The sequence below is a fragment of the Dama dama genome, chromosome 15 (genome assembly GCF_033118175.1).
Source record: "Dama dama isolate Ldn47 chromosome 15, ASM3311817v1, whole genome shotgun sequence".
NCBI classification, from domain to species: Eukaryota; Metazoa; Chordata; class Mammalia; order Artiodactyla; family Cervidae; genus Dama; species Dama dama.
The window spans coordinates 37,948,798-38,087,308 of NC_083695.1; the positions used below are offsets into that span (position 1 = coordinate 37,948,798).

The 138,511-nt window shown below is 49.9% G+C and overlaps 2 protein-coding genes and 1 pseudogene across 2 annotated transcripts; 2 read left to right on the forward strand and 1 right to left on the reverse strand.

Moving 5' to 3' along the window:
• The first annotated feature begins 441 nt into the window (after nucleotides 1-441).
• On the forward strand, nucleotides 442-7,419 carry PPIF (peptidylprolyl isomerase F). The gene is made up of 6 exons (XM_061161923.1): nucleotides 442-731; nucleotides 1,984-2,014; nucleotides 2,447-2,535; nucleotides 4,270-4,366; nucleotides 4,900-4,975; nucleotides 6,519-7,419. The coding sequence occupies exons 1-6, from the start codon at nucleotides 537-539 to the stop codon at nucleotides 6,652-6,654; spliced, it is 624 nt and encodes a 207-aa protein (XP_061017906.1). The 5' UTR covers nucleotides 442-536; the 3' UTR covers nucleotides 6,655-7,419.
• A 12,487-nt stretch (nucleotides 7,420-19,906) lies between these two features.
• ZCCHC24 (zinc finger CCHC-type containing 24) lies at nucleotides 19,907-83,937 on the reverse strand. The gene is made up of 4 exons (XM_061161924.1): nucleotides 83,659-83,937; nucleotides 71,189-71,389; nucleotides 31,974-32,138; nucleotides 19,907-24,054 (listed from the first exon to the last, which is right to left on the reverse strand). Exons 1-4 carry the CDS (start codon nucleotides 83,902-83,904, stop codon nucleotides 23,941-23,943), a joined length of 726 nt encoding a protein of 241 aa, XP_061017907.1. The 5' UTR covers nucleotides 83,905-83,937; the 3' UTR covers nucleotides 19,907-23,940.
• Nucleotides 83,938-110,849: 26,912 nt separating this feature from the next.
• Nucleotides 110,850-111,317, forward strand: LOC133070639 (RNA-binding protein 3-like; annotated as a pseudogene).
• Nucleotides 111,318-138,511: the final 27,194 nt, after the last annotated feature.

The window sequence follows — 138,511 nt, forward strand, 5'->3', positions numbered from 1 at the left end:
TCTAATCCCGCCTCTCGTCTCCAGCTTTCTTTGACTAACTCTCAGTTGCCACAGTCTCTCTTGGTCTGTCTGTCCATTTGCAGGGCCTGTGGGGCAAGGGACAGTGTATGCAAAAGCCTCCAAGGCAGACTTCTGCTATATTCAAAGAAAAACACATGGAGGCTCCTATTTTGAAGTTAACCACGTTTTAGCATTTACCCCTTCTTTTCATCTATTGGGACCCTCACAAAATAGAACCGGCCTCCCTTGGCGAAGTTGCATCTGTCCCTCAGATCTCCAGCCATGGTTGGGGTGTGTTCAGAAGACTTCACGCCCCACCGCCCCACCAGCCTGGGTGCGCTGCCAGCTGGGACCAGCAGGGGGAGCCCGCGAACAGGTTGGAGGAGGCGGGATGGAGGCGGGGCCGCGAGGCCTACTGGGCCAATAAAGGCGGCGGTGCGCGGCGGCTGCTGACTCTGCCCACTGGGCACTAGCGACCCTCCCTTCCGTCCTCTCCGGTCGCCGGTAGATCTCTAGCTCGGACCCGCGCGCCCAAGATGCTGGCGCTCCGCTGCGGCCCCCGCCTGCTCGGCCTGCTCTCGGGCCCGCGCTCAGCGCACCTGCGCCTCCCCGCGGTCCGCGCTTGCAGCAGCAGCAGCGGCTCCCGCGGCCCGTCCTCTTCCTCCGGGAACCCGCTCGTGTACCTGGACGTGGGCGCTGACGGGCAGCCGCTCGGCCGCGTGGTGCTGGAGGTGAGACCACCGGACCGGACCGCGCTGGACTGGGCCTGGGGAACGGTCCCGGAAGAGCCTTGGACCCCAGGCCGGCGCTGTGCCTGGCTCGCTGGGTGACCTTGCTTCCTGCCCCCCGGGCTCTGGGCCTCAGTTTCCCCATCTCTTAAGAAGGGGCATCGGACTGGTCTCTCCAGCCCTCCCCTTCGGATCTTTGGACTAGTGGGAGCGGGAGGGAAGGCGCGTGTGGAGGAGAAAGCTCAAGGTCAGATCGTAGGCTAGGAGGGTCCGACCCGCTGGCCGGCCGCGGAGGGGCTCCGAGACTTCACCGGGTGGGCGCCTAGGCCCGAGCTTCGAGGTGGGTGTCAGGGGGCTCGGGGGTCGGGGCGGCGGGCCGGCGGGGAGCTCACGTGGTGGCCCTTGCAGAAGGCGGAGCCGGCCCCAGCCCCGCCCCCCGCTATCGGGCAGTCAGGACAGCTAGGTGGTTTGGGGCCGCCTCCTCTCCCAGCAGTTCGGGCCAGCCTGGTCGCAGGTTCCAGCCACCAGACTTGGCATAGACCTTTTGGGGTCAGGGCACTGTGCTCAGAGCTCTTCGTCCCAACTCTAACCCCAGCCAGTCTCCCAAGGAGACACTCGGTGCCTGCCCCAGCTCTTTGGGCCTTTTTGAAAAACAAAGCAAGAAACCTACATAGTCCAGAAAGTAACAGAGGGGAAGCTTGGGTGTAGCCTTCAAGTCCATTTTGAACAAAGGGGTCTCAGTTAAACCTCGTTTCCTCTTTTGGAAAACGGAGAGCACCGGTTTATTTTATAAGTTCCGCACCAGGGTGGCTCTTGCAACTGGGAGGCAAGAGGCAGGCTTGGATGGGGCTCCAGCCTTCTCTTTCGTCCGGTCCGGTCCCTCCTGCCTCTCTCGGAGCCTCAGTTTCCCACCTGCCCACTGGGGAGCTTGGACTGGCTCCCCCCGGAGGCCACCCTCTCCAGGTCCTGGGTCTCTGTTGCTTTGGGCCCAGCTGAAGCAGCTCTGCCAGTTCTGCCCCCAGAAGAAGGCCAGGGTGGTGTTTTCATCTCTTCTGACAGATTGAGAAATTGAGGCTGCCCCTCCCAACCTGCAGTTCAGGAAGCAGCTGGCAGAAATGATTGCTTAGGTGGCCTCCCACGGAGGATTGCGAATGACGGGAATGGTGCTTTCCCTGGCTCCTGGGCCGTGTAGGGGGTTGGGTCCTTCCTTCACCTGCCTCTGGACTGAACCTGTCTTCCCTCTCCTTTCCCGCAGCTGAAGGCCGATGTTGTCCCAAAGACAGCAGGTGAGACGGGGACCGGGGCCTTCTGAGTCTGGGCCACATGGAAGAGAGAGGCGCCTGGTGAGGTGGGAGGGGTGTTGAGAGGAGTCAGGGCAGGAGACCTATGGCCAGATGGGAGCACACCACTACATGTGGCTCAGCTGTTGGGGACCTTGGAGCAGCCTCTGACCCTCTCTGAGCCTTCTGGTGGAGGGTGGACTTACTTGGACTCCCTGCCCCACTGACCCAGTGCTACTCCTGCCACAGTGCTCAGATGCTGAGGTCAGGGCATAGGATGACTTGTCCCAGGTCACACAGTCAGCAGAGACCCCGGGGCAGGGGTCTTTCCATGTCCTGGGGGGGTGGGTGGGTAGAGAGGGCGCTGGCTGGAACCAGCTGTGGCCCCTGCACTGAGGCCTGGCCCTGCTGACCTGCTTTTTTCCTTCACCCCACCAGAGAACTTCAGAGCCCTGTGCACCGGGGAGAAGGGCTTTGGATACAAAGGGTCTACCTTCCACAGAGTGATTCCGTCCTTCATGTGCCAGGTATGGTGGGCCTCTTGCTGCCTCGACTTCTTCTTCTTCTGTAAGTGGCATAGTGATGGGGCCACCTTGGAGAATGTCACGGAGATTAGCCAGTGTGGTCATGCCTGGAAAGTACTGGATAGAGGGCAACCATAGTCATTTGCTCAGCCTGTCCTCTCCTTCTGAGAGTCTGGAGCTTGTCCTGGCGGCCATAGTGCCTTCCCTGCCCCAGGAGCTAAGCAACAGGACAAGCGGCAGGACGGCCCTGCCTGGCAGGGCCAGGAGAGTGGAGCAGTGGAGGGAGAATGGCATCAGGGTGTGGATGTGCTGGAGGCTTTGGAGTGACAGCGTATTCAGTCTCTGCCCACAGCCCCCAGTGTGTCCCACCGAGCACTCGGCATAAGAGATGAGGAGGAAGGGGAGGAGGAGGGAGGCCAGGCACAGACAAGAACACACAGGTCCGGACTTGGAGCCTCTCTCCAGCATAGGGCATCTTTCTCGGTTAAATGCGTTTGTTCTTTAGTCATGTGTTCAGCCTCTTTTCAGAAGCATTAGCTTTGCTATGTTAGAAGTTTTGTGGGTAGGTGTGGCAGGCAAGAATTTCTGCCGGTGCCAGGGCCTGAGCCATGCTAAGGGTTGTCCTGTGTTAGGTCAGACCCTGCTAAGACAGGGGCTCATGTCTGAGGCCAGCAGGCCTAGAGGCAGGAGCATGGCTGTCATGACCTCTTTGAAGTCCTCTCCAGCCTGGATTTCTGCCCCCAAGCTCCCCCTATCCTGACCTGGTGGCTGTCATCACATTATGGTGAGTGGCATGGGGTGGGGCTGGGCCTGCTGACGTGTTGAACGTGAGGAATGCAGCGATTGGCGGGGGTTGTGGCTGTGGGACAGGCCTGGCCACAGCCAGTGGCTCTCAGCTGCAGGGGCCCCCAGCTCTGCCCGAGGCTGTAGACTGAGCAGGAGCCGAAGCGGATGTCTGAGCCGGGCTAGGGTCTTCCTCTCACCACAGCAGGCAAGGGCAGGGACTGCAAAGCTGACAGGCTCTTGGAAGCATGGGATGGTGGCACCGGGAGGCCCAGTCCTCTCTGGGGACACCTTATTGGCATTTGTGGATGCTTCAGCAGGGCTGGTCAGGTCACCCCTCTCACCTGAGGAGGTCATCTCAGGAAAACAGCAATATGATGGTGGCTGGGGGCTGGGGCTGGCAGACCCTGGGCTCCTCTGTCTGCGGCTCCTTGTGGAAGCCTTGGGCAAACCATGAGGAAGACCGCCAGCCCTGGGTGGACTTTGTCCTGGGCTGGGTAAAGGGGAGATGCTGGGACAGGAAGGGGGCTCAGCGGAGGGACCTGGCTCTGCCAGCTACTGCCGCTCCCCACAGACCACACTGGGGAGCAGGGACTCCTGGCTTCTTCCTTGTTTACCCTCCAAGAGTTGTGGGTAGAAAATTCTAGGTCACTTAAGAAGCAGCTCGAAATGGCCAAGAATTTTTAAGGATCATTTAAAATCTCGCTCAGACAAAAATGAATCATTCGGGAACCAGGGTAGTTACTGGGGCAGAAAGTATTAAACCTTTATTTTGTTATTGTTTATGCTCCTTAGCATTATATTAGCCCTGCTATCATTGGGTGTTTTCTGACCCCTTTGCCTGAGGGCTCCCAGGGTGAGCCCTGGGTGGGCTGGGGGCTATGTCCCAGCGTGGGAGCAGCACCCCTCTGCCAGCTCTGGTGGCGACACTCAGCCAGCGCTCCGTGTTCACAGGCCGGTGACTTCACCAACCACAATGGCACGGGGGGAAAGTCTATCTATGGAAGCCGCTTTCCTGATGAGAACTTCAAACTGAAGCATGAGGGGCCGGGTGAGTAAGGTTGCCAGTCCCTACCTGGGCAGTGTACCCTGAGCTGTGAGCCTGCCGTTGCCACCCCAGCAGGCCTGGAGACTGCAGCCTAATGGCTCCATATCTAGGGACGCACCTTCCTTCCTTAAGTGTGATGGGTGAGCTTGTTGGATTGTCCCAGAGGCTTTTTCATCCTGAGCTCTCAGTTTCAAAAACAAACCTTTCTTTGAGAACCTGCGGGAGAGAGCCGTTAAGCAAAGCCCTAGCATTGTGTTACCTTTAGGACCCAAGGTGCGATGTGGGAAAAGCTAGAGTTCAGAGCTGGAGGTCCTGCCCCTGCTCTACCACTGAGAGCTTCCAGGAGGCCCTTCCCTCCTGTGTTGTCAAGGCAGACAGGCCCTGGGTGACTGTGCTCTGGGCTTGGCTCTCCTCTTCTAAACCCCAAGTATCTTCAGCCTCAAGCATCCTTCCTGTGGCTTAAGTCATCCATTCTTGAACAACTCCCAGGTGAGATGCCTCCTGGGGCAGCCTGGTCATCCTGCTTGTTTTTGCAGGTGTCCTGTCCATGGCCAACGCGGGCCCCAACACCAATGGCTCCCAGTTCTTCATTTGTACCACAAAGACAGACTGGTGAGTGGCTGGCTGCTGGTCCAGGCCCTCTGGGAAGCAGGGCTGACCTTGAGCTGGAAAGGGAGGGTAGTTTGAGGCCAAATTCTCTGCTCTGGGGCAGTTGCCCTCACCCGGCTGAGTGTGTAAGAGGAGAAAGTCCCCGAAAGGATTGAGGAAGAATTTGGGTTATTTTGCAACTCTGTCTTTTATCAGGCTTCCCATTGTTGCTGGAATTTCTCAGTGTTCTGAGCATGCACATGTACACACACACACGTACACACAGGAAAGAATTCTTTTACCAAATACATTGGGGAAATGCTGCAGAACTTACCAGGCCTCAGGATGGCCTGTGGCAGAAGCCTGCTCACTTGGTTTAACCTGCCATTTCCCAGCTTATTTGATCTTGGGCTGCACCTTGGAAAATGCTGCAGTAGAAAGCATTTGGATATCACACCGGATTTCTCATCAGGCATTAGTACCAGCCTGTGGCAGCCACCAGCCCCGCTGGAACCCTCTTTTCCATTGCCCTTGTATTTTAGGGATGTCTTCCCGGGTCAGTTTTCCCACTATCTAATCAGTTTTCTCTGCCCAGAGTCCCCTGTGTCCTCACCCTGAGGCATCTCAGCAGGGTGAGGGGACAACAGCTGGCCTGGAGCTAAGACTTAATAAAGCCCATTTCCAAGGACTTTAGGGAGACCCAGGTGGTGGTGGATACTAGTGGTCTGTAGCCTCTGAGTCAGAAGGGACACAGATGTCGGAATGGGTAGGTTGTTGCTGGCCCTGCCTGCCCTCCGTCTGTGAAACCCCTGGTGGATCCCGAAGTGTAACCAGTCTTGGTTGGTGGCCCTGAGCTGAGCTGCCTTTTAGATTCTTGGGACTCTCTCAGACTGAGAGAGCTGCCTGGGACTTGTGTAGGTTCACCATACGTATCATCTTGGCTCTCACCTCAGAGTTCCTGACTGTTAAGACGCTTCCATAAGGGCCTTCCCTGGTGCTCCAGTGGTTGAGTCCACCTTCTGATGCAGGGGGTACGGGTTTGATCCCTGGTCAGGGAGCGCATATCCGACATGCTTCGTATCAAAAAAAAAAAAAAAAACCCAAAAACCCAAAACATAAATAAACCCCAGAAACAATATTGTAACAAATTCAATAAAGACTTAAAAAATGGCCCACATCAAAAAAAAAAAACACTTAAAAAAAAATGATTCCATTTACACAGACTTATTTCTTCAGAGTAGTTCAATATCCCATCATCTCCCTGTGCAGGATGAGAATAATTCACTCTTTGTAGGTGAGGTTCCCAGGATTCAGGTTGAGTGGCCCCGGCCAAGGTCACACAGCAGGTGGGGCAGAACACAGCCTGGGAGGGAGCCATCCTCTGGTGTGTGCTGGGGGACTCAGCAAGGCTCCACACGGGACCTGTGAGAGGTTGGGCCTGCTTTTCGGTCTGAGTTCCTTTCAGAACTGCTGTTTTCGGTAAACGGTTCCATGACCGCTGGACCGTAACCCCGGGTGACATTGCAGCACTCTCGTTTCTGCTTACCTGGCTCACCTCTCCTCCCAGGCTGGATGGCAGACATGTTGTGTTTGGCCATGTGAAAGAGGGCATGGACGTCGTGAAGAAAATAGAATCTTTCGGCTCCAAGAGTGGGAAGACATCCAAGAAGATCGTCATCACAGACTGCGGCCAGTTGAGCTGACCCTGTATGCTTCCAGGAGGCCTCTCAGGAATGTCAGACCCCACAGGACCCACCGGGCAGCTTCCCCAGCGCCCTCCCTTCCCCAGCGCCCCGTTTCTGGACTCCCATTGTAGACACAGGGTCACCGCTCCTCGTAGGCATCATCTGTGACTGCCTGGCTCAAGTTCACCCGTGCCTCGGGCACACATGATGGGTTAGCTTTGAAGGCGGTTTCTGCCTCTTCTTTGGCCACAGGGGAAAACCAGTTGCCATAAAGGGCTGTCATATCTGTTTAATATTGTCTTTCTGATCGGAATAGTTTCACAAGACTCCCTGGAGCTAAAGCTGTGACACTAACTACTCCAGGCTGTGGTGTGACCTGAGTTGGTGGCACAAGCCACAGACCTACAGAGCTCGGCCTTTGGAGCACATCCAGGCCTTTGTGACGGTCCCACAGCCGAGGCCTTTAATCCCAGCCACTGTGAATCCCGTTGGTTTGCTGCTCTTGTATTGGAGAGACCCCGTGGGGGTGGAAGCAGCTGAACCGGGGGACAGACCCACTGCAAGCTGTGCCTTGTCAATGTGAATTCCCAAGTTGAAAATAGAAATAACCTCTAAGTGCTATGTGCTCTGGAAGGAAGTCAAAGTGTATTTTCCTGGTGGGCTTTGATTTGTTTTTCCTGTGTGTTTAATAAACTAATCTATTGACTATGTACACAATATACTTTTGGAAAATTTCTTTATGTTCACCTTAAATATGAAAATAAATCATATTTTCTATAAAAACCTGGTGTCCTTGCCTTGAGCGAGCACTGTCTATAACACAAGTGTTTGGAGCCAGCGTTTATTGTTAACTGCTGTTACTCTGTGTTCTGAGGAGGGCCTTTACATGGACTTGCAGTCCACCAGCTACCTCTGAGGGTATTCTTGTCATGCTGTTCAAGAGAAGAGGAAACAGGCTCAGACAAACTCTCTCAGCATCCACAGCCCACCCGAGAGCGCTGGCGTGCCTCTGGGTGACTGAGCCTCAGTTTTGCTCAGCAGAGTAACAGGATAACAGTGCCCAGCTCACAGGGTGGTGAAGGTTGGACGTGATCTGTGTCAAGTACACAACACGGGCCTTGGCATGTGGTCTGGAGGGACAAGGGCAGCATTTCTGGTGTGTCTGGGTCTTAGAAAAGAAGGAGCTGTGATTATGTTGGACTAGATGTGGACTTTACTTCCCTCTGTGCCATTTAAATTTGGAGTTAAATTATAGGTATTCCTAAATTCACAGGGAGGGCAGATTGAGGGGTGGGAGGAGAGTAAGAACTTCCTTAAACAGCCAGGGGAGGACAGTCTGAATAATAGAAGAATCACAAAATGATTAGCATTGCCTCACCTTGGAGTTCCCCAAGTGTGATGGTGTGTGGTCCCAGATCCTTGTAGTCATTCTCAGCTCACCATGGCTGGACTTTCTATAGTGGCTCAGCGGCTAATCTGCCTGGCAATGCAGGAGACTTGGGTTCAATTCCTGGGCCGGGAAAATCCTCTGGAGAAGAAAACGGGCAACCCATTCCAGTATTCTTGCCAGGATAATCGCATGGACAGAGGAGCCTGGTGGGCTACAGTGCATGGGGTCACAAAAGAGCCGGACATGACTTAGCAACTAAAAGCAAAAAATAAGTAGAGGATTTGGGTCATTAGAGTCATGGAGAGTTTCTGTGAAGTCAGTTCAGCTATATGTGTTGGGAACTCAGCTCATCTAGTAGTTGTCAAACAGCTCTCAAAGAGCCTTGAAGCGTCCTCCAACATGAGCGTGGGCCCCTGAACTCCTTTCAATTGTTCAGTTGCTAATTCGTGTCCGACTCTGCAACCCCATGGACTGCAGCACATCAAACTTCCCTGTCCTTCACTATCTCCTTGGGTTTACTCAAACTCATGTCCATTGAGTTGATGATACCATCCAACCGTTTCATCCTCTGTCACCCCCTTCTCCTGCCCTCAATCTTTCCCAGCATCAGGGTCTTTTCCAATGGGTGGGCTCTTCACATCAGGTGGGTCTTTCCATCATAGATACCCTCTTATGTTTTCTAAAAGGGATTTCATTTGAAGAGTGGGATCTTGAGCCAAGTATCAATAACAGTTATTGCTCAGTCCATCCAGCGTTTTACAGATGGGTAAACTGAGGTCATGGTTGCCAAGGTGACTTCCTGAGTCAGTTGGCAGAGGAGGGGCTAGAATCCTGGACCCGACAGACCAGATGGCTTTCTGTGGGGGGCATTTCCACAGACCCCCTTTGTCTTCAGATCACACACATTCAGAGCTCTTCGAATTTCTTAGGTCAAAGCCATGATTTCAGTCCCTGTGGTTTCCTCTTGACCTCTGGGGATTCTGGGAGGCAGTGGTGCTGTTGACAAGTGTGAGGGCCAGCCCCTTGAGGTGTGACCGCTGGACCCCTCGTGACTTCTGAGGGGTCGCAGGGCCACAGAGCCTGTGGGGCAAGTGTTCAGTTCACAGAGCATTTCCTTTTTGACGAGGAGGAAGCATATGTGTATGTGCGTGTGTGTGTGTGCGTGTCCCTCCCATGCAGAGGAGTATGTGTGTGTGTGTCCCTCCCATGCGGAGGAGTCTAGTGTCGGGTAGGGGACGAAAGTATTCAGAAGTTTCCTAAAAACAGAATTTCCCAAAGATGGGAAGAGTTTCCTAGAACTCTTGCACAAGATCCCGAATGGTCTTACTATACAAAGCAGAGCCTACGCAACAGACAAATTAAGATACTGACTTGTTGCTGGCACACAGCGCCTAGTGCCTGAAGGAAACAGTGAGCCATACACACGCTCTCACAGATGGAATCGTATGTGGACGTCATGTAAACACGTGTTTAAATATCTGAAATAGCAGTTTTCTGAGACAACACAGGAGAGCTTTTCAAACTGACTTCACTGAACCTTTAAACCCTGACATTTTTGCACCTTGTTTTACATCCCTGGATATGTTCCAGTACCTCCTGGCTTATAGTCTATGGGAACTTGAATAGAATTAGTATTCTGCTGTTGTGTGAAAATTGTATAAATCTTAATTATGTTGAGTTGGTTCATAGTGCTTTTCAGGTCTACTATATCCTTATATTTTTCTATTTATTGTATTAATTTTTGAGAGTTTGATATTGAAACTCCAACTAAAAAAATCTTAATTTATCGACTTAAAAATATTGTAATATATAGTGGAACCATATGTAACTTTGTATTCTCCAAGCATCCTGTAAATATGTTATAATGCTTTCATAATTTAAAAACTAAAAAAATTATAAAAGCTAAAAAATGATTTCATTGAGATATAGTTTACCTGCAATAAAATTCACACATTTTAAATGTACAGATCAATAACTTGACAAATTCATACACTGAGTAACTGCCACCAAATTAAATTAAAGAACCTATCTTCATAAGGAGATGGAGAGCTTCCATCTCTCCAGAAAGCTACCTCTGTGCCTGATCCCAGGAACCCAGTGATTCTGTCTCTGTGGATACATTTTACCTGTTCTAGAACTTGGCAGAAATGGAATCCTACAAGATTTACTTTTTGTGTCTGACTTCTTTTGTGTGGCATGTATGAGGATGTGGGAGAATTTAACACATGGCTGGGCTTTATAGAATGTTGCTCCATGAAAAGGAATGTCAGCCAGTGCTTCTAAGGTCTGGTAAGGTCTAAAGCAATGCTTCTCCTAGGAATCATGCAGCGCTGAGAAAGCATGCAGATTCCCAGGCCATGGCTGAGACCTGTGGAATACCACTTTCTGAGGGTGGAATCTAAGAATCTGGATTTTCAGATAATAATTCAACTAAAGATTGAGAATTCGTAGGCAAGAGGGGGACAAGACTGAAAAGGGAGACCACCAGACCACTAGAGTCATGGTTGACTTGCAAAACATTATTCACTGTGTGCTCCGGGAATCTGGAGTAAGACCCTCCAACTGTAAAAGATGCTTCACTTGAGTTTGCAGGTGGAAACTCTTGGGTGATGTGTAGGGCAGCCTATTCAGCCAGGCTTTGTGGGGAGTGGTGGCTTGGGTGGGCCCAGACAGGAGAAAATTTCTCAGTGAACAGCTCCTGGAGGCCACGAGTCAGATCTGTGTCTGAGGTCCACTGGAATAGGGTGAATAGAGAAAATCTTGGTTCCATGCTGAGTGTTCTGATGGCTCCATTTATCTGCGAATATACTGGAAAAACACTGAATTATATACTTCAGGTGGATGAATTGTATGACACGTGAACAATATCACAATAAATCTGCTTAAAAATATGTGATATAAAGTCTCAGAATTCTTTGGGTGTACAAGCTGTTGCTCTGAAGTCCTGTCGCTCTGGAAAATGCTGAGATTTGAGCTGGTGATGGAAGTGGTTTGGTAGGTCTTGGGTATTACCTTTCAAAGCACCCGTCCACGGTGAAGTCCGTTCTTCCCAGACACAGAAGGGCAGGCTACTTGCACAGGTGAGGGGGGAATGGAGTGACTGAAGGGTTCAAGTTGTTAGTTTCATTTGGACCCAAACAGATGTACCCCGTCACGAACTTCAGGATCCAGTTCTTTTCCACTGATGCCCTTCACGTCAAAGCCTTAGCGAGACTGTGAATTCAAACGATTCTGTAATTCAGCTGCTTACACAATTACATTTTTGTTTGATTTTAAGTGATGTCAGTCCATTTCTATAAGAAATGAAAGATGTTTTCGAGTTGTCACAGAAGCTTTCTGGTTCTCAGACCTGCACATAAGCCGAGAATTAAAGGGCGTGTTTGTCATTTTCTTTTGGTGAACAATCAAGCCTGCTCAAAATAGTTCACCGTGCAGTGTAGTCCTTACGGTCATGCTCCTGCCGTGACCCTCACGTGTGCAGCCACCTGGCTTCCCGAGGCACGTGCTTCTCATCACTTAACCGCAGGTCACAGCACTGCGGAGTCACGGCATGCCATGCATCACCATCATCCCACTTCCTATTGTTCAGCCATGCCTTCAGGCCCAAGGGCACGGCTAAACAAATCTCTGAACACCGTTTGTGGGGTTATCTCCTGGGATCACCGCCAGTGTCAATTCTTCATCAGTCAGGGTCCAGACAGGATATAGAAACAACACAGTAAAGTTTAATATAAAAAATTGTTAACCACACGTGGGTTTACCTAACAAAGTATCTCGCTAGCGCCCCCTACTGATTGTGTGTGTTGCTCAGGATTTTCTCTTTCCTACCCCATGGACTGTAGCCTGCCAGGCTTCTCAGTCCCATGGGATTCTCCAGGCAAGAATACTGGAATGGGTTGCCATTTCCTCCTCCAGCGTGTCTTCCTGACCCAGGATAGAACCCGGGTCTCCTGCATTGCAGGCAGATCTTTAATGTCTGAGCCACCAGGGGAACCCCTCTACTGATAAAGGTTAATAAAATTTCAGGTGGCGAGAAACAATGGTTACAGTATCACAAACAGGGTAATGAAAGGAAGATGTAGAGCTAAAAGACAAGGAACTTGTAAGTGGTGGCATTGCTCTCTTATCCAATCTGACAAACTCTGCCGTTCAATTAAAAGTTTAGGCCACTTATATTCAACTTAATTATCAATATAGTTAGGTTTAAATTGATCTCCTTTCTATTTATTTTATCTTTGTCCCATCTGGTTTTTGTTCCCTTCTTACCTTCTTTTGGATTGAGTTTTTCCTCCCAAATGATTTCATTCTACCTCCACTATTGATGGATTAGACTTAATTCTTCATTTTGTATTTTCAGTGGTTTCTCTAGGATTTACAATATGGAGCTTAATTTATCACAGATTACCTATAAATAATATTGTACTACTTTACATATAGGTAAGAATTGCTAGCCTTAATGGCAACTTCATTTTAACATTTTGAGGAACATCAGACTGTTTTCCAGAGTGGCTAGAAAATTTTACATTCTCACAAGCAATGCATAAGCATTTTGATTTCTTCATGGCCTCACTAGCACTTTTCATTATTCATCTTTCTGAGTCTTGACGTCAAAGCAGTATTTCATTTAGGTTTTGATTTGCGTACCCCCAGTGACTCACCACCCTTATGGCAGAAAGTGTAGAGGAACTAAAAAGCCTCTTGATGAAAGTGAAAGAGGAGAGTGAAAAAGTTGACTTAAAGCTTAACATTCAGAAAACTAAGATCATGGCATCTGGTCCCATCACTTCATGGGAAATAGATGGGGAAACAGTGGAAGCAGTGTCAGACTTTATTTTTGGGGGCTCCAAAATCACTGCAGATGGTGATTGCAGCCGTGAAATTAAAAGACGCTTACTCCTAGGAAGGAAAGTGAAGACCAACCTAGATAGCATATTAAAAAGCAGAGACATTACTTTGCCAACAAAGGTCCATCTAGTCAGGGCTATGGTTTTTCCAGTGGTCATGTATGGATGTGAGAGTTGGACTGTGAAGAAAGTTGAGCGCCGAAGAATTGATGCTTTTGAACTGTGGTGTTGGAGCAGACTCTTGAGAGTCCCTTGGACTGCAAGGAGATCCAACCAGTCCATCCTAAAGGAGATCAGTCCTGGGTGTTCATTGGATGCTGAGACTGAAATTCTAATACTTTGGCCACCTCATGCGAAGAGTTGACTCATTGGAAAAGACCCTGATGCTGGGAGGGATTGGGGGCAGGAGGAGAAGGGGACGACAGAGGATGAGATGGCTGGATGGCATCACCGACTCGATGGACATGAGTTTGAGTAAACTCCGGGAGTTGGTGATGGACAGGGAGGCCTGGTGTGCTGCGATTCATGGGGTCGCAAAGAGTCGGACACGACTGAGCGACTGAACTGAACTGGAATGAATGACTAATGATGTTGAGCATCTTCTCATGTGTTTATGGACCCTTTGGACATCTTCTTTGCAGAAATGTCTATTCAGATATTTGTTGATTTTAAGTTGGATTATTTGTCTTTTTATCATTGAGTTGTAAGAGCTGTTTGTTTATTTTAGATAAAAGTCCTAACCCCAGATCTTCCTACTGTACCAAACAGAAAGATAATTAAGAAAAAAAAAATTTACTTTTAAAAACAAGAATGCCCATGCTGTTCAATAGGGAATTGATAAATACATTACCTAACAAAAGAGTGCAATCAGCTGTTAGTCAAACGAAACAGATTTCTGTGCTAGCAGGAAGAGGTGATGGTGAAAACAAGGCAGGTTATGGAACAGCATGTCAAGTATAACCCGGTGTGTGTGTACATTACAGTTACAAATATTTTTACAAGCAAAAATTCTAGGGAAGGTTAGGGCCAAACTCGACAGTGGTATCTCTGGAGGAAATTGGGCTGCTAAGAATTTTCACATCTTCATATTTTTGTGTTCTTTCCATTTCACATTGTGTATGCATTATTTTTATAATCAAGAAGGAGAACTCAGATATTACCACTTGACAGTTTTACTCAAGCAAAGTTGCATGAGGCTTGGATAGTACTGTGCTGGAGTGGTCAGGACTCATCTCGGGTTTGAGAGCAAAAAGATAAATCCCCTTTTGTCCCCTGTGCAGGCTTGCAGCCTGCAGAAACTCGCAGTTCTCAGACTTAACCACCAGGGGGCATCAGGGGACCAGCCGATTCCTGCAAGAGGAAAGGGGGCAAGTTTTGAGCTGCCAGGGATATTGGGGGAGAGAGATCTAGGCCAAACTGTTTGAAGCAGTCTCCACTGTGGGGTCGGGATGGGTCAGGTTTCCAGAGAGAGGAAGACCAGTTATATGCTAGGCAAAGGTCACTTGCTGCAGCGCAAGAGGGAAACTCAGGTAGAAGTGCAGTCAGAGCTGAACTAACAGGGTGTGGGTGTCTGGGGAGGGTGTGGGGAGGGTGTATAGTTCAAGGACCAGACAGACTCACGTCCTGTCCTGGGGCAAAGCCTCATCTGCCGCCTGGTTGGGATAAAATTTTCAGAAGGCCTGGCTCAAGGTGATGAGAGGTATAATAAAGAGGCAAAAGGCAGAGAGGGAATCACAAGGGGCGGGGGGAGGATGACATTTCAAGGGCAGCACAGGCCCAGGGGACTGTCACCCCCTCCATGACTGGTGCAGTAGCTAAAAATGCTTAAGCACGTCCCAGGTGTTTAATCATGACAATGACCCTCAGCTGGGGACAGGCAGCATCATTTCCATTTTGCAAGAGAGGAACCTGGGGTTTGGGGTGGGGGAGGCAACTCGCTCAGCTCAGGAGGATAGCTGATGAATAGTGAAGCTGCAGTTCTGCATCTAGTCCGTCTGACTCCAGAGTCCTTGCCAGGATGAAATGAGGGGTGCTGAAATGGAGGACACAGCAGGTGCCACAATCCTGGACATACAAGGCAAGATTTGGATCCCAAATTGCCCCACAGGCTGCAGTAGCTGGGTGCAGAGGGGCGGTGGGGGCTGGGCCCTGACCTCTGGGGGTGACCAGAGGAGGAGCAGGGGTGTTGAGCAGGTGGGAGAGGAGGATGCTACTCAGCTCCCAGCATGGAGGGCTTGGCATGGACTTTCACTTCCAGGACCGAGAGGGAGGATGTGGGAGGGGAATGGGCATGAATACAGGGCTCCAGCGGGGGGAGGGCTGAGGAAGGGGGGCAGGGGAGTGCCAGAATGGGTGAGTGTCCGAGGAGAGAAGGCACAGGTGCTGGCCTGGCTCTCCTGGAGGTAGTGGAGGTAGCAGCAGGGCTCCCCTTGCAACTGGGAAAGAGGCCCTCAGGGAGGTTTTCAAGAGGGTGGGAAGGGAGTAGAGACCTCCTGGGGGTTTGTGTTCTGTGTTGAGTGGCTTGGCTTGAGCTCTGGCTTCTCCCCGGGCCTGCAGTAACCACCACAGCAGCTGCACTAGCTGGTTATTGGCTCCAGGCTACCACAGGAAGGCTGTCGGACTCAGCGGGGCAGGTGTGAGGGGCCCAGAGACCTGGGGGCTGAGGCAGGCCGGCCCCATGCCTGGCTGTCTTGGGCAGTGGCACGGCTGCCGGAGGCAGGGACTAAGCCCTGGACCTGACATACCCCTGGGGCTGAGAGTTGGGAAGAGGGTCTGGGAAGGGACGCAGGCCGAGGCTCTGCTGTCATCAGCCGTATGATCTTGGACAAGTCCGTCAACCTCTCTGGACCTTGGCTTCCTCTTCTGTGAACTGGGGCTCATCCTAGCACCCAGCTCACAGAGTCGTGAAAAAGACCAAGACTGACGATGCATATGTAGATCATGCAGCCCAGCAGCTGGCACGTGGATGTTGAGCAGACCTCACTCATTCACTCTGCACTTAACCCTGTCGTGAGACAGGCCACACCAGCGCTGAAGGTGCACAGACTCTGGGGGAGGGGGGTGGTGCTGAATGAGGGCAGGGACAGGTCTGGAGGCCCTGCCCCCACTATGCCCGCCCACCTCCTTGGTCCAGCTGCCTTGAGCTCATCTCCGGCCCAGGAATGGAACTCAAAGTAGAGTGTAGGACAGTAGATCCCCAGGGTCCCGGATCCCCACTTCAGACATGGTCACCATTTTGTCAGTCTCACTTCAGCAACTCCCCCCACCCCTCCGTCTATATTCTGGATTATTTGAGAACAAAGCCAAAGCCTGGGCACTGTCTCGCTTCACCTTCAACCCACGTGTCTAACAGATGAGGTCACTTTTCACACAGCCCTCATCACAGGCCACTTTTCACATGACCCACTTTTCACAGGGCCCTCATCACACCTGACAAGATGTGAATTCGCTCCACTGTTTGCAATACGAGGACAGGCTATGATCACTGTGTTGGATGTGTGTTTGGGGCTTGACTTCTCTCACCCACTGGATGGTTCCAGGGACCCCTGGCTCATGGCAGGGAGGTACAGCCTGTGGGGAAGGTGGCAGAGTTACATGAAGTCCATGGCCCTCTGGCCGGGAATTTTCCCCTCTCTAAAAGTGACCCTTGGCTAACAGGAGTCGGAGAGGGGCTCCCTACCCCCTCAGTACTCCCAATGGGCTGCAGCCGTGCATGTTTGTGGTGTGTGTGTGTAAATGTGTCTGAGAGTGTGTGAGTGCGCATGTGTCAGTGTGTGGATATGTGTTAGTGCAAGCAAGTGCAAAGAGGTATGTGAATGTGTGTGTGAGAGAGATGGAGAACCACGAGCCCGAGCCTCTAACCATTCTGCAGAAATGTGGAGAGGTGTGAGGAGGGGCCTTTGTGCCCGAGCACAGGCTGTTCCTGGCTTCAGCCAGAGATCCAGGAACAACCAAACGCCTGCCTCTGGCTGCGGGAGCCCTTCCCCAGGCGTCACCGCCTCTATCTCAGCTCCTCTTGCCCCGTCTCCCCTCCCAACACCATGGGGGAGGCCGGCCAGGGAGCAGCTGGGGTGGCCTTTGGATGCCCAACCTTAGATTGTGGGGAGCTGGGGTCTGGCAGGCAGGGCCTGACTCCCCACCCAGATCATCACGGGGCCCAGCCCTGGCTTAGGGCACTGGACCTGGCCCTAAGGAGACAGCCCTAGTTGTTTACTGAAGGCCTGAGAGGGCTGGTGGAAATGCACTTGGAGCCTCTGGCTGGAATCAGAAAAAGCACACACCATGGAGATGGAAGGACCTGTCTGCCAGTCTGAGGCATCAGGGCCTTCCCTCGGCCTCAGTTTCCCCACCTGCTATATTGTTCTTTGCCCTGGCTCCTGCCTTGACTGTTAAGAGCACATATGCGCCCAGAGGGACAGGAGAGACGTGTGCCTGTGGCCAGGACCCAGGGCAGAAGCCCCATGGCAGCGGGAGCCAGTGAGAAGAGATGCATTCGGCACAGAGCGCCCTCTGCAGCCTGCAGTGGGTCCCGCATGCCCCAGCTCATAGATAAGGACACAGGGGCTCCACGCATGTGTTTCTGGGCCCCACGAGGGTCCCCAGAGCCCCCAAGGCCTTTGGTGCTGAGGTGGTGGGGGGTGGTGGTTGAGCACATATTCTCCCCCACCAACTCCACCCTGGAGAACTGGCTGGTTTCCCTTCCCTGTGTCTGGTGCAAAAGCTTCTTACACCAAGGCCTTCACGGGCTGGAGCTGCCTGTTCCCCAAACCACCTCTGCCCTGGAGCCTTCCTCGCCCCACCCCTGCAGCTGTGGGCACAGCACGCTGCTTGGGGCTGAGCTCCGGCTCTGCCTCTGAAACACTGCACCAGGAGGTGAGATCTCAGGGTTCAAATCCTGCTCTATCTCCCAAGTGATCTCAAGTGAGCCCTTCTCTCTGGAGGCCTCAACTAGGGGTGTGAGGGTGGCAGAGGACGCCAAGGGAAGAGAGACAGGGGTGGGTCAGAGCTGGGCCCTCCCATCTGGGTCCACTGATGCCCCTTTCTGCTGTGGACTCCACTCTCTCCACTCTTGGCCGCCAGCTGCTTCTGGACGTGGACATTAAGTCTAACCGGAAATCCTTCCTGTCCAGGGGAATTACTGGTTTCCACGGCTCCAGGAGATGTCGAAACGCAGGCTGTGCTTGCCTTGGACTTGTTTCCTTTCCACAGAAAACAAAGCAAAACAAACACACAGGCACGTGCACACGACACATAAGAGCAGAAAATCGAACGTTAACCTTGACTCCTCAGGGGTTGCTCAGCGAGTGAACAAGAGAACCAGGTTCCTGGGTTGGAGGCCTGGTGTCCCCGTGGATGCCCTGTGTGACCTTTGGCCTGAGCCACAGACAGTGGGAGCAAGCGATCCACAGTGCTGGCCCACCCCCCCTCCCCCCCCCCCCCCACCCAGCTGCCAAGCTGTGTGCAGGGCCTTGCATTCACTGGGCTGACTTATCCACACAACATCCCCATGGAAGCCACGGCTCAGAGAGGCCAGGGGAACTGCTCAGGGTCACCCAGCTGTGGGAGACAGGACTGATCTGGAAGCCAGCACGACCAGGCACAGGGCCACTGAGATGGACGGGTCTGAGTCCTCAGACCTGTACCGGGAACGCAGCCCTCCCTGGGCTAGAAGGAGATGCCCTCTTTTGGGGGATTATTCTCTTCCCCACCCACTCTGCTGGGCTGGGTCCCCTCTCCACTCACTGCTTGGCTGCAATGACACCCACTTGCCCTGCCCGTCATTTCACAAAGCCTGAAGCCAGGCACCAGAGGTGAATTCTTTCTTTGCGCCAATAAAGGGAAAGGGCTTGATAGATTTCAGGATTCACTGTGCACCCCAAAGAAGGCAAGGGGTCCGGCTTCTGGAGTCAGGGACCTCTGTTCCTGCCTGTTCCCCACACTTCCCCATCCGTGTTCCCTGATCCCAAGGACTTACATCTTGTTTTCTCTGCTCCATCTCAGAGGCTGCAGTCTGGAGGCATGGACTGGCCCACAGACATGTCGTTTGGCTATTTAATAAACTAGTTGCCAAAATTTAAAAATTAGAAAATTGCACCTAAAAACCTGGACTTCTAGTCTCCCCCACCACCCACTTCCCACCACACCTCAGGCGGTGTCTTCTTAGCAGCAAGTGGATTTGGAGCTGAGGATGCAATGGCCAGCAGGGAGGTGGAGCCCCTTGCCCGTGGTCTCCTCATTTCCATCCCCATCAGCCCCACGGGACCATAAGGCCCATTTCCAAGCCTGGTGCTGCTCAAGAGTGCATGTGGGACTGATCAAGGACTCTAAGAACCTCAGGGAACCCAAATCAGTGTCTCAGCATCTCTGGGGTGGGACCAAGCCTCCCGTAGGTGATTCTGGTGAGCAGTCGGGTTGAGAACCAAAAACGCACTGACCCTGAGTGGAGGGGCTCTGTATGCAGATGGTTCCTTAACGTTCACTCGGCTGTGGCTCCAGGCTCTGTGAGCTGTGGCCCTCGGCAAGAGCCCCACATCGAGACAGCCCAGCCTGGTCCTTGCTCAGAAGAAGGGCCCTCTGTCTCCTCTCCCGGGGACTTTCCAGGAGGTCCCGGACACTTGAGTCTGCTCACTGTGGGATACTCAGCATCTGAGGCCCAAATCCCGGGCTTGGAGAGAAGGCCAAGTGGGAGCTGCAGCGGAGGCCTGGGGCTGCCGTCTCTGAGGAAGATTCACTCCTATATATGGTCACCGGGAGCCCCATTGCAGAGCGAGCCGTGACCTAATGTGCTGACAATCTCGCCCAGTCTGGGGCCCTGCAGGGGAAGGGCCCTCGCCCCGGAGAATGTCTGCTTGGGGACAGAGGGGCTGGGAGGAGGCAAATGCATGGGGTAGAGACAAGGTGAGACAAGACATCCCAGACACCCAGAGACTAGAGGGGCGGCCCCAAGGCCCCCCACCCCTCGTGGCCTCCTGCGTCTGTGAAAACGTCCAGCTCCCCACTGATGCTCTGTGTAGACAAGGAAACCCAGGAGCCTCTCTTGCTTTTAAAAGTTCTTTTAATACAGCATGAAAAGGCTATATCTCTATAGGCAGGCCGTATACAGATTCTCCAGGAATAAGGCACACGACGGAATGCCATCCCAAGGGCGGCCCTCAGGAGAGGTTGGGAGGCTTCTCCACGCACCCTCCGAGCTGGCCCACGGGTTCTGTTTGTCTTTTTAGCTGGACACACACATATTAACAGATACAGACACCGACAGGGTCACCACACAGGAGTGGAGGAGGTTGAACGGTGAAGTTGACAACAGAGAGCGGTGAGCTCCCATAAGACGGGACGCCTCCCAGACGTCAGGGTTAGTTGTCACTCTGGGCTACGATGTAGTGATGCTGGATTTAATATTTGTTCCAAGAAGATTCAAGTCCGTTAGATGCTGGAGGGCAGGCGTCAAGGCTCTGGGTGACAAATCCAAGTTCAAAGAGCATAGGGCCCTGAGGCACGGCTCAGATGGCAAAACTCCGAAGAGGGAGGCCGGAGAAATCCTCCTCCTGCTTCCTCTCCCCTCCCTGGGCCCTGCTGAGTGGGAGCCCTGGACCAGGCCAAGGAGGCCATCTTTGGAGCTGGCCGACTTATGGAGGGGCTACATAGTCACATGTCGCCTCCTCCTAACCTGGCTCACTTCCGCCCCCCCCCCCAAGATTAATAACCGTAATAACAAGATAATAATAAGAAGGTGCAAGAGAATGGATTCTAATGCTGTGCTATCCTCAGCTGAAGAGGCTCAAAGGGTTCACCATTCCCTTTTTCACTAAGTATCTAATAATAGCTTCCCTTACAAAAGGTAATACTTTCCCAAATACACATATGTATAAATACAGGACAGGAACACATGAATAAGTCTAAGCACTTGAATAATATGCTGGCTACCTAATACTGATATTTTCATCCAAGGAAAACAACAGAGAATAACAATAATATGGCTTAAAGAATTGCAAAGATTTTTTTTCCTCATCAGAATTATGTACCAACTTCATATAATATTCTATGTAGACAATATTTCCTTCTTAATGTAATTCAGTTGCAGACTTTTTACAGACCAAAGCATAGTAAAAAAACAAAAACAAAAACAAAAACAAAAAAACAAACAAACCAAAAAAAAAGAAAACCAAAAGAGGAAAAAGAGAAAAATTCTCACCATAAATATTTTCTTGCAGCTCAACCAGAAGGTTTGCAAAAAATACTTCCAGAAATCTTCCTTTGATATTCCATTGCCCTCCTGAAAGTTCTGAAGTTTTGAAAATGCCTCTCTTTTTGTTTAATCTCAAAAATCAAGCAATCATATTTTTCTTTTTCTTTTTTTTTTCTTAAAAAAAGCCCTCAAATATATACAGACAAAAATCACTGTGAAGTTTTTGGGAGAAGGTAACAAATTCAGTGTTGTGAGAAAAATTGGAAACCATGCAGAAATTTTAACATCCATGAATTTTCGTTTCAAAATACACACATAGTATTTTTTTCTTTAAAAAAACAAAAACAAAAGGAATTCTGTGTCAAGTATAACTCAAAATAAATACAAATTCACAAGTAGAACTATCGAATACTTCATATGGGGTAAACACGGTTCTCTCCCAACTGGATCGCTAGACCTACTAACTGCAAGCGATTGTCCCTTTTGAATGTACTACAACCACACACTTTCTTGTCTCCTGGGCACCCAGGCCCTCTGAGCACTTAATTCTCACAGCACCAGCCTGGACAGCAGTGGTTCTTGCTGAGGCCAGAGAGCTCCCAAATTCAGCCAAACAGTACAGGAGTGGGTGGGGCAGAAGGGCAGCCTCAGGGGGAGGCCCAGCCCCGCTGGCCGGCTCTGTACAGATGGTGGGGTGCAGTGGCTGCTAGCTGAACAAGCCCACTGCAAAGGTCAGTTTGGGGTGATAGCCCTTCCCCTCTTGACCTGTGGGAGGCCCTGGCCTCCAGGGGTCTGGAGCCTGGGTTCTTTCTAGGGTTTGAGCTTCCCCCACAACTGCAGCCCCGGTATTCTGAGACCAAGGTCCCCCCATGGAGCCAGGTCCCTGGAGGCGTTGAGCCTGGTCCACACAGCAGAGACCAGCGCAATGTCCACCACAACAAATGTTCTCGTTAGCAGGGCACTAGTATGACTGACAGTAACAGCTTCCCCTCCGGGAAGGAGAGCCCTGGGCCAGGGTGACTCTGGCTCACCTTGACACCACGAAGCAGGCAGGGAGCAGCCGGGAGGGACTCCTCAGGGGTGGGCGGTGAGCGTGTTCACAGCCAGGGACCCGCACCTCTGTCCCTGCGGCCGGAAGGAGGCGGCTATGGGGCTCAGGCTGGAGCAAATACACTCTTCTTAAGTGCTCAGAGGGCATGGCCTCCCCCACAAACCTACCCTGCAGCCCTCTGGCTGCAAACACACACTCCATCTCTTCGTCTCACTCCCTGGACCCCTGATAAACACTTCGCTGTAACTCCTCAGTTGCACAAAGCATTTTCATTTGAAAACAAAAGGCGACCGGACACAAGTTGGGTGTCCTTGAGCCGTGGTAAACACTGAATTTCAGGCCCATTTCATGGTCTGACTTTTTCCCCCCTCACAGAGGCATAATGTTGGGGCAAAAATCAAGTGACTCAGCTCTGACAAGCCGGCTACCCCCGGGAGAAAGGAAGGGTGACATAACAGTAAAAATAGGGCTTCTCACTGGGGAGAGAACCAAGAGGAAGGTGATCCCTCCCGCTAGCTGGGACAGCGTGGCCCTGGCCAGTGTGAGAGCCAAGAAGCCTCCCCGTCCCCTGGGGAGGTAGGAATCATCAACCCGGCTTTGCAAATGAGAGGTTCTGGAGCTTGTACTGGGGTTGCCTATGTAAGTGGGGGGCACTTCTTCATGTTTGTAGGTAGGGGACAACAGGCAGAGCTGGGGCTTCAGGGGCAAACAGGGAAGGACAGAGGTCCTTCCACAAGACTTATTAAGTGACTGACGGCTCTGTGGCGTATAGGATAGTGGGCGTACAGGACCTGGAAACCCTCTCCAAATAAAGCTCTCTGCTCTAGGAGACAGTGTGCAGCCAGGACGAACCCCGGGACATCAGAACACCTCTCTGCTGTCATTCTCTCACGGATGAGTGGGGAAACGGGGAGATGAGAACCCTTCCCAAGACTCCGTAAGGCATCACTGGCGGGGTCAGCATTAGAACCTGGGACTTGGATCTTCCAGGCCTGTGTACTTCCTGCCAGAGTGGCTTCACTGCTGGGTTCTACAGCCTCCATCTGAGGGTTGCCCCCCAGCAAGGGTGGGAGGGGAAGAGGGATGGAAGGGGATGGGACCAACAAAATCTAAGCAATAGGGGAAGTATGTGGCAGGGGTGGGGGGGTAGGGGAGTGGAGGCGTGTCCTGACATGCACCAGGTCACATCTTGGAACACTCTCCAACTCGTCCCTGACCCCTGGGTTTGTGGGGGGTGGGGTGCAGCACTCACGTGCCAAGCCAGTGACGTTAGAGGTGGTCAGAGGGCTCAAAGTGGCAGGGGGCAGAAGTGCCCACTCCCCAGCAGCTGCTAGAACTGGTGTCAGCTCGCCATGCGTGCTGACTTGGAAAATTGGGGCTTTGCAAGAGTGGCTTTTCACACAGGGCAAACTGGAAGGTTCTGGGTGGGAGAAGGCGGCCTGGCTGGTCTCGGGGAGACAGTCCCCTGCAGGCTCTGGGATTCACAGTAAATTTAGTGCACTTGTGGCCAATACAAGGCTGTTTACCCCAAAGGGAGTCTCAGAGGAGAGCCTGCGGGGGACACTAAGGACTCTGTGGGGTCCTGTGTGCTGACCTCTGCTCGCCCCGACCCCTTCACACAGACCCACCCACTGTAGGGAGTCTCAGAGACTCAGCCTTCTGGGGGCGCTCAGCAACATCAGTAACACTGTCAACATACATGAGCCAGGAACCTAAGAGCCCACCCCCCTAGACCTGTCAGCCTGCGAGGACACCCCCGCACACACAGGGGACACACAGGGGGTGGCGTCTTCTCTGGCGGGCGGGAGGGTGGCGGGGCAAGGCCGGCGGCAGGTCATTGCACACGCCGGCAGTAGTAGCCCAGCACCTTGCACTTCTCGCACAGATGCTGGGGGTGCTCCTTGCTCTGGTCGGACACATCCAGGCCATCGGGTTTCTCCAGGGGTCTCTGCAGAGAGGAAGGAGGAAGCGAGCCCAAGGGTGGGGAGGAAGGGGGTGGAGAGAAAGAAACACCAAAGAAGGGGGGGGTGAGACAGATGTGGGGAGAGGACAGGTAGACAGGAGGAAGGTGACAGATATGCAGGGAGGGCGCAGAGAGAGAGCACATGAACCTGTAGTCAGAGGTTGTTGCCCAAAGCACCCAGGACCCTTCCTGCCTCTTGCCTGCTATAGGTAACACACGTGTCTTGTGAACCGAAGGGCTCAGGCTGAGGCCTTGAGCTGGGACCCATCTTGTACCCAGAGCCCCAGGTCTAGACACTACTTTGCCCACCACCTCCCAACACCCCACCCCCAGCCAGCACTCTCTGAGCCGCCACCACCTGAAGCTCACAAATGGTGCACAGACGTGATTAAGCTGAAGAAACGGAGGCCCACCTCAAGGGAGACCCAAGCTATATCCCCTGCTTCCCAGCACACACTGCTTCTTCCCAGGCCACTTGTCACCCCCACACCTGCTCCTGTGGCCTCAAGACTCAAGGGGAGTTTAGGGCATTCTCTGGTGGTCCAGGGGTTAGGACTCGACACTTTCCCTGTGGGGGCTCAGGGTCAATGTCTGGTCGGGGAATTAAGATCCTGCAAACCATGTGGTGTGGTAAAAAAAAAAAGGAAAAAGACTCAAGAGTTCAGCCATGAAAAGGAATGAATCTGAGTGAGCTGAAGTGAGGTGGATGAACCTAAAGCCTGTTATACAGAGTGAAGTAAGTCAGAAAGAGAAAAACAAGTATCACATATTAACACATATATATGGAATCTAGGAAAATGCACCTATTTGCAGGGCAGGAATAGAGATGCAGATATAGAGAACGGACTTGTGAACACAGCAGGGCAGGATGAACTGAGAGTAGCACTGACATATATACATGCCCGTGTGTAAAATAGATAGCTAGCGAGAAGCTGCTGTCTAGCACATGAAGCTCAGCTCAGTGCTCTGTGATGACCTAGAGGAGTGGGACAGGAGGGGGGCTCAAGAGGGAGGGGATAGTTGTATACACATAGCTGAGCCATGCTGTTGCACATTGTAAAGCAACTGCTGCTGCTGCTGCTAAGTCGCTCAGTCGTGTCCGACTCTGTGCGACCCCACGGACTGCAGTCCACCAGGCTCCTCTGTCCATGGGATTTTCCAGGCAAGAGTACTGGAGTGGGTTGCCATTGCCTTCTCTGTGTAAAGCAACTATCCTCCAATTAAAAGTAAATTTAAAAATAGAGTTTAACCTGGGTGGGGTCATGGCATTTCAGGCTTGAGGTAAGCAAGCCCTTAGCTCTGTGAGGTCAGCAGCCAGTGTTCTGATTCATCCCGCACCCCAGGGCCTGGCACAGTGCCTGCCTTGTTTATGGAAGACTGAGGTCCAGAGAAAGGAGGTGACTTGTCAGACCTCTGATGCTGATCACTCACAGTGTGACCCCATAGAACCTCAGTTTCCACATCTGTTAAGTGGACCATTTTTACAGCCTGTTTACAGGGAGGAGTCAGGCATCTAGATGTTTGTAAATTGAGGGGTGTTCAGCATGTACAAGCACATTTCTGTTACACAGGGGGCTTCCCTGCTCCCTCTGGTATTCTCAAAAGCTAGCTTGTTTCTCTGGAAAACATATGGAGGCTATTAAGCAGACGTTTTCTTGGCTGGCAGCAGTAGCCCCAGCCCAGAACCCCTACCTGTAGCAAGGTCCCCTGTGCAGGACTTGGAGGGGACTCAAAGGGAGCTGGTCAGGGCCAGATGGCAGCCACATGCCAAGGAGAGGGGCAGGAACTGCAGGCTGGTGTGGGCCCAGGGAGCCTTGGTGCCCGTGACCAGGACCTGGGATGGTCCTGGAGGGAAGCTGAGTGTGAGAGCTGCCCCCGGGCAGGCTGCAGACTGCTCAAAAGGAGTACACCAACTTGTCTGCGTAATTATGCAGTGCCTGGCCTGCAGCTGACACTGCAGCAGGTGGGGAGCGGACAGGTCAGAGGGCTCCGGGGGGTGACGGACTGTGGGTGGGCAGGATTCTGATGTAGGGTCATAAAAAGTCATCTCTGTGCTTCCAGGCCTACAGCCACATTGGGAAGACATAGAAACAGGGCAGGACCCTTGGCCTCACCTCAAGAAGCTTTTAGATGACCAGCTTTCCTGTCTAGGGGAGAGGAGAAAAAGTTTGCCTTCATGTCAGAATTGGGCTCACGCTACCTATGAGCTGTGTGACCTCTCACAAGTCACTTAACCTCTCTTGCCTCAACTTTTCCCCTCTATTTCTGCTGTTTAATCTCTAAGTCCTGTCTGATTCTTTTGTGACCCCATGGACTGTAGCCCACCAGGCTCCTCTGTCCACGGGATTTCCCAGGCAAGAATACTGGAGTGGGTCGCCATTTCCTTCTCCAGGGGATCTTCCTGACCCAGGGACTGAACCCACATCTCCTGCATTGGCAGACGGCTTCTTTACCACTGAGCCACCAGGAAGTCCCCTTTCTCATCTATACAATAGGCTAATAAGGGTACCTACTTGATGGGGTTGTTGTGAAGAGTAAATATGTTAAAATATGTTGTTAAGAGTAAATATGCAAGGTTACTAGAACAGTGCCTAGTACCTAAAGAGCAAACTGTCTATTAGTATTAATATCATGCACCATTGCTGCTGTTATGTAGAAGGGGGCAGGCTGGGAACAGGGGAACCAGCTGAACCCCTGGGGAAACGCACTTGCAACATCCTGGCCATTCCCGCTCCTTGGCTGCGACCTGTCAGTGCCCCTTCCCTCCATGGGTCCTGGCTCAGCCCTGCCCTGGCACTGGGTGGAGGAGGTGGGGAAGCTGTCAAGGCGACTGCCCTCTGCAGAGGGAAAACAGTCAGCAGCTGGGACTGATCACCCCAGGGCCACCCCCATCCCCTGCAGGGAGGCAAAGCCCATTCTTGTTTTCTTCTCCTGGAGGGCAGGGCCGGCAGGGGGAAGCCACAGCTGGAGTCTGACGGGAAACAGATGTAGTGGGGAACAGGGAGAGGGGAAGTGGAGAGTTCTCAAGAGATGGATGCCGACAGGTCAGAGCGCAGGGATCAGGAGAAATAAAGCAGCCCCTCTCCACTGCAGGGGGCGGGGGGAGTCTGGGGGGACAGATGCTCCGAGCCCCTCCTCTCAGCTCTTCAAAGGCTCCTGACTGCTGCGGGGCCTGGCAGGGCCATCACCCCCTCTGTCCTGCCCCCAGCTTGCCACTTCCCTGAGGGAGAAGAGCCCTGTGACAGGAGATTGAGGGGTAAAGCAGGGGCAGATCGGGGTCCCAGGTCCCCTTGACTGGCTGAGTGACCTCGTTCAAGTCCCTTCTTCTCTCTGGGTCTCAGTCTCCCTGTTTCACACAGTAGGGGCTCAACTAACAAGCACAGAATGACTGGGAGAGGGAAGAGCAGAGCCACACGCGCTCAGAAGATTCTTCTGCATTTGGTCCAGAGACTCCGCGTCTGGAGGCGATGATCAGGGAGGCGATGCTTGCACTAAGCTTTCAGGATGGAGACAATGAGGCACATGAGGCTGCTGCCAGCCTGGGGGATGGCGGTACAGCTCTGGCCTCTTGGAAGGGGTGCTAAGGCAATACAGGGGCGGGGTCAAGGAGGCTGGAACCACTGCAGGGAGTTGGGCCCCAGTGGACTTGGGTGCATGGACCGGACCCCTCTGCTTTGATCACGGGCCATGAGAGTCATCAGGACTGAGCCTCCCAGACCGCCAGCACAGACTCAAGCACCATACATCTGAGTTCTGGCAGGAACTGGCCTGTTTCCAACTCCTGCCCCAGCCAGCCACCCTGACCTGCACTTGCTGCTCCCCGACCCCTCCCCTCCATCTGTCTCCTGCAGTGTTCTCTTTAGCCCCACCCTTCATGAGTTTCAGCTTCTCTACTGAACTTGGGTAAGTCACTTATGCCCTTTGCCTCAGTTTCCTCCTCTGTAAGAAGGGGAGACAACAGAGCTGACCTCCTGGGATGGCTGAGAGGGTAAAGGGTATAAAACATGCAGAGGAGTGCCTGGCCACTGCTCACTGAGGTCAAGATCTTCCCGAGTCTCCAGTGGCTGAGGCTCACCTGCAGCCTGGCCTCCTCCCTCCTGCGCTGGGAGCCCAGTGGTGTGCTCCAGCCCACCCAGTTCAAGGATGGCAGTGCTAGGACACAGAGGCCTGCCTGGCCTCAGGACCTGGCTCCAAAGACAGGTGCAAACTCAATTCCAAGGCCCCACGCCTATGTGGGGGCCTTGGAAAGGCCACATGACTCCTCAACGTTGCAGGTTCACTCCCAGTGAAGCGGGATGAACAGGCACCTGGTCTGCGGGCAGAGCACACACGAAGGGTATACAGGTGCTCAGCAAATGGCACCCAGAGCGTGGCCACAGCCGTGACTCAGGCCAGGAATTCTCTGAACGCCAGTAGGTAGCCCTGTCTGATGGAATCCCATCCCTTGGGTTGGAGAGGAAGCTCCTGGAAGGCCTGGCAGCACCCTGACCTTGGTCTTCCTTTAGAACCTACACAGACCAGTCAAGCAGTCCTCAGCGGAGTGTGTCCAGAGAGGGAAAAAAGGAATCCTTCTGATAGCACTGGCCATGGCCCAGGGCCCTGGGCATGTGTGCTGATGGTCGGACATTAAGGGAGGTGCTTTTGGACTGGGGTCCCAGACCTGCTCAGGAATTGCCAGGAAGACCTCAGGAGCCTGGATGCTAAGGATTCTTTACCCTGCTCACCTTCAGCCCCATCCTTGATGTGCTCCACACACATGTGCATGCCACACGTCCTGCGCCCCAGCCACCGGGTCACCAAGCCTGTGTTGGCGCTCTAGGGCCTCAGTGTCTCCCTCGGTGTCATCAGGCTGTAGACCAGGCCCCTGCGCTAAGGAGCCCCTCATCTGCTGGGCTGTGTGGCCAGCTTCCTATCTATTTCCTGGGAGCCACAGGGTGGGTGCTGGCAACCATGGACACCCTGGGGGACAGAGCCAGCACACAGAGACCGCAGAGGCCTGCCCAAGAGTCATAAAATCACAGAATAGTTCAGCCACGAGAGCTCGCCTGGACAACTCCCAGACCTCCTAGTAGGACAAAGACCAAATTATGGGTCACAGTCTCTGAGCCAGCCCTTCCCTCCGAGCTCTGCTTCCCTCCTTGACTCCTCCAGGCTCTGCTCGGTCCTGTCCTCTCCACTTTGCACATACTCTTCCCTCACCAGAAGGGCACCCCGCTCTCTGCCACTCCCACCCCAGTCCAGTCCCCTTGGTCTGCCAACCCTCCAAGGCCCCTTCAGAGCTCAGCCTGACACCACGGCCTCAGGGGATTCTTCCCCACCCTCCGGCTTCCCTTTCCCTATGCCCTCCTCCACCGCCTGCTCCTGCCATCCTCAGGGAAGACTCGCCCTACCCCCAGCTCCTCAGTACCCAGACTCCCTCACCAACCCTAACCTTCTCTCCCACCAGCCCTTGGCCACACCCTGGACTTGGTCTTCAGAAACCCGCTCTCGTGGCAGCTCTCAGCTCCTCCCCTGAACCTAGTCCTGGCCCTACCTCTCCATCAGGGCTCCTCTGGCTTCGTTTCCTGACCAACTAGCAGATACCCCTGGACCAGGCATTTCCAACATCACACTTTTCCAAATATGCCCCAAACTCGGCCTTCTTCCCTCTGAAACACTCTCCTGGCACACCTCGGCCCTGAGCCCCTGCACTGTCTCTGGCCCGCGCCTGCATGTAGTGAACACTGCTGGGCAAGGTGCAGAACTGAGCTGACAGCTTTGGTGACACTTAAATTCTCGAAGCTCCCCTGGGCTTGGACGCTGCTGGCCAGTCTGGTTATGTTTCCCTGGTAGAACTGCTTCCTCCCTCATCCTTCAGCAAGCCCACCATACCCCTCCTCACCCTGGCTTTTAGCTGAAAACTTCGCATACCATTTCACTGAGAAGACAGAAGTCTTGGAAGTGAAGGCCCCCTTCTTTGCTCCATGTCCCTCCCCAGTCATCCCCCACCTCCCTCCCTCTTGGGCTGACCATAAGGCATGCCTCTTGTCCTGGTATCACCAGCCTTTTATTTTCTTCTGGGCCATCTTCATTTACCTGTAACATGCTCCAGGCTCTCTCACCTTATAACATCCATCTCAATGGCCTGTCTCTACTCCAGCTAGGGTCCCATTTCTCTGCTTCTGTCCACAATCAATGCCCTTTGACAAAGTGGACAGTGAAGGTATTTCCTCTGCAGCCTGGCCCAGGGAACCTCAGCCAGCAGGGCTACCACCCTGGCCAACAGATCCCCTTGTGAATTCATATCTTCACGCCACTTATGCCTGACCTGCAGGGCATTGGCTTCAGTGGTTCTCAGACCTGGGTTGCCGCTCAAAAAATCTTCCAGGTAAAAGTGATTCCACACTCAAAGCTTCGGGACCATCTCCTTGTTACCAAACCACAGGGGCCCTTCTCCGTGGTCATGTCAGCTCAGCAGCAGCCAGCACCTGAGCCCTGGAAGGGCACTCCCTCCCATCTCGGGGACTCCCTGCTTTGTGGTCTTCCTCACTGGATGCTTCTCCTTCATCTGACCTCTGAATGCTGGGACTCCACAACACATGGTCTGGGCAATCCCTTCTCTATCTTGTTCACATTCTGCAGGAAGTCTCATCATTCCCTAAATACCTTTAGGCCAATGGTACCCAATTATGGGTAAACCACCTTGAGTTCTTACATGAACTTCAGAAAAACAAACCCAACTGCCTTCTTGACATCTTGACCTGGATTTTCAGGAACATCTCAAATGTAACATGTAACAGAGGTCTCTTGCCTTTATCTAGAACACCTATGTCCCACTCCAAACTGCCCCCAGCCCAGACTGCCCACCATGGTCAAGACCAACTCCATCCACTCAGGAGCTCAAGCCAGAGTGCGATGGTTCTCCTGGATTCCTGGCCCCACCTCACCATCCACATCCAGTCCCGTGATGCTCTGTGTCAGACCCAGGTACAGACCCACAGACTTCTTATGGCTTGCCTGGCACTATTGCCATGGCTTTCCTACAGGTCTCCTCATGTCTCCCAGCCCTTCTAGACCAATCTCTACACACAACCGGAGTAATCACCTGTAAATGAAGCTGTTTCTTGGCGTTCCCCTGTGGGGCCCCCCAAATTCCTCTGGGGACTGTCCCATTTAGCCCTCCTATTCCTCCCACTCCACCCTCCTGCTCCTTCACTGAGCTCTGAGCCTTGAGTATCCCAAGTCCAACAGCCTCAGGGTATTTGCACCTGCTCTGCCCTCTTCCGGGGATGGCTATCCACCCTCTTGTGACAGGTGTAGCTTTCTTCCCTCCTTTAGGTCCCAGAGTAAATGCCGCCTCCTCTCTGCAGCCTGCAGTGAGTGGGGCCTCCCTGGGATGATCCACGTCACCCCACCCCCCCGAGCAGGGCAGGCAGGCCCTTGGCCACCAGCCCTGTTGCACAGTCCCAGGCACCCAGCAGCTGCTTTGTGTACAGGCGCCAACTGGGCAAATGAACCAATGAAGTGCGCTTTTCTACAGTATTCCGCTGCCCCTCATCCCTTTTTGTGTCATGGTCGCACCCCCAGGCCATTACTTTTAAAATTCACTGCAGTCTGTGGTCTCAGGGTCTTGGTACAGTTGCCCCTTTATCCTCCTTCCCTGCCTGGGAAAATAGGACCAACCTCTCTCCAACCCCCTCTCCCCCCACCAGTTTCCGATGAGACAAGCAAAGGACAGGGCTCACTTGGATAGATGTGGTCTCATCCCCATCATATGAAGGAGCAAGCTGGGGCTCAGTAAGGGAAAAGGTAACCCTCCCCTATCTGTTCCAGATGAAGGCCCTTGAGTACACCCTGCCCTGCCCCTCCTCCCGCTCTGAACATGCCCCTGCTCCCCCGCCTGCTCCCTGCACCCTGCCCCTCACCTGCTTGTGCGGGTACACGTTAATGTGGCACTTGATGCACTCCTGCCCCATGTTGGCCCAGGAGTTGCCGCTCATCCATTTTCTCTTGCACTTGGGACACTTGTACTCGCCGAAGCAGCGCTTTTTGCCCTGGTACGGGGTCAGACCCTCGCCTTTGGGGCGTGCCTAGAGGACAGGAAGCAAACACAAGGGATTGGGGTCCACCAGGCCACAATAATGCCCCCCCAGGTCCCCACGGCCTCTCCCTTCAGCCTCCATGCCCTGCGTCCCCAGGGGCAGACACGGGGACACCTTTTGTCCCAGGTCCAGAGGACACCAGTCACCCCAGAGCACACGTGGGAATCCCAAGGCTGGGAGACTCACACGTGAATGAAGGACGGAGCTGGTGGTGGGTTTTTATTTTTTTTTATTTTTTATTTTTTTTAAATTTTTATTATTATTATTTTTTTTCCAGTGGGTTTTGTCATACGTTGATATGAATCAGCCATGGATTTACATGTATTCCCAATCCCGATCCCCGCTCCCACCTCCCTCTCCACCCGATTCCTCTGGGTCTTCCCAGTGCACCAGGCCGGAGCACTTGTCTCGTGCATCCCATGGTGGTGGGTTTTTAGAGTGAAGGAAGAAAGTACTTGCTGGTGGCGAGGAATTACACCTTTAACACCGCTGTCATGAAGGGGCGGCTGGCAGTCACATGACCTACCGACACATGGCCCAGAGTGGTGTGGTTTAAATGGCTACTGAAGGGGCAACATAGGCAGAACACAACCTCGAAAGCAGTGAAAGTGTGTCTCCCCTCAGCCCTGCTCCCAGCCACCTGCTCCCTTACTCGGCAGCTATGTTAATTTCGTTCAGACCACCCCAAAGATGGGCTCTCCATTTTCAAATGCATACAGCACATACATATGTATGCACATTCTTTCTTTTCCCTCACTCATATGGAGACAGATTATACACTTGGTTCTGCATCTTCCCTTTCTCACTTAATAATAATCTGACATATATATATATAAAATATTTCCCCCAGATCAATCAGTACAAACAGAGCTACTGTATTGTGTTGTCAACTCTGGGCAAGTTTTATAGTGCTTTCTTATCACTACTATAACTGTCTAGATTGTTTCTACTCTTCTGTTACAAGCAGTGCTGCAATGAATAACTTTGCATATATAAATGTGTGTGTGGAGATGGTAAAGAATCTGCCTGCAACGCAGGAGACCCAGGTTCAATCCCTGGGCTGGGAAAATCCCCTGGAGAAAGGAATGGCAACCCACTCCATTATTCCTGCCTGGAGAATTCAATTCCATGGACAGACCATGGGGTCACAAAGAGTTGGACACAACTGAGCAACTAACATTTCCATGTGTGTATATATAATTTTGCACATATGAGAGTACGTTTGCCCAATAAGTTCATAAAAGTGAAATTGCTGGGTATATGGGTACATGCACTTTTCATTTTTAAAGATGACAGTTACCATTAGCTTCCTCTCCCCACCCCCAGCTGCAGTTGTATCAACTTAACGTTCCAACTCTTCATCAATAGCTTTCATCATTGCTAATCTAGGAGGTAGACTTCTCAGAGTAGCTTTGACTTGTATGATATGTACTACAAAAAAGAGAGAATTTTTGCATTTAAGAATCATTTGTGTTTCCTTTGTGATTTTTTTTTTCTGCTGGGGTTTGATATTTTTCTTGTTAGTTTGCAACCGTACTTTATATATTAAAGAAACTAGCTCTCTCCTACATGTTTTTTTTTTAAAGCATTTTTACTGAGATACTATTTATATAGCTAATATTTCACCCATTTAATGTGTACAGTTCAGTGGGTTTAGGTATATTCACTGAGTTCTACAACCATCACTACAGTCTAATTTTAGAACATTATTTGTTACTCCCCCACAGAAACTCTGCATTCATTGACTCATCGTCCAGCCCCCACTTCCTCATCCCACCTAGGCCCAGGAAACCACTGATTTAACTTTCTCTCAATGGGGTTCCATTCTTGACATCTCAAGTAAGTAGATCATACAATAATCGCCCTCTGTCTGGCTTCTCTCACTCGCTGTGACGTTCATCCACATTACAGCATGTATCAGGACTTCATTCCTTTTTGGTGCCAAATAATAACCCATTAGGGCTTCTCAGGTGGCTCAGTTGTAAAGAGTCTGCCTGCCAAGCAAGAGACACAGGTTCAACACAGGGAACGCAGGTTCGATCCCTGGCTGAGGAACTGGGATCTCATGTGCCGCAGGCAGCTAGGCCTGCAGGCTGCAATGGCTGGGCCCACCCTCTGGAGCCAGCACAGCACAGCTAGAGAGCTTGTGTACAGCAGCTAGAAGGATCCACACGATGCAACGAGGATCCTGCGTGCCGCAGCTGAGACCGACGCTGCCAAACAAACAAAAGAAAGAAATATTAAAAAAAAAAAAGAAGTACTGTGCTAGGAGACAGTCTGCTTCCATAGTAATGTTTCCCTGGGTATTTGTTTGTGTCCAAAGTAGTGCAAAAAGGTCAAGAACACAGACTCTGGATCCAAACCCTGGTTGTAATCCTGGGCAAGTTACTTCACAAGATTAGTGATAGGAACTACCAGAAAAGTCTGTTCCGAGGATTAAGTGAAGCAGAACACTTAGAACAAAGTCTGGCAAATAAAACAGGAGTATTCGTTACTATTATTTGCTAATGTAGAACAATAGCGGTATATAAAGTAATAACTTCTTCCTCCAGTAATCATGTCTTTTTTGCCCAGGCACCATTACCACCATTTGGTGACAGCCTACTAGAATTACAGACAAAATCCTAAAAAGGGCCATACATGCTGAATGTGTAAATCTAAACTTAGAAGGTGACAGCAACACTGCCTGGGTCTTCTGGGCCCACTGCCTTATGTCTTTTGGATCCTTACTGGCCTTCCTGGCAGCCGTGATATCCTGGGGAGAAGACTCCGTCTGAGCTCCAAGGCAGGGCCTCAGCACTGATCAGGTTCAAGGGAGAGACCAGTTATGCCAGAAGGAGGGCTCTGCGTGCGGTCAAGGCCTAGGGTCCAGTCAGTGTGCAGTAGAGAGGACACATTATGACTCTGAAGACGCTTTGAGTTGTGCTGGTCTCAAGACAGGGACAGTGCAGTGAGCCCTCCAACCGCTTCTGGGGGTACCTTTTCTACCTGGTTCCTGGTGCCCGCAACTTCCACAGCCTCCCTTCTCCAGTAATCCTGAAATCAGGGACTAGATGAACTCAGTCTTGCGGTCCTTGCTCTTAAAGTGAAACTTGCTCAGTCGTGTCTGACTCTTTGCGACCTCATGGACTATACAGTCCATGGAATTCTCCAGGCCAGATAACTGGAGTGGATATCTCTTCCCTTCTCCAGCGGATCTTCCCGACCCAGGAATCGAACCAGGGTCTCCTGCATTGCAGGTGGATTCTTCACCAACTGAGATATCAGGGAAGCCCAGAAGTGAAAGTGAAAGTCGCTCAGTTGTGTCCAATTTTTTGCAAACCCATGGACTGTAGCCTGCTCTGTTCATGGAATTCTCCAGGCAAGAATACTGGAGTGGGTAGCTGTTCCCTCCTCCAGGGGATCTTCCCAACCCAGGAATTGAACCCAGGTCTCCCACATTGCAGGCAGATTCCTACCACCTGAGTCACAAGGGAAGCCCTTGAAAGACACCTACATTTCACAGGAGAACAGGGATAGGAATGGGGTGCCGCACCAATGGTAGGATTCCAGACTCCTTGGTTGAAGTGGGAAATGTGGGGGCCATCACCAGCCAGACCCACCCTGGGATGTCGTTCTGCAGGCCTCTTGGTTCAGAGATTGATGGGACCTGGCACCTGACCTCATACAGCTGGGGCCAAGGGCAGGGGTCAAGATGTCAGAAGTGGGAGTCGAGGTATCCCGGGGCACTCAGCAGCGCAGAGGGTGAGGATCGAGGCAGGACTGACAATGCAGTCCCCCCAAAGTCTCTGCTTCAGAAATGAACAAGAAGGAAAGCTACACAAATAAAGAAGATACTGCATGTGCACCAAAGGAAGAAGCAGGAAGATGAGAGAAGAGCAAGGGGTGAGTTGGGAAGTATTGCCACACTGTGTAATTAGAAAACCAGCCATTCCAGAGCCTTCCATCAGGGACCGTGAGTGGCCAGGCAGGCCCCAGGGACAGGGGCTTCTGCCAAACCAGCACACCATTCCCACACGACTGTCCCCAGGCCAGGCACCAGGAGGGCCAGCTCTGACTCCCCACCATACAGGATGTGGCTCAGATCTCAGATTTCAGGACCAGATGCTAGCAATGGCATATTCTGTCTCTACCTGTGACTGTCTGGGGGACCTTCAGCAAATCATACAACCTCTCTGTGCCTTGGTTTCCGCAGGCAGAAACCTGGGATGATGATAATGGGCCAGCCTTCCCAGGGTTATTGGGGGAATTTGATGCATTCATACTGATGAAGGACTTAGCTCAGCAGATTAACATTGCAAGTGTTCAGTAACCATTAGTGATTTCAGTAGCATTTGCTTCTGGACCTTGTACAGGGAGAAGGAGCAGGTATATTCCAGGTGATGTGGAGACAGGGGCTGAGACTACTGAGCATAAACTGTAAGAGGGAAGTCCTAAAGATGAGAGGGAAACCTAGGGAGAGGCTGGGCTCACCATTCCCGAGTTGTGGTTGAACAGGGAGGGGGCAAGCAAAAGATGAACAGCATTAGGTGTCTTCACCTGCTGGAATCCTCAGAGAGTGTGCCAAGAAAAGTACACAAAGGCTGTGAAAGCTCTGTGGATGCTGTGGAGAGGACAAAGAGAAGGAAGAGAATGGGTTTTTACACAGCACCACCTGTGTGCTAGGCTTTGTGCTCATGGCTCCATGGCCTGTTAGGCTCCCATTTAACTCTTCCCATAATCCTATGGGGTAGGGAATATCATCGACCCTCTTAACAGATGGTGAAACTGAGCCATGTGGAAGGACTTGCCAAAGAGTTTCCAGAGTACAAGGGCAGGAGGTCAGGCTCAGCAGGCTTTTCCACAAGCCTACAGTTAACTCGCCCTTTCTGTCTGTCATTCCCAAGTGCGTCCTCACCATGAAGCAGAGGCCTGCGCTCAGGAGGAGAAATCTCCCAGGCCTCCAGCTCAGCCTAGCCCAGTGGCTTTGCCCTCCTGTGGGTCAGAGGGGGAGAGATGACCTGTACGGCAGAGGCAGGGAGGCAGGGGATGGAGGGGAGGCAGGCCAGCAGGCAGCTCTGGGCAGAAAGCAGCCGCTTCCCGGAAGGGCTCAGTCCCGTTGTGGCTGTGCTTACAGACGAGGGCAGGGCCAAAGGGAGTAGGAGTTTTGGATGGGACAAAGGCTTCTCTACCCCCAACACTTCCCCCCGCCTCTCCTCCCAGAAAGGTATGGCCTCTGCTCATAAACGTCAGTGTGAGCAGTGACTGCTGACAGCCTCGCAGGGGCTGCCACCCACCCCGGCTGGGAAGGAGGCCAAGACTGACTGGGCTCTCCTGACCTGGGCCCCTGCCACGTTCCCCTCTGGGAGATCACATGTGCCAGGAGCCCAGGCAAAGCTCAGTGGGGCTCAGGAGCCAGCCCTCTTAGCACAGACAGGCCCCCCTTAAGGACCAAAGAAGCCAAGGGACTTGCTCAAGGACACATAGCAAATCAGGGACTGAGCTGAGATGAGAGATCAGATCGTCTGACTTCCAGATCAGGCTAGAATCAGCATGGAGGGCAGCCTGGGAAATGAGAGATGGTGGAAGTGGAGGTGGGAAGGAGAATTTGTGCCAGGGAGCAGCCAGGGCAAAGCTGGGCAGGGGGTAGGGGTGGGGAGTCATCCAGGCATGCCAGAAGCCTGGGGAGAGATGCAGATGATGCTGACACTACCTGGGCACTTCTTGGGGATGGCTCAGTGTTTTCCTTCCAATAGCCCATGAGATTTCCTGTGTGGCTGAACAATAGGTAGTGAGCTCCCCATCATTGGGGGGGTATGCAAGCAGTGACTGTGTGAACAACTATCAGGGACACTGCCAAGGAGACTTTTGCTCTGGTCAGACAGTGGGACCAGGTCGCTGTGAGGACACTTCAACTCTGAAGTCCTCCCAACTCTTGCTGCTGGCGAAGGCCAACCAGACAGGTGTGGAAAGGGAACACACTCAGACACTGATGGGGGGTGGAGGCTGAACAGGCACATCTCCTACTGCATTTCCATACTGCAACTTGGCAGTAAGGTTTCAAACTTGAAAAGATGCCCATTCCTTCCCTCCAGCAAATCTATATCTGGGTGACCATTCTAAGGAAATAAAAGATCAGAGGTGCTGACCACAGAGGAAGTTCAAAGATGACCATCACATCACTGTTTATGACAGTGACAAGTTGGAAAAAGAAATGCCCTGGTTCCCTAAATGATGTTACACCCATTGGACAAATGACAACAAAACCATTAAAACATTTATGAGGATTTCTTAAAAAGGGTTTGGGAAAACATTTTATAAGAAAGCAGGATAAACAATCAAATATAGATTGCTCCCAGAGTAAAACTTTAAAAAGAAAAAAATGTGTGCAAGAAGAGGGCAGGAAGGAAATCAGTCAGAAATGTTCAGAGGTTGCCTCTATGAGACAGCATGCTCTGTTCTGATTAATTGTCTCAAACGAGTAGGTAGGTATAACTTTGATAGGGAAAATGATGACCCTGAATTGCAGGCCCCTCCTACCCACAAGGGGTCGCCCTGCACTTTCCCAAGGTGGTGAACTGGAGATGGCAGCTCTGTCCATACTTGTCCTCTTGGGCCTGGGTGTGGGGCAACAGTCAACCTCTGGCTGCTGGGTCTGTTGGAAGACATGTGTTCGCAGAGCTGCCCTGCCCTCAGCCATGGTATGGGCTTCCCACCCCCTCGATCCCATGTGCTCCCTCAATTCCGTGAACAGCTAGAAGCATCCACACCTGTCATGTAACATGAGTCTGGCTGGTCACTCTGCCCACCAATTTCCCTGCCCCTGCTTCCTGAAGTCCCACCAGGAGTGAGTCAGGCTTCAGCGTGAAGCTTGTTTTCCTCTTGGCCTCTTTTAGACTGAGTTTTTTGCAGGGAGATGACATCATCACCTTTGGTAGCTCGAAGGAGAGCATCTCACGGAACGTGGCTAGGGAGGAGGCAGTGAGCTGGGGTGATGAGGACCTGAGGCTGTGCCCTGCACATGATGACTCCACGCTGGCTTCTGTCCCATACAGCCTGTGCTCTCAGGATCACGGTTTCGGCTACAGGCCCCAGCTGCAAGGTCTCAGCCCAGCCCTGGTCACACCACCTCTGCCTGCCCAACAGAGCATCCTGTGCCCTGGTGAGCTTTGGGACAGACTAACAGCTGTACTCACTCTTAGGAGTGAGTCTTAGGTGTCTCTTAGGAGCCAGGCACTCTTTGTACAATCACCTGTGAGTCAAGTATGCTTAGTCCCAGGTTTTGAATGAGAGCACAGGCACGAAGAGGTGAAGTAACTCACCCAAAGCTATACTGCCAGCAGGTGGTGGAGTCTGGACTTGAACCCAGACGGCTGGCTGACTCAAGCCCACTCTCTCAATTGCCCTGCACTGTGCCAGGATGGCACAAAGATGAAGAACTCACCCAGCCAGGACAGTAAGAAACAGGAAAAGGTTGCTACTGTCATGGGCCCTGGCATGCTGGGTGGCCCCTGGGGGCATCCCTTCTCCTCTCTGGGCCTCAGTTTCCCCATCTCTAGCATAAGAATTGATGCTTTCCAACTGTGGTACTGGAGAAGACTCTTGAGAGTCCCTTGGTTGGCCTGGATTTCAAACCAGTCAATCCTAAAGGAAATCAATCCTGAACACTCATTGGAAGGACTGACGCTGAAGTTGAAGCTCCAATACTTTGGCCATCAAATGTGAAGAGCCAACTCATTCGAAAAGACACTAATGCTGGGAAAGATTGAGGGCAGGAGAAGGGGGCGACAGAGGATGAGATGGTTGGATGGCATCGTCAACTCAATGGACATGAGCTTGAGCAAACCCTGAGAGGTAGTGAGGGACAGGGAGGCCTGGAGTGCTGCAATCCACTGGGCAGGCTCACTTTCCTTCTTGAGACCCACAGGACAGCCCCACGCACGCTGGCCCTCTCAGCCAGGGAGCACTAGGCTGGCCCCACAGTGCATCCAGCTGAGAGGGAATGGCCGAGTCGGGAGGAGCAGGGGAAGAAATAAGCATCAGATGGGCTCCTTGCTGGCCCCCTGTCCTGTCTGCATGCTCTCTGCGGCCAGGTGGCTGAGGTGGTGCTGGCCTAGAGTTGAGAGGAAAAGAGCCCTGGGTCTGAGATGCCCTTTCCATAGATGAAGACACAGAGGTGGAAGGGCCCAGGACTCTTGGTGCAGTCTTGCTGACTCTTCCTGGAAAGCCCAAGAGGGTTCTGGGAACCCTCTCTAAGGGCTGGGGGCCTTCCCTGGAGGAGGCAGCACCCCTTTCCTGGAACCTCTTCTCTTGAGCCCCTCTTCCTTAGGCCCATGGGGGCACCCTTGCCCTGGGCACTCTCTCCCCAAGCCTGGACACATGGGGAGGAAGCAGGGGCTATGATCAGAGGCCTGGGCTCAGCCCTGGCTCTCACAGACCCAACTTGGAACTTCAGTTTCTTCATCTGCCAAGTGAAGGGGCTGACGTAGAGGAGCTGGGATGCCAAGATTTCATGAGCACCCACCATGTGCCAGCCACTTGCCAACTTGTCACTCCACAGTTCTTCCATTTTTTGAGAGAGCAAATGGAGGCCCAGAGAGGCCAAGCAACCTGTGCAGGGCCCCACAGCCATGAGGCCAAGACTTAAACCTGATCTGCTACACCTCCTACCTCATGCATAGCTGCTCCTGAAACGGTTGTGAGAAAACGAGAGAACAAGCCTGCTCCTAGGACCACGACCCCACCTCTGAGTGCCAAGCCTTGGCTTCCACTGCAATTATTCATTCAACTAACATTTACTGAGTACCTGCTCTGCACCAGGCACTGTGGAACATTCCAGGAATATGGAAATAAACAGGACAGATGAGGAATGCTTGCACAGTCTGGGGCCTTCCAAAGGAGTCGACCCTGTGTGATCCTTTCACCAAGCGTGGCCTACACCAGTCACAGACACCCTCGGACAAGCACTTCCAGGCTCTGGCTCAAGTCAGACTCACGCCTGCAGAAACACTCTCGGACCCGTGTCCTCGGGCAGAGGCGACTCTTCATCCAGTCCTCCCAGCTGACAGGCAACGGGGCCAATGCAGGACATCTGAAATGACCTCTAATCGATGCAACAGCCCTATAAGTCTGAGCCCTACTGACAGATGAGGAAACTGAGGCTGCAGATAGGAGCGGCAGTGCCCAGAGTCACAGAAAGAGGAAGCAGTGGGGCCAGGATCTGAGCTTAAGCCTGTGCAGTGCCGGTACCCACGCTTCTCTTTCCCCTGTGTTCTGTGACACCGCTTAAGTGACCCTCCCAAACCCCCCACGCTCACGTGTCCACACACACGGCCCAGTGAGGCTGGCAGGAGGGCTTCCTCAGCCTCTGCAGCCTGGTCGAGGCAGCTGCGGGCTCTGCGGAGGCCCCAGAGGAAGCAGGAGATCAGAGGGACAGGTGGGCTGGGCCCTGCGGCGGCAGGGAGGGAGGAAGGACACTGCAAGAGGCCCCCCTGGGTTTCCTCCGGAGCCTCAAGGGCCCCCTTGTCTGAGCACTGGCCTCCTGGCCGCCTCCCCTAGGCCCCCTCCCCTTTTCTGGGTTCCTGCCGCAGCCCAGCAGGAGCCCAGAAGGCCCAGCCTCCTCGCCACCCCTCCCACCCCGTTCCCAGCCCAAAGCCACCGCAAAAATGCCATCCTGATTCCACAACACTGGGGTTTGTCAAAGTGCAAGGGAACAATGCCGCTTTCACAGTGCCAGGAAAAGGTCTCAGGAAAACCCTGGGGAGGGGGCACCGAGGGGAGCGAGGAGACAGGGACAGGGCTGAGATGGAGCAGAGAAGACAAGGGGGCGGCTGAGAGCAGAGGCCAGAGGCAGAGCGCAGTCAGCAGCGGGGTGGGGAGGGGGTGTGGGCTGGGAGCCAGGAGATGAAGACAGGGCGGCGGGGCGGGGGCGGCGGGTGAGGAGTGACAGGCGAGGGGAGAGAGAAAGGGGGGAAACGAACCGAAAGGGAGGGAGAAAACAGATACAGGATGGGCGCCCCGACGGAGGCCAAGAAGACCCTCCAGGAACCAGAGCGGTGCAGAGGCCCCTGACACCCCCGCCCCCGCGCCTCTGAGCACTGCACCCCGAAGAGCTACCCTCCCTGCCACAGGAACCCCTCTCTCCAAATCCCACCCCAAGGCCAGGCAATTGGACTTGCTCTCAGGCAAAACTTTTTGGAAACCAGAGACTTTGTAATCACATGAACAGCCACTCCCTAAGCTATCTGTTTCCTGCTTCTGGCTTTCCTCCATTAGCAAAACCACACGGATCAGAGCCCAGGGGCGGGAGGGGAAGGGCGGCCAGTCCAGAGGGGTGGAAAACATCCGAATCAGAGCGATTGCAAAAGGCCTGGGTTTTCCTCCCCTCCTGTGACTGCAGAGACAGCCATTGCTCGTCCTGCCGCCGCCGCCGCCGGTGGGTGGATGCGATGGACAGAAGGTCTGCAACCACTGTGTGGTTGGCCGAGAGCTGGATGCAGCTCTGAAAACCATTTGTTCTCCTGAGCGGGTTCCCAGAGCCTCTTGCATCCCTGTTTGGGTGGTCCGTTTGCCCGGCAAACCCTTTCTTCGGACTGTGCCCCTCCCCTGCGGTGGCCACAACCTGGGTCCAGCCAGGCAGAGTCGCCCTCAGGTGCTTTAATGGCCATGTCAGGCTTGGGAGCCCCCAGGACCTGCAGGATGGAGGCAAAACACTCAAGACTTTCAGACTCTTCCCCATCTGGCCCAGCCGACCTCACCTTTGTCACTGCTGCTCCCTCTGACCAAACTTCTATTCCAACAACAACAACAAGATCATTTCCTACAAATAATTTGGCCCCCTCTGCCCTCACACCTTTGCTCTTGCTATTCCCTGCCCCCTCAAACTTTCTCCACCTGGCGGATGCTCCTGTACTCAAGGCCAAACTCCAAGGCCACTCCGTCTGGCCTCCCCTCTCCCAGACAGCGTTAACTGCCCTCCTTGGGGTGTTCACGCCACTCGAATCCCAGGCCCAGGCCCTAGCACAGAGCCCTTCTACTGCCTCCCTCAGAGAAGTCCTGGCTCCCCAAACTCCCAGGGGACTTTGTGGTCTGCACCACTCGCTTGGCTGCGGGTCATGTCCCGCCCTGACCCGGCCTCTGGCATGCCAGGGATGATCTGGCATGCCAGAGATTTCATCCTGAATTTAAAGAACTTTTTGAAAACTGCCGTTTCTTCCGTCTGGTTTCCCAGTAGTCTCTGAGTGCGCTGGGACCACGAGGGGCTCTTGAAGCACCTGGGTGGGGCTCAGGCCACATCAACAGCTGGAGGGGACAGTGGTGTGGACAGTGCTGGTGATGGGTGAGCTGTGTGGGTCCGGGTGGGGGTCCTGCAGGCAGAAGCCTCCTCCCAGGACGCCCCTCCTAGGCTGTGCTGAGCTCTCTGGAGGGCCACCTCAGGACACCAGAACCATCTCTACAGATTGTCTGGCCCTGGTCTGCATCTGAGGCCATCCCTGGTAAGGTCTGGCCACATGCGACCTGGCTAGATGTGGCTGTAACTAGCTCAGCTCCACCTGGCTGGAGGGAGGCTCTGCACCAGTGCTGGGGCAGGAAGGTATGTGGGTAAAAGGTGATGGCCTCAACCTACAGTGATGCTTTGGGTGTGAGGGTCACAGCCCTGGGAGGGGAGGACAGGGGAACTCAGCTCAAAATAGCAATGGGGGAAGGGTGTGGAGGGTGGCCAAGCGCCAGAAAAGAAATCTGATCTGCCCTGGCCAATGAAACGCTGACGTCAGCAGTTCGGGGCCATCCTGGCAGGAGCCAGGACTGGGGCTCCCAGGCGGCCTGGTGAGAAGTTGCAGGCCCGACTTCCAGCCTCGACTCTGTGCTGACATCAATCGCTCCTCTCTCTGGGTCTCCGCCTCCTGACCTGATCACGAGGGGTAGAAAGAGAAGAGAGCTGTCTACCTCTGAGAACTTACGTCAGGGGAGTGTTAAGCTTGAGATGCTTAGGAGATGGCGACAGCCATGGGAGGAACTGCGTGCCGGCACGGGCCATGCACTTGGCTTGTAGGTGGCTTCGTTATGACCTTGTTTCCAGATGAGGAAACAGAGGCCCAGAGAGGTTAAGTCACCTGTCCAAGGTCACAAAGCAAGTAAGTGGCAGGCCTTCAACCCCAGCCTTTCTGGCAGTCATCCAATTCCCTCATGGCCGAATGAGGGCCATGTGGCTGCGGACTGGTTTCAGGGTCACCTGTGACAACTGTCATTGGGCAGAGCAGGGGTTAAAGAGGTTCCTGGAAGCCAGCCCAGACATCTGCCAGTCTTTACTGTGGTTCCACGGTGATGGCTGGTATTAAAATCAGAGAACGGGTCGTGGAGGGGAGGGTGCGTGTACATGTAAATGCATGTGTGCTTGTGTGCATACAGGCCTACGTGTAGCTCTCATGCTTACTGCAGGGCCGCAGACCACGGCACGAATCTTCCCGTTGTGGGGCCTGGCAGAGGAAGAGCTGCCCTTATGTGACTTTTCTAGGTGGTCACAGGGAGGAAACAAGTTATTTGCCACCCCCACAGTCCAGGCTGCAGCTGACATTGCTTTTTCACCCAGGGGCAGGAAAAGTTTGCAAAACTGTCCTTCCCCCACTGTCTCCAAGAGCAAGGGTGCTCAGTGCAGTGGGCTCTGTAGCAGCCAGGATGATGGAGCCATACTGTCTGGCCTCAGATGGTCCATCCTCCTCCCTGGGCCCAGCTGTAAAACCCTTACAGCTCCGCCATGTGCACTGTTACCTCCACCAGCCATTCCGTCCTCACTATAACCTTTACAGATGAGAAGTCCAAGGCACAGACAAGTTGGGAGATTTGCCTGGGATCACACAACCAGGAAGCAGCAGAGCTGGGATCCAAACTCAGGTCTGGCTGACTCCCACGGCAGCACACAGCTATGGTCTCCAGCACCGACCTTCTGGGGCGGCCCCACATGACATAAGCCTGATCCTTATAAGAAGGCAACAGTTACTTGCCTTCTCTGTGCCTCTGTATCCTGAGCTATAGAATGGGCATGAGGGAGCGGGGAGGTATGGAAAAGACAATATCTGATCCATGCTCCTACTCTACTCTACTCAATATCCATGCTCCTACTCTAATAGACTGTTATCAGAATCATCTAAAACAGCAGTTCCCAAAGTGGGTCCCTGGACCCGCAGCGTCAGCATCACCTGGGAACTGGTAGAGATGCTGAGATGGGAGGGGAGGGATATGTACCCATTACAGGAGGAGGCTGGCTGGTGGTGCTCATTCTCACATCATCTCTGCACACCAGTCCCACTAACTGGCATACCTTGTCTCCCAATAAAATCCCATGGGGAGTTGCACTTCCCCCTGGAAGCCTTCCTTGACTACTCCTCTTGCAGGCGCCACTCTGGTCTCAACCCCTTCTGCAGCTCATCTCATGCCCTCTGTGCCCAGATCCAGGCAGCACCGGAGCCCACTGCACTCCTATGAAGGCACATGCCCCTTCACCAGGGTTCTGAACCTGCTCCTTTAAAGTGCCAATGGGGGTGTGAGCCAGGTGTGGAACCTGCCCTTGCGGAGCATCTGTCCCAGAAGAGCTCAGGTGTGTGGGAGCTGGGCTGACCCGGCTGTGTGTTATCTGTCATTTAATGACACAGTAACTCCACCATGCACAGTGTAGGAATAGCCATCCACTTTCCTCACCAGGAAACCAAGGCTCATTTCCAAAACCACAGAGCTGCGAAGTCTGTGTGCCATCTTTCTGACTCCTGATGCCTCAGCTCTTATTTCTGGAGCACAGGTTGCTATTCACCTCAAGCTGCGTCAGAGCCACCTGGGGGCTGTCACCACACTGGCCACTGCCCATCCCTAGAGCTTTGGAATCCACTGGTCTGGGCTGCGCCTGAGAATCCGCATCTCTACCAGTTCCCAGGTGATGCTGACGCTGCGGGTCCAGGCACCCACTTTGGGAACTGCTGTTTTAGATGATTCTGATAACGGTCTGTTAGAGTAGGAGCATGGATCAGATACTCTCTTTTCCACACCTCCCCGTTCCCTCATACCCATTCTACAGCCCAGAATACAGAGGCACAGAGAAGGCAAGTAACTAGCCCAAGCCATACAGGAAGTTAGGCTCAGAGCTGGGAATGGAGCCCAGGGCTCCTCACCCCAGCAGTTGGTCTGGATGCAGGACAGTGAGGCTGCTAGGCAAACAGTACAACAGCTTCGGGTGAGGAGAAGAGCCATCTCTTTAAAAGTGGGACTGGTGGTGGAGGTGGTGGCGGGGTGCAGGGGGAGGGCTGGCCTGCTCTCCTGGCCCAGCCCCAAACCTGTGACTCCTCGGCATCTGGAAACCATCACGAGGAACAATGGAGGGAGCAGGGGGCCTGGCTGCTCGGGGGCTCCGGCCCCCGACTGTTCAGGAAAGCAAAGGAACTGGGGCCCTGCAGCCATCTCCCGCCCCCACCTCCATCACCGCTGTTTGTTTTGGCATCGGCACACACAGCTCCCAAGGGGCCCAGCTGTCAGGAAAAGTCAGCCCCTGAACTATAGACATGGGGGCTGGTGGCCAGGTTGGGTGCCCAGAAGCCGGGCCAGAAGTCAGGAGACTCCGCCCACTCAGGTCCTGCTCAGTGAGCAACACTCCTGTATTACTGCAGCTCTGGGGGGTTGCGGGGGAAGCCTCAGTTTCCCCACAGGAGGTTCAGGTACCACCTGGGCTGGCTGCTTACCATGTGCTGGCATAGATCTGACCAGCCTGGTGCCTGGGCCCACTGTTGCCCCCAGGGGCCCGCTTGTCCTCTGCAGGCCAGCGGGAGCCATGCAGCCAGCCATGGAGTGGGAAAGGGGTGCGGACTGGGCACATTCACCCCGCCTGCCGCCAGCTCTTCCGCGCACGCCCTCAGCAACACACTGCGCTGAGTGCCTGCTGTCCACGAGGCACCGCAGCAGAGTGGTTAAGAAGACAGGTGTAACCCCAGACCCCTGAACTTACAGCCAGGCAGGAAGGAAAAAAACAAGTATCTCATTCAAATAATTACTGTGATGAGAGCTATGAAGGAATGGCATGTACGACAGAGGCGACTACCACAGAGGGAAGTAACCACTGTGGGGTCTGTCCCGGCCTCTGGGGTTTTGCAACTTAAACTCAAGGTGGGTGTTTCTTTTCTAAACTTTTATACAGTTTTAGAGGTTATTTTCCATTTACAGTTATTACAAAATATGGGCTATATTCCCTGTGTCGTACAATACATCCTTGAGCCTATCTTACGTCCAATAGTTTACAGCTTCCACCCCCGCCCTGTATTGCCCCCCAACCCCACCACTGGTAAGAACTAGTTTCTTCTCTGTGTCTGTGAGTCTGCTCTGTTGTTTTATTCACTAGTTCATTGTATTTTTTAGATTCCGCTTACATTTAGATAACACAAGTAATATTATATAGTACTTGTCTTTCTGTTCAACTTCATTCACTTAGTATAATACTGTCTAAGCCCATCCATGTCAGTACAAAGGGCAAATTTTCATTCTTCTGAAACGGTTGAGTGGTATTCCATTGTGTGGGGGTGTGTGTGTGGCATATATATATGTGTGTGTGTGTATATACATATATATTCCATATTTTCTTTATTTATTCATCTGTTGATGGGCATTTAGGGTGCTTCCATACCTTGGTAATTGTAAATAATTTGCTATGAACATTGTGATGCATATATCTTTTGGAATTAGTGTTTTTGTTTTTTTCAGATATATATCCAAGAGTGGGACTGCTGGGTCATATGGTAGCTCTATTTTTAGTTTTTTGAGAAACCTCCATACTGTTTTCCACAGTGGCTGAACCAGTTGATATTCTAAGCTGGGTGTTTCCTAACACAGCCCACCCCTACCCCAGCCCGAACATGCTGCCACCAACATGCTCTCTGCCCTGGGACAAGGCCCTTCCTTGTCTGGGCCTCAGTTTCCCCCTCTGTCAACGAGAGCATGACAGGAAAAGCAAATACCTCATCTTGTGTGTCCAATTACTTGCTATCAGTGTACTCTGTTAAGAAAGATTCTGCAGCAGCATCCTAGCTTGACAGGCAAAAATAGTATAACTTTGGTGACTTCTGCCTTGCCATGGCCATGGGTTGAGGGTGACAGGCACACGTGACTTGTGTTGGCATTCTAGGCCTAGGTGATCCCTAAAAATCCTTCCAGTGAAAATGTTCCACAAGAAGACAGCACACGGCTGAAGAAGGACAGGGGTTGAGTCTGGTATGGCATGAGCCTTCGCTTGCCATAACGCAGAAGCCATTGCTTCTTCCCACCTCTGGGCCTATAACAGATGCTAGTCTTGCCCTGCGTACGCCTATGGCTGTGTTGTCTTGTGACTTGGGCTGCAGACACACTTCAGAACTGTGACTCCTCTTCCAGGAAGCCTTCCTGATCGGCCTTCCTGGCAGACACTGTGCCACCCGCACCCTCAGCACTAAGGATGCTCCACATAGTCTGTGTGCCTGCTGTCTCCTCCCCAGCCCTCTCCCCAGGGACAGAGACCATGTAGATTCCTCTCTGATCCCCAGGCCCAGCATGGTTCTGGCACAGAGCAGGGAGCCTCTGGGGAGGAGGTGAAAGACAAAGTGACCATTTTGGACATGACCGTCATCCTGAAATAAGTAGCCAGAGGAGCAAGTCAGGAGGGCTGGGGAGGCGTGGGGAGGGGGTAGCAACGGGCTGGTGACTTCCTGCAGAAGCATGCCGGCGACGTTCCTGGTCCTCAGTGTGGCTATTGTCCCCACTGGCCCAGAGAGCAGGCTCAATGGGGCCTCTGTCCCTCCTCGGGCAGGCCGGCCGGCTCGGGGGCGTCCCACCCGGGCAGCTGGGAGGCAAGGGCCGACGCTTCCTGTCCCCGCCGCAAGTGTTCCGAGGGGCAGGGAGAGGGGAGGGGGACCCTCCAGACAAGCACCCATCTATGTCCCCTAGGGGAGGGCTGCCCAGCTGGGGGAGGAGGCGGGAGAAGCACTGGGACATGCTCAGCCCGGTGCTGCTGCCTCTGTCCTCCCTACCAGCTCTCCCTCTGAGCTGGAGCTGTCAGCAGAGCCACTCTGGCCCTCTTGCTCTGCCTCGAACAGGCCAAGCAGGTCCTCGCCTCATCTCTTACCATTCCCTCGCCTCATCTCTTACCATTCCCTTGGCCGGGAGGGCCCCTCTCCTGCATCTCCCCACCATTCGTTCCCTGCTTTATCTGTCTCTATTCAGGCTGCCGCTGCCGCAGAGAGGCTGTCCCAGACACGCCTGTCTGAACATGACCTAACACCACAGCACATCCGTTTGCACCTAGATCTTTACCGTAGGTCATTCTGCACAGGGTGAGCTGTATTCTTTCCCTGTCTTACCTCCTCATTATGGCAGGTGAGAATTCTACCACCTTTTCTTCCTTTTCCTTTTCAAAAACCTTTTTGGCCATGCCACATGGCATGCAGGATCTTAGTTCCCGGACCAGGGCTCAAACCCACACGCCTTGCACTGGAAGTATAGAGTCCTAATCAGTGAACTGCCAGGGAAGTTCCTCCTGTTCACTATGGACTGGCCCCAGTGCCTGGGGCAGTGCTTGGCACATAATAGGTGCTCCATAAAAACATGCTGAATGAACAGATAAAAGTAACGCACTTGAATGTCAATGTGCACACCAAGAGATGTGCTCTGCAGGAACAGAGTCCTATGTTTTGGGAGTATGTGACAGGGTGGCTGGGGCAGAGGCTGTGGAAAGTAAAGGCAGAGCCAGGTGAAGATAAAGTAGAGAAGGATCCATGCGCACCAGGTAGCATGTGCAAAGGGCTGGGATGGCAGGAAGCACGGAGGGCTTAGGGCTTGGAGGCCAGTCCACACCAGGCCCTGGGACAATGCTCCAGAGCCAGATTTTAGGTGGGGGTCACATGAAGCTAGGGAAAAATTTAAAGTCAGGGGTGGGCAAGGAGAGTCTGGCATTTCAGGAAGTCTGGCTGGGTTTAGAGAATGAATTGAATTGGGGTCTGGGCAAAACATGAGCGGACACCTCAGGGGCTGTGGCCACATGGCTGGTGAGAGGCAATGTTGGTGTGGTCTGAGAGGAGTGGCAGAGAGGAGAAAGGTGAAGGGACTCCAGAGATGGACAGGAAGTACAGTCAGGATCTGGGGTAGCCCTGGGGAAGGGCAAACCAGGGATCAAGGCTCAACCATCCTGCCTGGCTGTGGGGGTCGGGCCAGGCCCTCTCCATTGACTGGTGACAGCGCTAACTCTGGCTGGGGCTGGACAGGGCGGGGGGGATGACCGCAGTGCCTTGCGGCTGACAGTGACAGATGGAAGAAGGACTGGCCGTCACAGGGCAGCCGGTGGCAGTGGTGGCTGGGACAGCCTCGTGATAATTATCTGCTGGGCTCCTGCCCAGGGGCTGCCCTCAAGAGTCAGGAGTTGCCCATAAACCTGTCACCTGAGCCTGTGCAAGCTGTCCTTGGGGGGAGGGTGTGCCCCAGAGCTGATGTGGAGAGGGAGTCAGATACCCTAGTGTGATGCTGCAGTTATACACACACACACACACACACACATACACGTGCATGCATACGCGCACGCGCACACACACACAGACACAGACACACACACACACACTCTCTCTCCTGTAGGTGAGCAAAAGGCTCTCATTCCAAGAAGAGCCATGTTAGAAACAGCCAGGCCATGAGCACCACAGGCACTTGGTCCCAAGGCTTGTCTACAGTTCTGAGTTGCCTGCGAGGCCCCGGAGCAATTCTTCAGAGCCCAGAAGGAAGAGTTGATGGAAGAGGTGCTGAGTCTTAAAAGGGGAGAAAACTCAGGAGGAAGGGGAAGAAGGTGGATTCAGAGGGATAGATGCCGCGGGCCCTCCATGGTCCAGCCATGCAGTGTGCACAGCAGGGGATTTAGCAGGGTATCTGGGGCAGGGAGGGGACTTCCAGCATCACACAGCCCGTAACGGGCAGGACAGGGCTCAGACCTCCCCGATCCAAATCCAGTGCTGGGGGAAAGCCTGAGGCTAAGGCGGAGTATGAGGAGTAGGGGGCACTTCCAGAAGCTCTTCCAGCACCTCCTCAGCCCTGGGACCTGGCCATGCTCCCTGAGAGGGTCTCTCAGCCCCAGAAAAGCACCTGACACCAGCCACATACCCACGAGGACAAATCTCCTCCCCAGGGGTGGCAGCAGGGCAGCACTCAGTACAGGGTCCCAAGGCAAGCTCCCCAGAAGCCCAATGTCCTGGTCCCTGAAGCCCACCCACACATGCTCCTTACGGGTCCCAGACCATCTCTCCCGTCCCTGCCTCACTCCCAGCATCCCCAAAGATCAGAATCACGGGAGTGGAAGGAACAGCGTGGGAAAGATTGGCATGTGGAAGCCGTGGAGAAAAGCCTCCTTATTCTGCCCACAAAAGGGCGCTCAGCTTGGGGCCTGAACTGGGCCTGGACAGGCACGTGTCTGCAGGCATGCAGGTGCACAGGCAGTGCCCAAAGGAACGACACACAGGTGCTTCTCTGGGGGACACGCCTGGGGGGCTGCCAGCTCCATTTTAAGTCCACCGACAGGGAAGCATGTGGTCAAGATGGCAGCAGAGGCTCCTGACACCAGCCTGGGGCCCAGGGGAGGCAGTTCACAGCGCCTCCCGTCGACCTGGCAGCTCCCGGGGGTTCGGCAGCAGCAGAGCCTCTGTGGGATCATGTGAACCGGGTACTGCAGAGGGGAATGCGTGCAGCACGCACACTTGGAGCTCCGGGTATTTGTGCCATGCACGTGACTGCACAGAACTCTCCACTCTGGACCCATCCCCACAAGCTACTGTGGACTGTGGGGAGGCCCAGGGCTGGGCAGCATAGGCAGCTCAAAAGTTTCTCAAAACCATCAACAGAAATGCATGGAAAACTGGGAGAATTATCCTGAAGGAAGAAAAACTGCAACCACTCATCTCTCCTGGAAGATGTCTTTCTAGTCCCTGGCCACCATCTATCCCACGACCCCATGTCTTCTCAGCCAGCTGAGCTCAAAGTCAAAGAGCCCTGGCTGTGCAGCTCTGAGAACTGGATTTGAATCTATGCTCTGTCATTCCTGGCAGCAGGAGCTTTGGGAGGTTTCTAAAGCTCCCTGAACCTCAGTTTCCCATTGCTCAAGTGGGAATCATAATATCTATCCACTGGGGAGCTGAGAGAATTTCCTGAACTCATGAATGCAGAGTGCTTGGCATGTATGCATGGGTGCTAAGTCACTTCAGTCGTGTCTGACTCTTTGCAACCCCATGGCTTGTACCCCGCCAGGCTCCTCTGTCCATGGGGATTCTCCAGGCAAGAATACTAGAGTGGGTAGCCACGCCCTCCTCCAGGGGACCTTCCCAACCCAAGGATCGAAGCTGTGTCTCTTATATCTCCCGTGTGGGCATGCGGGTTCTTTACCACTAGCGCCACCTGGGAAGACAGAGTGCTTGGCACATAGTTGGAACTCAGTAATTGGTAGACTTCATCATCCTCCTCATCGTTATTTAGACATATAACACTTCACATGTCCAAAATTTTACATTTATATTTTTTCCCCCTCTACCTTGCCAACTTTCTGAAAATGCAGAAAAGTCTCTGGAATCCCAAATTTCATCCTTTCAGCGAATGTAAATAAACTCACTCAGTCTCCCTCAACAAACACAAGTTGTTGGTCAGACCTGGGCTCTTTGCTGAGGGTAAGGAGCCAGGAGTGTGTGAGGCCGGCCTCTGTTCCCCGCTATGTGTCAAGTTTTCCCACCTAGGATCTCACATCGTCCTCACAGTAATTGGGAGCTGTGATCCATGGGCCCTGGCATGGAAAGGCCCAGAAGGGAGAAGGGACGTTCTCAAGGTCACAGAGTGGTAAGTGGCAGGACTGCCACCCCAGGGCCCCAGCTGTCCCTCTGCCTCCTTGCCTCTGAGCCGGCCCTGTGCTGGTGGGGGTGGTACCACTCCTAGGTTAGTGAGACGGAAGAGGGTGTGGTCGGGCCAGCAGAAAACAGCCAGGGCTGGGGGGTTACGGGGGACAGGAAGAGCCACTCTTGGGCCTGGCAGAATCCACCAGGCTACAGGCTGTGAATATGATATCCTGAATCTCAAGACTGGACCCTGTCACCTCTGGGTGCTGTGACAGAAAGCAAGGCCTGGGAAGGACTAGCTGGAAGATACATGCAGTAGCTGGACACTTAGTGAGGAGGAATGGGTTTGGACACAAGCTTTACCAGGCAAGTCGCTTCCTCTTTCTGGGCCTCAGTTGTCCCATCTGGAATCAGGGTGCATGTGTCTAGAGATGCTTTAGATGCAATAGACTCTAGTGTCTGAGCCACAGCTGACCCTCCGGGGACTGACCACTCTGCTGTGGGATGCGGTTAATGCACTGAGTGAACAGGAGATGCTGCTACATGTCTAACCTGCAGCCCTTCCTGCTGCATGGTCAAACACGCCCCTCATCCCTGCTCTACCTTCCACTCCTCTATTGATAGCGATGGAGCAAGAGCCAGAGCAGAGAGCTCTGTGGGGTCTCGTCTCTCCCCACCCCCACTCTTCCCCTAGAGAGGCCGTCCAGGCTGAGCAGGGGAGGGGGCACTTGTCCAAGCTTACACAATCAGCACCCTGTCTGGGGGAGACAAAGGCCAGGCTCTGGGCCTTGGCGGCCAACTGCCCAGATGGAATGACAGATCACAGAGCTGCTGAATTTAGAATTTTTTTTTTAATGTTAGCTTAGATTCTGAATCTCTGAAATTCAGAAGAATAATGTGTTAGAATCACAGACGTGGAGAATCTTCATCTCGAAGAACAAGAATAACAGCATGGTGAAACAGAAACAGTGGGAGAGTTCAGAATCCCACAACTTAGACATGAAATGATTGTAGGAATCTCAGACTCTTAACAAACTCAGAACAACCAAGTGTCAGAATCATCCCGTGTGGGAAGCCTCGTTTCCCAGGATAATAAAATGTGGGAATCACAGGGTCTCGGAAACCCAGGACTGAACGTCGCACAGAGTTGCAAGTAGGAACTCCTGGAATGTTCATTTTCATCTCACGGAACCATCTAATCTTGCCTCCCCAAGACCTCAGAAGGACAAATGTGGTTTTGCTCACCTGAAGGGCCTTCCTACAGAACCTGCCTGAGCTCCACTTTGGACCTGGGCAAAAGTGTATCAGAATCACCTGGAGAGCTGAAAACATGCCCATGGCCAGGCTGATCCTGGGTCTACTGAGTCAGAATGTCCAGCATCAAACAAACAAACAAAAAAATCCCCAGGTGACTCTACTGTGAAGCCCCAGTTGAGAAGCACTGATCTGGTAAGCCTCACTGCCTTATTCCAGACAGGGTAACAGAGAGTGCAAGTAGCTGGCTCCAGAACACACAGCACTGGTCCCTAGTCTCTACAACAAGGTCATGCCCCTCAGGTTGTGTTCCACCTCCGCCTGGACATTGTTGGCTCCAGGGGCCCTGTTCCCAACTCTCTGTGTCTGCCTCAGAGTACCCCTGCTCCAAGGGCGTCCCCAGTGGTCTTGGGGGACAAGCAGGCCGGGACAGAAACTGCTAGGCTCACAAAGCCAGCCCCTCCCTCCCTGCTCCCTAAACCCTTATACTTAAAGTCCTCCAGGTGGTTTCTACCTGTGTCAGAGTATTGCGAAGGTCATCCAGGTCAATCCCCAGCCTCCAGGAGGCCTGTAATGAAGGGATGTCCCAGGCGTGGGGAGTCATAGGACAGGGGTCCCCACTGCATTAGCTTGCTGAGTGGCCTTAGATAAGTCACTTGACTTCTCTAAGCGAAAATGTTCTCAAGGACAGGAAACTTCTGGGAATCCTTTCTTCCTCTGCCTTTTGACCTCACCCAACATGGCCACACATTTAATCGAATGGATGCCCTCAGCAGCCTTTGCCATTGTCCTCAAACCATTAGGAAGTTCTTTCTTATGTCTAACCTGAAACACTCCTGCTGCAGTGTTAGCCCTTTGCCCTCCTGCATGAAGATGGAGCCTATCTGGCCACAAATGCCCTCTACTTGCTCAGAGCAAATCCTCAGCCATCCCACAGCCCACCAAGGGTGCCCCTGTTGCAGGTCTGGCTGGCCTTGCTGACTCTGGTGGGAGCTAACCTCCCAAACAAATGACGAGGGGGTGGCACTCCTCAGGGGCCACCAGAGCATCAGAGACCGACAGAGCTGTCTGATTGCAGCTTCAATCGGACGTGCTCACAGCTCCTAAGCTGTCTAGCAGGGCAGGGGTCCTACTGGGCCAGAGTTTCCTCCAATGAGATGGAGATTTCCCGCCAGGCCATGGAAAGAAAACCCAAAAGACAGTCTCCAGGAATGGCGAAGTAGGAGCCCAGATAGTCCCGAGACCAGTGTTTCCCAAATATTAACATGCCCACCAGCCACCTGGGAGCTTGTGAAAATGCCCACGCTGATTCAGTAGGTCTGGGGTGGGGCCCAAGTCTCTGCATTTCTGATAAGCTCCTGCTGCTGCTGCTGCTGGTCCATGGGCCCCTCTTTGAGAAGCAAGCCTCTAGATGTTCATACATAAAAAGCTTTCTATTCCTTAGAGTTTTTTACTTTTGTCAGGCATGGTTTGCAACTCATTTCCAGCTCTGTCAGCTCATGAGAGCCACAAAGCATCCCTGAGGGGCAGAAAGGATGCAGACTGTTGGGTTCACTGCACAGAAGGGAAAACCGAGGTGAAGCAAGGGCGTGGGGCTTGTTCAAGGTCACCCACCTGGTTACCATTGTTGTTTAGTCACTAAGTCATGTCCAGCTCTTTGCAACCCTATGGACTGTAGCCCACAAGACTCCTCTCCATGGGATTCTCCAGGCAAGAATACTGGAGTGGGTTGCCATTTCCTTTGCCAGGGGATCTTCCCGACCCAGGGGTTGAATCTGTGTCTTTTGCAGTGCCTCCTCTAAACTCCTTCTCCATGGCTGTTCAGAACCACACACACCTTGGCAATGAGTGCCCTGAACCAGTGACTCCCTGTCTTGCCTTCTACTCAGCTGTGCCGGCCTGGAGGCAGAGGCCAGCTCCTGTGCTCCGAAGTTTCCTGGGGATCTCCAGGGTCCCTCACTGAACTGTGTTGGCTGTTGATCTGGCTCCCAGTGGTCTCAGCTGACGGACCAGAGGGTGAGGAATCAGTCAGGCTCACTGAGCTTACACCCACACCCTGCCCTTGGCTTCTGGGTGACTCTGGGAGAATTCCTTGACATCTCTGAGGACATGGATGATGTGCCAGGACTCAGCACGCGCCCTGGTACGTGGAGGATGCTCAGCCAACATTCGCTGCCTGCCTTCTTTTTCTTCCCCACCTCCCAGCTGAGTCTTGTTCATTTCTCCCTTCCTCCCTCACACATTTATGATAGCACAGCCTTTGAAGCAAGACTGCTGACTGGATTGGAGCTGAGCCGTGTGACCCTGAGCAAGTCACTTACTGTCTCTGTGACTCCGTTTCCTCCTCTGGGCAGTGGGGATGATACGAGCCCACAGAGGGCTGGTGTGAGGATTAAATGGGTCAATACATGTGAAGGGCTTAGAGCAGAGCCTAGGACACAGAGAACGCTCCCTGCACCTGTCAGCTACCGTGCTGTTCACGGCATCTCCACACGATGGCCTGGCTCTGCAGCAGGTGCCACGGCCGATGCTGGGGGCACAGTGAGAAGCAGCACTTGCCAATAGTGATTTCACGCACTCCTGCCCATCCCCGCCCCCGCGCCAGATCACTGTCAGAAGAGAAGTCAAAGATACTATGCTGGTTGTGCAAGGGTCCTTTGGGAACACAGAGGAAGGAAGGACTGGTGGATGGGAGGGACTGTGGAGGGGAGGGCTTAGAAGGCCTGGGAGGGGAGGAGATAACAGCCCTGCTTACGCGTCATACTTAATACCAAAGAGTGAGGGGAGTTTGGGCTTCTGTCTGCTTTTACCCTGTGTCATTGAGCTTACCGCCTTGGGAACACACCCCTCCTCACCACCTTCTCATACACTCAACTCCTGCACACAGCCTCCCTCTCTGGCCAAAGTCAGGGAAGTGCGGGGATGCCAGGCAGAGAGAAAGCCGAGGGGCAGGGGGGTGGGGGACGCTCTCTCCGGCAGCCTGATTATTGCCTGGGCCAGAGCACAGCAGGCGTACAGCGTGTCCTGGAGGATGGGTCCATTCTCATGGGCAGAGAGGGCCAGTGGGAAAGGTGGGCTCCTGGGGTCAGAGAGACTTGGCCTGACCCTAATCACCTTTGGGATGAAGGGCAAGTTGCCTAACCTCTCTGTGCTACTTTGTTACAAAATAAAAGAAGGAAGGGAGAGAAGAGGGAAAGATGAAGTGGGAGAAGAAGGTGGCCAGATGGACAGCAGACACGGTGCAAGCTAGAATGAGCATCCTAGGAGATTGTGAGATGGTGGCACTTTGCAGGCCAGGTATGAGGGTGGGCACATTTCTCTAGGCTTTCCACCCCACTTCATGGGTGTTCCTTCCCTGCATTTGTTGCCTGATTTCTCTGTAGCCCAAATCTTATATGTGGGAGGGGTTGGTGAGAGAAAGGAAGCCCAGATCTTAAAAGCAAGCCAAGTCAATGGTATCAAGTCCTAGAAACCAGACACAGAGCCACCTCCTACCCCAGACAAAGCCATGGGGTCCAGACTCCATCCTGAGGGGCCACCCAGATGCAATGGGAAGGGAAACTGCCACTATCAAAACGTGCCTCTGAGAACCCCCAGCAGATGAAAGCAGAGTCCATGGCATCCTCCGGGCTCACACTTACCCTAGGAACCCATGCACTCTTACTCATTCACCCCTAATTATTTCAACACACACTTTGTGAGCGCCTGCTGTATGCAGGGCCTGTGCTCAGCTGCTCACTGGGCAGTGGGGCAAATGGTATGACTTTATAGTTTTCTAAATGGGTTTGCCTGCCCCTACCTCATTGTTTTTGGAGCTCACAGAAGCCCTGATTGATGGGCTTCATGGCTTGACCCCGCTTTAAGTACTCAGGGGTCATGAAGGCTCATGGGCAGGGTGGACTTGGCCAAAGCGGACCAGCTACTGAGGCTTGGGATAAGAACTCAAGGCTTTTGACCCCAAAGCCCAGGCCCTCTTGCCGGCCAAGCAGACATAGACCTTACCCGTGGTGGGCCCCCCAGGAAGCAGGAGAGACGATCGTGTGAGGATGGGCTCCTGGCTAGGCAAAGCTCAGCAAGAGAGTAGGAGCAAGGTGGGAGGGTGAGGGACACAGGGGCTCCTCCACAGGAAAGGGCACATTTGTGCTGGGCTTGGAGGAAAGGATGGAGCAAACGAGAGCGAACTATCAGCTGAGGGCACAGCACAGGCAAAGCCTTGGGATGGGAGGGGCTTAGCAGAATTCAAACAGCAAACAGCCAGAACCACCTCCTGGGGGGCCCAGGTTGGGGCCACACTCCAGGGCAGGGCACTGAGCCTATAATGAGGGGACATCATCTGTCCTCCGAAGATAAGTTGGGGAGGCAGATGGGTGAGAAGCCATGGGAGGCCTTAGAACCAGGCTCTTGATGGGGTTGCATATCATGAAAAGTGGGATTCTAGAGAAGAGCTGGTGGGCCTGGGTTGTTGGGGAAGAAGTCTTCATTGAGGTGAGTTTGAGCTGAGCCCTGAAAGGGGGCGGGAAGGAGATGTTAGGGAAAGGACTGCGGGCTGGGGGTCTCTATGGGCACCATTCACCTGCGTGTGTGGTTGAGCAGCCTGGCTGGGGTAGGGAAGGGAAAAGAGGAGGTTTCAGGGACCATGGCATCCTAGGCTGCCTCTCACCCCCTACATATCAACTCTACAAAGCCAGGCTCGTGGGGCCTCCCTTTACAAATAAGAGCAGATAAGGCTCAGGGAGGCCCAGCAACCTAGCGAGTAATACTAACAAGAGCTCCCACTGAGCGCTCATGGGATGACAAGCACTGGAACAGCTAGCCCATTTCCCACAAATATCTTGCAAGTGGGTAAGCCCATCTCACAGATGGTTGGGTGATGCTGTGTAACACAAAGACAGAGCTGGGGAAGGGCGGAAGTGAGCTCTGAGCCCAGCTCAGTGAAACTCAGAGGGTGGTCCCTTTGAGCTTAGAGGAAAGGGGAAATCAGAGAGGGCTGCCTGGAGGAGGTGACATCAGCAAGCTAGTCAGCCCAAGAATACAGTCACTCTGCTCCAGCCCTCCATTCCCTGGGCTTTGAAGCTGGTTAAAGGACCAGGGACAGGTTCTGGCTCCCAGACTCTGCCATCACCCCTGTCCCTCAGGGACCAGAGATAGAGAACTGAGGTGAGGCCAGCTGACACGGCGAGATTACTGGGGGCCTTGAGTCACTCTCTGTGATCCATTTAAAAGCAGAACTGGCAGCAGAGGATGTGAAACCGGCCCTCTCAGACTCTCTCTTGCCAGGCTTGGGGCAGCAGGAAGGATGTCAAAGTGGTTGTCCCGTGAACCCCCACACCCTGTCTGTCCACCCCTCCCACTTGTCTTTGCCAGGGTAAGCACTTGGCGGGCCATCCCTCTGCCTGGCCAGAGGGCAGCTGACAACCCACAGGTGCACTTGACACCTTCTAGCCATGGTTCATCACCCCTCCTCCCAGCGCCCCCACCCTGGACAGAGTGGAGCCTCCGGGACCCAGTACCTAACCTTTCATCCGTCAAGCCAACCTGCAAGACCCGAAGTCATCAGAGCCTGCCCCAGTCACCCTCCCAAGCCTCCTGAGAAAGCCTAGGCTCGTCACATGGCCTTCCTGCAGCCCACCCTGAAGGCAGCCTGTCCTGTGCGGTAACAATGGGATAGGAGAACCAGCGACCCCTCTGATGACTCCATAGCTTTAAAACACTTTTTTAGACCTCTGGGACTTCACAACCACTTGGAACAGCGGAACTGAGGCATAGCAATCATGATGGTCGTTAACATAGCCACAACAGCTAACACGATGCATATGAAGTGTTCTCCATGAAGCACTTCAGATAAAATAACTCATTCATTCTCACATCTTGTGAGATAGGTTTCTATCATCTTCACTTTACTGAGGAGGAAACTGAGGCCTAGAGACCTTTCACTGATTTTCCCAAAGGCACACAGCTAGTCCGAGGCACTGTTGGAGGTTGAACCCAGATGAGCTGGCTTAAAGGCTCTGCTTGGAACCACCACACCAGAAAGTGAGGGCCTTGGAAGGGGAGGAAGGAAAGACTCGAGGTCACAATACAGGGTTTGGGGAGGACCACCCCAAAATTAGCAGGCACTATACCATCCCTATGAACACCCGTCCCAGCTAACATTCTCCAAGCACTCACGACTTCCCAGGTTCTGTGTGGAGCTCTGGAGTATCAAGCCCAGGCACCAAGATTAAAAGGAAGCCTGTGCAATGACACCTGCTACATGCAATGCAAGCCACCTCCCTGAGCCCAGTCCTTCCTCACTGGAGTCACAAAATGACCTTGTGTGTCCACCCTCTTTCCTTCTCTCTCCCTTCCTGCCCTTCCTTTCTTCCTTTTCCCTCTCTCCTTCCTTTCCTCTCTCCATTGATCTTTTGTAACTTGTAGTCCTTATAGTCCCTAGCCCAGCGCCATGAGAAAACGTCGGTTTCCACATCCATATATTGATAGCTCTGAACTAATCAGTGGTCCCTGCCCTGAGCTTCTGTCTGTCCCTTTCTGCCTGTTCCCTCCCCAGGCTCAGCTACTCTGGCCTCAGAGGAAACGCAGGCCTGCAGAGAGGTCAGGGCCACAATGAGGGGTTGGAAAACCCAAGAAGAAGTCAGACATGGGCTGGGGGCCACAGCCCTCCCGGTCTCCTTGGGACACCACACAGGGACCAGCCTACTCTAGCCTGGGGTCCAGGAACTGCAGAGACCGGGTGGGGAGGAGGGGATCTGTGCCAACCTTCACTTTCCCCTTATCTCCTGCCCTGCCCCCAGCAAGACCCTGAGACTATTCACATCCCACCTCTAAGGTTTCAGCTGTTCTAGGATTCAATTCTCTCCCTGCTCTATTTTTCTTCTTCTTTTGCAATCTCCAAGAAACCCGAGCTGCCAGATGGGTGGGGGAGATGATTGTTTTCTGTCTGACATCTGGATTTCATTAGCAGCCCTGGGCATGCTGACTCAGGAATGGCAGCTCCCCTGGGCTCAGACCTTCCCCAGACCCCTCACGGCGCCTGGTCCTTGCTGGACACAGGAGGCACAGGTGCCAATATCCTTAAGACCTCCCTCAAAGGAGTAACTAGCCCCCCAAGAACATCTTGGGCATGGTGGAGGCTGAGGACTTAGAGAATTTCTGCTCCCAGCTCAGCGCCCGCCTGATGGGTGGCTGCCAGCTGGGCGTGACCACCATGAAGGGTGACAGATGGCTGCAGGAGAGGACGCTAGGTCCTGGACGGACTGCCCCCATCTGTACCCCAGTCTCCATTCCTACAGAGGCTCCGGTGGGCCATCGAGGCAAAGAGCCCTGTACTGATCTGCAGTAGCAGATACAATTTGGAGATGAGGGAAGGAGGCCCAGAGAGCAAGTGACTCATCCAAGGTTGCACAGCTGGTAAAAAGTAGAGCTGGAACTTGAACTCTGGCTTTGAGGTTATACGTTTGAAGCTGTTTCCTCTGACCTCAACAAGATGTCCCTTCACTAACATCAGGGTCCTTCCTGTTGGCCTAGGGACACTCAACCCCGTCTGAGTTTCAGAAGAAAGGTAGTATCTGGAGTTTTCACATCATATCATCCATCAGAGAGGCCTGCAGTGGCCATCCAACCTAAAGCAGCCTCAGACACTCTTCAGGGAGGACACCTGTGGGTCCCCTCCTCCATAGTGAAAGTGAAAGTATCTGTTGCTTAGTTGTGCCCTGCTCTTTGCAACCCCATGGACTGTAGCCTGCCAGGCTCCTGTGTCCGTGGAATTCTCCAGGCAAGAACACTGGAGAATACTGAAGAATATCCCTTCTCCAGGGGATATTCCTGACCCAGGGATTGAACCTGGGTCTCCTGCATTGCAGGCATATTCTTTACCATCTGAGCCACTATTTTATGACCTTATTGGCATAAAGATAAATATCACTCAGACTGGATTCATTATTATACACTTACTATTATTCATTTTTTCCTTCTGGTTTTAAGATAAATGAAAATTATGATATTTTTGTGAGCCCCTGAAAGAGCAGTGCCTTGGCATGCCTGCTGTTTCTCCCAGAGAAGCTGGCCTGGCAGCCTTGGTCAAAGCACTCATATTCTGCACAGCAGTTCTTGTCATCTCATATCTCCTACTTCTCTTATTGATTTGTGCTTATTGTCTGACTTCACCCAATACTACATGAGCTCCAAGAGAGTGGGACTCTTTCCTAGTTTGTTCACTATGGCATCCTCAAATGCCTGCTACGTGCTTGGCACATGGTAGGTGTTCAATAAATGTCGCTAAATGAATAAAGGAAGAGAAACCTATCTTCTCAGGCAAGTGTATTTGAATCCCAGGTAGTGGCACCCCATTGGCGACTTCAGCGATCTAGCAGCACCTCCTTAACTGCTTACCCCTGTTCCCCCTATTCACCTGGTCACCAGGCGACATGAACGCTACCTTCTCATCATGTCTAAAATTTGTCCCCTCACCTCCAACTTTCCTTGCCCTTGCCTTGTATCCAGTCTTATCATCTCTCGCTGTGCCTGGACTGGTTTGGTCTGCAGTCTTGCCTCCTCCAGCCTGGCCTCCCAACTGCCACCAGCGTGATCTTTCAAAATGCCAATCTGAGTGTGTCACCTAAAACCCCTGGATGGCTTCTCCTGGCCCTCCAGTTAAAGTCCAGACTGTGTAGCCTGGCACACAAATCCTCCACCACCTGCTGCAGCCATACCTCCCGCCCCTCCCCTCAGACACCCAGAGTGCTAGCTGTCGCCAAGGGCTCGTGGTTCCCGGAAAGCAAATTCCTACTATTAACACACTTTCCTGGAAGCCTTCCCCGCTCCGCACTCAGACTCCTCCTCTCTGAGGCCTCCCATGAAGCCCCAGGCAAAGCTGGTCCCTCACTGCAAATGTTATAGCCCTGACCACCCTGAACAGTCAACAGCATTTCTGTTGTCCACACTGGGCCACTGTGGACAAAGGTCAAGCACTTGTCCAGCACAGGCCTGACATAGAGTAGGAGCTCAGGAAGCTCTGGGAGATTGTACTGAGGGCTGGGCTTGGCTCTGTCCTGGACAGATTGTGTGTCCTGAACACGGATGTGGCACTTAGTCAAGGCCCCACCATATACACACATACCATACAGGCAAATGTGGATGATGCAGAGCAGGTCCTGCCACATTCGTGTGCAGAAGCCAACGTGAGACACACGGGTGACCCTGTGGGCAGGCCCAGCAGAGAGCACCCATGACTCCCCTACAGCCACCTGGAATTTCTGCAGTCACCACCGCTGGCTGCGGTCACCACCACTGGCACCCCAACCAGCCCTGGCCTCCTTGACTGCACTGGGGCAGCAAACACCCTGAGGCTGGACCAGTGGAGGAATCTGCCAGATACAATGACTTGGCCAGACCAGGCCTGATATGGTTTTTGTCCACATTGTCCTCGTCCCTCTTTATTTCTAGCAACCCATCTTTTTAAAAAACGCTGACTTTCTGAGAATGATGGTGGAGATCAAAACCTGGATGCTGACACTGGTGGTAGGATCTAATTTAAAAAGCATGGGCTCTGGAATCAGGAAGGCCTGAGTTTCAATTCCAACTTTGCTGTTCATTAGCTGTGTGACCTTAGGCGAGCCACCCAACTTCTGTGGGCCTTGGTTTTATCATCTGGCAATTGACCTGCTGGAGTTTTTGAGATAATTAAAAGAACTGGTACATATTACACACTAAGCTGAGGTAAACTCAATGCTTAGAGAATACTATTATTGCTGTTCATATTATTATTATTACCCTTGAATAGAAACCTGGCACATGTATACGGATAGCTACAGGGACAGGTTTTTTAAAGAGGTCAATGATAAACATTCTTGAATCCTAGCTTTCTTAGGCCAGTGCTGACACTGGCTGGAGAGAAATCCTGGCCAGGCGCAGCCTCACCTCACAAAGAGGGGTTGCCTTTCACCAACACTGGAAATTTATCTCCAGCACTTTCTGCCTCTGCTTTTGGGGTTCCTCTTCATACAGTGCCCAATCCCCTTGCACTGCACCTGGTAGCTATGAGAAGCCTCACCAGTCTAAGGAGCTGAACTCTGGACACCTCACTCTACCCTTAAGGTTGGAAAAGAATTAATTAACAGGTTACCATCCTCTGGTGCCTGTATCCCACTACCCAGGCTGTTGGCAGTGAATGCTTTAACCAGGTTTTCACTGCTACCTTTCTCTGAGCCTGGGGCTCCATGGCAGCTTCAGGACCCAGGGAGGGCTGGCCTAGGGTTCTGCACGTTCCACCCCTGGTCAGACCATTTGAGATTTTAAAAGCATTTAAACCATTTAAAAGTCATTCCACAAAAAGGGAGGAGAGAAAGAAGTAGAAAAGTCATTCAAAGAAATGATGGCTGAAAACTTCCCGAATCTGATTTAAAACTTTAACCAACACATCCAAGTAGCTCAACAGACCCAAAGCAGTATAAAGATGAAGAGATTCACAAATGGACACATCACAGTAAAACTGCTGAAAGCTAAAGAGAAAAATCTTGAAAGCAATGAGAGAAAAGTGGCATGTCATTTACAATTGATTTCTAACAATAATAACTGACTCCTCATCAGAAACAATGGAGAACAGAGAGCAGTGGGATAACATATTTAATGTGCTCAAATTAAAAAAATCTGTCAGCCAAGAATTTTATACCCAAAAAAGCAATCTTTAAAAAAAATGAATGTGAGATAAAGACATTTCCAGATAATTCCCCACTGCTAGCACACCAATCTTTCAAGAAATACTAAAGGAAGTTCTTCAGGCTAAAAGCAAGTGACCCCAAAGACCAATGAACATACACATTAAAAAGCAAGGAGCACTGATAAGGTGATTATGTAATTATAGAAGACAGTATAAGTGTGTACTTCTTTTCTTCTCTTAGCTAATTCAAAATATTTGTCTTATAACATATAGAAATATAGTACCTTTTCCAATAGCACAAAGAAGGTGGGTGGGAGAAAATGTGTCTTGAGCTAAGGAAATGACACCAAGTGGTAATTTGAATCCACAAGAACAAATGATGAGAATTCAAAATGTGAAATAAGAAGGCTAACATGATAAAAGCAATAGATATATAATTGGTCTCATTTCTTCTCTCAGCTTTTCTAAAACACAGAAAGTTAAATAAAGTAATAATTCTAACAAGCACTGTTGAGTCTGTAATATACATAGGTATAACAATAATGCCACAAGAACAAGGAACAAAGAATAGAACCATAAGGGAGTAACATTTTTATTTTGGAGTTAAGTAACATTTCTCACTGGAGTTAAGTTAGTATAAATCTGAAGCATATGTTGATGCGTTAAGGGGTATAAGACCTGGAGCAACCACTAAGGAAATAACTTTAAAAAATGGCAAAAAAATACTTAAAGAAATTAGGATGTTACATTAGAAAATTAACACTTAATGAAAAAGGAAGCAGTGAAGGAGGAACAAAGGAACAAAATGGACATGAACAATTTCAAAAACAAAGTAAAATGGCAGATCTAAATCCAACTATATCAATAATAGCATATATAAAAAGAGCATTAACAATAGCATTATCAATAATGTAAATGGATTAAGCAACCCAAACAAAAAGCAAGGATTGTCAGGTTGGATAAAAAGTAAACCGAGATCTAACTATATGCTGTCTACAGGAGACACACTCTAGATCCAAAGATACGAACTGATAGAAACTAAAAGGATGGGAAAAGATATACCAGGTAAACAATAACCATAAGAAGGCAGGCTACACTAATATCAGGCTAAATAGACTTTAAAACAAAAAATATTGCTAGATAAAGAGGGATGTTTTCTAATGACAAAAGGATTACTCCATCAGGAAAATACAGCAATTACAAACAAGCATGTGTGCGTGCTCAGTCACTTCAGCTGTGTCTGACTCTTTGCAACCCTATGGACTGTAGCCCACCAGGCTCCTCTGTCCATGGGATTCTTCAAGTAAGAATACTGGAGTGGGTTGCATGCCCTCCTCCAGGGGATCTTTCTGACCCAGGGATCAAACCCATGTCTCTTGCTCCTCCTGCATTGCCAAGCAGATTCTTTACCACCAGCACCACATGGAAAGCCCATCATAAACACAGATGTACCTAAAGACAGAGCATCAAAATACATCCATCAAAAAGCAATAGAACTGAAGAAAAATTGTCAATTCAATAATAATAGAGATTTCAATACCCCTACTTATAATAATTTACAATATAACTAGGTTGAATGTCGACAAGGAGTCAGAAGACATGAACAACACGATAAACCAACTAGACCTAATAGACATCTGCAGAATACTCCACCCATCTGTATATTTCTCAAGCACACATAAACTATTCTCCAGGACAGACCAAATTTCAGGCCATGAAACAAAACCACAATAAATTTAAAAGCACTGAAATAATATAAAGTGTGTTTTCCAACCACAATTGGATAAAATTAGAAATCATTAAAAAAGGATACTTGAGAAACTCACAAATATGTGGATATTAAATAACATACTCCTAAATAACTGGTGGGTCCAAGAAGAAATCACAAAGGAAATTAGAAAATATGCTGTGATAAATGAAAATGCAACATACTGAAACTTATGGGATGCAGCTCAGAAGAAAATTTATAGCTAAAAACACCTCCATTTGATTTAAAAAAATGTACAATCAGTATTCTAACCTTCAACCTCAAGAAACTAGAAAAAGAAGAGCAAACTAAACATAAAGCAAGTTGAAGAAAGGAAATTATAAAGATTAGAGTGAAGAATTGAAAGCAGGACTCAAAGATATTTGTGAATCCATGTTCAAAGCAGCATTATTCACAACAGCCAAAAGGTAGAAACAATCCAGTTGTTCACTGATGAATAAATGAACAAATAAAATGTGGTAGACACTCAGACACACGGATAGACACACACACACACACACACACACACACAATGGAATATTATTTAGCCTTTAAAAGGGAAGGAAGTTTTTAATAAAAATATATCACAAGCAAAAAAAAGGAAGGAAATTCTGACACATGCTATAATATGAATGACCCTCGAGGACATTATACTAAGTGAAATAAGCCAATCACAAAAGGATAAATACTGTCTGATTCCATTGATATGTGGTACTTAGAGTAGTGAAATTCTTAGGGACAGAAAGTATAATAATAGTTTCCAGGGGCTGGGTGAGGGGAGGGGAGAGAATTATTGCTTAATGGGTACAGAGTTTCAGTTATTCAAGATAAAAAGAGTTCTGGGGATGGTTGATGGGGATGGTTGCACAACAATGTGAATGTACTTGATGCCACTGAACTGTGTACATTGAAAAATGGTTAAAATAGTACACTTTATGTTATATGTATTTTACCACAATTTTTTAAAAGAGTAGCATTTGAAAGTAATGAAATGAGAGTAGGAAAAAAATAGAAGAAATCAACCAAACCAAAAGTTGATACTTTGAAAAGCTCAACAGAGTTAAAAAAACCTTCAGCTAGAATGACCAAGAAAAACAGAGAGAAGACTCAAATTATAAAAATCAGACATGATAGAGGGAAACATAAAATAAAAAGGATTATAAGAGAATATTATGAACAAACTTCATGCCAATAAATTAGATAATTTAGATGAAATGGAAAAATTCTAGAAATACAGAAATTATAGAAATTGATTCAAGAAGAAACAGAAAAGCTGAATAGACCCGTAACAAAAAAAGAGATCCAATTGGTAATTTAAAAGAACCTACCCACAAAAGAAGACCCACACTTGGATGGCTTCACAGGTGAATTCCACCAATCATTTAAAGAAGAATTAATATTAATTCTCCACAAACTCTTCCAGAAAGTAAAAGCAGATGGAACCCTTCCCGAATCATGGAGTTAATAAACACTATTACATGGACGAACCTTGAAAACAATATGCTAAGTAAAAGCATACGCCAGGGACAAAAGGCCACATATTATATGAATCTATTTATATGAAATGTCCAGAATAGGGAAATCTACAGACATAGAAGGTAGATTAGTGGTTGTTAGGAGATGGGGGACCAGAGGGTGATAGCTAGAGTATGAGGTTTCTTCTTAAGGTGACAAGAAAGTACTTTAATTGACTGTGGTGATGGCTGCACAACTCTGTGAATATACTAAAAATCATCGACTTGTCTATTATAAATAGTTGAATTATATCTCATTAAAGCCGAAATAAGCATTCCACTTTTAAATATTGAAAGTGCCAAGCTCTTACATAATAGTTCATTTGGAACAAGGGTTTCCACCTGTTCCTTCATTCAGGCACATACTGAGCACCTGTTGCACTGTGTGGTACCTGGGCAGGCAGAGGGGTACAGAGATGAATTCAGTCCAGCACCTGGGGCTTGTGGTCAGCAGAGAGGTGGGGAGCATGCAATCCTATTCCAGCCTGCTAAAATCCTTAGCCAGGCATGTGCACTCCACATATGTGACATAAGGGAGACAAAAACAATGCTAGCCAAGTTACTGAGCACTTACTGGGTGCCAGGCACTATGCTAAGCACTTTTCATGCACTACTTCACTGAGTCCCCACAGCAACCCACGATGTGAGTGTTCTTGACAGCCTCATTTTACAAATGGTGACCCTTGTGAAGAGTAAAGGGCGGTCCTCGGGCCTGCAGGCATCCTAGACAGAATCAGGTTTGAGATGGGGCTAGAAAAGGACCTCTAGGAAGAAAGTGAGGCTCCCAGGCTATGGCTTCTCAGCTTGGAGCAGCACGGATGCTCAAGGAAGCAGAGAGCACCGAGGTCCCAAGAGCAGGGTTCAGCCTTCTCTGCAGCCGTCCTCTCCTGAGACTGTTTCTTCAGCTGTAAAATCGGGCTATTATTCCTACTTCGGCCACAGAGTTGAGAGCCCTGCACAAGATTCGTGAACATACTGTGTAACATATAGCACCATGCTAGGAAGCAAGAGACCCTGAGGAGAGGCACCCTCTATCCTGCACGTTGCTAAGACTCTGGCCCCATCTGGGAAAGAGCAGCGCATACACAAAACTCACACACACACCTCGTCGCTGTCCCTCTGCCTCTGCTTCATCATCCATTGCCTTTGGATACCGGTCACCCCTTACTCATCAACCTGTCAGCCCCACTCAAGCCCCTCTCCTAGAAGCTTTCCTGGGCTGCCCACCCAGTAGACACTCTCGGGGGGCTCTGAGGAGGTGCGCTCATGCACCCGCAACAGAAGGTTCTCAGCACACTGGGCAGATGTGTGTTAAAGGAAATGCTTGGAGAGCACTTAGCACAGTGTCCATCTCCTCCTTAAACAGGGCAGAGTCCTGCTCCGCCCTGGAGGCAGGGTGACTGAGAGCTGACAGGCCCTGTGTGTGGGGTGGCGTGGGGGGCTCAGTCAGGGAAGGCACGGGAGGCTGCTCCCTGGGTGGGCCTAGGCACATCCTTGAGCACCAGCCAGAACCTCAGCCACCTGCTGGCTTCTCGTCCCATCCCTAGAACCCTGGGGGCTAGGGGCCTGCCCCTCTGCCAGGGTGCCCTCATGCCAAGGGTCCCTTGCTCACTGCACACATCTGCCCAGGGGGTGTGGATCTTGAGGGCAGCCAGCAGTGGGTTCAGGTTGGGTGGGCCTCTCTTGGCCAGGGGCGGGGGGAGGCTGAGATCACTGGCTGAATCACCAGGAATCACAGTTCTGGCTTGGGTTTGAGGTTCTGCATTTCTAACAAGCTCTGGGGCGACAATGATGTGGCGATGGCTGACTGTACTTGAAGGAGCAGGGACCTAAAGCATGGCGTAGCCATTCCTGAGAAGAGTGGTGATTGGCATCTCGGCACCCCCACTGGTCTTGGAGGGACCCAGCCCTGCCTGGCCACACCCTCAGCTGCCAACATCTGGAGGGCAAGGCTACATGGATTTTCTGAGTTTCCAGGATTCCATTTCCATTACACGTATAAAATAAAAGTAGTACCACATCATAAAAACAGTGAAAAGTACGAAAAAATAATAGGAAAAAAAAATCACTGATAATCTAATACTGTATGTAAGCCAACTGTTAACCTCTCTCCCCAGGATTCCAAAGCCACATCTGGCAGAGTTAGGGGTCGCCCAGTGAGTGGGGTCTGCTGCTGGAGCCCCACCTTGTTGCAGCGAAACACTGGGGGAGAGATGGGGGCTGCTCTTGACCCCTTTCCCACCCCAGGGAGCAATGCCCAGCCCTCTGTGCCTGAGGCCTTCGTGTGTGCGTGCTCAGCTGCTTCCGACTCTTTGTGACCCCACGGACTGTAGCCCATGGGGTTTTTGTCCATCTGTCCCATGGGATTCTCTGTCCATGGGATTTTCCCGGCAAGAATACTGGAGTGGGTTGCCATTTCCTCCTCCAGAGGATCTTCCTGACCGAGGGATCGAACCAGTGTCCCCTGTGTCTCCTGCAATGTGGGCAGATTCTATACCACTGAGCCACCTGGGAAGCCCCTGCCTGAGGCCTTCACCCAGACCTATCCTGGGGGCACCCCTCCCCCTCACAGGCTGCAGGCTACAGAGCAGGCAGAGGTGGGGTCTGGGGGAGGGGGCGCACATCTGGGTTCCTGGCCCGGAGCCCACATTCCTTCCCTGTGAGTGGGAGGTGATGGGCTCTCAGGAGAGCCCTGAGGAAGCCGCTGGCCCCTCCTGCCCGACGGTAACAGGACCCACCTTAGCAGGAAGACTGGGGTGGGGTGAGGGGAGACTGGAAGGCCCAGAATCTCACTCTGGGGTGCCTCTCCCAGACTGCTGACCAGCCAGTGCAGGCCCAAGCTGGGGCTCTGTCCCATCCACACCAGCTCGCCTGCCCCAGGAAACCAGAGGGGACAAAGAAGTGGTGGCCAGCGATCACGGGGCGAGGTGCTGGAGGAAGGGACCCCGGCGAGCTGTTTTGCCTCCTCTACCCACAGAGGCTGGTCCACAGGCCAGCCAGGGCCCCGAGCCCCCACCGGGGCCGGGCTGCCTTACCTGGGGGCAGTCCTTGATGTAGTGTCCTTTGTTGAAGCACAGGTGGCACAGGTAGTTGGGTGGGGGCCGCTTGCTGGGCTTGCGGGTCTCGGAGGTGAGGGTCAGGTCGGAGAAATGCTCGGTGAGGGAGCTGAGGCCGTCGGCGATGTTATTGAGGGAGCCGTAGGGTGAGGCACTCTTGTACACGCTGCTGCTCAATGCCTGAAGGGGACAGAGGCCGTGAGCCCTCTGGAGGCCTGGCCACTGGTGCAGCCACGGCCTTGTGGACACTTCCACAGGCTCGTACACACACACACAAATTCATACCGATTCTTTTTTTTTTTTTTTGTCTTCCCTGATCTTTTCTTTTTAATTTATTTTTTATTGAAGAATAATTGCTTTACAAAATTTTGTTGCTTTCTGTCAAACCTCAACATGACTCAGCCATAGGTATACATGTATCTCCTCCCCTTTGAAGCTCCCTCCCATCTCCGTCCCCACCCCACCCCTGGAGGTTGATGCAGAGCCCCTGTTTGAGTTTCCTGAGCCATACGGGCAGTTCCCATTGGCTATCTATTTTATATACGGTAATGTAAGTTTCCATGTTACTCTTTCCATACATCTCACCCTCTCCTCCCCTGTCCCCACATCCATAAGTCTATTCTCTATGTCTGTTTCTCCATTGCTGCCCTGTAAATAAATTCTTCAGTATCATTTTTCTAGATTCCATATATATGTGTTAGAATATGATATTTATCTTTCTCTTTCTGACTTACTTCACTCTGTATAATAGGTTCTAGGTTCATCCACCTCATTAGAACCAACTCAAATGTGTTCCTTTTTATGGCTGATAATATTCCATTGCGTATATGTACCACAATTTTTTATTCATTCATCTGTCGATGGACATCTAGGTTGCTTCCATGTTCTAGCTATTGCAAATAGTGCTGCAATGAACAATGGGATAATGTGTGTCTTTTTCGATTTTCGTTTCCTCAGGGTATATGCCGAGGAGTGGGATTGCCGGGTCATATGATGGTTTTATTCCTAGTTTCATACCAACTCTTTAGTCACCTGCGGGCTCTGGCTTCCTGGAGCCCGTGTTCAAATCCCAGCTTGAGTTGTGCATCCATGGATAAGCCAGTGAACCAATCAGGACCCCAGGGACCCCATCCAGTAAACAGGGTTAATGACAGCTACCTCCAAGGGTTTCTAGGAGGCTAACATAACTCTTTATTTCTTGCCTGGCACTGGGGAAGTACTCAGTATATGATGATGGTGATGATGGTGATCATTAGTTCTTTACACGCTGCCGGGGGTAAGACAAGCAGCAGAAAGCCACCTGCTAGAGCCAGAACTCTGCCATGTGCTGGTGGGGTGACCAGCTCGCAGCCTTGTTTCCACTGTACCGAAGAGGAGGCTGAAGTTCGGCACTTTGCCTGGCCTCCTGCAGCCCGACGCCCGTGCACCGTGTGTCCGGGGAGCCCTCAGCCCAGCCTGGGCCAGCTCTCTGGAAGCCCGGGGAGGAAACGGCCCACCTCTCTCACCTCTCCCACCTCCAGTTGACAGGAACCAGATGTCTTGCCTGGCTTCAAAGCAGACGCGGCCCAGGCCCCCTCCTGGTGTATACAGCCTCTATTTATAGGAGTCACGGGCTCTGGGCGGCCAGGCACACTGGAATTCAGCAAAGGTGGGGCCTGCAGTGAGGCTGGCAGGGAATGGCCATGAGACCCTTCTCCTGGGGCCAGGCCAAGGCTAGAAAGAGGTAGCTTCCCCAGGGGCTGATGACAAACCTGGGCACAGGGCTCAGGCTTACTAGGCTCCAGTTCTTGGGCATACCAGTGGGGACAGTTCTTTTTCTGTGTCCCTTCAGTGTTGGAAGGGAGGGGAGTAAGCTGAGAGCTGGTCCCAGGGAATCAAGACACCCCTCCTCCAACCAGGACAGAGCCCACACCTCACACATGTATGCCTCTGGAGGTCCATCACTCCTCCCTGGAGGACATAGCCCTTACTCTTCTTGGCTCCCTGGACACCCTGCTCTGTGACCCTGGCCCAGCCCTTTCCCTCTCTGGGCCTCTTTTCTCTCTCATGTAGGCTTGGACCAAAGCCTGGGATCTGGAAGGAAAGACAGACACGACAACCAGGGCAGCTCAGGCCCAACACACAGTCAGTCCTCAGGGACTGTGCATTGAACCTAAAGGCTCCTGATGACATCTTGGGCTTCCCTGGTGGCTCAGCTGGTAAAGGATCCGCCTGCAATGCAGGACACCTGGGTTCGATCCCTGCGTTGGGAAGAGCCCCTGGAGAAGGGAAAGGCTACCCACTCCAGCATTCTGGCCTGGAGAATTCCATGGACTGTATAATCCATGGGGTCACAAATCTCTGCTCTACCACTGCAAGGGCCACTGTGGAAGATCCCACACGAACCTGCATCCAGTCTGAGGACAACTTTCCAGCTCCCAGGTGGCCCCAGATGGTCCATCCTGAAAGGGAGAGGGTCCCCCATCCTTGGGGTAGTGGTATGCGAGCCAAGACAGGACAACCTTAAGGGATGTGGGGAGAGTCCCAACGAAAGCAGGATTAGATGATACTAGTAACATGAACTTTAATGTCCCTGGCGCTGGAAGCTTTACATGTATTAAGATAACTAATGCTCACCACAGCTCTGAGTCACTGTCCCCATTTTACAGATTAGATCAGTGTGTCCACACTTGTATTGAATGACCTGGGAAACTTTTAACAAATACAGTTTTTCCGGGTCCCACCTGAGACCTACCAAAGCAGCCACCAGGGACTGAGGGCCCAGAATCTGCTTTGCTTCACTGTGGTAGAATATACGTTACGTAAAAACCTATCCTTTTAACGATGTTTAAGCGTGCAGCTCAGCAGCATGAAGCACATTCACATTATTTACAGTGCATACATCACCACCATTCATCTCCAGAAATTTTTCATCATTCCAAATTGAAACTCTGTCCCCACTAAACACTAACTCCCCACACCCCGTTCACCCCTAAGCCCAAGTCAGCATTTTCAATCTCCCTTGGAAGGTACAACCTTCCCAGCCCTACCTGGCCTTGGGAGCACCTGGACTTTCCAGCCATTAAGGTTTCTCCTTAGCTTGTCTCTAGGCCTCTCCTCATCCAAACTGGTCTGGGGGAGGGCAATGTTGCCCCAGCCTCCCAGAGAAAAGTTCATCCAAACAAGAAACTTGAAGTTCCAAATGGTGTGACTCATTCTCATGACTGGGAAATGCAATTTCACAAATAACAACCCTCTTATTTTTTTTTCTTTCTTTCCTTTTTTCTTTTTCTTTTTTTTTTTTTTTCTGGATAAGATTTAAGCAAGTCCACAGGAATCAGGGCTGTTTTGGCAGCAAATTGTCAAGAGGAAGGGGAAGTTTGGTGGGTGCCAGAAACTGCACTAATTATACCCTGAAAAACCTCTCCCCCATCTTGTGGCCACACACCCCTGCCCACGGGCAGCCCCGCGGGTATCCCTGGGCAGCCAGAGGCCTCTGAGCAGGCTGTCCCACCGCCCCCCCCCCCCACCCCCGGCAGCCTGACACCCCTCCCACCGCCTCAAGAAGGTCACGGCTTTGTCCCTCAGGAGGGTCACACAGGCAGCTGTGGGTCAGAGGAGCGGGGCCAGGGCTCCCCTCCCCGCTGCCTCTTCCCACCCAGCGTACACTGGCCTGGCCCTCACAGCTCCTCCAACTGCCTTCCCCAGCCCCAGTTCAAGACCACACCAGGAAAAGACTAAAGGAAGGAGCAGTCAGCCGACCCATCCTCACTCTGAAGTTACGATAGAGAAAGTGAGGCCAGGGGCACAGACCAGGGCGCGCAGCCAGGCCTAAGGGCCAGGAGTTCTGCTTGCCGGCTGGCTGGATGGGCGGGTGGGGCGGCAAGCTGTTTCCTCTCTGAAGTCCTGAGGAGCTTGGCCCATGGAGGTAAAAGGCGAGCCGGCCTCTCAGCCGTTTCCACGGCCTGTGGAAGGCCAGGACACACAGAACTCCCTCCCCTCTGCCCATGGAGCTGGGCCCTAGGCTTTTGGATTCCCCACATCTAACAGGGAGCAGGGAAGGAGGGCAAACTTTATGATCTCTGCAGGCCTGCTTTATTAAGGTCCAGACACTCAGGTACTGAAAGATGCCCCCAGAGCACGGTACACAAGAGGGCACTTCATTCACAAGGGCTCCACCTCTCCCAAGTCCTGCCGCCGGTGGCTGGAGGGCAAGGCTGGGCAGGGCTTCCCTTCATCAGTCAGCCCCTAATTCTACAACAGCAAGGCTGCTCCCCTCGGTGTCTCACTGGCCACTGTTTTTCTCCCTCCAGGCCTGCACTTTCTATCCACTCCTGGGATGCCCACCCTGGATCCAAACCCTCTAGGATCTGGTTCTTGACCTGGTTCTGACTCCAGTGATGTAGCCATGAAACCACCCCTTCTTCTTGCTCAGGCCTGGGCGGCAAGGGACAGTGTGAAAAGCACAGATCTAGGTGGTCCTGAGGTCCCACTGGCCACAGAGGCCCCAGCCCCTTCCAGAGGCCTTCCAGACCTCCTGGCCATAGCCCTGTGCTGTGGGCTGGGATGGGGACTCCCCTGCCCTGGCCTGAAGGAGCTCTGAAGTCTGTCTCTCATCTCTTTATACAGAGATAACTCTTCATCTCTTCATAGGGCTGAACATTCCCAAAGGCAAAGATTCTGCCATCCTCCACTGCCCCAGAGACCAGACTCCAGTGCTCCTGAAGCCCATGATAGTCCTGCATATAGGCAATCACAGGCAGGAAGGGGGCTCCATTTGACAGATGAGGGTATGGATGCCCTAATACCTTGAAGGATTTAGCTCAGGGTCTCTGAGTTCCCACAGACTAAGTCAGAGGGTGCTCTCACCCCAGATTTTGTTGCTCTGGCTGGGGGTTGAGGGCAGCCCCACTAGCGTATGGCTCTGGGTCATCTAGGCCCAAAAGAACAGCCTTGGGGAGGAGACCACCCCTCCTTCCTCCCTGGGTCAGTGACCCCAGCAGCGAGCAGGAAGCGTGGGATCCTTATGCCACATGCAGGGAACAAAGCAGCAGATTCCTGTCCATGGCTGGAACTTCTCCAAGGTTCTGGCTCGACGGTTGGGGAAAGTTAGATGGGAAGAACTATAGTTTATTCTGAGCCTACTTGTGTCACATACTCAACTGGATCCTTTCCCTTTCTTAGACTCATACCTGCCAAGAACACTGTTAGATGGGCCTTGTTGGGCCGGTTTTATAGAACTGGAAACTGAGGCTCAGAGAGGCTGAGTAACTTGCCCAAGGAAACACAACCAGTACGTGTCTGAGAGGAGATTCACAGCCCGATCTGCTGGCCTGTTATGGTTCAGCTCCCAAACAGCCTCCAAGGCTTGTCTTCCCCTACAGGAAGGGGAGCCACCTGGCAAGGACCATCCTCCGTGGCACAGAGGCCCTGTGACTCCACCCTGCCAAGCCCCTCAGGCCTGATGAGACAGGGTACCAGTTTCTCTGGGTTGTGTGAGGGGCTCGGGCCCCAGGAATGGTGGTTCTGCTGAGGGTACCCAAGGAGAGATTTTCAAGGACAAGTCAACCTGACAAACTGTGCTTCCTTTTGGCCACCATCCCCAGGATGGAAAGAGGGCACAGTGGGAGAGGCAGGCAGGAATCAAGGCAGGTGGGCAGGAGCTTCTGAGGGCAGCCAAGAAGAAGAGATGGGTACAAGAAGAAAAGAAGGGACAGCAGGCAGAGGTGGGCGCAGCACCGCAGGAAAGGTCTGTGCAGAGCAAATGTGGAGTCTGCTGCCCCTGGGGCCTGAGAAGTCCTTAGAGGAGGAATCCTCTTGTCCTAGTTCCCAGCTCTGTGGGGGTTCTTCCATTCTTCCATCAGCTGAACAACCGCTTCCTTATCCCCCAAAGCCATCCCTGTCCACACTGCTATACACACACAGACATGCACGCACACACATGCACCCCCACATGCTTCTCTTTGGGACAAGAAACCATTCATCTCACAAATGACTCCACCCCTTCTCCAAGGATATCTGCACTTCTTCACCCCTAGGGTCTATCTGGGGCTCCAGCCCCTGGGGTCAGACACATACACATGCTCACAAACTCACACACATTCTATAGAAAAAGCAGGGGTGGAAGTGGGCTGGGCTCAGGGATGGGAGACAATCATGGCCAAGGATGGAGCGGGCCAATGGGAAAATGAAGCCAGACCAAGGGTTTCCCCAGCTATGGTTAGACTCCAGTTCTGCTCCTGTTTCCTAGGTCCAAAGATGACCTGTGGGCCAAGAATGCAGCAGTGTTGACCATGACAGATGCAGCAACCCTCCACTCAGGACCCCTAAAGGCACCATTGCCTCCTGGAAGATTCAGATTTCAATAAGCAGGCTGTATTCTTCTTGGTAAGGGGAGTTGGGGAAGAGAAATGGGAAAAGAAAGGACCAAGGGATGGAGGAGCACAGTGACAGCAAGATGGAGTGGAATAGACCCAGAGGAGACTCCCCCTCCCCACTTAGTCTCTCCTGCTCCCCACTCACCCAGCAGGGATTCACATTTCATAGCCACGTGCCTGCTGCCCAGTTCCCCAGCTCGAGCATAGGCGCTAGGGAGTGGGCTGCCTCTCGCATCTAGACCAAATACATTGAATGAAAGCAGAAAGCATGGATCTGAGAATCCGAGGACTAGACGGTCCCTAATATTTAGACAGTCTGGGGCACCACCAAGGCTTGTAGCCTCTACAGCAAAGGGCTTGGATTTGAGGTCGACTGTCCACACGATCCCCCTGAAATCATGTGCAAATGCGAGTTCTGTTTGTGCGTGGACAGGCGTGCTGTGTGCATTGCACTGAGGACAGGAACTTGAGCTGCTTTCAGATTCTCAAAGAGGCCCACAGCCAAAGAAGGTCAAGAACCCTTTGCACACCTAAACTTCTGCTGGGACACCTCTAGGCATAGGGTTTCATGACTCCCACGTCAGCTCTTTAAAATTTGTCAAGCAATTCATAAACACTTCTTCTGTGACATAAAACAAAAGGCTAAGAGGCTGAGGAAAGTGTTCCCTAGTCACAAGTCTAGGGAAGGAAGAGGAGGAGAGAGTCCAAGTCATCCATCCACCCATCCACCTAGCGAATGTCCACTGAGCACCTAGTCTGTCCCAGACAGTGACCAAGCATCAGATGCTGGGATTGCCAAGTGAAATATGACAGGATTCCTATTCTCAGAGTGCTGACACATAGGGTAATATTTCACAGCAATGCCGACTGTTCAGACATGCTTTACCAGAAGCATGTACCATTTCTCTGTCAAGGGACATGGAAGGAGGGAGGTGTGTTCCCCATGGCAGCCAGGTAAAGGCTTCAGAGAAGAGACATCCACTGGGGCCATCAAGAAGTAAGTTGGAATCTGTCAGTCACACAAGCACAGTCCGCAGCAGTAGAAGCAACAGCAAGTGCAAAAGCTTAGAGTGAAAGCTTGGTGCTTAGTGTTTTCAGAAACCTCAAGTGAATCTATATAGCCAGAGGAGGGCAGAATAAAGATTATACATCACAGCCACCACCACCCACACACACACCCACACACATACACACAAGAGGCCAAGCACCCTGAGACACACCCTGAAGCCCTAATCCTCAACTGATTCCCTGACTTTATCTTCCTCCTCTTGAAGAGCCTTAGTTTCCCCATCTGCATAATGGGGATGCTGCACCCAGTGGGTGCTATGAGACAGGAGTGCTAGGAAGTGCTTGGTGTCCATCTCCTCTGCCTTCCCCAAGCCAGGCCACCCTTGGACTCATGCCCCACAGAGCCCCAGGCTGGAGCAAGGACATGACAGAAAACCCAGGACCCATGAGCAATGCCTACCACTCCTCAGAAAGTTTGGGATCGGGGACAAATCAAGAGAGGCACTGAAGCCTGGGAGAGCACCCTGGTTAATGCATGCCCCATACTGGCACCCAGGGCATGATCCAAGTGAATGCCACCCGCATCAGCAGGGTGAGCCAATGGGACGGCTATAGTCAGGATGGAGAAGACTTCTAGGTCAAGTTCTGCCACTGACTTGCTGAGTTACCAGCCAGGCCCCTGTTTTCTCTTCTGTTAAATGGGGGCCATGAAGAAAAGATGCCTAGAATAAAGCGCCACCACCGAGTAAGGGACGCTTCTCCGCAGGGTCTTTCTCTTAGTGCTGACAGCGCCTGACTTTCTGCCACTGCGAATTCCCTATTACTAATGCTGCCTGCTTTCCTCCCTTCCACCTGACTCAGAAGGTCCACGAGGTGTGGTCTCCCTCCAAGTCTAGGCCCGCCCAGTCAACTGAATTTGATGGAGGGAGGGTCAGGCCACCTCGGCCAACAGGCCCTCGAACAACGGTCTCCCTTGCCTGAGTCAGAGCTCAGCTTTCCAGGGCTGGCCAGAGGGAGCTGGGCATCTTCCCAAGCTCCCAGCTGGGCTGGAACGGCTGTTCCTCCCAGGCCCTGGGGCTGCCCCCCACCACTTCACGCAGACCACAAAGGCTGCTGGGAACAAACCTCAGCTCCTGAAGCCCACTCAACCCCAGTGAGGCAAACTCCCACCCTCCGCAGACAGGTGGCTTTGTTCTATACATTCATGCCAGTCAGGCAGCCCCTCGGCTCAGTCGCACCAATGGAGAGCAAAAGTGATAGATCCAAGCATTCAGAAGACTGTCAATACCTAGGACCTTTTAAATCAGGACACTGTGGTTACCCCCTTGAAGTGTTCTAACAGCCTCATGTGTGTAGGAGCCTGAAGCCCTGTCTGGTAAGCCTCATGAGACCCTTACTGCTGTTCTCAAATCTCCAGTGAGACCAGAAAGGGAAAGAGGAGGGTGTCCTCGGTGCTGTGAAGATAGCACTAGGACCCAGGAGGGCATCTGGGTTAACAGCTGCAGGAAGAGCCTCCTACGGGTTGAAAATATCCAACAAGGAAGAGGTCTGCTTTGATGGAGCATGCCCTGAACTTGGAGGTATTCAGAAGAACACTGGCAGGTGTTCTATGCCAGAAATGTACTCCAGTCAAATAGTTATAGAGAATGTCGGGCTGAAGAAAGATTAGCAGGTTCTGCCCTGCAGGACTTCTCAGAGCCTTTACTGTGTTAGTGGGCAGTGTGTGTCTCCAAGGGAAGGATACTAAAGCTGTTTCCCAAATGGATTTGACTCCAAAGCCCTTCCCCCCAACCTCCACAAAGCATCACTTGACAGTAGAGCCACATCTTCAAGCCACATCTGGCCCTGGAGGAAGAGGAAAAGAAAACAGCTGCCTTAAACATCTGACCTGGAATGGGACAGCTCCGTCTCCCTAAGGGGGTGCTGGACCTACCCAGGAGGGGCTCTTGGCATCACTCGGAGGTGCTTGAGCACTAATGCTCAACATGAGGGTACTCTGCTTTTCTGGAGGTGGAGTCCCATAGCCTCCGCACTGCTGTGAATTTAAATTCCAAACAAAACCTGGCAGGGAAGACCCCCACCCTCATGCCACCAACCCCAACTGCCTCTAAGACCTGCCTTCCTTGGGTACCCGGAGAAAGAGAAGAAGGGCATAGATGAGGACCTCACAAATTTCCCTCCAAAGACATATATTAATAGTTGTTTCCACAGATCAGGGGTTGAAACAGGGGTTCGTTCACAGGGTCTAGTTTCTGTACCCAGAGGCCTTTTTAAAAACTGCACCAAGTCCCCGTGTGTGCTTTGGCCTGGCAGGCTTACCACACACTAAGAAGCCGAGAAAACCCCCACAAGCAACCAGTCACCCCCAGTGCCAGTTTCTGCACTTGCCCATGAACTCCACCATCTCCCTCTCTGCTCCCAGGGCCAGTGTTCCACTCAGAACCCTTGGCTTATCTTCAGCTTCCAGAGCTGAGGTTCTAGGGGCACAATGGGCTTCTGTGCCCCCATGTCCTCAGCCCCCACCCCCGCCCAAACCCCAGCTGCATTCATGGTGCTCTGCTATTGTGGTGGGAGCAGCCTGGGGGTGGTGCAGAAGGGGGTGGGCTCTTGGCACGGGGACCGGCGCAGACAGGCCATGGTCAGTGGTCAGCATGCAAGTCACATCCGCAGACACTGCCACTGGGCCTGCCAGGCTCTGCACGGAATGGCGATGCTCCTGGGGCCCTGGGGCCCTTCGCAGAGTCCCTGCAGGCCCACACACAACTTGCTTCCTGTCGGACAAGCCCCTCGGTGGCATTCAGGTGGGGGGTATTTTTCCTTGCCTTCTCAACCAGTTGCTATTTTGGAGCCATATTAGGTCACCAGCTAAGCCCTAGATGCAGGAAAGGCCTGTCCCTAGGAGCACAGCTGGGGCTTCAAGAGGGTTTAGTAGGCGAAACGGGTGAGGGGGACGTGGTGAGAGCGGGTGAGTCTGAAGCCAAGAGAGTCTTCCGGAAGTCAGCAGGCACGGCCTTCCAGCCCCTGCATGGAAGTCACTGGCCCATGAGCATAGGAGAAGCCCCTCCTTACTCTCCCAACTCAGCCTGTCTGTAGGCACATCCTCTCTTGTACAGCTCTCAAATCCTACACACATCACCCTGGGGGAGAGCAGAGACTACATGTTACAGATAGGTAAACTGAGGCCCAGATAGAAATGAGGGTTCTTCCAAAGTCAGATCATGAGAGAGTTTTTTCCACCATTGCTCTAGATAACCTTTACCAGCTCCTTCTACACTGGCCCTAGCAAAGGAATGTGCCCCTTCAGTGGGTTCACCGAGGTAAGCAGCTAGCTGAGGCTGCTTAGGGACCCCCACTTGATCTGTGAACCATGGTCTCCCTTCTACTTTGGGCTCCTACAGGATCCCCATGAAATCACCCACCATTCACACAGTATCATCTTATCTGTCTTCTAATCGGGGGCCCCCATGGGACTCTGGTGGAATTCCCAGGGGGCCAGGCAGAGCTCAAAAATGTTCTGTAAGAGAACAAACAACTGACAAGACCCAGGCACTGTCCTCCAAAGCCCTGGTCTCAGAAGCCAGTTCCCCGAAGAGGAGGCAAAGTCCCTTGTAAGAAAGAAAGATTTCCAGCCAAGAACAATTCCTCACGTGGAGAGAGAGCTTTACAGTTTACAAAGAGTTCTGGAATACGAATGCTGTCGCCTGGCACCAAAGGGTGCTTTCCAGATTCATCTCCCCCAGCTATGCCTGACAGTCCAATACAGGTCAACCATCCCTTCTTTCTGCTGGCCTGCCATTGGCCCATCTCTAGGCCTCAGGCCAGCAATTCACATAGCCATGTCTTCCCTAGTCAATAATGGCAGAGGCAAACACATTATGGGGTCACAAAGGGCGACCCTCTGTCTTTCCCACCTCATCACCAGCACACTGGTGTATACACAGGTCTCCCACAAACTGGTAAGGGACTCTGACTCTCCTGAAACTAACTGGTATGCCCTGGTCTAGAAGGCAAGTGCCCCTCCCGTGGGTCCTCTTCCCCGGCCCCTCTCTCTGCACTTTTGCAGAGAGAGCTGCCAGAAGCAGAGTGAGGGAAGGCCACAGAGGGTGTCTGCGGTTCTCACATGAGGCAGGAGTAAGTGGGAGTGGGGCCCAGGAGGAGTCCAGCTGAAGGGAGAGAGGATGGTATCCAGGAAGGCTCTGAAGGGCTCTCCAAGGGGCTGGGAGGTCCTGGCAATCTGGGTATTTATCTAGCTGGGGAAAGATGCAATCTGGGTATTTATCTAGCTGCCCGTCTGACTTTGTAACTGAATCCATCCAACAGGCAGACTTTGCAACGGCAGCCGGCCCAGGTTTCTGGAGAAGGCACTGGGCAGCTGGAACCTCTCCCCCTATCGAGCCCCCTCCCAGGAGCTCAAGAGATTTCCCTTTCATTTCCTTCCAGGCTGGAAGGGCGGGGGACAGAACAGTCTGTGGGGTCAAGCCCTCAAAAACCACTTCCTATGTGGCTGGGGGAGGGCGAGCGGCTGAAGAGTGTTATCTGGGGGTCCCTGCGTGAGAAGAGCAGAAAAATTCCGCGGGTGAGTCACTGCTCTCCAGAGTGCCCGTCGGGTCGGGAACCACCGAAGTCGGAGGAGAAAAGATTTCAGGGCCCTCCGGAGGAACTCGGAGCAAATCCACACTCTCTGTCCCAGCGAGCGGTGGCCAAGAGGGGGATGGGATTGGGCGTGGGAAGGACACTTGGAAGGGGCTCCCCGCACAAGCCGCGCCCCGGCTGTCTGGAGACAATCCGGAACCCACCCACCCGGTCGGGCCCCTCAGCCTCCTTGGAGCAGGGCGCCCCAGGCTGGGAGAGAGGGAAGGAGGGCTCCACCCGCCCCAGAGCTACTCCGGGCCGGGCTCAGCGGGGAGGTGACGCGCTCCCGGCGCCCCGGGGACTTCGGGAGGCGAGTTTGGCAGAGCTGAGCGAAGTCAAGCCAAGCAGGGCCGGGCAATACGGAGCCGGGCCGGGCCAAGCCAGGAAGAACTGGGCAGATAGGAAAAGGCCCTGCGCGGTCGCCGGAGGGCGGGGGCGCGCGGGGGCACCCACCTCTCCGCGCTGCAGCTGGAAGAAGCTGTTGAGATAGCTGGAGTGCAGGGGCGAGCCCAGCTGCTCTGGGCGGCCCTTGCCGAAGGCCAGCTCTGGGGGCGCGGCGCCGGCGGGCGGCTCTGGCCGGAAGGCATCGAAGGCGCTCGCCTGGTGCGTGTCCTGCAGCGACAGGTAGACCCAGTTGAGCAGCTGGGTCGGCTGGTACACCGAGGCGGCGCTCGTGTCGATGGCCGACAGCAGGCTCATTTTGCGGCGGCGGTGCCGGCTCCCCGCCCCCCACCCCGGCCGCCCGCTCGCGCCCCCCCCCTCCAGCGGAGGGGCGGGCACCGGGGAGCCTGCGCCCACTGCCGCCGCCTGAGCCCGGACGGCGATCGCCTGCACCCCGCGCTCAGCCCGCAGCCGCCGCCGCCGCCTCCCCCCAACTGCAGCCGCTTCGCGCGCGGGCGGAGGAAGGAGGCAGCGAAAGTTGGGCAGGAAACTTTTGGGCCCGCCCCCTCGGAGCCGCCCGCCCCGCCCCGCCCCGCGATCCGCTATCTGCCTCTGTGCTGACCCCTTCAGCGCCCGCTGCTGGGGTGGGGTTCTATGAGGCCCCGCCCCTTGTGGCACTATCCTCGCCTTCCATTGGCTGTCTCATTGAATATAGAGTAGCGGGGGCGGGGTGAGAGGGGGGAAGGGGAGCTCATCTACATAGGTAGCACGGTGCGGGCCCGCCCATGGGCGGTCCCCTTGCAGTCCCCGCCCGCTGTGTGCGGCCGGCCCACCTCTCCAGCTCTGCAGGAGCTCTCTGCTCCCCGGGCCTGATCTGTCCAGGCTCTCTCTGCTTTCGGCTCACTGCTGTCTCTCTTTCCAACTCCTTTACAGTTACTTCATTTTCACTTGTTTTTCCCCCCTATTTTCCTAGCTTCCACATACTCTCCTTTCTCTCAGACTAACATCTCCTGTGTCCATCGTCTCTATCGTCTTTCTCGGCGGATCTGTTTCAGTCTCTAGTCTTTCCTACATTCGTCTAGTCGGATGTGTCTCTGCCTCTCCCCTTCCCCTCTCAGACCCAGACACACGCGCGCGCACATACACACACACACTCACACACACATCTCCCTCCCTCCTCTCGCTATCACCAAAGGACCCTCCCCCTCCCACTTAATTCCTTCCATCTGCAGAATCGTTTTTCGGGTCGGCTTAGCCAAGGGGGGCCTGGGTTCCTGCCCCAGGAAGGACTCCCCGCCCCCTTTCCTAGCCTTCCTCCCTCCCCCTCTCTCTTCTCCTATTTCTGCTCCGCGGCCACCTCACTTCTGGCACTTTTCCTTCGCCCGGACCCCGGGTCCCAGCCCACCCCAATGCCTCTGCGGGTCGCCTGGACTCTAGATAAGTTTGGGGAACTGAGGAAGACGTCTGTCACTCTGCTCCCCAGGGCAGCGCAGCTAGTTGAAGTATGCCGCGGGGTCGGGGCGGGGGGGGGGGGGGGGGGCTCCACAACCATCCTTCGCCCCGCCCCGCCCGATACACTCCGAAGCCCCAAGGCCTTCACCTTCTCAGACTTAGGTAATCTTCGGGCGCCTGCGCTGCGCCAGCGCCAGGGACCTAGCGACAAGGCGCCTAGAGGGGGACGCGAGTCACCTCTCCAACCTCCAATGGTTCTGGAGCCATTCAGCCTGGCATTCAAGTGCCAGCTTGGCCTCCTTCCAGATGAGTGGCCTTGCCGTTGCACCTAACCTCTGCTGATGAACCTTTCTCTTCTGTGAGATGGGGAGGGTCACTGTCCCACCTCTAGGGATATCTGTGAGCTTACCAGTTTGAGCTTGAAAATCAGAAGATATTCCTTGAAGGTCACCCCCCTGCTATCCCCTCGAAGAGGTTTTCTCCCACCAGCTGCATCGGCACACATCTGTGGATGCTGGGAAGTAAAAGGACTTCAGTGGTGATCAAATGCCACCCTTTCCAACCATGTCACCAACCAAGAACCCCTTGGATTTTTTTTTTTTTTTTTGTCTCATTTGATTATGTTTTCAAAGATTTTGTCTATCAAACAGTTTGGGATTATTAAAACAAATGATAGCACACATACCAATCTTAATATTTTTCATCATCAGAGACACATGTATATAGTACCCTTTATATTTTAAACCTATTAGCTGAAAGAGAAAGTACACATTTGTTGGGAATAAATGTTACAACAGTTTACTTTTGGAAACATTTGGGATCATCTCTGGAACTCTGATACTATCTTTAAGGTTCCAAGGGGAGGGGCTGGATAGGATTTGGAACTACTGACCTAAACTTTCCCTAAGTTTTACAGAGAAAACTGCTAGTCAGAGAGGAGACATCTTCCAACTGCACACCTTCCAATTCCAAAAGCAGGCAGTTGGGGAGCCTAAAGGAGACCCCAAGTTTCATAGCACTACCCCAGAACTCTGTCTCTACCCATCACTCTTCTGGGCAAGGATAGTCCTGTTATCTTGAAGTGCATATTTCTTCCTTAGTATGGGTTGCAAATTCAAATTGCTTTAGAGACCAGGCAGGTACCAGGCAATAAACAGGTAATGATGGGGCATGTGGAGAACCACAGTGCTAGCCACACAAAACCCTACTGCTGCGGTTCTCAGCCTCAGAGAGCCTATGTGTCTCAGGCACCTGGTCTGGGATCCCCTGTCCGTAAGGATGATGTGATGCTGCAAGGGTACTGGTCCTACCTGGTGACCACACTGATGGCCTCTGCCCTCTTCACCACCACCCCCACTCCACAGTTCCTACACAGGGCCTGTACATAGATAGGAGATGATCCAAAAATGTTTGCTAGGTCAATGGTTGGATGGAGGGATTATGGGAGCCAGATAATTCTCCCCTTTGAAGCCTGAATGGCTTCTTTGCTTTGTACTTTTCTTCCTCCCCTTGCCCACAACATACCTGCTCAACACGTGAGCTCTGTACCCAGTCAGTGATCAATAAACTTGAGCAACTGACAGGCAGTTTGCCTGGATAGCAGCTGACTGGGTCCCTCATATCCCCGAGGCAACCCTTCCCATGGGATGGAGGGTGATGGGTAAGAGTGACAAGATAGGTATCAGAGGCCTGGGTCCCAGGATAAGAAGATGGGTCCAGGCCCAAACTCTGTGCCTCCCCATGCCCCATCATGTACACATTAAGAAACCTTGCATTCAAAAATGTCAAAGGGGCCTTCCCTGGTGGTGCAGTCGATAAGAATCTGCCTGCCAGTGCAGGGGACACAGGTTCAACCCCTGGTTTGGGAAGATCCCACATGCTGAGGAGCAACTAAGCCCATGAGCCACAACTACTGAAGTCCATGCACCTAGAGCCTATGCTCTGCAGTGAGAGGCCACCACAGTGTGAAGCCTGAGCACCGCAAAGAAGAATAGCCCAGCTTGCAGTGACTAGAGAAAGCCCATGCAAAGCAATGAAGACCCAACACAGCCAAAAATAAAATAAATAACTTTTTGAAAAATGTTAGAGGTCCTATCTCAAGCCTTCAGGTTACAGAGAAGGAAGCACCCTGACCCAGAGAAAGAAAGGGACTGGCCCAGGGTCACCCAGGAAGTCTGAGGGCTAAGCCACCTGCTCCTAATCCAATCCACATCTAACTCTCTTCCTTGGCCCTCATCTGGCAGTCTCCTGCATGGCCACTCTGGCCCCTACACTGTCCTCAGGACCACAGGGAACTCTCAGATGAGGGTTGGATCCATGTTCCATTCCCTTTCTATCCAACTCCATCCACCCTGTGGTCTCCAGGATGGGACAACGGAGAGAAGACACGGTTTGGAGAAAAGAAACCTGGCTGAGTGGCTTTGGACAAGTCTCTGTTCACTCTGTAAACCTCAGTTTTCTCAGTTAGTGCCCGACAGGGTCAAACAAGGAGGCAAACAGGAAGGTGCTTTGCTAGCTGGGAATAAGCAATCATGTGGGAAGGAAGTGTGGTATTAATAATTTCAATAAGAGTGATATTCAACTTTCCTGGCATGGTGTTTGGAGGAGGAGGACCCATGTAGGGAAATGTCTGCCTCTAAAGTTGCCCAGGCAACAGATTTGATAGGTCCTTGGTGGCATTTCAAACCAAGAGCTTTGGGGTCTGAGCAGGAGAAACTTTAGGCAGAAGAGCAAGCAAGGATCTAGGGTGGGGGGAGGGATGGGGTCTTGGGCAGGGGAGGGGGAAAAGGGACAGGAATCAGCCTTCAGTTTGGGCTTGAAAGGCTGACAGAGATGAGCAGAGGAAGAAGGGACGTCACAGTCCTGTGCAAATTGGTGCTGCTTATTTCACTAGAAAACATCCCATGGTGATTTGTAATGCAAAGAAACCCCTAGCCCTCTTGAACCCACCTGCACTCCATGTGTCAGGAATTAAACAGCTGATACCCACTGGGAAGGCTGACGTTTGCCTTTCCTCTGGGCCGGGGCTGTGCCCTGGGCTCCTTTGGGCTGCGTGTTGACACAGAAGGTGTCAGTTTACAGCAGTGATAGCAAAATGGCAAATACTCTCCCTGCACACTCCACTGCCCCATCCCCCAGTGAGGGCAGAAGTCACTGAGCGCAGTACTCCTTCCCAGACGGGACTCCAGACTCCATCGCCACACAGCACTCTGGGTTTGCCACTAAGAGTGGAGCTGGTCCACAAGATGAAAACTATTTGCCATCCCTGACACAAATCCACCATCCCAAAGAACCCTCCGACATATATGAGGACTTTGTGCAGAATTAGAAAGAGGCTGTGCTCAATCCCAGTGGGCTCAAATCTTGTATACAAGTCACCTTTGTACAGACACACAAAAGGTAATCCTTCTTCCCATGGATGCAGCTCCCTTGTTGCCAGGGTCCAAGACTTGGTAAATGCCAGCTAGAGTTTGGTACCCACCAATCCCAGATATGGTTGTGCAGTGCTCTGATGAGAAAACCAGAGGGGCAGCCTCATCACTCCAGGTCCCACTCACAAACTCTTGTCCAGAAGGGAACCACACAAAGTGGGCAGAGCCGTGAACCTTGAACTTAGCTGGCCATTGCATGCAGGTTCGGAGCTGTGAAAAGTGCCTGGGCCTTTGGAATCTACCCCCTTTCTCACTGTGTGACAGTGGTAAGCTGAATATCCTCTGCTGCGCAGTTTCTTCATGTGTAAAATCTTTCCGCTCCTTGAATTACAAGATACAGGAAGGACTTGGACACCTGATGGCCCTGGCCTTTGGAAGGTCCTCAGAGAGTGCTTGCCCAGTTTCAAGGCTAGATTCTGTGAAGTGGATGTGAGGGGCACCAGCTTGGATATCTCTGAGGGTTCTCAGCCCAGCCCTCTGGACGTGACCTGGGGCAAGATGACAAATGCCCCTTCACCTTTGATCCCAGAAGTCAGAGGGACAACCCTAGCAGACCTCATGCTCCCCAAGGAATGGCCTTCAGAAAAATGGTGGGGCAGAGATGGGGCCTTCCTCACAGGACTGTGGCAGCAGCAACTTCCCCGCCCCCACTTCCTTCTAATTTCCCATCCACTTTTCTTACAAAGAAAAACAACAGCCATATAAATTTTACCAATAGTCTCAACCACCTCAACTCCGTGGAGAGACCCCAGACCTTCAGGATTGGAAAGAAGATGCTTGGTCACTGAGAACCAGTGATGGAAATATGTGGAGCACAAAGGGCTCTGGAATTTGTATGTATTTAGGCTTGTGGAGCATCTGTTTGGAAGATGGGAACTGACACTCACCCAGAATTGAGTGTGCAGAACTGTGCACATATATTGGGGAATGTTTTGTCCATATCAAAGGAAGGAAGGGAAACTGGTTCATGGAGACTTTGGGAGTGGCTGAAATGGCCCTTCCAGTGACCCTTGGCCTTCCTTGCTTCCTTAGAATCTTTCCATGGCTGCCCAGTGGATAAAGTCCAAACATCCACTGGGCATGACATTCAAGGCCCTTTTGATCTCTGACTCTTGACCACCTTTCTACCTTAATTGCTGTTACCGAGGACTTCTCTGATGGTCCAGTGGTTAAAAATCCTCCTTGCAATGTAGGGGACACCAGGTGGATCCCTGGTCCAGAAGATCCCACGTGCCTCAGAGCAACTAAGCCCACAAGCCACAACTGGAGAGCAAGTATGCTGCAACAAGAACCTGACACAGCCAAATTAACAACAACAAAAAAATTGCTGTCACAATCTACCCTTCAACCCCTACACCATATGTGCCTTGCCTTCCAATAAAGTGAAAACACTGTCCTTTCCCCACTCAGTGAGGCCTTCTTGGCCTCCACACCTTTGCACATGCTGTTCCCCTACCAGCAAGAGCCCCCTCTTTCAGTTTTCCCAGCAGGCTACTCTTACCCTTCAAAATCCAACTGAAAAAATTACTTTCCCAAAGAACACTTTCGTAATCACAACCCCCAGCTCCACCGTCACCCAGTAAGTATTTTTTCTTTTACTCTTGACACCCGTGGCTCAGTGGTAAAGAATCTGCCTGCAATGCAGGAGATTCAGGCTCGCTTCCTGGGTCAGGAAGATCCCCTGGAGGAAGGCATGGCAATCCACTCCAGTATTCTTGCCTGCAGAATCCCCTGGAGAGAGGAGCCTGGCAGGCTACAGTCTATAGGATTGCAGAATCATACATGACCGAAGTGACTGACCACGCACGCATCAGTGTTTGCATGGTATCATGATATCTGTAAAATTGTTATTCTCCCCTTCTCACTCCCTTCCACCCAGCACCACTTCTAACTGGACTATGAGCTCCTCTGCCTGACACAGTGCTGGATCAGAGCACGCCCTCTGTTTACTTAAGGAATGAACGAATAAACTCAGAAAGCCTTTGTGGTTTGTAGGCTCACAGACAGGAGACTGTCAAATCTGGTCTGGAACGACTCAGAGGCTCAAAGGATTGAAGAAATGCAGGGGGCTCTGGCAGGGAGAGTCCCCATTCTCTGAACATCCATGCCCTTCCTCCTTTTCCCAGTATCCTCTGCAATTGGGCTGGGGCCATGGGACTCGTTCTCAGCGACAGGGACATGAGAAGAAGAATCAGTGTGTCTCTGGTGAGGCAGCAAGCGTTGGTGGGGCTTCTCCACATTTTCTCTCTTCCATTTTGCTGGTGGAGAGTGAAAAATTGCAAGGCAGAAAAGGCCAGATCCCTAAGTCAGCATTTCAGGAGAGCTGACAAGGAGGGCCTCTTAGACTGCAGTGGGAACTGGAACCAAACTCTCTGGTGTTCAGCTTCTGAGAAGGAGGTGGAGGTGGGAGGGTTATTTGTTGCAGCAACAGAGCCTGCTCTAGCCCTGCTAACTGTCGCTGTTGCTGTTGTTTTAGTCGCTAAGTTAGGTCTGACTCTTTTCATCCCCATGGACTGCAACCCACCGGGTTCCCCTGTCCATGGGATTTCCCAGGCAAGGACACTGGAGTGGGTAGCCACTTCCTTCTCCAGGTGATCTTCCTGACCCAGGGATCAAACTCTTGTCTCCTGCATTGGCAGGTGAGTTCTTTACCACTGAGCCACCAGGGAAGCCAACTCAGTGAATATGGGGGGCTCAGAGTTGATATGGTCCCCAAACCTCATTTTACTGATATGAAAACTGCCACTTAGGGAGTTTTCTGGTTGTCCAGTGGTTAGGGCTTGTGCTTTCACTGCCATGGACCCAGGTTCAATCCCTGGTCAAGGAACTAAGATTCCACAAGTCTCCCACAAGCTGTATGTATGGCTAATACACACACACACACACACACACACACACACACACACACAGAAATATGAACTTCTCTGGTGGTCCAGTGATTAAAACACCACATTTCCAATGCAAGGGGCGTGGGTTTTATCCCTGCTCTGAGAACTAAGATCCCATATGCCACGCAGTGTGGCCAAAAAAAAGAAAACTGCCACCTAGAAGAGGAAAATCATGTGGCTTCTGGTTCTGTGATTTTTGAACTGTTGCCCTGAAAACTACCTGGTAAAAGCAGCCAAGTCTTCTGATTTGCAGTGCCAACCTTCTCCCTCTTCCTCAGCCTAGGCAACAGAAGGCCATTAACCTTAATCCTCACTCTGTAATTTTATTTTATTGTTTGTTCATTAATATAAGTCTCTATGAACAAGTCAGTCAAAGTAAAAACTCAGATCTTGACAATACCTTATATCTACCTATGAGGCTGACCCTTAGCCAATCTGCGAGGTCTCCCCAGCCTCCAGAACCATTCCCTTGCTTTCCTATTTTTGAGTTTTGTCTCATATTTGTACACATATTCTAAAAATATATATCTTTGACTTGTTTAACTTTATTTAAAGAGTACCATACTATGAAATCTTTGACTTATTTCACTTTGTATAGTCCTGCTAAACTGCAATCTTATTGAGAAAGGCCACCATCACCCATTCATTCAGATGGCTGTAATTCTATTTCACTGTGTGATTACAGCACAGTCTCCTCAACCATGCTCTGTTGATGGCTCTTCAACAGTGCAGCTGGGACTTTTCCTGACCTACCTTTGCAAGAGTATTTCCAGAGTATATGCATTTGCTGCACTGTAAGATCCACCAATGTTCACCTTCGCAAGATACATCTAACTGTTGTCCAGCAGAAGAGGTCCCATGGGCCCATACCCTTCCCAACACTTGATTTTAGACTTTTTTAGTTTTACAAAGTGTGTGCAGTTCTCTTGACACCGTGGCAGGCTCCCTGACCTTCCTGACCTCAATTTCCAAATCCTCTGAAGGGAGGTGATATTCTCAATGCCTATACAGCTCCCAAGGGCTTCCCAGGTGGTGCTAGTGATAAAGAAACCGCCTACCAATGCAAGAGACGTAAGAGACACAGGTTCGATCCCTGAATCGGGAAGATTCTCTGAAGGAGGGCATGACAACCCATTCCAGTATTCTTGCCTGGAGAATCCCATGGACAGAGGAGCCTGGTGGGCTACAGTCCATAGGGACACAAAAAGTTGGACATGACTAAAACAACTTAGCATGCATACACACATGTGTGGCTCCCAAAGTGAGGCCAACAGGGAAAATGTGTGATGTTCACGCAGGACACAGGAAGCCAAGGAGCAGGAAGGCTGGCCTTGCTCTGCTGTGGTCTGCACAGCGAGGGACAGGCAGCTAGCTACTCCCTCCCAAGTCTCCTGGCCATTCTCTCCATTTCAAAATACAAGAGGCTGAGACTCAGCATGTGCAACCAGCATGCTGGGATGCAAAAAGCAGAAGCAGGCAGACCCTGAGAGCTCAGAGCTGGGAAAGGATTCCAAGTCCACCCAGATTAGCCAACTCATCCAACCCACACTTAGGGGGTTTTCCTGTTGGCTTGTGAAGTGATAGTAAGTCAGGGGTATTGTTCTCCCCTGTCTCTGCCATTGATAAAACAGAGAAAAACAGCTCCCACGATACTGATGCCGCCAGTCCTTCCTGCCACTTGCCTTCCTGGTTGGAGTCCTTTCTCCTGTGCTCCTTCCTCTTTATCCTCCCAGAGACTGTGATTCAAGCCAAGATGCCTTGTGGGGCTGAGGAGCAGAGGGCTGGCTCAGTGCCCACCTTCCATGCCTAGCCGGCTCCTAGCTCCTTCTAACCTTGGACCTTCAGACTGCCAGAGGCTCCTAGGCAGTGGCGTGCAGGAATTGGCTTACATTGGCTCACCAGAGCAAATTGCTCAGTGTTTCCAGATTCTGTAAGCCTGTTGTTAAACACAGTCATTATTAAAAATTAAATTCTATAGTATTACAATTAAATAACTTATAATAAAAGCACAGGTAATGAATACTCAAAACTCATCACATCCTAATTATTTCATCACCTTCTGCTATTATTAAAAACACTGCACAAAATACTGTTTTGTGATACTTTTGTTCCATTCATAAAAAACAGACACTTGTATACATACCTGGTATACCTGATCATGATATAACATGTAGCTTTTCCTTTTTCTTATTTTTAATAAGAACACTTCATATAAGATTTACCCTCTGAGCCAATTTTTGAGTAAACAATACAGTATTGTTAACTATAGGCACTAAGCTGTAAGGTATGTCTCTAGGACATATCTTGTACCCCAGAAACTTTGTACCCTCTAGCCAATACCCCTCCCAGCCCCTGGAACCCACCATTCTACTCTCTGCTTTAATGATTCTACGTTAGCTGCCTCATGTAAGTGGTAGCATGTAGTATCTGTTCTCCCAAGTTTGGCTCATTTCACTTATCACAATGTCCTCAGATGTATTTCTTAAGCCACTGTTTAACATCTATCAGCTGCCATTACGCTGCTGCTGAAAATCCTCCAATAGCTTCCATCATACTCGGAAAAAGCCCAGAGGCCTGATCCTGTCCACAAGCCCTGCAGAATCTGCCCTCTTTCTCATTTCACCCACAACCGTTCTGGCCACTGGCCTTCTTGCTCCCCCATGACCCTCAGCTCGCTTGCCACTAAGGTCTTTGTGCTAGCTGTCTCCACTGCCTAGACTGCTTGGCCCCAGATGTTTACCTGGCTGCACAGACCATTCAGATTTCAACTCCAATGCTGCCTCACTACTCATCTATTTGTTCACTTATGGTGTGTCTCCCCCGCTCTGTTCCCATTCCCACACACACCAGGATATAAGCCCCAGGAAGACAAGGACTTTGCCCAGCACACAGCATGCTACCTGGCACACAGTAGGGCATCAGTTCACATTGGTGAATGAATGCACCGATGCCAGCACATGGGGTCATCACTCCACATCTAACAATTGGAAACTAGTTTGAAGTTCTCCTTAAGCTTGTCAGCAGAAAGTGAGACCCGAAAGATAAGAGAGGCCATCAGGTCCCTGAGGGAATGATCAGGGTTATGCAGCCCTGGGGTCCTGACACCACTGTCCTCTGCTGCCCTGGCCAACCCAGTCTGCAGCCAGAGACTCTGTCCTACAGCCTATCTCAGGTCTGGACCTGTAGTAATTCTGACTCTCCTGGACCTTTACCAGAGGGTTTGGCACCTTTATTCCTTTTAGTTTGATTGTTTTGTTTTGCTTTCTTCTATTTTATTTTTGCTGTATTTTATTTCATTTCATCATTTTCTAATAATGATCCACAGTTCTTGTGTTCCTGTGAAGGCTAATGATTTACTAATGGATCCTGAGCTTTGGTCATTTTTCTTCTCCCTGCCTTTCCCTTCCTCCCCACTACTGGCTCTCACAGGCCGATTCCCTTCCCACTGTGCCCCACCTGTCCCCTTACTAGTAGGACGACGCAATGCTCCTCAGGGCCTGCTGGGTGGGTTTTAAGGCCTGCCTCATTCACCTTGCATGAGCTAGTGCCCTTCCCTAAGGCCCCTTCCTTTGTGGGCTCTGACTCTAGAACCTTAATGAAATTTCCCTGAACCTCAACTTCCTTATCAGTGCTTTGGGCTTAAGAGTCTGTGCTATGCCTACACCCCAGGGTTGAGAGGATCCAATTAAAATAGGAGTTGTGAGCATCCTTTGTGGGCCCTGAGGTTCTATCTGATCTCAAGCATGTTTCTGTAGTTATGAGTAGGAAGACTTTCTTACTTAGACCATTGGCCTTTCCATCCAGAGGCTGACTTAGCCAGTTTGGGGCTCTTTCTGCACACTGTCTACCTCCTTTAACTGACAGGCTTCTCTCAGCCTGGCTCAGACCTGGTCCTGCCCTCCCAGCCTCCTGGGCCAATAACAAGGCTCTCTGATGCATACAGCTACTCAGACCTATTCCCCTTCCTCCTGAACTGCCAGACTTAGCAAAATAAACAAGCAAGGTTGCCCAGAATTTGATTTTTTTTTTTGATGTAAGTATGTCCTGTGCAATAGTTAGGACATCTTTTTGTGTGTGTGTGTGTGTGAAGTTGCTCAGTCGTGTCTGACTCCTTGCGATCCCATGCACTGTAGCCTACCAGGCTCCTCCATCCATGGAATTTTCCAGGCGAGAGCACTGGAGTGGGTTGCCATTTTCTTCTCCAGGGGAATCTTCCTGACCCAGGGATCAAACCCAGGTCTCTCGCATTGCAGGCAGATGCTTTACCATCTGAGCCACCAGGGAAGCAACTCAAAGAACTATTCGTTGTTTATCTGAAATTCAAATTAATTCAGTATCCTCTTGTATCTTGGGCTTCCCTGGCAGCTCAGCTATTAAAGAATCCACCTGCAATGCAGGTAACCCCACTTCGATTCCTGGGTCGGGAAGATACCCTGGAGAAGGGATAGACTACCCACTCCATTATTCTTGGGCTTTCCTGGTGGCTCAGACAGTAAAGAATCCACCCACAATGCGGGAGACCTGGATTTGATCCCTGGGGTTGGGAAGATCCCCTGGAGGAGGGCATGGCAACCCAGTCTAGTATTCTTGCCTGGAGAATCCCGTGAACAGAGGATCCTGGCGAGCTACAGTCCATGGGGTTGCAAAGACTGACACGACTAAGCACCTAAGCACAGCACAGCACAGCATCCTTTTGCATCTTATCTGGCAACCCCACTTCAGGGGTTTCCTCAATTTGTCTTGGGTCAATAACCTAGATCACACTCTGCCTTGGTTCACTTTCTGAAAACAGGAAGCACAGTAGATAGCTCTCAAGAAAGTTATGAGACTAAAAGGAAAAAATGCTTCGGAAAGTCCCCCCAAAGTGTGACTTGTGTACAAGATTGAGAAAATCTCATTCTCAAACTTAAAACACCCTACCAGGTCTGGAGGTGGGGCCTGTGTCCTCCACCCTCCCTAGCAAAGCTTCCCACCTGAGCTTCCCCACCTCTGTAAAGCCCCCACTTGGGATCTTCTTGGCACAGACCATGCCCCCACTCTGTCCTCAACTGCCTGAAAGTCCCATCAGTCCCCTGGTGACAAGTCACCAGGGCATTGGTTTTTTTCTCCATCCTGAGACCTGCCATCAACCCAAGAGGCTAAACACTGGGATGACCCTATGTGTTGGTTTGCTCATGAAAGTCCAGGCTCCTACCTGTCATTTCTATGTGGGATTGTAAATTAATAATGCCTCCTTTCACTTTCAAATGGAGAAGGCAATGGCACCCTGCTCCAGTACTCTTGCCTGGAAAATCCCATGGACGGAGGAGTCTGGTAGGGCTGCGGTCCATGGGGTCGCTAAGAGTCGGACACGACTGAGTGACTTCACTTTCACTTTCACTTTTCACTTTCAAAAGTGGACAATAAATGATCTGTGACCCATCACCACCCTGCCTTCTTAGCTCCCTGTCTGTCTAATCTCCAGGGTCCGTCACGTCCCACTGCACTGCTATACTCACGCTTTCCCATATTCAGGCCATGCCACTAAAGCCTTACTACATCTGACATAGAAAATGCAAGCATCTCTCTTTGACCATAACCCCTCTCCTTCTATATAGCTTCTCTTACTCCTTTTTTTTAATTTTCCCCCATCTGCCTTACATGTCTTGGTGCATCTTGTCAATCACACAGGTCAGCTTCCCACTGGTTCCATTGGCCTGGTATCTCATTCACCAGAAATTTTGCAGGGTAGATTCACCCATCATCAGCCTTCTCTGGACTGGCCTGGACTGTCAGAAGATGCTGGAGAACCTCACACAATCACACAATCTCATGCCATAAATTCTCAATCAAAGGTATTGCATCATTGAATATGTGCTTCTGACAGGACGCTTTGGCAAGCAGTTTACACTGGGGTGGGGAGGGGGGTGCCAGCAAGCAGGTGACTGTTCGTTCACCAAGAGTTTACTAAGCACCTACTCTGCAAGAGGTGCTAGAGATAAACCGTAAACAAAACATACACAAATCTTTGCTCTCAGCAAACTAACAGTTTAGTGGAAGCATTTAGACAGTAGACAAGTGTATTAGCCTGTGTTACACTAAGAACCAGTGGAAGATATATATATATATATATATATGATCTATATCTATAGCATATATATCTATATCCACATATAGAGAGAAGCTTATTGTAAGTAATTGACTCCTCTGGTTATGGAGACTGAAAAGTCCCCTAATCCATATGGCAAGCTGAAGACCCAGGAGAGTTGATGGCCAATTCTAGTCTAAATTCAAAGATCTGAGAACAAACAGAACCTATGATTAAAGTTCTGGTCACAATCTGAGTCCGACCAACGTTCCAGCTCAAAGATGGTCAGATGAGAGAGAGAATTCTTTCTAACACCACCTTTTATACTACTGAAGCCTTCAACGGATTGGATAATCTTCTTAATTCAAACGGTCATTTCATCCAAAACACCCTCACAGACACACCCAGAATAGTGTTTGACCAAGTATCTGGGCAAGCTTCCCTAATAGTTTAGTTGGTAAAGAGTCCACCTCCAACACAGAAGACCCCAGTTGGATTCCTGGGTCACGAAGATCTGCTGGAGAAGGGATAGGCTACACACTCCAGTATTCTTGGGCTTCCCTTGTGACTCAGCTGGTAAAGAAACCACCTGCAATGCCAGGGACCTGGGTTTGATCCCTGGGTTGGGAAGATGATCCTCTGGAGAAAGGAAAGGCTACATACTCCAGTATTCTGGCCTGGAGAATTCCAAAGGGTCAAAAAGAGTTGGAAAAGACTGAGAGACTTTCACTGGGCACAAAGTCAAATTGACCAAATAAACCATCACCATATGTAGCTAACTAAAATAGCATGTTAGAAAATTTAACTGCTAAGGAGAAAAAAACAAAGCAAGAAAGGAAGATAAGAAAAGTTAGCAGTTGTTTTTGATGGGGGCAGTCAGGGTCAGCCTCTCTGAGGAGGCGACAAATGAGGACATGAATAAAATGCGGAAGTAGAACTTTGGGATATTAGAAGGAAATGCGTTCCAGGGAGAGGAATCACGAAGTTCAAAGGCTTCAAGGTGGGACTAGGGTAGTCATATTCAAGGGACAAAGAGTAGAACCCAGGAGAGCAAGAGGAAGTATAGAGGGCGATAAGGCTTAGAGAGGAAGTGGGGTCCCATTGCAGAGCCTTGAAGGTCATTGCAAGGACTGTGGCTTTTACTGGGTGTGACAGGCAGAGGCACTGGAGGGTTCTAAGTGGAATGACAAGATCTGACTTTCACTAGAAGCAGGTGAGCGTGGAAGCAGAGACACTGATTGGAAACCACCATAGTGGTCCAGGCAAGAGATGATGGTGGCTCTTTCCAGGGCCTCTGAGCTTAGCAGGGATATCGGACTCTCAACTCAAACACCCACAGTCAGTGTGCTAGGCCCGGTGCTGAGGTCCTGGCACGAGCACACAGTAAGAACCCTCTAGATGACTCCGGATCACAATGTGCTAGTGAGTTCTGCCAAAGTCCACAGCTGTGTGCAACCCAGAATCTGAGGCGGGTCAGCTGTAGTCCCTGTCCTCTGGCAGAGCATGCCGGGTTGGCTTGCCCTGGCACAGCCTAGGAAGATCCCCAGATACAAGCTTCCCACAGGGGTCAGCTCCAAGTCGGCCGACCTAAAACAGCTACAGCCCACAGAGATGCCCCTGCAGACCAGGAGCCGGGCAGCCACCCTCTGTGGGTCCCTGCAACTGCCTTTCTCACCCTTGACTCCCCTTAGCCAGAGCTGACAGGGCTGGACACTTGATCTTGTCCAGGCAGCACAGTTTTCTCTCTTGCAGCAAGAGAGGCCCAACCAACTCCCAGCCCCTACCATCGTCCCAGCACAACACTGCCCTTGGTTTGGTGGAAAGCCAGATTTATCAGAAACTCTGGCTCCAAGCAGATCAGCCATTCCTGACTGTCTGTCTGTTGGGTCCAGGAGTCTCCCCTTTTTCTGGAGCCTTCACATCAGTCCTCCTTAGAACCTGTAAAAGGGAAATGGATTTGTTCTGGAATATGAGGTTAGACTCCAGGAAGGACTCACTGATCCCTGAGTCACTATCACAATCATCATTAAAGCTTTAATTAATTGCACAGCTTGGACTTGTTTTTCAGAGTTGGTCACCACCCCAGGAATTTGTAATCTGAGACAGATAGACTTGTTCAAGATACGAGTGATAGAAAAGACTTTGCCAACCTTACGCAGAATTCAGAACTCCACGATGGACAGACTCTGAGATAAAGACACTGAGTATATCTTAGATATGCCACCAAACATATAAGCAACAAAGGAAAAAAATAGTTAAATTGGACTTCATCAAAATTAAATCTTTTTGTGCTTGAAAGGGCACAAAATAAAAATTTTAAAATAGGTAATAAAATAAAGTAAAAGGGCAACCAACAGAATGGGAGAAAATACTTGCAAGCCATATATCTGATTAAAAAAAATTGCATTCAGGATATATAAAGAACTATTACAACTCATTAATAAAAAGACAACCCATTCTTTTCAAAATTCGGAGGATCTGAATACACATTTCTCCAAAGAAGATATACAAATGGCCATTAAGCACATGAGAAGACACTCGCTATCATTAGTTGTTGTTGTTTAGTTGCTAAGTCATGTCTGACTCTGTGACCTCGTGGACTGTAGCCTGCTAAGCGCCTCTGTTCATGGGATTCCCCAGGCAAGAATACTGGAGTAGGTTGACACTTCCTTCTCTTGGGATCTTCCCAACCCAGGGATCGAAACTCCTGCATTAGCAGGCAGATTCTTTACTACTGAGCCAAGAGGGAAGTCATTAGGGAAATGCAAATTAAAACCACAAGGAAATACCATTTTATAGCCACTAGGATGGCTACTTTTTTTTTAAAGGAAAATAACAAATGTTGGAGAGGATATGGAGAAATTAGTGGTGGGAATATACAATGGCGCAACTGCTAGAGAAAACAGTGTCTCAAAAAATCAAATGTATTAAAAAAAAAAAAAAAATCAAATGTATTAACACATGACCCAGAAATTCCACTCCTAGCTATATACTCCAAAGAGTATATACTCGAACAAATACTGGTACACACATGTTAACAGTAGCACTACTCACAAGGGGCAAAAGTGAGAAACAACAGGGACTTCCCTGGTGGTTGGGTGGTTAAGACTCCAGGCTCCCAATGCAGGGGGTGCAGGTTTGATCCCTTTGGGGGGAATTAACATCCCACATACCTACCGGCTCAGGAAACAAACAAAGTTGGAAACAACTAAAATGTCCCTCCACTGACAAATGGGTAAATGAAATGTGGTATTATTCAGCCATTAAAAAGAATGAAGTTCTGATGTATGCTATCACATAAACCTTGAAAACACTCTGCTAAGTGAAAAAAGCCAGACAAAAAATAATTCATTTTGCAGGATTCCATTTTATATGAAATGTCCAGAACACGAAATTCCATATATAGGGAGAGAGCAGTTTAGGGGCTGCCAAGGGCTAGGGAGAAAGTGGGGAAAAGGAAGAATGATTGCTAATGGGTATGGGATTTCTTTTGGTGGTGGTGAAAATGATTTGGAATAGAGCATGGTGATGGTTGCACAACTCTATTAATACACTAAAAAACACTGAATTGTATACTTTAAAAGGATGATTTTGTGTATGTTAATTACACCTCAATGCTTAAAAAAGACTGAGTGTAAACGCCCAAGCTCTGCGGGGCTGGGGGTGGGGCGTTCTCCAGCGCCCCCTATGGGTGAACAGACTCTGGTTTGTTGCCTCCATCTTGGTCTGAGTTCAAAGAATGGACAGCTGGCGGCGTGGAGCAGGAGCCTTCTCCAAGTAGCTGGAGCAAAAAGGGGAAGATTTGCCAGGTAGATGCAGGAATGGCTCATGATGCCTGAGGGCAGGCAGTGCAGGACTCAAGGAGTGAAGACAGGAAGGGAAAGTTGTCTGGAACCAAGGCAGACTCTCTCCCAGTCTCCTTCCGGTCTCTGCTCCTTGCTCCTCTGCCCCACAAGTGGGGAGCACTGCTCTCCCTATTTATGTGCGAACCCTCATGACTGCCCAAGAAGGCTCTACCCCTGAAGAGCTCCACACCAGCTAGTAGCTGAAGCTGACACGTCATGCTCCAATTCTAGGAGACACAATATGATTGGACCAAATCCACCTTCTGGATTGATTCCCCCAGGTCATATGCACCCACAGTCTGATCACTTGGAGCTCAGAAGAGCCACTGCGAGAGGGCAGGACAGACAGGGCTGAAGCTCACTTTTCTCTGCTTCTCTATGTGTGTCGGCTTTGTCCCCTCGCTACAACCTGGTGTTTTCCGTGTGGCTGCCAGCACCTCCACACCTCAGAGAAGGAAAGATTCATCTGCTTCCAACCTGAAGAATCCCAGAGAAGATTTCTGCCTAGTCCAGTTTAGGCCATGGCACGGCCCTGAGGTCAGTGGAGACCCAGAGGATGGGCAAGAATTCAGCAAGGTGATCCCTCCATAGATGTGTGAATGGGGTAGGGATGGCTCCCAGGAAGAGGGTGGGATCCAGAACTACAGGATCTTGTATAGGGTTTGTGAAAGTTGGCGGTTGGGAGAGGATAGGACCTCCTGCCTATCTGATCAATGTGTGAGGGCACCTTGGAGGAAGGCAGGAGTTGAGGGGTGTTTACCTGATGGAAGATTACCATCAGGTGCCTTGAAAGCTGTGAAGTCACTAGAACAAGGCCTTAGGAACCATCTCAACAGATTCTGATAATCAGGGCAGCCTCTAGGGAAGCCTTCACCAATAAAGCACCCTAATACACATGCCTGGTAAGAACATAGCACACGCTCAGTACTTCCATATCCAAGAGCACCACCACAAATGAGTTCCTCTCCCTGTTTTTTAGATAAGGGAAACTAAGGCTCTGAAAGGCAAAGTCTTACCCATCCCAGTGGAGGAGGGTTCATTGGAGGGTTTCTGACTCCAGCTGAGACTCCGCCCATTGTCCTGTCCAGCCTCACCCTTTGCAGACCTCTGAGATGGTGGGAGAGGTCACGGCTGGGGCTGGGTGTGGGGCCTGAATGTGTGCAGCCAGATGGGAGCAGCCCAGACCTCAGGAACTCCCATTACAGAACAGGCAGCCATCGCTAGGCTGCTTGAAGCCTGTGTGGGAGCTGCTGGGGCGGGAGGCAGGCGGAGTATTTGTGTGTCTGGGAGGTCACATCCTCCAAATAAACACATCCGTGAGCGAACTGGGGCACCTCCCTATGACTGTGGCCATTTGTTTCTGAGCAGTAAACTGTGGCTGACCTGGAGACTGGCCGATGCTTCCAAGAAAGAATCTCATCTGATGCTCCACCAGCTCTGAGATGCCTGCCCCCAGGGCCTCCCCTAGCTCCCGACTCCGGATGTGGGGGCCTTTCTGTGGTCACCAACTCTGAGGTGACAGGCCTAGAAGTGGTCAGTTTGTTCCAGGGAAGTCCTGAGGGAAATGCAATCACTGTTTACATGTAGGGCTCAGCTTTAGGGCAGATGTGTCCTGCAAACCCCAGAGATGACAGAGAAAGGAAGATTCCCACCCGATATGACGAGAGTCTTCTAGCGGTTGGAGATGTCTCTCGAACAAATGTGGGTCACTCTGAGATTGAGTGGGCTCCCTGTCATTGGAGGTGTGCCAGCTGAGCTTGAATGTCACCATGGAGGACAGACCAGGAGTGAATTGCAGTTGCTTTGGTGGACTAGGCTAGGTGACTTTTAAAGTCCTCTTCCAGGCCTGTCTTCATGGTTTCTGTACTCCTCCTCTTCCAAGCTTTATTTTCATTCCATTTCTTTTGTTCTAGGAAATACTTCTGTGATGAACATTGCTGTTTGCTTCTCAGCATCCTTCCCACTCTCCCCAGCATTCCAGAATAGCTGCCATGCAGTTCTGATGGGACTGACCCCACCCCCAGCACAGGAGGAGGCCTGGTTGGCCTCAGCCAATCAGCATGACCCCATCTCTTGCCACAAGGATGGGTTGCTGGGCGGGCAGGAACTGAAGACAAACAGGAAAACTGACACAAATAAGAAAACACCAGGGCAGAGTACTCCCCCAGAAATAGGTTTTGGTTCAGGTGTGGGGTGGGCGCGGACCTCAGCAGGATAAACCGGAGTGTAGTCAAGGACTATGGTGTGATGGCTGTGGGAAGGACCCCTTCCTGTTGCCCATGGGCATGACTGAAGAAGCACACACACTGGAACAGGTGCATTCAGCGCCCTCCCCATATTCTCTGTCCCATTTCCAGTTGCTAGCATTTGATTTCTTTTTTTTCAGACCGAGGCTTTTTCTGGCTGCTGGAGCCCACTCTGCCTGCTCCTAGGACAGGCCAGACGTAGCTGGGCCACTTGGTGGGATAACTGTGGTGCAGGGTCTACATGGTTCCCAAAATTCCTCGGTGAGATTGCACTCTAGTTTTCCAAAGATAACTTTCTCAATAACTCTTTATGGACTGTTTGTCTTTTCTATCTCAGTTTCCCATTTTCCTACTACTGTTTTGTGGGATATCTTCCCAAATATATTGCTTATTCTCATATCCTCATCCCAGGATCTGGGGCAGGGGGTGGAGCTCTAGATTAAGGCACCTAGATTGTTGCTGACAGCCATCCCAAGGCTACATGGGAACCAGGGTTAGGCTGAGACCAAGACATGAAAGAAGGCAACACAGGAAAATGAAAAGTGGGACCTTGGGGACATTGATAAGCTGCTGGATCCACCAGTGCTTGAAGTCTGCCTTCCTTCTAGACATTGCATTTTTGTGATCAAATTCCCTTTCTAGTTTAATTGACTGGCTGCAGTTGATTTTCCACTAGTTGCAACCAAAAGCATAGAGAGTGATGTGATTCACAATGTGCAGAACCTGAAGCATAGCCTTGCAGGTTGGGGTGACGGGCAGTGAAAGCTTGATAGTGAGACAGGGAGAGGTAGCCTGCTATGGGAGACAGAGGAGATGGAAGTAGTTAAACTTGCAGATCTGCCACTTAGCATTTTACTGGATCAAACACTGACTTTCCCTCTCTAAGGCACCGTTTTCTTATCCATAAAATGAGTGATGTCCCCAGTCTATCAGGGTTATTGTGAGTTTTGAAAAAAAAAAAAAAAAACTTGAAAAGTAACTAGCCTGTAGCAAATGGTCAATAAATGATAGTTATCATTGATAATAAAAGGAAAAGAAGAAGGATAAAGAGAGAAAGAGAATTTATTTTGTGCCTAGTTAACAGAAATTCAGAGTTAGACGGGGGAACAGGAAATGGTCCAGGCTGATTGGAGAGGGACTATTTTGGGAATCAAGGAGTAGCTGACAGCACTTTCTCAGCATCAGGCACTGTTCTGAGTCCTTTTCACTTATAAATTCATTTAGTCTTGTTAAAAACTCCATGAGGCACATACTATTATTACCATCACTCACTACTTCACAGAGAAGGGAACTGAGGCACAGAGAGGTTGAGTAACTTTCTCAAGGTCACACAGTATGTGGCAACTTGGTTGGGAAGCCAAGTTGTCTGAATACAGAGCCTGCACTCCTAACCTCAATGCTGCATTGACTCTTTTCAGCCCCAAGATAAGGGAAATGCTACAGATGCTGAGTGGCTTTGATTACAGGATAAGGCATCTGTGCTCTACTTATAGGCAGTAAAGCTCTACTAGCACAGGCCCAGGGACAGTAAGAACATTGCATAAACCCCTGGTAACTGTTTAGATAGTTATTGAGTCATCTCTGGAACTAGATTTTCATCCCATCCTTCCCATGGGAACAAAACCTCCAGTGCATTTTCCAAAAGGGAAACCAGGGACCTGGAAAGCTGTTCTTAACCCCAGTGAGAGAGAAGAGATGAAGTAAGAGAAAGAATGAAAGAGAAAGTAAGAAAAACTTCCAAGCACTTCTGAGACCCTAAACTGTGCTCTCGTAAGAGGTTGGGGAACATTCTTTTCCAAAGAAGGCAAACTTTAACCAGTCTTAGGATGGTTTTGGGGCTGAAGGAGTACCACAAGGCCCTTCCAAAATGAACCCTAGCAAGGACTTCCCTGGAGGTCCAGTTGTTAAGACTCCACTCCTCCAGTGCAGGGGGTGCAGGTTCCCCTGGTTGGGGAACTATTAATAAGATCCAACACACCTAGCAGCATGGCCAAAAAAAAAGAACTTCAGCAAAGGAGATAACTGTTCTTTCCAGTTTCATGTCACATAGCCCTTCACCCAAAGACCTAGAAAGTTATTGCAAAGATATTTTAAAGCTACAAAATAAATGCATCACACTTCACAGAGATAAGAAGATATGTAAGTGAATCAGAAACTTGGAGGAATCTTTAGGAAACCCAACACAGATGATGGGCTCTGATGGGAGGAGGGAAAGCATGGCACAGGGTACCCATGGCTGTGATAACTGTGGTACATCCAGGGCAAGGCATCGTGACTCAGCTAGAGTTCAGGAAGGGGACTGGGGCTGGAGCTATGATTTGGGGAGGCCTTCAGATCCCTACTGAGAGTGAGAGCAATTCAGGATGGAATCACCCAGGGAGAAGTTGCTCTGGGTAGAGTAAGAAGAGATCAGGGCAAAGGAGATCAGAGGCTGGGCAGACGGAGGTGATTCTGTTCAGTGACCAATTATCTAATTTCTTCATTGCATCCCTGACTTCACCTTCTTTCTTGGTTTCTCTATCGCTATCACACCCCCGACCCCCAGAAGGTTTTCTACAAAACATTGTTTGTTAGGGAGGTGAGCGTGGATGTACCAAACAGGGACTCGAGAAATACTTGGCTCCAATCTATTCCTGGAGTCTTGCTCTGTTTGCCCCTTTTTCCTATCCCATCATTTGCATCACTTTCCCAGTGTAAGCCATAGCCACACATGACTTTGCTCTGAGGCCTCCAGCTCAGAATGTTGAGCTAGTTTCCCTCCCTTCCTGACAGGTTCCAGCCTTCAAAGCCCTAAGGTCTGGATTGTTAAGGGCAGGGGGTTGAAACTGAGATCCTGACCCGCAGGCACTGGGAGAAAGACTGGAGCAAAGGGTCTTTTCACACACAGCTGGAGTCACAGCAGCCCTGACTTCACATCCCCAAGGAGATCAAATCTCCATCCCTGAGAAAAGAAGCAGGGGTAGGGGTTCAGGGAGTTGGTATTTCTGGTTGAAACTGGTGGGTGGAACACTGACATTAGCATTCACTCCATCCCACCAAAATGACCATGAAAGGGTCAAGATATAAACCCACAAAACTAATGGGACTATGAGAGGGGATTATGCAACATACTTTTCCAGGCTGGAAAGCTGATGGGAGAGTGTAACTGATTTAGCAGACCAGAGAGAGCTGAACCACAAGCGAGCAGATAGGAAGACATGAAGCAAGCTGATCTGCATTGCAGAACCCCTCAAAGGCTTGGAAATAAAAAACATCCCTTTTCTCTGGAAGTGGGTATGAAGGTGAAGCCAAAACAAGGAATGATTAGTCAAAAGTCTATTTAATTATCCAACTGATTTAAACACACCAACACAAAAACCCTCAGGCAAATATTTATAGCAGCTTCATTCATAAATCCCCCAAATGAAGCAACCAAGATGTCCTTCAATAGGTGAATGGATAAACAAACACAAAATTGTACATACGTACAATTATACATTATTCAATGATAAAAAGAAATGAGCTATGAAGCTGAGAAAAGACATGAATGAATCTTAAACACATATTGCTGATGAAAAGAAGCCAGTTTGAAAAGGCTACATACTGTATGATTCCAAATATTAACGTGTGACATTCTGGAAAAGGAAAATCTATAGAGAAAGTAATTGTCAGTGATTGCCAGGAAGTAGGGGGAGTTGAATTGGTAGATCATTTGGGAATTTTTAAGGACTTTGAAACTGTTCTATATATTATTGTAATGGTGCATTTGTCAAAATCCATAGAACTTTATAGCACAATGAAATTTAACATATGCAAATTAAAAAAAATCACTTAGGTGATTTTTATCTAGGATGGGATATATCTATCCCAGGATGGAATGTGTAATATGATGAAATGATCTAACTTTATTGCGAATGTATGAATGAGCCAGATTGAAGGAGATGGGGGAAAAGTTGCTGACCTAAGTAACTTTGGAAATGAAATAAGAGTACAGGCAAAAGAAACTGTACATAATCACTATATTCTAGTTGTACTCTAATTCTTTCCCATGACTTTACAGATTAACAGTTCTCATAATCTATACATGTGTAGTGGAAGTGAGTGATTGGGTAAATGAATAGGTAAATGGTCATGGTTTCCCACTGTTGAAGTGGGAGGTTACAAATGAGTAAGAAGAGGCTAGGATGATCCACTTCTTAATGGATTAAAGTGGAAGCGGAAGGAAATGGGATGAATTTATATTTAACCTAATATACATACCATATAGATGGTTACATATAGAACTATTTATAGATGTGTGTGTGTGTGTGTGTGTGTGTGTGTGTGGTTTAGTATACACACACACACAGTTTTTCTTCTGTCAGCTGAGCAGGCCTAGAAGCTACAACATCCCAATATCAGTGAGCATATCCAGCACCCAGATCTTGGTTTCCAATACCCCTCTCCAACAAAAGGAACCAGGACTCCTTGGAAAAATGGATGATTCTAGAGTTGGGGCAGGAAATATACTAACAAGCCTGGGATCAAAAAGTAGGAAAGTGCTCACACATACATAATGCACACACAATGGTGAGGGCATGTCCAAGAGCAAGGATGACAACTGGAAAAGCTCCTAATAGCTGAAGTTGGAACAAGTTGAGCAACTATAGTAACACTGGATTATAACTCAAAGTATAAAATACATGCTCCTGAATTCATACTGATACAAATAAGGATTAAATAAATAAGCAGAGGAGACTAGTCAAATCTCCTGTACAGAAGAATTCCAAATAATTTAGGCACATAGTCTGCCCTCAAGAAGTAGAGCGTAACACCCAGTCCTTAAATATGGGTTGTGCATAGTGACTTCCTTCCAAAGATTACAGGGTTGAGAATGGATGGAAAGATTCACTTTAGAAGGGAGAAATCTGACAATTGTTGTCTCAGCCAGGTAATCAAAGTTAATATCATCGATGATAAGCCATGTTGATATCATGTTCTTTGGATATAATATAATGAGAATGGTGCTGTGCCTCTGTGGTCTTTCTCTCCAAAACATGTAACCCAAGTATTATCACTAAAGAAACATCAGAGAAATCCCAGTTGAAAGACATTTTACAAAATACCTGAAAAGTGTTTCTCAAAATTGTGAAGATAATAATAAAAAACACAAAAAGTTTGAGACGTTGTCATAGCTAAGAGGAGCCTAAGGAGATATGACTACTAGATAGAAAGTTTATTTTTTAAATCCATGGAAACAATAAATGTTAGGTAATGCTAGCTAGAACACAGAACACCTTGAAGAATCTACTCAAATAAAATATATAGAAAAGGGATAAATTGGGAATTGGGATGGACATATACACACTACTATAACATGGATAACTAATAAGAACCTACTGTATAACAGTAGGAACTCTCCTCAGTACTCTCTAAAGACATTCATGGGAGTAGAATCTAAAAAAGAGTGGATATATGTATATGTATAACTGATTCACTTAGCTGTATAGCAGGAACTAACACAACCTTGTAAATCAATTATACTCCAGTAGAAATTAGTTAAACTAAAATGTATAGAAATACTTTCTGATAGGAATTTTTCATTCAAATTCATTCATTATAAGTACAAACTGGGGGTAATAAAGCTGGATCTTTGGATGAACAAACGATAGAAAAGTATACATTTTAGTAAAATCTTATTTTAGGGTGACAAAGTAATCTCATCAAATTCTTATTAAAAGAAGACGATTAGAAACTAGTGTGAATTATATCTCTTCTAGTATCACCACTTCTAATTTAAACATTTAAGCCTACAAATAATATGAAAAGACATTAGATGTTATTCCTGTTGAGTATTAAAACACTGGGGGAAAATGAAAATTTCCTCCTGGAATAAACTCATAACGTTTTATGCCCCCAAAAGTTTAAAAAGCAGTTTAATCCCAGACCCATTTCCTCCCTCACCACACAGCTGGTAAACTGTCTGTTCTGCACCTCAGCAGAAACCTGAAGCTTCACTACCTGAAGAAGATAAAATAAGGATTTCCAGACAGGAAGACAACAGACATAGATGACTATAGAGTATTTAAAATAGGGATGCAATGGAAATTTACTCATTAGATGTTGAACCTTCTAGGCTTCTTCTCCCACTCAAATCCCAAACTACTAGTAGCCATGTTTACGAGGTCCAGCAAGGACTGGATAAGAAGTCTCCCCTCAAAAATGTTGACCCAATTACCCTAGAGAGAAGCATGCCCTCCCCTCCCCCACATCCCAAAACACAAACACAGACAGAGTGTACAGTCAGATTCTGGTGTCTTGTCAGACAAGAAGGCAAACAAGAATCCCCTGTTGTTAGGGGAGAGCCTCTACTAAGAAATAAAAGCGCTTTGGAAAAAAACAGAAGCTTGCAGGGAGAGGAACACTTCAGGAAAAAATTGTCATGAATATCTTCAGAGAGACAAGAAGAATTATTCTATACACGAAGCAAAAAGAAGAAACTATTAAAAAGAAAATTTAGAGAACAAAAATGAACTCTTAGAACTTAAACACATAATAATAAAAGCTCAGTACATTAATAAAATAAAAAGACATGTCAAAGACGGGGAGAAAATATTTGCAAAACACAATCTGATAGAGGCTTATGTCTAAAATACACAAAGAATTCTTAAAACTGAATAAGGAAACCAACCAACTAAAAAATAGGCAAAAGATGTGAACAGATACCTCCTCAAAGAAGATATATTGATGGCAAATAAACATATGAAAAGATGCTCAAAACTATATGTCAGTGACTTACAAATTAAAATAGTGAGATACCACTATACACCTTGGAGAAGGAAATGACACCCCACTCCAGTATTCTTGCCTGGAAAATCCCATGGAAGGAGGAAACTGGTAGGCTACAGTCCATGGGGTTGCAAAGAGCTGGACATGACTGAGCGACTTCACTTTCATTTTTCTTTCACTATACACCTATTAGAATATCTGAAAGCCTGATCATACCAAATGCTGGTGAAGATGTGGAATGACAGGAACTCTTTTATTTATTGCTGGTGGGAACACAAAATGGTACAGCCACTTTGGAAGACAGTTTGAAATTTCTTACAAAGCTGAGCATAGATTTACCATACAATCCAGAGATGGTGCTCCTTGGTATTCACTTAAATGAGTCGAAAAACTAAATCCACACAAAAAACCTACACACAAAGTTTTATAGCAACTTTATTCATAGTTGCCAAAAGCTAGAATCAACCAAGATTCCCTTCAGTAGATGAATTAAAAAGTATCATTACAGCCCAGTCTCTCAGCTCCTTCGCAGTAGCTGTCTCTTTGGCCTTTTTATGTCTGCTTTTCCGCGACTCAATTTTACTGCCATGTCCTCTAAAGAAGGGAAGCTCTGTGGGAGGACTTAATTTCAACCCTGATGGGCAAGCTCTGGAGGATCATTTCAGCAGCTTCTGACCTGTTTCTGAGGAGGCCATTGTCAAAGACTGGAAGACACAGCTATCCCAGGGTTTTGGTTTCATCACCTTCAACAGTCCAGAGTGTGCCTCAGATGCTATGAGAACCTTGAATGAAAAGTCTCTGATAATTGTCAGATCTATGTAGACCACTCGGGCAAGTTGACCCCGGGGAACAAGAGGAGGTGACTTTGAGCCTGTGGGTGTGGTCACAGTTACTCTAGAGGAGGTGGGGACCGGGACTATGGAAGTGGCAGGTACGACAATTGACCTGGAGGATATGGATATGGACATGGAAGGTCCAGAGACTATGGTGGCAGAAGTCAGGGTGGTTATGACCACTATTTAAGAGGAAATAACAGGGACAATTATGACAACTGAGATGCATGCACATCCCATGTAGATACACGAGGAATAAAACTTCTGATCCAGGACCATCCTTCCAAATGGCTGTATTTATAAAGATTTTTGGAGCTGCAAGGAAACATCTGTTTTTAGTACATCTACCTCTTTTTTTCAATTGAGCTCCCAAGGTAGCTTGTTAAAGACTTTTCAGAAAGCTCCATGTGTTTTTAAAAAATTTTTTTCCCATTTAAAGAAAAATTCTGAGACATTTGTAGAGTCTGGGTATTTTTTCCTTTCTTTACCACTTTTTCAGTTCAGGCTCCCAGGATTATTGGTTCCGACCAAAAAAAAAAAGTTTAACTAGACGGATTGTTTTTAATAAAGTGCATCTTTTGGAACATTTTTTAAAAACCTGTACACAATGTTTAATCATGGTTGGGAAATAATTTCCAACTGTTATCTATAAGAAATCAAGGACATGATTGAAATGTGAAGTGAAGTATTAGTTGCTCAATTGTGTCGGATGCTTTGCGACCCCATGGACTACAGCCTGCCAGGCTCCTCTGTGCTTGGAATTCTCCAGGCAAGAATACTGGAGTGTGTTGCCATTCTCTTCTCCAGCGGATCTTTCCAATCCAGGGATTGAACCTAGGTCTCCTGCATTGCAGGCAGATTCTTCACCATCTGAGCTACCAGGGAAGGCCAAGAACATGATTACTTAGAGGTTTTTTAACTCCAGCACTCTGTCTGATTATATGGACGTTTCCTAAAAATATTTGTTATGTCATTTCTTTTTGTTTGTTTGGCTGTGCTGCATGGATTGCAGGATTTTAGTTCCCTGACCAGGGACTGAACCTGGGCAATAGCAATGAGAGATGGAATTCGTAACCCCTAGGCTGCTGGGAAACTCTCTCACTTTTTTCTTAATACTGGAAGTAAAAAATGTTCTGTTCTGTCTCACGTAACATTTAGAATGTCCTTCACCAGGATGATTAAAAAGATGAAACCTGAAAGCAAAACAAAAAACACCAACACAAGCAAGTTATTTTGAAATATGCAAGTAAATACCAGAAGAATTGTTTAAAGAGTTGAAAGTGGTTGCCTCTGGGGAAAAATAAATAGTGAGGATGGGGTGAAAAACTAGGTTTTGTTGTAATGAAAGAAGAATTTGCCTCTTAAACTGTGTTAGTGGCTCACTGTGATAAAAATTAGAAAATAAAAATTAAAAAAAATTACTGTAGAGAAAGGAAGATGCACATATAGACTGAGCACCAACTCGGAGTCAGTGCTGCTCCAGACCTGCTCTCATGCTTTGTCTCCTGTAAACCCCATCACCACAGGCATCTATCACTTTCCTAAGATCCAGACGAGGAAACAGAGGCCCAGAGACGCCAAGAGCCTGCCTGGGGACACACGTCTGAGAGCTGCTCAATCCATTCATTCCCCTGTTTCTACCACTTTGAGCAGCTCCTACCGGCACATTATTATCGTTATCTTTTTCTCTGGGTTAGTTCCTCCAAGGAGAAAAGGTCTTCCCCCAAAGCCTTCCTCCAGCCTCTGCTGACTTGGGGACAGGACTTTGTCAGTGATTTGATACAACCCAGATGGAAGGTTCCACTTGGCTCCCAAGGCATGCCTTTTGGGAACACTGAGATTTGCAGATAAGCCTTGGGATGTGAGTGGAGAACTAGTAAATAGGAGGGGATAGATTATGAAGGCTGGGAGTAGGGCAGTCACTTAGGGATGAGTGTGAACCTGACGGCGCAGCTCCTCCACAGCTGTCAGGCCCATGGCCAGGGTTTGGGGCTCGGCCACCAGCCCAGAATCTTAGAGGCAGAGACACATGCGCTCCACCCATCCACAAATTCCGGAAACGCTTTTGAAGACCCAGGGGCAGGCAGTGGGGTGGGAGCTAGGGTATGGTGTTGAATCAGACACAGACCTCTGCCTTGAAAGGTTCATAGACTAGCAAATGAGACAGAAACATGTACAGATGGATAGCCAAATATTTATGATCCAGTGGGATCATAAATAAACATTACAGGGACAGAGTACAGGAAGAAGACAAAAGAAGGGTCCTTGTTATGGAGGAACTGACATGGGGCTGGGTCGTGATAAATGAACAGACGCATGCCAGCAAAAGAAGCTGGGAGGGGCCCCTTGGGCAGAGAAAAGAGCAGGTGCAAAGGCATAGCAGCTTGAATGGATGGTGAATCACAGAAGCAGAGTGAAGGCGCTCTCAAGGCTCTTTGGAGCAGCCCTGTGGAGCTCGGAAGAGCTAGTGTCCTGAGATATGGCATTCATTCCTAATCGCTCTCCTTCCTTGTGCTGTGACCTAAACAAAGTCATCTTGCCTCTCTGAGCCTCAGTTTCTTCATCTATTATAATGGCGACTGTATATTTTGATTTTTTTAACAACATGAAAATAATATATTACATTGTAGATTTTTTTTAATTAAAAAAATGTTATGCCCATGTATGTCATGGAAAACAAGTTTCTTGCTCCAGTCCTTTCTACCCCTGACTCATTTCCTCAAGGAAACCTCTTTTAACCATTTATCTTATTATTTAGGTGATAAGCCTCTGAAACACTAAATAAAATGCTGATGGTTCCATTTACTTCTTAAAATATGTGTTTATCTTATTTATTTGGCGGTGCCGAGTCTTAGTTGCAGCAAGAACATGGGATCCTCAACCTGCAGTTGTGGCATGTGGAATCTTTAGTTGCAATATGCGAACTCTTCGTCAGCATGTCCCCTGACCAGGGAACTAGAACCTAGGCCCTCTGCATTGGGAATGCAGAGTTTTAGCCACTGGACCGCCAGGGAAGTCCTATGGTTCCATTTGTTGATTTACGGACTTCAGGTAATCTATTGATTCCACGGTATGAAAAACAAAAATTTAGTTCACAAAAACACCCTCCTTTTTTTCTTCCTCCATTTCGCTCACCTGCCTGTGTATCTATCTAGTCTATGTCTTTTGTTTACCTCTGAACATTTAAAGAATGTACTTACACTTCTATCCCTTGTTTTACCAACTCTAGTCAATATCTCAACAATCTTGTATGTGAATGAAGCTATTAACATATCTACTTTTTATTTCATTTCCCCACCTCTAACACAAGTATTCCACTGACTACACATTTATTTTTATATTGTCAAAAATTTTAACACTGGCATTCTATCTTCAGTCATCACTAAGTTTCTATGCTCTGTCTGTAAATTGCTTATAAAAATCAAAAATAGTGTTTATATTCTTATGACTACATATAGTTTCCTATGTAATCAATAGGATGCTGTAATTACACTGTGAGGCAAATGTGATAACCACTACACTATGGAAACTATAATTACATTGTCTCTCTCTCTCTCTCTCTGTTTTTTCCTTTTTTTTTTTTTTTTTGCTTTTTTCCCTTGGAGCTTATAATTGCCTTTCTTTTTTCCTTATATTGGCTTATTTTGCCCTGTCCCTAAGTTTTTCCAGTGTCTCCAGGATAATATGGAATCTACAGAATTTCTAGATTGTAAGCGCCTCGGGAACTGGCATTTTCCTTTGTTTTGGCACTGTTAATGTATCCTCAATCTGCCATCTTGAAACTGAAGTCAGAATAGTTTTCAATCTACCTCTCAAGACTATTTTAAAACTACAGTTGTACCAAAACAACTTAATAAATGTCAAGAACTATCAATGTAAAACTATTATTTCCATTATTTCTATTTAATTTTATTATTTTTGTTTGAATGCAGTAAGCTTCTCCATCACCTCCCAGATGAATGACTCTTCAAACTCTGTGTGGTAACGAGAGGCTCACTTTCTATATTTAGGCATCTCTGATTCCTAGGATATCTTTCCTCTATTAAGCTTAAATTTTCCTCTCTGAAAGTTCTTGCTATTGGGTCTAGCTCTTCTTTCTAGTGTCTCAGAGTGTAGGGCAGCTCACCTCTTCATGGACCGGTCCTTCAGGACAGTCACATCACGACCTTCTTGGTGCTCATGTGTAGAGTGTAGTCCCAGCTCCCCCCTTCATCACCCCACCACGCAACTTTCCACACTTCACTCGCCTGACCCTGATGCCCAAAGGGCAGCACCTACAACTGCCCACAGATTCTAGGCCCATCTGAGTCCTCACAGCAGACAGTAGGTATATGAATAGTATTATTTTCTTAAACTCTCAACCCTTAAAACATCATGGGAACCAAATATAGAAAACCACCCCCTCTCTCTTTGATTTAAAATTTCACGTGTTGCTAATACACAAAATACGTACCAAAAGTCCAGTATTGATACTCTGCCTTAGTACTGCAATCACAACACAGCCCCCTAGCATGGAGTTGTTCTCAAACCAGGTCCTCACTTGCTCCCCAAGCTCCAGCCCAAGAACACAAGCTGGTCTGTGGTGAATTTTTCATTTGTTTGCACAAAACAGAAAAACTGAGGGCAACAGAATGAAAGTTCCATGAAGTTAAATTTATTAATGTAGAGGACTTTTCTTTATTTGGACACTCTGTTCCTCTTCTTTATTTTGGTATTAAAATAAAAAGTATCGATATTAAAATGTGTATTATAACTGTTTTATAACATGATGAGTGATTCCCACTCAAAGGTTCCAGGAACTACATTTTGGGAAAACTGAAGTGCAGATCAGATCATATTTTAATGGACTTCTTGGAAACCAAAATGTGGGGAGTCTTGTGTAGTCTTCCAAATTGCAGACTGTGGGGGGTAGGTGTTGCTTACAGGCCCTGCTCAGTCATGTCCGACTCTTTCCAACCCCATGGACTGTAGCCCGCCAGGCTCCTCTGTCCACGGGGATTCTCCAAGCAAGAATACTGGAGTTGGTTGCTATGCCCTCCTCCAGGGGATCTTCCTGACCCATGTCACCTGTTTGGCAGGCAGATTCTTTACCACTGACCCACCTGAAAGACTTTTTTAAGATGCGTTAATTCCATGTGAGAGGCTCGATCTCCAAGAATCAAATATGCTGTGTTTCCTCAAATTATGAACACATTACAGAGAAATGACTATGGAAATTGGGAGAAAATGATAAAGGGGTTTAACGGGGTAAGAACATAGAAAGGCTCCAACATTAGTTTTCGGTGCCGCCTGTGTATGAGAGGAACCTGGGCTGAGTATGAAACATGCATATTCCTGGGCTCCAACTCCTGATGAGAGGTCTGGAGCAGGGCCCAGAAATGTACGTGTCTACAGACTGGTACCCGTGTGAGGGCTCTAAGGACCATGCTTTGAGAACATGGAGTGCAGATGAGACATATCCATGAACAGAAGGCCTGGAAGCTACAGATGTCATGCATAGACTCAAACCTCTGATCAGATTGAGGGCTGGGAGCTGAGAACCTAGCGGCAACTCCTTCCAGGCTCAAAGGAATGGGGGCGGGGAAAGCGGAGCTGTCTTCTTTCTATCAGAGGAGAGGACATCCCAGCAAAGCCCCTTGTCCTCCCCCTGGTGTCTGAATGAGATACTGCAAGTCAAGACTCAAACGGAGAGCGTGATGGATGAGCAGCTGCCCCGGGAAAGCTAAGTGGACAAGGTTCAGCTCAAGTCTTGCCTCTTCCAGAAAACTTCTCTTAACTTCATTCTCTCATCTATGCTCCTAGAGCCCTCATTTCTGAAACACACCACCTCACTCTACCAAGCCTCCCATTGATGTCTCTGAAATGGTTATTTTTATGCTTATGGGGATGCAAAAAACTTTATCTCAGAAAGACCTGGGGACACCTTCTACAGCCGGAAATATGCATATAGTACCTAGAGTTATGAAGATAGCAACCAAGGAACAAATACCAGCGATGCAGCTGGACAGGGAGAAAGGGAGAAGGAAGGTAGAGTAATCTCTCATCTAATACAACAGAACCTCAAGAGAGTAGATAAATTAAGATACAGCAGAAAGGTTGCATACTCTGACTCTCCATTTCTATCACAGTGTGTACAAGGCAAAATCATGCAGACATAATTTGGATCAATGGTTGTTAGGGAAGATTTGGGGATGAGCTGGAGAAGGTAAATGCTTTGTAATCAGACTTGGAGGCAGGAAGAGCAGAAAATATATTGGGGAGCAGAAGTGGGCTAGAGAAAGTCCCAGAAAACATTCTACCTCTTAGGCCATGCCATAGTGGTGGGGGAAAAACCTCCTGGGCCATGCACAGCACTCTCCCAGCTCTGCCCTGGCAGCTGACTAATATCTTAGGGATGTGAGAGGCCCAGGAAGAGATGCTGCCAAGGATTTCAAGAAGGGAAGGTCACAGGATCTTGGGTAGGAGGGAGAACAACAATAAGAGCAACTGATAAACTCGCCTTCCAGTGCAGGAGACATAAGAGACATGGGTTCGATCCCTGCATCAGGAAGATCCCCTGGAGGAGGGCATGGCAACCCACTCCAGTATTCTTGCCTAGGGCATCCCATGGACAGAGAAGCCTGGCAGGCTACAGCACAAAGAGTTGGATATGACTGAGGCAACTTAGCATGCATGCAAGACTTGATTCAAGCTTTCCATGTGCCAGGCATTGTGTGCTATAGTCATCTAATCCTCACAAATGTTTTTGGCATTATTTTTGTTGTTGTTCAGTCGCTAAGTTGTGTCCGACTCTTTGTAACCCCATGGACTGCAGCACACCAGGCTTTCCTGTCTTTCACTATCTCCCGGAGTTTGCTCAAATTGTTCATTGAGTAGGTGATGCTATCCAACCATTTCATCCTCTGTTGCTCCCTTCTCCTCCTGCCTTCAGTCTTTCCCAGAATCATTATTATCCGCATGTAACATAGGAGACTGCTGGAGCCCAAAGACGGTAGGTAGTCTGCACCAAGTAACACAGCTAAAGAGAAGAGGATTTGAATTCAGGCACCTCTGGCTCCAGTGCCCTTGCCCTTACCCACCACCATGCAGGCCATATCCCACCACGCCAGTGATGGCAGAGTCTCTTCTGCCACCTTCCTGCCATGTGCCCATCCTGCCTTGGCTGGCACACTTCTGTTGGTGGGTACTCACTATTTTCCAGAGAAGGTCACACCACAACGGACTTGAAATTGACCTCAATGCATTTACCCATAACCCAGTTACCCCTTCCAGATTGAGTCCTTAATGCTGCCCATCAAACATTTCCATCAGCTCCTGGGCTCTGGGTGGGTTTGCACTTCCAGCCCCCTGGAACTACATGCTTCCACGTGACTTCATTCAACCAATAAAATGTGAAGTTTTAGAAGCCAGTGTGCAGTTCATCTCTTGCTACAGTGTTGAGGGTTGGGGAGGGAGAGTGGGGGCTCCAGCTGAGCTATTTCAAATCCTAAAAGATGATGCTGTGAAAAGTGCTGCACTCAATATGCCAGCAAATTTGGTAAACTCAGCAGTGGCCACAGGACTGGAAAAGATCAGTTTTCATTCCAATCCCAAAGAAAGGCAATACCAAAGAATGTTCAAACTATCGTACAATTGCACTCATCTCACATGCTAGCAAACTAATGCTCAAAATTCTCCAAGTGAGGCTTCTAGAGTAGGTGAATGGAGAACTTCAAGATGTTCAAGCTGAATTTCGAAAAGGCACAGGAACCAGAGATCAAATTGCCAACATGTGTAGGGTCATAGAAAAAGCAAGAGTGTTCCAGAAAAACATCTACTTCTGTTTTATTGACTATGGCAAAGCCTTTGACTGTGTGGATCACAACAAACTGGAAAATTCTTCAAGAGATGGTGATACCAGACCACCTGACCTGCCTCCTGAGAAATCTGTATGAAGGTCAAGAAGCAACAGTTAGAACCAGACATGGAACAACAGACTGGTTCCAAATCAGGAAAGGAGTACATCAAGGCTGCATATTGTCACCCTGCTTATTTAACTTATATGCAGAGTACATCATGAGAAATGTTGGACTGGATGAAACACAAGCTGGAATCAAGATTGCCGGGAGAAATAGTAAGAGCCTCAGATATTCAAATGACACCACCCTTATGGAAGAAAGTGAAAAAGAACTAAAGAGCCTCTTGATGAAAGAGGAGAGTGAAAAAGTTGGCTTAAAATTCAACACTCAAAAAACTAAGATCATGGCAACTTGTCCCATCACTTCATGGCAAATAGATGGGGAAACAATGGAAACCGTGACAGACTTTATTTTTTCGGGCTCCAATATCACTGCAGATGGTGACTGCAGCCGTGAAATTAAAAGACACTTGCTCCTTGGAAGAAAAGCTGTGACAAACCTAGACAGCATATTAAAAAGCAGAGACGTTACTTTGCCAACAAAGGTCTGTCTAATCAAAGCTATGGTTTTTCCAGCAGCCATGTATGGATGTGAGAGTTCGCCTATAAAGAAAGCTGAGCACCAAAGAATTGATGCTTTTGAACTGTGGTGTTGGAGAAGACTCTTGAGAGTCCCTTGGACTGCAAGGAGGTCAAACCAGGCAATCTTAAAGGAAATCAATCCTGAATATTCATTGGAATATTGCTGAAGCTGAAGCTCCAATATTCTGGCCACCTGATGCGAAGAAGTGACTCATTTGAAAAGACTGTGATGCTGGGAAAGATTGAAGGCAGGAGGAGAAGGGGATGACGGAGGATGAAATGGTTGGATAGCATCACCAACTCGATGGACGAGTTTAGTTTGAGCAGGATCCGGGAGTTGGTGATGGACAGGGAAGCCTGGCATGCTGCAGTCCATGGAGTTGAAAAGAGTCAGACACGACTGAGTGACTGAACTGAAGTGAACTGAGGAGGGGAGGGAGGGTGGGGAATCACATCTGGAGAAAAGGCCCCTTGGCTTGGATTCCTAAGTGACTAGGACGAGCGGAGTCCCTCCTGCCCCGTACTGGGACACGAGCAAGAAATGAGCCTTGGGTGTGTAAGCCACTGAGATTTGGGGATTGACAGCCGAACCTAGCCTGTCCTGACTGACTTGGTCCCACAGAGTAAATCACTATGCTCCAAGCCAGCAACAACCCAGCCTCCTGTAAGCCTTCTCTAAGCTACCTAGCCCCAGTCTTTTCAGCTGAGCCTGTTAGGACTCAGTTTGTTGACTTGTCACCTGATCTTTTCTTCTGGACAGGCTGCAATGTGAGAACGAGTCCAGGAGCAATCGGCAAAGCCGCCTCCTCAGCCCTCGGCCTCAGGCTTGCAGTGATTCTACTGAGCTTTTGGCAGGCGAATAAGGCTAGCCTTGTTCCTGGGTTCCATTCTGACCTGCCTGTTTCCAATTCTTTGGTGGTGGTGGTTTAGTCACTAAGTCGTCTCTGACTCTTTGCGACCCCATGGACTGTAGTCCACCAGGCTCCTCTGTCCATGGGATTTCCCAAGCAAGAATACTGGGGTGGGCTGCCATTTCCCTCTCCAGGGGATCTTCCTGACATCTCCTGCTTGGCAGGCAGATTCTTTATCACTGAGCCACCTAGGAAGACATTGGGCCCTGGCTAAAGACAGAACTTAGGATTTAGAATTAGAGTGACCTGCATTTATATCTTGGCTCTGCTACTAACTTACTGAGTTATTGTGGGCAAGTTACTTAACCTCTCTGAGCCTGTTTTCAAAAAAAAAGGATGTAAATGATAAGACTAACCTGAGATAGTTGTATCAGTCAAGCACCCAGCTCTTCCCTGGAATCTAGTGGGCCTGTACAGATGTCACTTCCCCTCTTTTCCTCCTAAACCCCACGTCTTTCAGGCTCACAAAGTGGGGGGAGGAGAAGGCATTTTTGGAATGAGGCCCCAGGCGGCTCCTCTACCATTGCAGTGTTCCCTGAGTCTCAGGCCAGTCGGGAGGCCCCTTCTACCTCCCCTCCCAGGTCACAGCTGTCTGCTCCCTCTACCCCCATCTCAGGGGGCTGCCCCGTGGGGCTGGGAGAGAGGGAAGTGGACGCCAGGCTGCAGATGTTCAGAGCTCAGAGAAGGCTGCTGAGCTAATCCCAGGGCTGCTGGCGAGACTGGGCCAGCGCCTCAGAAGTGGGCTTCCAAGAGGCCCTCTCCTGCCTGCCGGCGGCCTGTGGCTCGGCTCGAATTTCCAAGGCCCCAGCTCGGGAACAGCTGCATGGCTTCCCCTCCCTGCCTCCGTGTTCTCTCCTCTCTTCTCCCGACATGAGTCAAGGAGACTATTGAGCAGGGCTAGCCAGGGGTCTGGAAAGAATCCAGAAGGCTCCCAGACACTCAGCTCAGGTCTCTGAAGCCCCAGGGAGCTCAGACACATGGGGTTTCTCGGGCCTCTCTGCTTGTTTCCTGCGGCTCTTCATTTGGCCAAAAACCTCAGGACTGACTTTGATGTTTGGACTGGTGTCCACCCCTTTGCTCCCTGCCTGGCTGGCCTTCCCAAGACACCTCCCCAGTGTGGCAGGCAGAACCAGACTTCGGGTGGGGCCTCTTGCTTCAGCGGCACCCCCACATACAAGCCTTCCCAGCCTCATCCTCCCCACCCCCAGGTCCCTAAATATCTCCCAGGGTTGAACCTCTGACCTCCCTTTCCACACCCCCATCAAAAGCCCCCCACTCTGCCCTCCACCAGCAGAGGTGTGTGTGTGTGGGCGCTCACCACCGTTTCCTGAACATTTGGTACATGAAAAGCTTGTTTTCTTTTTTCCTCAACTATCTTGCTTTTTCCTCTCTGACAAATAAGGAAATGGAAAACCAGAGAGACTAACTTCTTCACAGAAATATGAAGTGGCAAAATTAGGATTTGAACCCACTTCTGATGTGCAGATGACTTTTGAGCCCATGCCCCCTCTCCACCCAGCCACCTGGCCTGGCCAACACCAGTCCAGTCCTCTGGCCTGGAGCACCCATTGGGGCTGCATGATTCACCCTGACCTGGACCACGAGTGTTCCATGAGCTGTGGATGTGTGTGCCCTTTCAGCTGAACACATTTGGCCAAGAGTGAGAATGAGGAGAGGATGATGGAGCTGGTGATTTAGGAAGCAGGTGATGGGAGGGCCAAATCTACCACCTTCGGTTGGGTTCCCAGTCTCCAGCTCAATACGTGCTCCTTTTCATGCTGGGAGTGATTCTGAGTGAACATAAGCATACCATTCGGATGTGACCTTGAAACACAAGCTAGCTACCACTCAGGGATCTGACCCACTCCTGTATCCTCCTGGGCAGGGGAGGCTTGTGTCCATAGGGCCCTATGTAAGGAGGAAGACCAGGAGTGGGGCAGAGGAGAAAATTGTACTGGAGTGTCTGAAGTGGTTTGGGAGGGTGATAGCCCTGCCATGGCAATGCCAGGGGCTGAGCTGAGGTCTAGCCACGCACGGAAGAGCAGCAATGTAGGGGCACTGGGAACCTCACAGCTCCTCCTCTGTCAAGGGGCATCATTTTCTCATCTGCTCAGTGGGGGTTGGTATACAGTAGGCTCTAGCTAAATGGGGATGGCTGCATTAAGCTTAGTGAATCCCCAGAAGGACGGACTCGGCATGAGGGGGCTTAAGAACCCTCCGCCTGCACTCAGGGCTGGCCTGGAATTGAAGATGGGTTGAATCTCAGAGATAGAAGAGGAGGGTGTATTGGTGGGCCAGTGGTGGGATCTGGAGGCAGTAGAAGTTGGGGAAGGAGGGGTGGTGCTGAGATGAATGCGTTAACTCAATTTATGAAAATTAAAATTCATGTTACAGAATTTACCACTTTAAAGTCATAATTAAGTGGCATTTAGCACATTCACAGTGGTGTGTAACCACCACCTTTATCTAGTTCCAAAACATTTTCATCATCCCCAAAGGAGACCCCTTACTCATTAAGCCATCGCTCCCCAGTCTCCCCTCTGCCCAGCCCCTGGCCACCACCCAGTCTGTTTTCTGTCCCTTGGATTTACCTATTCTGGTTCAGATACATGGATTCAAACAACAGGCGCCCTTTTATGACTGACTTCTTGCACTCAGCGTAATGTTTTCAAGGCTCATCCTTGTTGCTGCATGAATCAGTATTCCATTCTTTTCTCATGACAGAACAACATTCCGTTGGATGGATACACCACATCTTGTTCATTCATCATTCAACTATTCACACTGTTGGTGGATGTTTGCGTTGTTTCCTCCACTGGACCCGTTTTGAGGCGAAAGTGACTGAAAAGCTGAGGTCCCACCATCATCACTCAAACCTTGGAGTGAGCAGCGCTTCAGGCAGAGTCCCCCCATCAAGTCCTTTCCCGCCCAGGCAGCTAGCTGCTCTGGTGGCCACAGCGGCGTGCTGGAGCAGCTGCCGGGCAGCGTGCCCTGCAGAGCAGCTGAGTTGCTTGGCCTCCATTCAGATCCCCTGACCCAGGGCAGAGGGACAAGAGGATGGGCAGAGAAGGGAAGGTGGAGGAAAGCAAGCTGAGCATGAATTCCCATGGAGGCCTCTGGAGGCTCCTGGCTCATGAGTAGCGTCCACCGTGTAGCAAGCCTAGCTGGGTCCGAGTCTCACTGGAACCCACCCGACCACCATCAGCTGGACGGGGCTTGTCCGAGTGCAGAAACTGAGCCCCAGGCAGTGGCAGTGGCTTGAACAACCAGGAGCCAAACCAGAGATCAAACCTGGATGCTCTGATTCCCAGCCTGGGCGGGCTCTGCCCTCCTGGCATCAGCATGGGGCCTGGTGCAGGCTTAGAGGGGCTGCCCCATCTCTCTGGTGGGCCTGTTCCTCAGCTGGAAGCAGGTAAGGGGTCTGTCTCTTTCTATCATATGTGGAGGACAGAAGAGGAAGGAGCAATCACTGGATCTAGAGCCCTGGGTTCAAGCCACCCTCCAGCAAGCCCCTCCCACCCTCACAGCTTCCCTTCCCCACCCCCGACCTGTAAAGTGGAAACTTTAGCTCCCTGGGAGGTGGTGATGGGGTCCAGATGAGTCCATACATGGGACACGGGTAGCAGGCTATAAAGTCCTATGCCAACTCTTGGTTCACTGTGGCCCCAGCAGGCAAGATCTGGCCGTCCTATCCTGGAAGAAGGGCTGTCCCAAGAGTATGTTTATCTCACCCGGCTCTGGGCCAATAATGCACTTGATCCAACCCGGCCCCCAGCTGCAGCTCCAGCCCCAAGGAAAGAACAGCATCCCGTCTGTATTAATCACCTCCCCCAACTCCGTGCCAGACTTGAGCTAAATTAAATGCATCCCCAGCCAGCAGCTCCGTCCCCAGAAACTGAACACATCCTTCCCGGCTCCCCTCCCACCCACAGCTGTGCCCTCCCATGAGGCCGGCAGCTGGGACCCTGACAGGCCTCCATACGCAGTCCTGGAGCTGCCCTCTGGCCTCTGGCTGTCCCCAGCAGGACTGAGGACGCTCCCCCACGCCCCTCACCATGGCTTGGCCTAGGGGGGAGGTTGGCATCAAGTCCCTCCATCCTTCCTTCCTTCCTTCCACAAACATTTTGAGTGCCTTCTAAACATCCTGCTTCCTCTCCTTTAAATACATGAAAAACCAAACACATTCCTGCCCTCCTGGAGCTTACATTCTAGTAAGGGGAGACAAAGAGAAAACAAATCAAGTAAATCATACAAAGTGTTAGAAGGTGAAAAGCACTCTTTTAAAAGACAGACAAAAGAGGCCAGTGTGAGGGGTCAGGGTGCAGGTGGGTGAGCATGAAGGGCGATTTGCCATCTGAAAGAGGAAGGTGGGACAGGCCTCACTAAGAGGATGAGTGCCGAGGAGGCCACTGTAGTCCCCACCTGAAAGGTTTATGTTTGTAGAGCACTGGCGGCAGGCGCTAGTTTTGACTGTTTTCAGGGGCGGGGAGGGCAGAATTGTTGACGTGGCCATTCTGTCCAGCTCGGGGATGGCTCCTCCCGTCCTAGGCAGGGAGGGGTTCTCTGTGGGTGGAAGTCCCAAGGGAGTGGGGCAGCTGGCTTGGCCCAGAGGGGACCTGCAGCTGGGGACGAGCCAGGGTAAAATCTCGGTCTGTGCCAAGGATGCCGGCCTGTTCAGAACAGAGGAAGCCCCAGCTGATACCAAAACAGGCTTCAGCTGGGCAAACTGACCATGTTGGTGGGGATACCGGGAAAGGCACCTGGGGGCCGTGAGCCATGATACATGTGCTGCTAAGGTGTGAGCCTCCTGTCCTGGCTCCCTCTGTGCCAGACTTGCCGTCTGCACATATACACACTCATACACACACACACTTTTTCTTTCTAGCACACATATAGCATATCACGCATCCATCAGCACACATGAGAATGTACCCACACACTCACTGAACCAGCAGACTCAGAGAGACCCACCATCACACTCATGCACAAGAATATCACAACACCGACACACAATACACATACACAAACAATATATCACACACACACCAACCATTATGTCACACACATTCACACGCCCATACACCCTCAAGTGAAGGCTCAACACACACACAACTCCGCACACACATGCTAGTCCACACGGGCACATACACACCACACATCACCAACACACATTATGTACCCAGGCACCACCACATACATAACACACACGCCAGACACACCCCACACTTTGTGGTAAAGTACAGTCCTGAAGAGTCTAGACAAGCTATCTGAACCTATCTTTGTCACTCACGGAAATGGGAAACCCACGATGTGTCCCCTGACAACCAGGGCAGGGCAGAGGGAGACCTTCAGCATTTTCTAAGTGTTGTCTCATAAAATGTCCACTTAAGAAGAGTTTTCCTTTCACCATGCAGAGGTCTCTGGGACAAGGAGAAGATTGGGCATAAATTCAAGAAACTGGGCTTTACTCCTAGCCTGGCTGGCTATGAGTTACATGTCATTGGGTAAGTTTCTCTACCCCTGGAAACTTGTTTCTTCATCTGCAAAATGAGAATGAAAACTGTTTATTCCAAACTTCTCAGAAGGAGTGAAACTCTGAGAAATTGCTTTGTAAGCTGAAGAAATACCAATACAAAATAGGATTGTCAAAAATTCATACAAATGGTCTAAGCTTTGTTGTTCCCTCATCCCCACCCCCTCACACTTCCTGTCAAGTCCGGGCATTCTACACTCCTCTGGGAGGCTTGAGCAGTGACCCCGGCTGCTTCCAGGGGAAGCTTAATGGAGTGACACAGGAAGTGAGATGGTGCTGCAGGATGGGCCATCTCTATCCTCTCAACTCAGGACCCAGCAGGAAGTGATTCTTACCAGCATCACTGCCATCCCATGGGCTGTCAGGGGCTGAAAAGTCACAGCCACGATGGGGAGAACACCCACTGGGGAGGAGACACAGAGCCGCAGTATCCTTCACCCAGCCCCAGCCTGCCCCACCCTACCCGCGTAGGGCTGACACTTTGCAGAGAGCACTGGAAGGACATTCACACTGGAAGAGAGCTTCTCTGTGCAAGGTAACAGCTGCTCTGAGCCATCACCGGGATGGGGGTGATGGCTAGGCACCATCTTGCTTTTCCTAGGCAAGAAGGGAGGAACTAGGTCCCTGTGGAGTGCTGTAAGAACATGCAATAAGCTCTTGAAGCCTCCTCAAAGAGGAGGACTCTGTCCTTCTCAAAATCCACAAAGGCTGTAATAACTTGGGTGGGCACAGGTCCACAGCTGGAGCACTGCTACTTTGCATCTCTCTCACGTAACAATCCTCAGGGCAGCCACCCTGTGTCTTCAGGTGCCAGGCTCACTGCAGTTTCTCTGCCCTCATCTTCATGGTCCAAACTGGCCCACTGATGTGTCTGCATTCCAGACAGCAGGATACTGTGGGGCAGCCTGCAGTCTCTATCACAAAAGGCAAGGAAAGGAGCCCTTACAGTGGTCATTCTCTGTTGTCACCCCTTCCATGTTTTTCTTTCCTTGTCTCTCAGCTCTGTGCTGGGGTGACCTCACCCCTGCAAAATTAGTCCTCCTGGCTTTTCAGCCTCTGGCTTCTGGTTGGGTTAATGAGGAAGGGGAAGGGGGATTCTGGAAGGTAAAAGGAGAGAGCACTGGGCTATCTCTCCCATGCTCCCCACTCTCTTTTCATCAGCATGTCTCCACCTGCAAGTGTGACCTCCATGATCAGAGTTCCCTCAAAGACCCCTCCTCCATAGCTTTTGCTCTCAAGGGGCCCAGAATACAATTTTCTCTCCTAATCCTTTCAGCCTGGGGCTTCCCCTCGCTGCTAGTCTCTACAAGCCTCTTGCTTCCCTGTCTGTTCCCCTAACCTGCCCACACTCTATCAATAGTTTCTTTATTACAGCATCTTCATGGGTACCACCTGGACTGATTCTGTTTCCTGAAGAGACCTTAATGGACACAGCCCTCAAGGGGAAATGATGTCTAAATGCCTGGAGCAGATAGAGTATGCTTGAGTCTTGCAATCTAAGCTCTGGACCATCAGCAATGACTCTTCCTCCTCTCTCCTTGCAGATTCTGCCTTCTCCTATATTTCTTTCTAGATGTGCCCTGTGTCTCCACAGACTTAATCTGAACACATAGGTGGAATTTAGCACCTTCCCTCAAAAGACTGCAATCAGAACTTCCACCTCAGTACCTGAATGAGTTGGCTGAGAATGGAGGACCCAGGATGAAGAGACTGATTTTCTCAGCCTCCATCAAAAGCTTGGGGGCCTCAGGCTCACCTATCAACATCCTACCTCTTGCAGAAATCACACGAACAGCCTCTTTGGAGGATGGCGAACCAATTTCTGCTTGTGCCCTTCTGGTGACAGGGAGCTCGGTGCCTCTTGAAGCAGTCCATTCTATTTCTACATGGCTTGGTCTCAAACTAGTGAGAATCGAAATCTATCTCCACTCAGTTTCTACGCACAGGACACAGTTGTGACTGTTACACAACTATGGTGACTTTGAAGATGTCGGTAATTGTGTCCTCCTGAATCTTCTTCTCTCCATGCATTGTGTATCTAACCCAGCCTCCCTGTCACTTTCAAGTGACCTCCTCTCTCCCTCCTTCCCTTCTTTCCTTGATATGAATAGTTTACAGACTATTTCCTGGGGAGATGGAAGAAGAATCACATCTCATCTCACACAGCAGAAACTTAGTAACATTTCCCCATAAACACTTCGATTTTCCTTTCAAAATTCCTTTATCCTGCTGTATCCTGCTAATACTTACCTTTCTTCCCCTCCCCTGTCCCTTTCTCCAAAGTGGTCGTGTCTATCACCCTGGGACCCAGAATTACTCCCTAGCCTCCAGGCCCACAGCCTAGTCTGTGAGACTGTACTTTTCTCAGTCACCACCAGAGGGCTCCCTACTTGAGTTTGGTTTGCACCCATCTCAAGCCGCAGTGAAAATAACTGAAAAGAGAAGTGAAAGGCAAAGGAGAAAAGGAAAGATAAACCTATTTGAATGCAGACTTCCAAAGAATAGCAAGGAGAGATAAGAAAGTCTTCCTCAGTGATCAATGCAAAGAAATAGAGGAAAACAATAGAATGGGAAAGACTAGCGATCTCTTCAAGAAAATTAGAGAGATACCAAGTGAATATTTCATGCAAAGATGGACATAATAAAGGAAAGAAATGGTATGGACCTGACAGAAGCAGAAGATATTAAGAAGAGGTGGCAAGAATACACAGAAGAACTGTACTAAAAAGATCTTCAGGACCCAGATAATCACAATGGTGTGATCACTCACCTAGAGCCAGACATCCTGGAATGCAAAGTCAAGTGGGCCTTAGGAAGCATCCCTATGAACAAAGCTAGTGGAGGTGATGGAATTCCAGTTGAGCTATTTCAAATCCTAAAAGATGATGCTGTGAAAAGTGCTGCAGTCAATATGCCAGCAAACTTGGAAAACTCAGCAGTGGCCACAGGACTGGAAAAGGTCAGTTTTCATTCCAAACCCAAAGAAAGGCGATGTCAAACAATGCTCAGACTACTGCACAATTGCACTCATCTCACACGCTAGCAAAGTGATGCTCAAAATTCTCCAAGCCAGGCTTCAACAGTACGTGAACCATGAACTTCCAGATGTTCAAGCTGGATTTAGAAAAGACAGAGGAACCAGAGATCAAATTGCCCAACATCCGATGGATCATCAAAAAAGCAAGAGAGTTCCAGAAAAATATCTACTTCTGCTGTATTGACTATGCCAAAGCCTTTGACTGTGTGGATCACCACAAACTGTGGAAAATTCTTAAAGAGATGGGAATACCAGACCACCTGACCTGCCTCCTGAGAAATCTGCATGCAGTTCAAGAAGACACAGTTAGAACTGGACATGGAACAACAGACTAGTTCCAAAGCAGGAAAGGAGTACATCAAGGCTATATATTGTCACCCTGCTTATTTAACTTATATGCAGAGTACATCATGAGAAATGTTGGACTGGATGAAACACAAGCTGGAATCAAGATTGTTGGGAGAAATATCAATAACCTCAGATATGCAGATGACACCACACTTATGGCAGAAAGTGAAGAGGAACTAAAGAGCCTCTTGATGAAAGCGAAAGAGGAGAGTGAAAATGCTGGCTTAAAACTCAACATTCAGAAAACTAAGATCATGGCATCTGGTCCCATCACTTCATGGCAAATAGATGGGGAAACAATCGAAACCATGACAGACTATTTTTTCAGGCTCCAAAATCACTGCAGATGGTGACTGCCGCCATGAAATTAAAAGAAGTTTGCTCCTTGGAAGAAAAGTTATGACCAATCTAGAGAGCATATTAAAAAACAGAGACATTACTTTGCCAACAAAGATCCATCTAGTCAAAGCTTTGGTTTTTCCAGTAGTCATGTACAGATGTGAGAGTTGGACTATAAAGAAAGCTGAGCACCAAAGAACTGATGCTTTTGAACTGTGGTGTTGGAGAAGACCCTTGAGAGTCCCTTGGACTGCAAGGAGATCCAAACAGTCCATCCTAAAGGGGATCAGTCCTGGGTGTTCATTGGAAGGACTGATTTTGAAGCTGAAACTCCAATACTTTGGCCACCTGATGCGAACAGCTGACTCACTGGAAAAGACCTTGATGCTGGGAAAGACTGAGGGCAGAAGGAGAAGGGGACGAGGATGAGATGGTTGGATGGCATCACCAACTCAATGGACATGAGTTTGAGTAAGCTCCAGGAGTTGGTGATGGACAGGGAAGCCTGGTGTACCACAATCCATGGGGTCGCAAAGAGTCAGACATGACTGAGCAACTGAACTGAACAGAACAAGCAGCAGCGCCGTTTGAACTGTAGTTTTATCCATGCTGTTCCCTCTCAGAACTGTCCTTGTACCAGTGTCTATTTTTGGCCATCTGGACTAAAATATCCATCTATAGAGCTGTTAATTGTCTTTCAGATATCAACTGATATGAGGTCTCTGGGAAGCGTTCCTGACACCCCTCCCTTACCATTGTGGTCCTGCACAGTGAGGTAATACAGCCTTAGCATCCTCTGGACTCTGACTACAGTACTCATTACATGGTATCCTCAGTGTAATGGCTTTTCCATCCTTGAACATCTGTACAGTGGACGGTCTCAACACCAAATACAGGCCTTGTGTAACACACTGAGCAACGTGAAATAGGACTATCACCTCCCTTGTTCTTATTTTTACATCCTTGTAACTAAAGATGGCAAAGAGGTTTTGCTTTATTTTAGTTTTGGAGCCAACCCAAATTCCTATACTTTACCCCAAGGATTCTTCCTGAATCAGATCTTCCCTAATCCTGAATTTGTGAAATTTGTGAAATTTGAGAATTTCTCCTTGTTCATTTTGGCTTGTCATCCATCTTTACAAGATCTCTGTGGATTTTGAACGTGTATATAGCACAGACCCCCAGGTTTGGTGTTCCTGAAGTGTTAGTCACTCAGTCTTGTCTGACTCTTTGTGACCCCATGGACTGTAGCCCACCAGGTTCCTCTGCCCATGTGACTTCCCAGGTGAGAATACTGGAGTGGGTTGCCGTTCCCTCCTCCAGGGGATCTTCCTGACCCAGGGATCGAACCCAGGTCTCCTGCACGGCTTGCAGATTCTTTACCAACTGAGCTACCAGAGAAGCCCCTGATGCAAACTATTGGCTTTAGTAAATCTAGCCTGTCAGCATCAGTTATCGGTGTCACAGTTGGTGTTCATGGAGCTCCACTGTATACTTGTGAAGGCTGAACCCTCCCCCATGACCCCTAGCTGGAGCCTGAGTTGTGTGTGTTTTTAGTCTCCCAGTCATGTCTGACTCTTTGACCCCATGGGGTGTAACCTGCCAGGGTCCTCTCTCCATAGAATTCTCTAGGCAAAAATACTGGAGTGGGTTGCCATGCCTTCCTCCAGGGGAACTTCCTGACCCAGGGATCAAACCCAGGTCTCCTGCATTCCAGGCAGATTCTTTACCACCTAGCCACCAGGGAAGCCCAGCTAGAGCCTACAACCAGCAAAACACAGCAGCTTCCTCTCCTTTGAAGGCCAGCTCTGAACAGTTCTGTTAGCTGTCTTTATTCTCAAAGTCAACCAAATTCTAAGATACTCTCCCATAACCTTGGACACACAGTAGGTGCTCAAGAAATGTTAGTTCCCTTTTAACCCATATGATGATCTCAATACCTTCTCGTTACACATTAATTCAATGAAGAAATTATGGTCTACAAGATACAAAGATTTTAAAAGTACATTGACTTCATCAAAAGAAAAAAATTAAAAAGACATGCCTTCTTCCCAGAAGGAGCTTAAATTAAGATATAAACAAACAAGTAAACAATGATAAGATGCTGTAAACAAGTGTTACATAGTCCCTCCTTCCAAATTTTTGAAAATTCTTTATGTAATTAGTTTCCTGTGATATTTTAGAATGTAGTAGTATCTCAGTCCTCAACCATAAACAGAAGAAGCATTTGTACCAAAATAGCCAGCAGTAAAAAATCTGCTGGCAATGCAGGAGACACGGATTCGATCCCTGAATCAGGAAGATACTCTGGAGAAGGAAATGGCAACCCACTCCAGTATTCTTGCCTGGGAAATCCCATAGACAGAGGAGCCCGGCAGGCTGCAGTCCATGGGGCTGCAGAGTCAGACATGGTTGAGCGATGAACCACAACACAACTGCTGCTGCTGCTGCTGCTAAGTCGCAACTACCCTACAGTTCTAGGTAAAAGTGCTGGAGTGGGTTGCCGTTTCCTTCTCCAGGGGATCTTCCCTACCCAGGGATCAAACCCGGGTCTCCCTCATTGCAGGCACATTCTTTACCATCTGAGCCACCAGGGAATCCCATGACAAGTGCTACTCATGTACAAAGACACGCCAATAGATGTCTCAGTGTCTCATTAGAGTATTTCCAGAAATTATCACAGAGTTTTAACATAAAAGATGGAGGCCAAACAAAAACAACACACCTACAAAACAACCTAGAAAACACAAAAACCAATAAGAGGAACCAAGATGGCAGAGGAATAGGACGGGGAGACCACTTTCTCCCCTACAAATTCATCGAAAGAACATTTGAACGCTGAGCAAACTTCACAAAACAACTTCTGATTGCTAGCAGATGACATCAGGCGCCCAGAAAAGCAGCCCATCGTCTTCGAAAGGAGGTAGGACAAAATATAAAAGATAAAAAGAGAGACAATAGAGTTAGGGACGGAGATCCGTCCCGGGAAGGGAGTCGTAATAGAGGAAGTTTCCAAACACCAGGAAACCCTCGCACTGGCGGGTCTGGGGGAAGTTTTCGAATCTCAGAGGGCAACCTAACTGGGAGGAAAAATAAATAAAACCCACAGATTACATGCCTAAAAGCAACTCCCAGCAGAAAAGTACCCCAGACGCCCGCATCTGCCACCAGCAAGTGGGGGCGGAATGGAGAGGAGCGGGCGACATTGCTTGGGGTAAGGACCGGGCCTGAGTGCCCTGAGGGCAATTGGAGGGAGCTGACGTGAGACAGCAACTTAAACTGTGGGATAGCAAGAGAGAGAGAGAAAGTTAACTGGCCCGAACATACTGCCGGCCGTTCGCAGAACAAAGGGACTGAGCAATTCCAGAGAAGAGCTAGCCAGCGGCGGACCAGACCATCCCCCGCCGGAGGCAGGAGGCAGGGGGGAGGGGAAAAGGGCAAACTCGGCCCCAGAGACGGCGTCCCCTACCAAACTGCAAACAGGCTTCCAGTTTCTAACCAAAGACTTCCTGAGATTCTGGATGGTCAACACCCGCCAGGAAGGTCGCGGCTAGAGGCCAGCTCCTGAGAATAGACACAAGGCGCACGCACCCGACTGGCGCGCACGGAAGCTGAGGCTGGGACCGCGGAGGGGAGAAGGCGCACCGCACCCGGGGAGAGTGCGCCCGTCAAGCTCCTGGCTGCCTGAGCTGCTTGGGCTGGGGAAGGCACAAAACGCAGGCCCAACTAAGTCCGTGCTTTTGTGGAATACCCGAAAACTGGAACCGCACACAACACAGGGCCTGCTCCATATAGAGCAGCCTGGAGTCTGAACAGTGTAAACGGGGAAAGCACACACCCATGAGCGGGGCAAACCCAGTGTGGCCGGAACACTGTGAGTGCTCCCCACACGGGCCAGTGACATTTGTCTGCAGTGCCCCTTCCTCCCCACAGCACGACTGAACAAGCGAACCTAAACAAGAGACCACCTCTGCCCGCCTGTGTCAGGGCGGAAATTAGACACTGAAGAGACTGGCAAACAGAAGCCAAATAAACAAAGGGAACCACTTCAGAAGGGACCGGTGAAACAGATTAAAATCCCTGTAGGTAACACCGACTATACTGGAAGGGGCCTATAGATATCGAGAAGTGTAAGCTGGAACAAGGAGCTATCTGAAACTGAACCGAACCCACACTGACTGCAACAGCTCCAGAGAAATTCCTAGATATATTTTTACTTTTTTTTTTTCTTTAATTAAAAAATTTTCTTTTCTTTTTAAATTTTTTCTCTTTTATTTTCTTTTAAAATTCCCTATTACTCCCCCATTACTCCTTAACTTTCATTTTCATGTTTTTACTGTTTTTTTTAATTAGAAAAAAAATTTTTTTTTCTTGTTTTATTTTTCTTCTCTTATTTTCTTTTAAAGTCCTCTATTACTCCTCTGTTACTCCTTAATTTTCATTTTCATTTCACTGTAACCTTGCAAAAAACAAAACAAAACAGAGAGAGAAGCCCTATTTTTAAACCGAACTTCATATATATTTCTAAAATTTTTTGTGTTTTTGTTTTTAATACTGTATTTTTAAGAGTCTAACCTCTACTCTAGATTTTAAATCTTTGTTTTTCAGTATTTTATATCAATTTTGGACATTTAAGAATACAATATTCAGTACCCATTTTTACTCAGGAGTGTGTTGATTACTCTCTCCCACTTTTGACTCTCCGTTTTCTACCTCAGATCACCTCTATTTCCTCCCTCCCCCTTCTCTTCCCAATCCAATTCTGTGAATCTCTGCAGATGTCTGGGCTATGGAGAACACTTAGGGAACAGAGAACTGCGTAGATCTGTCTCTCTTTTCTTGAGTCCCCCTCTTTCTCCTCCTGCTCATCTCTATCTCCTTCCTCCCTTTCCTCTGCTTCATGTAACTCCGTGAACCTCTCTGGGTGTCCCTCATGGTGGAGAATCTTTTCACCATTAACCTAGAAGTTTTATTATCAGTGCTGTATAGTTGGAGAAGTCTTGAGACTAATGGAAGAATAATACTGAAATCCAGAGGCAGGAGACTTAAGCCCAAAACCTGAGAACACCAGAAAACTCCTGACTACATGGAACATTAAGTAATAAGAGATCATCCAAAAGCCTCCATATCTACACTTAAACCAACCAACACCCAAGAGCCAATAAGTTCCAGAGCAAGACATACCACACAAATTCTCCAGCAAAGCAGGAACATAGCCCTGAGTGTCAACATACAGGCTGCCTAAAGTCACACCTAACACATAGACCCAACTCAAAACTCATTACTGGGCACTCCATTGCACTCCAGAGAGAAGAAATCAAGTTCCATGCACCAGAACACCGACGCAAGCTTCCCTAACCAGGAAACCTTGACAAGGCAATCGTCCAACACCACCCACTGGGTAAAACCCCCACAATAAAAAGGAACCACAGACCACCAGAATACAGAAAGCCCACTCCAGACACAGCAATCTAAACAAGATGAAAAGGCAGAGAAATACCCAACAGGTAAAGGAACATGAAAAATGCACATCAAGTCAAACAAAAGAGGAGGAGATAGGGAATCTACCTGAAAAAGAATTTAGAATAGTGATAATAAAAATGATCCAAAATCTTGAAAACAAAATGGAGTTACAGATAAATAGCCTGGAGACAAAGATTGAAAAGATGCAAGAAATGTTTAATAAAGACCTAGAAGAAATAAAAAAGAGTCAATTAAAAATGAATAATGCAATAAGTGAGATCAAGAACACTCTGGAGGGAACCAAGAGTAGAATAACGGAGACAGAAGATAGGATAAGTGAGGTAGAAGATAAAATGGTGGAAATAAATGAAGCAGAGAGGAAAAAAGAAAAAAGAATCAAAAGAAATGAGGACAACCTCAGGGACCTCTGGGACAATGTGAAACGCCCCAACATTCGAATCATAGGAGTCCCAGAAGAAGAAGACAAAAAGAAAGGCCATAAGAAAATACTCGAGGAGATAATAGCTGAAAACTTCCCTAAAATGGGGAAGGAAATAGCCACCCAAGTCCAAGAAACCCAGAGAGTCCCAAACAGGATAAACCCAAGGCAAAACACCCCAAGACACATATTAATCAAATTAACAAAGATCAAACACAAAGAACAAATATTAAAAGCAGCAAGGGAGAAATAACAAATAACACACAAAGGGATTCCCATAAGGATAACAGCTGATCTATCAATAGAAACCCTTCAGGCCAGAAGGGAATGGCAGGACATACTTAAAGTAATGAAAGAGAATAACCTACAACCTAGATTACTGTACCCAGCAAGGATCTCATTCAGATATGAAGGAGAATTCAAAAGCTTTACAGATAAGCAAAAGCTGAGAGAATTCAGCACCACCAAACCAGCTCTTCAACAAATGCTAAAGGATCTTCTCTAGACAGGAAACACAGAAAGGTTGTATAAACGTGAACCCAAAACAACAAAGTAACGGGACCACACCTATCAATAATTACCTTAAATGTAAATGGATTGAATGCTCCAACCAAAAGACAAAGACTGGCTGAACGGATACAAAAACAAGACCCCTATACATGCTGTCTACATGAGACCCACCTCAAAACAAGGGACACATACAGACTAAAAGTGAAGGGCTGGAAAAAAATATTTCATGCAAACAGAGACCAAAAGAAAGCAGGAGTTGCAATACTCATATCAGATAGAATAGACTTTAAAATAAAGGATGTGAAAAGAGATAAAGAAGGACACTACATAGTGATCAAAGGATCAATCCAAGAAGAAGATATAACAATTATAAATATATATGCACCCAACATAGGAGCACCGCAATATGTAAGGCAAATGTTAAGGAGGATGAAAGAGGAAATTAATAATAACACAATAATAGTGGGAGACTTTAATACCCCACTCACAACTATGGATAGATCAACTAAACAGAAAATTAACAAGGAAACACAAACTTTAAATGACACAATGGACCAGCTAGACCTAACTGATACCTATAGGACATTTCACCCCAAAACAGTCAACTTCACCTTTTTCTCAAGTGCACATGGAACCTTCTCCAGAATAGATCACATCCTGGGCCATAAATCTAGCCTTGGTAAATTCAAAAAAATTGAAATCATTCCAGTCATCTTTTCTGACCACAGTGCAGTAAGATTAGATCTCAATTAGAGGAAAAAAAATTATTAAAAATTCAAACATATGGAGGCTAAATAACACACTTCTGAATAACCAACAAATCATAGAAGAAATCAAAAAAGAAATCAAAATATGCATAGAAACGAATGAAAATCAAAACACAACCAGCCCAAACCTATGGGACACTGTAAAAGCAGTGCTAAGGGGAAGGTTCACAGCATTACAGGCTTACCTCAAGAAACAAGAAAAAAGTCAAATAAATAACCTAACTCTACACCTAAAGCCACTAGAGAAGGAAGAAATGAAGAACCCCAGGGTTAGCAGAAGGAAAGAAATCTTAAAAATTAGGGCAGAAATAAATGCAAAAGAAACTAAAGAGACCATAACAAAAATCAACAAAGCTAAAAGCTGGTTTTTTGAAAAAATAAACAAAATTGACAAACTGTTAGCAAGACTCATTAAGAAACAAAGGGAGAAGAACCAAATTAACAAAATTAGAAATGAAAATGGAGAGATCACAACAGACAACTCTGAAATACAAAGGATCATAAGAGACTACTACCAGCAGCTCTATACCAATAAAATGGACAACTTGGGAGAAATGGACAAATTCTTAGAAAAGTATAACTTTCCAAAACTGAACCAGAAAGAAATAGAAGATCTTAACAGACCCATCACAAGCAAGGAAATCAAAACTGTAATAAAAAATCTTCCAGCAAACAAAAGCCCAGGACCAGATGGCTTCACAGCTGATTCTACCAAAAATTTAGAGAAGAGCTAACACCTATTTTACTCAAACTCTTCCAGAAAATTGCAGAAGAAGGCAAACTTCCAAGCTCATTCTATGAGGCCACCATCACCCTAATACAAAAACCAGACAAGGATGCCACAAAAAAAGAAAACTACAAGCAAATATCACTGATGAACATAGATGCAAAAATCCTTAACAAAATTCTAGTAAACAGAATCCAACAACGTATTAAAAAAAGTCATACATCATGACCAAGTGGGCTTTATCCCAGGAATGCAAGGATTCTTTAATATCCACAAATCAATCAATGTAATACACCACATTAACAAATTGAAAGATAAAAACCATATGATTATCTCAATAGATGCAGAAAAAGCCTTTGACAAAAGTCAACATCCATTTATGATTAAAACTCTCCAGAAAGCAGGAATAGAAGGAACATACCTCAACATAATAAAAGCTATATATGACAAACCCACAGCAAGCATTATCCTCAATGGTGTAAAATTGAAAGCATTTCCCTTAAATCAGGAACAAGACAAGGGTGCCCACTCTCACCACTACTATTCAACATAGTTTTGGAAGTGTTGGCCACAGCAATCAGAGCAGAAAAAGAAGTAAAAGGAATCCAGATAGGAAAAGAAGTGAAACTCTTGCTGTTTGCAGAGGACATGATCCTCTACATAGAAAACCCTAAAGACTCTACCAGAAAATTACTAGACCTAATCAACGAATATAGTAAAGTTGCAGGATATAAAATTAACACACAGAAATCCCTTGCATTCCTATATACTAACAATGGGAAAACAGAAAGAGAAATTAAGGAAACAATACCATTCACCATTGCAACAAAAAGAATAAAATACTTAGGAGTATATCTACCTAA

What these genes read in the sequence shown, in the direction of transcription:
- ZCCHC24 (XM_061161924.1), bottom strand. Translation starts at nt 83,904, where the DNA reads ATGAGCCTGCTGTCGGCCATCGACACGAGCGCCGCCTCGGTGTACCAG. An exon ending in TCCAGCTGCAGCGCGGAGAG is followed by an intron (nt 71,390 to 83,658) that starts GTGGGTGCCCCC and finishes TGTCCCCTTCAG; the next exon opens with GCATTGAGCAGCAGCGTGTA. An exon ending in ACATCAAGGACTGCCCCCAG is followed by an intron (nt 32,139 to 71,188) that starts GTAAGGCAGCCC and finishes CCTGTCCTCTAG; the next exon opens with GCACGCCCCAAAGGCGAGGG.
- PPIF (XM_061161923.1), top strand. Translation starts at nt 537, where the DNA reads ATGCTGGCGCTCCGCTGCGGCCCCCGCCTGCTCGGCCTGCTCTCGGGC. An exon ending in TGTTGTCCCAAAGACAGCAG is followed by an intron (nt 2,015 to 2,446) that starts GTGAGACGGGGA and finishes TCACCCCACCAG; the next exon opens with AGAACTTCAGAGCCCTGTGC. An exon ending in ACTGAAGCATGAGGGGCCGG is followed by an intron (nt 4,367 to 4,899) that starts GTGAGTAAGGTT and finishes TTGTTTTTGCAG; the next exon opens with GTGTCCTGTCCATGGCCAAC.